Source organism: Hyaena hyaena, unplaced genomic scaffold, assembly GCF_003009895.1.
Source record: "Hyaena hyaena isolate Hyena2069 unplaced genomic scaffold, ASM300989v1 scaffold_78, whole genome shotgun sequence".
NCBI classification, from domain to species: Eukaryota; Metazoa; Chordata; class Mammalia; order Carnivora; family Hyaenidae; genus Hyaena; species Hyaena hyaena.
The window spans coordinates 2,239,679-2,340,682 of record NW_024080710.1 but is presented as its reverse complement, the minus strand read 5'-3'; the positions used below and the strand labels follow the sequence as shown (position 1 = coordinate 2,340,682).

The window sequence follows — 101,004 nt, the reverse complement described above, 5'->3', positions numbered from 1 at the left end:
CATTTTTGTACAAGGTGTGAAGTTTAGGTCAGTTCCTTTTTGTTTATTTGTTTGTGGATGTCCAAATGTTTCAGCATTATTTATTGAAAAGTTATTCTTTCTCCATTAAATTTCTTCTGTACCTTTGTCAAAAATCAGTTGGTAATATTTATATGGGTTTATTTCTGGGTTCTTTATTCTATTGCATGGATCTGTATGTCTATCCCTCTGCCATATTACACTGTCTTAATTAAGGTAGCTATCTAGTAAGTCTTAATGTTGGACATAGCTATTCCTCCCACTTTATTCTACATTTTCAAGATGATTTTAGTTATTCTAGGGCCTGTGACTTTTCAGAACATATTTTTTATGTTTATAAATTATATTTAAAATACAAAATGTATAAAATAAAGTTTAGAAGAGGCTTGTCTATATCTACAAAATACCTTTGTGGGAACTCGGCAGGTATCCCATCACACCTCTAAATTAAACTTTGTCAGAGAGAAATCACATCTTCACTATGCTGAGTTAGGAAGCCCACCTTAGCTCTACAATTTATTGGTGTCCATGTTTATGTTTGAGCAACCTCATACAAATGATGTACTGGCACATAATAGAAGTTTAATAAATATTTATGGCAGAGGGAGAGGATGGGAGGGCCAAGCAAAGTCTTGAACAGTGTGTATCTGTGCTTCCCCAATCTGGCCATACATACAATCCTCTGCTGAGCTTGATAAAAGGACAGATCTCTGGGTTTTACCCCAGTCCTGCTGATTTAGAGTCTCCACTGGTGAGGCCAGTGAAGCTGTATTTTTAACACCCTCTGTAGTTGACTTGACTTAGGTCAAGTATCGCCAGATTTGAGGATGTGCAATGCAGAAGCCAGACAGGAAGAGGTTGCGCTCAGTAGGCTGAGTCCCTTAGGACTGCACTGTCCTTTCTGACATTTGCCCTGAAACAAAGCAAGTAGCAGCTGCAGTCAAGTCCGCCCAAGGCAAATTAACATGTTCTTATGAGATACGGCCCAAATGAGTAAACAGGTCTGGAGAGAAGTGGGGGAGGTCCTTTCCTATAAGGAGGTGGACTAGATTCATTTTGAGCCTGTAGGCATCTCCAAAGAGGAAATAAGCACCCAGTGTTCAACAGAGCGCAAGTGGTTCCAAAATTGTAAACACTGTTATTTATTCACTTCATTGCATGTTTGATTAATTCCCTAAACTTAAGGTCTGTGAAACCGTGTAATAGTGCACTAACAGAGCTGGCTCCAGCCCTGAGTGCATTTGAAGCAAGACTGTTCAGGTGCCCAGAAATTTCTTTTTCATTAATAGCAAAACAAGCCAATATCGATCTATCAGACTTCTCTCGTAAAGAGAACAAGAAATTAGAAACCAAAGCACATGGAGAAGAGTTCATAAATTAAATTTTAGAGCACAGGATCTTCTAAACCTTTGTCTTTGTCTGCTGTCTCTTATTATTCTGTTTCAGTCTCTCTTTATTTTCAACTTAAACTTCATGATGCAAGTAAGAAGTATAGAAAAGCAAAGGTAATTTTTTAACAAAATGCGTTCTCCTAATCTATCATCCAACCCCTGGGTGATTTCTGTTCCCTCACTGTACTCATCTGTGTGTATGTATATTTGCCTTTCTATAGTTGTTATCAGGATGGAGTTATCTTACCAAACACTGCTCTAGGTTGTGACCTTCTGTATTTGGTTTATTGTCTTCTTGGCTACACAACATCCCATTTTCCTACCATCCCATAATTGTCTTTTTTTTAAACCATACTGTCTTTAATATCACCATATTTTATTCTGCTGCCATTTTTATTCTATTCACTTTTTTTGCCCATGCATTGATATAACTGTCTTTCACATTACTATATCCTAAGGGATTTTCACCATTTTCAAGTTGTTTTCAGAGACAACACTCCAATGAACATCTTGAAATACATGGATTTTCTTCTTATTCTGCATTAGTCCTTTGGGATAAATTCTGAGGACTGTCATTGTTAGGTATTGGGCATAACCATTTATAGGACTTTTGGTACTTCTTAGTATACCAATTTCACTCAAGTTTTTGCCAAAATTGAGTAGTATGTTTTTAATCTTGCAAATGTGAACACAAATTAATCCATTGACAGTATTTTGATTAGAGTATGTATTTGTCAGGGTTCCTGGGTGGCACAGTTGGTTAAGTGTTCCACTTTGGCTCAGGTCATGATCTCATGGTTCATGAGTTCAAGCCCCACGTCTGGGCTCTGACAGCTCAAAGCCTGGAGTCTGCTTCGGATTCTGTGTCCCGCCACCCCCACCCCCCCGCCCCTGTCTCTCTCTCTCTCTCTCAAAAATAAGTAAACTTTAAATTATTTTTTAAAGAATATATATTTGTCCACCATTTGCATTTTTATTGTGTACACTGGCTACTGAAATCCTTTATTAATCTATTATAAACTATGATGGATTTTCTATTATTATATTATAGGTATTAATCTTTATTCACACTTATGTAAATGCTTCCCAATCCATTGTTCCTATTTCTACGTTAATTTTTCCACTGTGCCTGCACAGAAGTTTTAACTTTCTCAGTGTTGTCAGCTCTGTAGTGCTTCTTTGTTATACTTTTTTATTTTGTGGGTCAGAAGAAGTGTATTATTTATCTGTAGATCTGTTAAGACTAGAGTCTGATTTCGCCAGCTTTTTTCTGTGTTGCTTTTTTCCACCTAAATCAACCTGTCTGTAATTTTAATAGATAAAGTAAGCTTTGAATCTAAATCCTCTTTTCCAGTTATGTCTGTGAAGGTGTCTTCCTTCCCCATGTTGAAATGCTGACTGTCACGTATCCCCTACTGTGTCGTGCTAAGTGTGTCCCTTGGCTCACACTGCGTCCACCAGCTAATCCCATATAATATTAGCTTCTTATTATGGCTGTGGCTCTATCTCATAATATCTGATAATGCCGGATCTACCACTCTGCTCTTTCTTTTTTATTACACATTCCCATCTTGTTTTCCTTTATATAATCTTTAGGATCCAGTTGTTGAGTTCAAAAGGAAAATGCTTTAAAAAGAATTTATAACCATATGGAGTTCCACAGGAAGAACAGAGAAAGATGTCAAAACCCATTACTCCCATGGCCTTTGAGCTGTCTCTCAGCAGATTCCCTTGAGGGAACTGACAGCACTTTGAAGACCATGGAAACTCCTTCAACCAATGGAGAACTAAAAAGTGCAAACTGGGACACTGCATTGTCCCAGTGCAGCAGCGAGACCTCACCCTGGGCTGGCTTAGCTTCACGTAGGGGGTTGGTTCTCAAATCCTTTCACAAGGGGAAGCCCGCTGTGAGCACACACGCGCGTGCGTGCACACACACATACACACACACACAGCTTTATTGGACAGAAACCCCAGAACTGAAGAGAGGTCATGACCACTATTCAAAATGAGTCTCAGAACTGACAGGCATGATCTTTTTGAAGTTACTTCTTAACTGGGCCAGACCCTCCACCCCATGATGCCTTCTCGGGGACCCATAGGCTTCTTTCCTGGTTGTAGAGCTCGTAAGCACATTCTCCAGACCAAGGGCATCTGACACCTCTTCTATGTGATCACTGCCAAAAGGATGTGCATTGCAGAAATGTCGGGTTCTTCATTGGGCACCTATCCAACTTTCTCTGCTCACCTAAAACAATAGGCAGCTCTTACTGGCTTGCCTCTCCGTTTGGCCCCAGCCTTCCCCAAAGAGAACAGCTTGTCTTCTCGATCCCACCAGACAGCAGGGATTGCTTTGGCCTCCTAAGAGAGAAATAGTTTGGAAGAGAACTAGTAGGATTCAGGACACTGAGGGGAAGACATGTGTCTTACACAGGTGCACATGGAAAACACATCCTAGAGGAAATGTAAAAATGCACCAAAAAGTTGAATCAGACAGAGGCAGCATGAATCTGCCCCTTCTGGTTGTGTGACTTGGGGCAAATTAAATAAACCTTTTAAGTCCCACTTATAAAAGAAGAATAAGAATACCCTTCAAAGTTGATGTGAGGGTTAAATGAAATTATTTATGGAAACTACCTATGCGCCATTGTTATCTCATTGTGTAAAAAGACCCAAGAAAATAATTTGTTTATGTGGGTTTAAAGAATGCATGACTCCATCCATAAGGAAAATCCTCTTCATAACCCTCCAGGGTTCTCCCCACCTCCAGGATGAAAGAGAGAATATACACAACAGAGATCCTTAATCTTTAGGGGATTATGGACCACTTAGAGAATTTAAAGAATGTTAAGAGTTACTTTTTCAAAAAAAAATTTTACGAAGAGTTTCTTTTTCCAAAAGAAGCAAGCAAGTCAATATCCTAACTGTAGAGATGCATGGATGCCTTAAAGCACATCTGTAGGCTGCTCCGAGGAGCCCAGGCTACTAACTCACTTGAGCACTCTCCTATAGGCTTGCCTTCTGTCATCATGGTGGGAGAAATGACCGTGGTGGGCTGAGGCCTAATGACATCCCAAGCCACTGCCCGTAGCTAAGGGCTACTCAGTCCACCCAGATCCTGACACACTTCACGGACCAGTACTTTTCCCCACCCCTGATGTTAGAAGAGCGCAAGTCTGACGAAGCTGCCCAGTTCCTTTGTCTACATGGGGGGAAAAATAAACCCAACAGGATTGAATGCATTCATAATGTTGCACTATCTCCCTGGAGAGATAGCCCTCTTTATGATTTATGACTAAAATGCACTAACACTGGTAAGTCCTAATTACTCACAAGGCAGTGTGCTAAACCCTTGACAAGCATTGACCTCTCTTCCAGAATGAGGCAGCTTTTGCTATCTCCATTTGGTAGTCAGCTGAGTCTTGGATGGTTTAAATGTCGTCGTCTGCAGGTCACCCAGCTGGTAAGTGACGGAGGCAAGCTTAGAGACTGGGACTCTCCAACTGAAAAGCCCTCTTGTCACTTCTCTGCTCTCTGCTCCCGTCCTTGGGGGAACAGCAGGTCTCCCTGGACGTTTCATAAGCACTGACACTTGGGGTCCTTAGTTGCTTCCCTGTGGGTCCCCAAAGCATTGCTTACCCCGTCTTCTCCTAGCTCCTCAGCCTTGAGAAGCCCACTCTGGGAAGATTGCCCTCCACATATAAGCCACTCCCTGCCTGCTCCACACTTAGGTGAACCCATCATTGTATCATCCCCAAAGCTGTCAGTGTCCAACTTCCCCATGAATGGCAGGCACGGTCTTCAAAGCCTCCATGTCATCCCCTCTATGAACTTGTTGCTTCCTGTTTCAGATAAGAACCAGTCTTTTTGGCATATTTGAATTTCAAATATCCCCCCACCTTATTAGCTTGCCTGCCACTGTCTTCTAAGACATTCAGGTCAACCATTTGTGATGAAAATGCAGCTACAACACAATGGGCTGAAAGTGAACTAGGCTGTCTCAGTTACACCCAGAGCTTCAGGAGCCGACGCTTCAGTAAGTTTCAAGGTGCCTTGAAAATGTGTTTATATGAAAGTGTCTTGAACATTTAGCAAATGGAACAATTCTGTCTCCCTCTCTCTGCTCCTACCCCTCTAGTGTGTGCTCTCTCTCTTTCAAAAATAAATAAACAGTAAAAAAATTAAAAAAAAAAAAAGGGCACCTGGGTGGCTCCGTCGGTTGAGCATCCATCTTCGGCTAAGGTCACGATCTCATGGTTCACGTGTTCGGGCCCCACGTGCGGCTTTATGCTGATAGCACTCAGCCTGCTTCTGATACCTTGTCTCCCCCCATCTCTCTGCCCCTCCCACTCTCTCTCTTTCTCTCTCAAAAATAAACAAACATTTCTAAAAATTTTTTGAAATAAATAATAAAATACTGGAACAACATATGATATAGGCACTTTAACAGGACGTTGGGTGGGTAGCAGTTTAACCACTCTGCTCCTAGTCAGACAATTTTTTGTCACACTTATTCTTATCTTCATCGGTACAGTCTGCCCCCAGCTCTCTGACCCAGTCCCAACTTCCGGTGGCATCTTTAGTTAACAGGTTGACTTCTTCCATCAGGAAAGAGCTCACTGTGAGCCACAGGGGCTGTTGAGAAGGACTGCAATACAGGACACAGAGGCTCTTCTCTGAAAGCTATTTAGCCCAAGGGCAGGCAGGAGCACACAAAAGAGGAATCAGCACTTCACAAGCAGCCCTCCCAAAAAGAGACAGGGCACGGGGCCACGTGTAGACGGGAGCAGAAGAAGGCCCCGAACATGTGGTCCGTGGAGTGGGAGAGTGAGGATGAATTCTGACTCTGTCACTTACCCACAGTGTGACCCTGGGAAAATCCCAAATGCATCATCTGTAAAATGGGAATGACCCTATCTTATAGGATGTTGTCACGGAACATGGGCCATGGTGAATGCCATGATGAGGTGTGACCCCCTGAGGGGATGCAAGGGGGATGAGGTGATGCCCATGGGCCATCACGCAGCCTAAGTGGACTGAAACACCGAGCCTGGTCTCAGTCCGCCCAGAGTGACACCCACCTGAGGGTGCCATCCTCCGAGTCCACAGCCTCCTGCAGCTCTTCCCATTCACTCTCGCTCTCAGGGGTCGCTTCCGCAGGCAAAGACTCGGAGGGCGCACTCCAAGAACAGAACTGTGGCAGAGGAATGGTCCAAGAATCTGCCTCCAAACAGTCTTCACAGGGTAGCTGGCCTTCCCACGTCGAGTTGATGGTAACACAGGCTCCATTTTCCGCAGTGGGAGAAGTGGCTTCCGGTAGATGGCGCATGTCTCCTTCCCCATCATCCCTGTCCAATTCAGGACTAGAAAACACAAACTCATGTGTCTACCAGCTTTGATAAGAAATCCCTCTCCCTACCTTTCCCTGCTTTCAGGATGCCCATCCTGGCACATCGTAGGAGAGCCAGCCAGGGTTCAAACAGCTCTTGCCAGAGACTGCTCTGAACAGCGGATCAAGTACAGCCCCTATGCCTGAGGACCCCCTTATTTAATGGGAAGAGTGAGTGGTGAACAAATGTTACAATCCAGAGAGAAAGTGCTATAGGAGACACAGCACAGAGCATTACCGGAGCAGAGGGAGCTCCTTACTGAGCCCAGGAGGCCATGGGGGACTTGCCAGAGGACGCGGCATCAAAAACTGAGCTATGACTCAGTTCTAGGCTATGACTTCAGTTCTCAGGAAAGCTTATTAACTTCTCTGGGACCTCAGTTTTCTCATCGGAAAAGTGGGAAGGTAGAGAAATTTACAGGATTTCTGCGATGCTTAGAGCACAGAATTCTGGTATACTCGTCCATGGCTCCTGGTTCAGGGTGAGTCCTCAGTAAATGGGAGGGGCTGTCATGGCCATGACTAGGATTGCCGTTTCGACAGAGGGGTTAGAGGGACAGGGCCAAAGCGGAAGGCTGGAAGCAACTCAGGCAGGTGCCCTTCAAAGAGCTCTGTGCAAATATCGAGTCCTTTTCTGAGCACTGAGAAAGTGCCAATTTGGAGAGGCAGCTAGCTGGAGTGACATTTCCTCTCCATGTGACACAGGAGGCAGATGAACGGTGAGTGAGGCTCACTGTCTGGAGGTGAAGATACAGACACAGCATGAAGAGTCAGCCTTCCAGAGGCTGCCTAAAGGTCACTACACATGCATTTTGATTAGAAAAAGCAGTCCATGAAAAAAAAAAAAAAAAAAAAAAAAAAAAAAAAAAAAAAAAAAAAAAAAAAAAAAAAAAAAAAAAAAAAAGAAAAAGCAGTCCATGCAGCCAGCAGAGCATTTAGTACAGCGCTTCAAACATGCAGAGAACTTGCTCAGAAAATATCTGTCGAAAGCCTGGTTAGAGAGGGTGAGTAGGAAAATCTAAAAAAAAAAAAAATGCACAGATTTAGCTTTTCGCCAAACAGCCTCCTTCTGCACCCAAAGCAATGGGTTGGCTTTATTATGTGCCCGCTGCCCTCCCTTCCCTTTCTCAAAATGCCTCTCTCTTGTAAACTCAGCTCTGGTGCCCCTCAATAGCTACAAGCCCCAAACCCCCAGAAAGTCTGTCCTCCTCCCTCGGAGAAGTGACGTGTCTGTCCCAACCTGAGTTTCACTGTCAAAAAGACATTGTTTCTGCTCAGGAGATCTACACAGTATATGTAAATGCGTGTTTCATGTAAATATACACACATTCATGTGCACAAAAGGAGACTATATGCTACCTGGAATAAAGGGGAACACTCGCTTTAAGAAAGTAATTTTTTAAAATCGCAAAGCACTTTGAGGGAAAATTGGTTTAAAACCTTAAAGCACTTGGGGCGCCTGGGTGGCTTAGTCGGTTAAGCGTCCGACTTTCGCTTAGGTCATGATCTCACGGTTCGTGGGTTCGAGCCCCACGTCAGGCTCTGTGCTGACTGCTCAGAGCCTGGAGCCTGTTTCAGAGTCTGTATCTCCCTCTCTCTCTGACCCTCCCCTGCGCATGCTGTCTCTCTCTCTCCTAGAAATAAATAAAAATGTTAAAAAAAAAAAAAAAAAAACAACCTTAAAGCACTTGACCAAATTGTGCAGAAAATGCATTTTCTTATAGAGGCGGAAGGGGACGCTGTGGAAGTTTCAGCAGAGAACGGGAAATCGGGTCTGTTGCCTATGTCCCGCCCACACCCTGCCCCACCCTGGCCCCAGCAGGAACCTGCCCCCACCCTCCTCCCCTCCCTCCAGGCAGAAGACAAGCAGGTGGCAACAGGTGCCCACGGGCCAATGCAGTGCCTGACAGTTTCGCCTTTACCTCCCGCCACCATCTCCCTCCAATCTTTCTAGTAAGCTCTTTGCAAGAGGTGAGGGGTCAGAGTGTGTGCCGAGGGCTTGGTGGCCCCTAGGGTGTGTCTCTTGGACACTCCAGTAGGGAAGTCCGGTAGACTGCTGAGATTGAAGCTCGCATGACAACCCTGAGCTGAAGGTCGGTGTTCGGGAGTTACTGGAGTGATGTGCCTGGCTATGTGCGGTTTGGTGGGAAGTAGGGGGGATCCCCGTGGAGTCTGGAAGTGGGCAGAGAGAAGCCTGCTGACAGTGGCACCAGGCCCCAGCCTGCCCCAGTTCTGCTGTTAGACGACGCTGCTCCTGGCCAGGCACCTGCCTCACCTGCTGCCCTCAGGCACGCTCCGCCTTCACGGGGGCTCCCCGTACCCTCCCATCAGACTGATGGCCCCCCTCACCTGGCAGCCTCATGCCTTGGCCAGCTCCTCTGAGGCCACAGCCAGCACGGCAGCCACAGCAGAGTTAGACCTTTAGCCTCCTAATCATCCTGTGCTATTCCAGGAACAGTGCCCTCCCCAGAAGCTCTACAGTAACTTTAGGTTCATTTCAAGGACTCTGGCTTCATTTTGTGTTTCCTAATGAGCATGAAGACTTATAGCATCACTTTCACTAAATGATACTTGCTGAAACGACATGCCTTTTAATTGCATGAATTTAACTATATATGCTAGGCAAGAGACAGAGAGAGAAATAACCTTATACACCCTGCAATGACCAGCTTCCCACTCCATCAGCGTAAGCCCTAGAGGGAACACAAGTGGGAGCCTTGAGCCTCCCTTCCCAATTCATTCCTCTGAGTCCAGCGTTTAAAGATAAGCATTTGGCAGACAGCAAGGCCCTTCACCTAAGGCTCAACCAAAGCAAAAGGGATCTGTTCCCGACCAGGGGAGCAAATAACATCGTGCCTTCCAAAGTGACGTGACTTGATGTGATTTTTGCCTTATGCCCTAACTTTAGAAATAAACCTTGCATAAGATGCAACTCTAGCCAAGTGCCAAGCCGTTCTTCTGGCAGGCACACGATTCTAACCCTCCTCCGTGGAAATATACTGTACTGCTTTATTAACATGCTTTCTAAAGATCTGCTGCAATATGGCAGTCTCCAGATACAAAATTGTAAAAGAAAAGAAAACGGAAGGAAGGAAAAGTAAAACTTCATCTTCTCTATGAGTAGTCTGGGCTTGCTGGGGTGCTCGCAAGCCACCTGGCTTTAAGAAGTAGCCACCTGCTAGCCGGTCAATTCTGACAGTTGCCTGGGAATTTCAGTTGACAGGACCTGTTCTTTAGCTGGAAATAATTCAAGAAAGAGAAAGAAACTGACTTGGGTTGAGTTCCCGCTGTGAGCCAGGCGCTGTGATAACACTCTGCGTGTTTATTTCTTTTGACCTGCGCGGTACCCTGTGGTGGGGTTGGGGTCTTTGTTTACATTCGAGACGCCCCAAGCTCCCAGGAGTCAACACTCCAGGCATACTCAGGATGTGGTACAGCTGAAGCCAAGGCTATCCCATCAAGAAGTCTTGCTCTTACTGCAGAAAGAGCTTGACGCACAGATATCAGAAGCAAAGGAGGCACTTGCCTGGGACAGCCACCTCAGAACCAAGGTACAGATGCTCCTAAAGGAGACTTCAAGGGGCCACGATGCCACCAGGAACTGGCAGAATGTGTTCAGAGACAGATGGGCACGTGCCATGCTTTTCCTCCCAGAGGAGACAGTCACTACATACTCATCTAGAGCAGGCTAATGTCCTGTTAGAGGAGAAGCTAACATGGCTTAAGTCCTTCCTTCAGAGAGAGAAAGGTTCCTGAGTGGGGGGAAGAAAACATGGGAAAAGTGGAGGAAGGAAATGTGAGGAGGCAGAGCACTGTCCTTGCCAGGGCCACGACGGGGAAGGTCAAGTGCAAAGAGGAGGTGTCGGCCATGGGAGGAGCCAGGACAGAGAAACGGTAAGGTTGCCCTTGTGTTCCATGGACCACATCGGCCTGGGCAACAAGCATAGGGCAGGAAGAACAAGTGAATATCAGAAGCTCTACCGGAATGTTCTGCAAAGGCCCTCAGGATTCTTGTGTAACTCTAGGAGAGGGCAACCCCCTTCCAAAGATGGCACATTTTGGACATCGGGTATACCCTTTCAAGTAGGAACACTAAGCCAAATTTAATTTGATTCAGAAAAATAGTACAATGTTGTATTTCTTGCAAAAAAAATAATGACAAAAAAGAAAGGAGGAATCAGGCATCTACATATAACTAGAAGACAGAAAAAGGCAGATGTCACTCTAATACGAGGAAGCGCTTTCTGATCAAAAATCACATGGTGACAAAATGGGCCACCTTAAGAGGTAGTGAATTCTGCATCCTGGGAGGTATTCAAGCAAAGCGGACACCCTACTGCAGGGATATTACACAAGAGATTTCACGGTGGGATATGAGGTAGGATTTGATCACTTTTATATTAAACAACCCCCAGATTCTGTGACTCCATGAACGAAACATTGATCAAACTAACAATAGTAAAAACAAACACGCTGATTATTAATGGCTGATAACTGTATCAGATTACAAGCACATGGTAAGTTAAACTCCAGTATTCTACCTAAACCCAGAGTCACCTTATAATCCAACACTCGGCATTTCTATCCATCACCCCAAACTCTCTAGCAGTAAAACTTTTAAAAATCCAAAAGGGTAGCCTCACGCCTATAAGGAAGTACAGTTCCTTTTATATTTCCTAGAAGATCACACTGATAGCTGTCCTTGGATAAACCTCTGTAGATTATTTCCTTTATCATGTGATCAAATATATCTATGACTGCCTAGAACCGCAATTGTAAGAAACTATAAATATGCTTGTATTTACACATTTTCAGACCATGCAAATGAATTCCACTGGTGAATGTGCTTGTCCACTCTGTTCTATTTGGCACACTGGCTAGTTTTTATTTGGCAGGTGCAGTCTTCTTATAAAAATTGAGTCTGACTGCTTTTAGGGAACACAGGCTGGGCCCCTGTTAGTCACAGAGCTTGCCCTGTCTAACTGCATTCATTACACCCGCTGCTTCATACTTCATGTCACCTGTCAGTCCCTAAAGATCTGCCCTAGTTGGTCGTCTAGGATGATCAGCAAAAAAGAGTCATTTCAGGGGCGCCTGGGTGGCTTAGTCGGTTAAGCGTCCAACTTTCGCTTAGGTCATGATCTCGCGGTTCGTGGGTTCGAGCCCCGCGTCGGGCTCTGTGCTGACTGCCAGCTCAGAGCCTGGAGCCTGTTTCAGTCTGTGACTCCCTCTCTCTCTGACCCTGCCCTGCTCACGCTGTCTCTCTCTCTCTCTCTCTCCCTCCCTCCTAGAAATAAATAAAACATTTAAAAAAACAAAAAGAGTCATTTCATAGCAGTGGGTTTATACAGCATCTAACACGAACAGTCGTTCCTCATTATTCGCTGGCTTTGTGCCCGTGCATCTAGCTAGCACATGCCTCGAAGCAGTATCTCTCCCTTTCTCAGTATGTGTACCTTCTCTCTGTTCCTAACCGGTTCCTCTGCACCTTGACTATATATGATAAATACTGTCAAACTGAATCAGACAGAATGTTTTTCATCAGAACAGGATGGAAAACTGGAAATACTTATGGGGGATGGGCACAAAATGAAGCCTGAGTTAAAAAAAAAAAAAAAAGGCTACTATTGGGGCCCCTGGGGGCTCAGTTGGTTAAGCATCTGACACTTGACTTCGACTCAGGACATGATCTCACGGTTCGTGGGTTCAAGCCCCGCCTCAAGCTCTGCGCTGAAGGTGCGGAGCCTGCTTGGGATTCCCTCCCTCCCTCTCTTTCTCTGCCCCTCCCACCCCCATCTCTCAAAATAAATAAACAAACTTAAAAAAATGGCTATGAAAATGAACCTTCCAGTCTGGTGTTTGAAGATGGATTTTTTTAAGCTGGTATTGACTGTAAAATGTAACGTTAGCAATAAAAAATGGTGATGCGTATCAGGGAACTTCTTTCTCACTACGATGCTTTAAAAGGCCGTGCAGAAAGCAGCACAAAGGTTTGTGTGCTGGAAAAGCCTCTGAGGCCTGCCATCCGCAGGATCCAAGGGTACTAGAGGACCAGCGGGTGAGGGGAGCTTTCCCAAAAGCTCACCAACTGTGGCTGCAGCCACTCTAGATCTTATGATCCGTTTTTTCCCACCCCCCCTCCAGATGCCTAGAAAAGTGCTGGACCCAGTAAGCATCTGCACACAGCTATTAACTGCCTGATTGTCATTTCCAGCAAGGAAATACATACCATTTATAAAGTGTCTGTGAACACGGTGATTCTTACCTTTCAAGTCCCCTGATATCACAAACCGAATAGCAGTTTTGCTTCATATCCCTTTCCAAAGAGGTGGCCAATGCTGAGACATCCATTTCTTGCTGAGGTCTGCATAAATGAGGGGGGAAGTCCTGCGGTCGCATCGAGGAAGTGGCCCAGGGTCTCTCTATGTCCTGGTCCCGTTGTGCCTCACCAGTGGCCTTTTGGAAAGACTCTGGCCCAGGACCCAGGCTTTCCCCCGCATCGGGGGAGGCACTGTCCCTACGGCCATCCTCTTGATCCAGACTGGGGCTCTGCTCAGAGTCAGTGCGAGTTGCCCTGGTGAATTCTTTGTCTGCCGAGAGCACGGGTGTCTATTAAAAGAAATGCTAAGGGTTATTGGATCAATGGTGCACACTAAGCAAAGTCTAAAAGAATTTAAAAATAACCTTTTTTTTTTTCCCATGTGATTGTAGGGCAGAGCAGTTAAGAGATGGGCTCTGGGGTCAGTCTCCCTCTGTCAGGAGCCCAGCTCCCCATGGATCCTAGACGACACAAGTAACCATCTCTAAACCCCTTAGCTCTGGGGCATTGGAAGCCCTTGATAAATGTAAGCATTATTTTTTTTAATATTTTGAAAACTTAAGAAAACATGGAAACAGAAGTAACACAGACCCTTTTTCCCACGTACCAATAAGAAATGAGTTTTGTCAACGCTGGTCTGTACCTGCCCTCCTCCATGATGTCTCCTTTTCACAGCCTCATCTCCCTGCCCACTCTGATTCCCTTTCTTAGGTCTCCTCCCCCCCCCCCCCCCCCGCTTCTCCAAACATTCCTTGATTGCCCTCCACTGCTGACCTCCTTGTTGGGCCTTCTCGGTTCTAATTTTGATGCACAATGTGATGACACTGTGGCGCGCTAACACTGTCCAACTTTCTAGAGGAGGAAAAAATCTATATGTCGATGGAAACCACACATTGTGTATAGTACAACCTTCTGGGCTATCTGGCTCTACTGTATTTTTCACCTTGAGCTATTTCATAACTCTGTATGAACAAATTGTTTTTCCTTGAAATGTTTTTCAATTCAGTTTTAACATCTGCCTAGTTCCCTCATCGAATGAGTTAGATAAAATCTTTAGCATATATTCAATTTTATATCTATGTGAGAGTCATGATTTTACCTTTTCTCGAAAATTATCTTTAAGCACTTCCATCCCATGGTCCACACCCCTGATGTGACAGAGCACACAGACCTGAGAGCCGGACAGGGCTGGGCTTCCGTCCCTGCCCTCACCTGTAACAGAGGCGCTCTGCCCCCCCCCACTACTGTTCTCCTTGCCTTGCCAACTGCCCACTCCCCCAGATGAGAGAGGGATATGCTTCCAAAGGTACACTTTCCTTTACTTGTGAATCATAAATTCTTATTACTCTACTGATATACAATGTACATTATAAAGGATATACCAAAAATTAAAATTTGAAATGGATAAGAAATAAACTGTAAGACCATTTATATTTTCTCTCATAATCATACTGAGAGCTCCAAAATTTCATTTCCAACCATTCCTTTCCCAACAACTCAACATCCCCAGGACTCACTCTACAGCAATCCTTCACCCTCTTCAAGGCTTCCAGTCAATGGTATGTTATCACCGCCACTTCCCTTCTTCCTCTGCTAACATTCCGTGGTTCTGTCCCATAAACACTCCCTTAAAAATAAAGAAAACCTCGAGCTCCCATTCTGTGTTATGTGCCTCCATTTTTGCCTCCATTCTGTGTTATATGCAAATGCCATATTGTCATTCCAATTCCTAGTGACGTTCTATGTGAGCTTTATGCCTGTTTCTGAGCCACTGACTAAGGCCAAGCGTGTGAGCACAGGTGTCCAGTGGGCACTCAAGAATTCTAGATAATCGTTCTCTACTTCCTTTGTGAAGCCAGTTTCCTATTCTCTCTGCCTTCTACATGACTTCTCAACTCCCTCCTCAACCACCCCCCTGCCTTTGCCTCTCACTTCTCAGTGAGAATGGGCACATTCAGATAAGAATCCTTCACCTCCCCACAGCAATCTATCAACCAGCCTGCATCCCTGTCCTAACCTCCTCCAACTACCAGGCCACTCGTTTCTCTGCTCCTCAAATGCATGCCTGTACTTGCTATTTCTGCTTGTGTCTCCCCACTTCTCCTTGCACCCACTCCACCCAGGCCTCTGCCTCCATCATTCAACTGAAGGAACTCTGATCGGGGTCTCTAGTGACCTATGTCTTTCTGAAGCCAAAGGACAATTCTGTTTTCATCTACTCTACTTGAATGTGGGGCTTTCTCTGAACTCTGCCCTTGCCTCATTTTCCCACCACCCTCAGAGCCCTACTCTTCTGCTGTCTCATTTCTTTTCTTTTTTTTAAGTATATTTCTTTATTTTGAGAGACAGACCATGTGAATGGGGAAAGGGCAGATGGAGAAGGAAACAGAGAATTCCAAGCAGTGTCCACACCGCCAGCATGGAGCCCAATGCGAGGCCTCAAACTCACCAACTGTGACATCATGACCTGAGCCAAAACCAAGAGGCGGACACTTATGTCACCTGAGCCACCCAGGTGCCCCTGCTGTCTCATTTCTTTGAATTAGACTTTTCCGTGTTGGGGGAGATCCCATGGCTTACTTCTCTGCACTCTTTCCCAAGGTGATCTCATCCATGTCATGGCTTCAAATAACATTATTTGCCAACAATTCCCAAATCCACCTTTTCCAGCACTGACCTCATGCCAGGTCTCCACAAATTGCCTAATTGACATCTCCCCTGACTGTTCTGTGGACATTTCAGTTTTATGCGCTACTAAGTACTACCGCTTCTCTGCCCTGTCGTTTAAACTGCATTCTGCAAACACACCCTGTCTTAGCAAGCAGTATCATCATTCAGCCAGTTGTCCAAGGAAAACTTTGCTCTCTTTCCATGTGACCACATCTAAGCCAAAAGTAGTCCTTTGCACTCTACCTCCCAGACATATGCTACATCTGACTATTTATTATCAACTATTTGGCTACAACCGGAGTCCAAGCTGCAATATCTTACTTGAATGACTGAGGGCTTATGTGCTCCAGTCCATCTCCAGCTTAGCAGTCTTTCTGAAGTATAGACCAGATGAAGGTGTGCTCCTGCCTAACTCTTCACCCTCATACCACTTCCAGCCCCGTGGCCTCCCATCATAGCCAAGATGCAATCAAGATGCACCTTGGCCAAGATGGCCAAGACCTACAACGCCCTACACAATGTGGCCCCTGACTCCCTCTGTGGCTTCTCCCCTTCCACATTCCCCTTCGTTAGCTGCAGTCCAGGCATGCCTGTTATTATTTTGTCCCTCAAACATCCAGGTTCATTCCTATCTTGGCGCCTTCCCACTTGCTATCACTTCTGCTTGGACGGACCTTACTCCAGATTTTGTATGGCTCCCTCCTTTCCATGACTACTTTATTCTAGTTATGAACTAAATGCTCCGTTCATTGGTCTTCTATCTGACCTCTGGAGCCACGTGAATGAATGAAAATTCCTCTTCCACTTGGCCCTCAAGTCTGAGGAGAGAGAAAGCATGCCCACCATACCCCTAAGCCCTCGCACTAGACTTTTCTGGGCCCTCCTAGGTGAGTCTATTCTCCAGAACAGAAGGACCATTTTTTCCTGGCATTTCCTAGATACCCCAGCAAAAACACAAGACACAAGCCCTTAACCTGATCTTTGTGCATGTGAGGCTTGACCTTGCCACCCTGGTTAGTTGCTCTACACAACTGCTACGTCTACCCTCTTTTCCAAACTGGCAGCTTTCTGGTTTCCTTTCCCTGGCAATTTTCTCACCAAAGTCTGTATCAAATGACTTCTTGGAGTCCAAGAATCAAAAAGATCTGGGTCCCCAAATCCCCTGTGATGTCTCTAGTGACTATCACCCCAGTGATAAGTGACTGATTTTATCCACATCTTAATTAATAAGGAATCATGAGGCCTAAAGAAGTCAGGCAATTGCCCCAGATCCTTGTAGCCAGTAAGTGGCAGAACAGTACAGGTGACTGCAGAGTACCCACACAGATCCCTCTCCAGGACAAAGTCCTCATCTCCCAGCAGCTGTGAATGACAATTACTCACAACTCACAGCTAGCCCCTCCCCAGGAACCATGTCCAGCTCAAGAGAGCTGTCTCAGTCAAAGCCAGGTCCCCTCTGGGGCAGCCCCACTCCAGTGCCAGCTGATACAAAATGCAAAGGCACAGGCTCTCTCACCCCAATTCAGGACAGCTCTGAGGGCCCGTCCCATCTCCAAAGTTCCCTGTGGCATGAACAGAAGCCTCTGTGGCAGCTGCACACAGTATCTTCCCTTACCGCCCAGCCCCGCCTCCCTTCCCCTCACAGGGGTGTTCCAAGAGCTGGCCCCATAACCGCTGGCACTCAAATCTCTGCTGCAGAGTCTGTGTCCCAGGGACCCAACAGGTGGCATTGGGATGATCAGTTTCATCTGTCAGCTTGGCTAGGCCACAGCACCAAGGTACGTGGTCAAACACCAGTCTGGATGTTTCTGGGAAGGCATTTTTTTAGATGAGATTTGCATTTAAATCGGCAGATTGTGAGTAAAGCAAATTATACTCCGTGATGTGGGTCAGCCTCAATCAGTTGAGGGCCTCAGGAAAAAAAGACTGAGATCCCCAAGAAAGAAGGAATTCTGCTTCCGGTCTGCCCTGAGGTGCACACTGCAACATCAGCTCCTTCCTAGGTTACTAGTCTATTCTGCAGAATTTAGTCTGGCCAGTCCCCATACCACATGAGCCCATGCCCTAACCCCCCACCCACCCGTACCTCCCCCCACCTACCCACATACCCATACACATACATACCCTATAGATTCTATTTCCCTGGAGAACCTAATATAGGTATTGAAGCCAAAATTCTGAATTTTCCTGATTTCAGTGCCTTTTCTTTGCACTAGGCCTTACATGGCTAATTCATGCTTTATGAGGGCAGACATTCATCCTACTCTCCATTTCATTCTTCAAAATGGAAATTCTTACCTTCCCTCAGTCTGGTTTTGTATTTTTTCCCATTGCCCCTGGCTTCCCGTCTCTGATGCATGGACTGCCAGAGGCCCTGGCTCTAGAAGATTCACAGACAAGATCTAAACATGTTACTATCTACAGGAAGGCCCAAACATTGGAGAGGCAGAGTAGAGAGGGCAAGGAGAAGAGAGAGATAGAATCTCATGAACTTCTCACAGACTGAGGTTTGGAGGCCAACTATCTTCCTGCCCCAGGGGAAGAAAATGGCATTGAACCCTACCTAAAAGAAAGTTGGGTTTCTCAGAACCCACCAGACAAGAAAAACAGTGCTTAAAGGCACCAGAGGATCCCACCGCATCTTACCTGCCATCCCTGGTCTATCTCAGGCAGTGAACCTGGAGGGGGTCGGCAAAGTAGGAGTGTGACTTCCTCTGATGGCCCTCGCAGTAAATGGAGCACCTCCTACGAGAAGCCAAAGTTTGCAGTTAGATGTGGGAATGGCATGGCTGTGACATCTCCTTTGTGCTCCCCATTACTCTCTGGCACTATCCCCTTGATCTATTTCTCAACTCCAGAGAATTCTGGAGAATACTGCTCTGGGCCTGACTTCCTAAAGGGAGAGAAGCCAAAGCCACCAGCCTGACATTCCCATGAAGGCCATGCACATGTGCTGTGCTAGAAGTGGCCAGGGTCTGCCCAGGGTCTCTTCATGGCAGCACCTGCCAATACTGATGCCTTTTCTTCATTGAAAGAATGACTCAAACAAACAGCTATTCATCATCTCAACCCTCTTTCCTCTCCACACCCCCTCATCTCAGGGGCCATCAGTCATGTACGCTCCACAACCCCAATCTCTAAAGCTTGCCCCTTGGCCCCAAGCTTTCCTCCACTGGTCAGCTCGACATTCAGAACCTCTCACCTGTGAAATTGCAGTGCCCTCCTCTCTGCTCCCTGCCTCCTCCAGTGTCACCCACCTCCCTTCCTCCACATCGTTCAAGAGCGCTCTTTCCAAAACACAGATATAACCAGGTCCTTCTCCTGCTGAGCTCCCCCTCTGGCTCGTCTCACACTCAACCAGCTCTGCAGCACAGCACACAGGAGAAATCTTACCTGCCTCTCGTGCCCACTCTCTTTCCCATCTGCACCCTCAGCTCCCATATCCGAAGCTCCCACCGTGCTGAGCCTCTCCCTCCAACCCACTCTCTCAGAGCCCAAGGTGCCCTGACAGCTCCTGTTTCCTATCTAGGCCAGCATTTCTCAACCCCTTGGCATTACTGACATGTTAGGCTGGATAACTCTGTTGTGGGGCTGTCCTGTTAATCGTAGGATGTTGAGCAGCATCTCTGGTCCCTGCCCACTAGATGCCAGTGGCACCTGCCAGTTGTGACAACCACAAACATATCAGAATTTTTCCAAGTGTCCCCTGAAAGGTAGTATCATCCCCACTTGAGAACCGTTAATCTGGACACCATTTAATATCCTTCTCCCCTTGGCGGCAATGGACTTCCACAGAATGTGTTTCTTCCCTCCCCAGTTCCCTGGGGCAAGCAGTTTTGTCTCTCACGATACTTGTTTTCCACAGTCGGTTCTGTTTTCTTGTTTGTCCACCCCACCGCAAGCCTGAGACCAATGAATTGGCTGCCTCTGTGTCTTTAGCTCCTCAGAGGGCTGCTGACCTAACATTAGTTCTCGGAAAACAGCTGGCTCACACAGTAGATAGCTGAAGGTATCACCACCCAAATATATGCTGTCCTGAGGATTCTCCACCCCTCACCACCTGGTTCAGAGTCACTATCCACCTTGCTCTGTGCTCTGGAGGTGGGCCTGTGCAGACTGCAATGAGGCTTCCTGTTGGGCTCAGCCAAAAGAAGCATGGGTGGGAGTCAGAGATAGGAGGAGAAGGAGGTGCTTCCTGTTGGGCTCAGCCAATGGGAGCATGGGCTGGATCAAAGACAGAAGAGCAGGAAGGTGAATATTTCGTTTTCTGCGTTCCTCCCCATGGGGTTGTGCAGAATGGCTGGGGCTGGCAGCAAATAGCACAGCTCATGTCATCACATCCACTTCACCACGTCTCTCTCAGTTTTCTGGGTTGTATAATTGCTCCTTCACATATGTCTTTGGACTTGAGATGGGTGGATGGGTAACTGCACCCATTGTTCCCAGCCCCTGAGCTCTATAGTGTCCCTTGAGCTGCTCGACAACCAGCCCACATCTTCATTAAACTCTCCTGAAGTGACTCAATTCCCAGCCAGGACCCTGACTGATACATGCATAATATTTCTTTGAGATTTTGTGCTGTCAGCATTGAGAAGTGTCCACTCTTCACTCTCTCTCTTCTTTTAATTATATTTTTGATCATCTACAGGACAACCAATGCAACACTACACATGAAAAGCTGTACATTTAAAAGAGAAATGGGAAGAAGGACAGAAGAGGACCCGCTGTAGTCTCTTCAGCCTATACATCCAACCTTCTGGAATTTTAGGTGTGCTTTAGCCAGCACAGAGCCAGGGTTTTATCTTCAGTTTCATTATAAACCTAACTGAAAGCAACGCTTACTCAAGGTCAGATATTTAAGAGCTGACACAGAAAATTAAATGTGAGAATGTTCCACCAATTGCTCTCTTTATGTGATCCAGGCTCCAAGCATGACTTTGAAGAGCCCAGAGTATTCCTTATGGTCGGTGGGCCTGAAAGAAACATGGATGGTGTCAGTGTGCACACAGGGCCAGATGGTTTCCCACCTGAAAGACGAGGCCTTCTGTGGGCCTTCCATTCACTGCCAGGATAATGTCACCAACGGCAATGGCCCCGTTCTCCTCAGCCGGCTGCCCCGGGAAGAGCCTCTTAATTCTCACAAGATCATTCTTGAGATGACTGCAGCTCTCTCTCTCCATCTGCATGAAGCTGAATCCTAAGCCACTGGCATTCTTTTTCAGAGTGACTTCAAACTTACAACCTGTATTGTAGGAGGTGAGCAAGATAAATCTGTCAGTAGATAACGAGTGAAACTGACCAGCCTTAAAATGCAAACTGTCAAGTAGGTGAATTATTTCTGTGTTACAGAAAAAGACCTCATTTTGCTAATTTTTATGACAGAATTCATTATACTCAGATCCGTTAGATGAGTGCTCTCCAATGGAAACAAGGTGTGTTGCAAATGTGAATCACGAACCAGGTAATTAATTTCAGTTCTCAAACAACTACATTTTTAAAAGTAAGATGGCCTGACTGGGTGGCTCAGGCCCTTAAGTGTCTGCCTCTTGATTTCAGCTCAGGGCATGATCTCATGGTTCGTGAGTTCCAGCCTTGCATCAGGCACTGCACTAACAGTACAGACAGAGCCTGCTTAGGACTCTCTCTCTGCCTTTCTCTCTCTGTCCCTCCTCCACCTCTCTCTTTGCCCCTCCCCCACTTACACTCACTCTCCCTCTCTTTCTCAGAGTAAATAAACTTAAAAAAAGTAAGAAGAAATAGGTAAAAATAAACTCAATCCTATAATGTGCTTAACCCAATACATCTACAATATTTTTTTAAATTTTTAGTGTTTTTTATTTATTTCTGAGAGAGAGAGACAGCATGAACAGGGAGGGTCAGAGAGAGAGGGAGACACAGAATCCGAAACAGGCTCCAGGCTCTGAGCTAGCTGTCAGCACAGAGCTCACACGGGGCTCGAGCCCACGAACTGTGAGATCATAACCTGAGCCGAAGTCAGACGCCCAACCCACTGAGCCACCCAGGCACCCCCCCCCAATATAGCTACAATGTTATCACTTCAACCTGTAACAATATAAAAAAATTAATGAGATATTTTGCATTCTTCTTTTGAACTAAGTCTTCAAAAATTGAATATGTATTTTATCAATCTGGATTGGATATATTTCAAGTATTCAAATAGCCACATGTGGCAAGTAGCTACCATATTGGATAAAGCAATTCCAGATCATTGACAAAGTCTATAGGTAAAGATATAGTTTATAGACAGACACAATTTGCCCTTATCATTTGGTAAACCATGTATCATATATATTCACATTCCTCCTTTAGAACCTCAATCACTTTTAGTATACTTGAAATGAAATTTTGGTTAGACCATGGAGAAAATTACGATAAACTCTACTGACATTTTTTAGCTGCTGTTTTGTTTACCCATGTGGATGGACCATAAGACAAAATGGCTACCTCTGGGCATCAAAGGTGGACACAGCCTCAGGAACCTCCCTAGCCTGACAGCAAAAAGGCCTCTGGGTCTCTCCTAGTCTGTTTTCAGCTCAGTTGGCAATCAGTCAACAGAAGGACAGAGCACTGGCTCATAAGCCTTAATTTGGGGCGAGAATGAAAGCATCTAAAGCTTTTAGGTTCAGGTGTATTGTACTACCAACTTCACCATCACTACTGTGAGGCCCCTCCCTCGTCTGATAGTCAGTTTGTCAAAGGGCCTCACTGGAGTGAGCAGAGGGGCAATGAAAACGGAAACAGACTCATCTTATGCACACATCTCCCCCTCCACCCAACCCCATCACTCACTATGGCTACCTTGCATTCAACCTGACTTACACCTTCAGGAAAATCTCTATAAAGAGATTGAAAAAATGGCTAAGCTCCAAATCATGAAATACAAAAGAAATACACGTTTTCCTAACAGGAAACAAAATCACAGAGAAGTGCCGAGAGGCCACCCCTCAGAAGATACACAATGACATCGCTGCAAACTGATGGAGGCTTACTGTTTTAAATGCTGCTAATAGCAAGGCTAGATTTCTGAATGCCTTCCTCTCCCCCAGCCTGCCTCTTCAAGCCTCAGATCTTTTGTTACAGATATCCTGGCTGGAATGTGGAGATTTGGTCAGGCAATGGATGACCCTTTCATTCTGATTTCATTCCTACATATTTATTCATGAGCATCCAGGCACCTGATCAGGAAGCCTCGGAAAGCTTGGGGAGAGTTATGCCTAGCAATCATTTGAGGACAATGTATTTTTTTTCCAGAAACATATTCCTTTATATTGGCTTCCACAGCATCCGAAAGCCAGCCACATCATGCTCAGTGTCTTTTGAGAACCTAGAGGAAGACTTCCTGCTTTCCCTTTTGAGTTGAGAATTCAAAGGCAGCACGGGATGACATGACAATAGTAACACTCAATTCTCTCTTCTCTCACCATCTGTCACTGAGATGCAGCTTGCAGGCCTGCCGGGCAAGGCTGTTGCCAAGGAAACAGCGGTGCCTCTATCTCCCATCGTGCCATTAACAGAAGGACTCTGCTGTGTGGTCCTGGGGCCTCTTCTCTCTAAGACCAGTCTTGCAACCTAGAAGACGGGTGTAACAAACTCAGGTTACACTTCATATCGCCACCAGGAGGCACTCCTTTCACTCTGCAGTCGCTTCTTCATTTCCTGATAACTTCCACTAGTGGCTTCATTTGAATCTCAAATTAAAATCTTCAGTCTAGCCTAACTTGTTAGGATCCGGAGCCATATTTTCAAGGGCCTGTTAGCCAAATGTTCCTGGAGGTAACACATGTACCTCCATTTCAGTGCATTCAAGGCCAAATTCATCTTCCTCTCTCGCATCCTCACTACTCACTCCTAGTACTGCCAAAAACCTTCCTCCTCCCACATCTGCTTTTTCAGAACATGGAACCATCCCTCAACTAACCAACTAGGGGCCACACTTGCAGTGATCCAGACCCCCTTCTGTCTTCCAGATGCATATCTGCTTTCTAAGATTTGCCTTTCACCGTCAGAAACACCTCCCGCAGGGTCCCCCTTTCCCCATTCCCTCCCCTACTGCCAATGCCCAGCTGGACCGTGGCAAAGCTCCAGCTAACTTGGCTTCCTGAACCCTACCTTCTCTTCCTCAGTCCATTCTGCCCATGGCTACCCACGGATTGATCTAAGACACAAACTGAACATGCAACATTCTTTTTTTTTTTTTTAACTTACATCCAAGTTAGTTAGCATATAGTGCAACAATGGTTTCAGGAGTAATGCCCCTTACTCATTTAGCCCATCTCCCCTCCCACAATCTCTCCAGCAACTCTCTGTTTGTTCTCTATATTTAAGAGTCTCTTATGTTTTGTCCCCCTCCCTATTTTTATATTATTTTTGCTCCCTTTCCCTCATGTTGATCTATTTTGTATCTTCAGGTCCTTCAAGTCATATGATATTTGTCTTTCTCTGACTAATTTCGCTTAGCATAATACCTTCTAGTTCCATCCACATAGTTGCAAATGTCAAGATTTCATTCTTTTCAATTGCCAAGTAATACTCTATTGTACATATATATATACCACGTCTTCTTTATCCATTCACCCGTCAATGGACATTTGGTCTCTTCCCATATTTCAACTGTTGTCAACGGTGTTGCTATAAACATTGGGGTGCATGTGTCCTTTTGAAACAGCATGCCTGTATCCCTTGGATAAATGCCTAGTAGGGCCATGGCTAGGTCATAGGGTAGTACTACTTTTAATTTTTTGAGGACCCTCCATTCTGTTTTCCAGAGTGGCTGCACCAGTTTGCACCCCCCCAGCAACACGCAGCACTCTTGACCAATAGTTTCCAATGTTTCCCATCACTTAGAGTCCAAACCCCTAGCATGGTACCCCCCAACCTATGCCAATCCAGCCTCCCCCTTTCTTTCTGGTTTGATTTCCCATCCTTCTTCCCCCACACACTCTTTGCTCTTGTTACACAAGGCATATTTCAGGAACCAGTGGCTGGACATCACCTGGACGCTTTTTTTTTTTTTTCTAGGAGAGAGAGAGAGAGAGAGAGAGAGAGAGAGCGTAAGCAGGGGAGGGTCAGAGAGAGAGGGAATGACAGACTCTGAACAGGCTCCAGGCTCTGAGCTGGCAGTCAGCACAGAGCCCGACGCGGGGCTCGAACCCATGAACCGGGAGATCATGACCTAAGCGAAAGTCGGATGCTTAACCGACTAACACCCGGGCGCCCCCACCTGGATGCTTTTAAGGAAGGCCAAGCTTCCATATTGGCCCTGCTAATATCCTTCTGCTGCCATTGTCATTCATCACCAACCCCATGATCCCAGAGTGACAATTCCTACCTGTCATCACTCTCAGCAAGCTGCCAGCAGCAAGCAAGACATACCTTCTCTAATCACGTTCATTAGAAAAAGTCTAATGGAAAGCACTAATAACTTATGACTCTGTTCTCAGGTTAGGTGAACCAAGGTCACCAGCATAAGTTAATTGTACTACAGACCAGAAGACTGCTTTGGGAAAGGAAGCAAGCAGGGGCCCTCTGCTCCCTTAGTTTGCCAGAATGGCCCACAGGAGTCCTTCCTCTCTCTGCCAACTCCCCAGTTACTTTGAGGGCAATGCCAGCTCTGTGGCTCCCACCCTCAGGAGGAGAACTGAACACAGCATGGTAATATCCAGATGCCGTTTGGGTGCTGCATAGAATAATGGGTTCATGCCCGCATCTCAGGGTGTCTTGAGTTTCTACTTCACTGTGAAAAGAATCCCAAGACAGCATGGCCTGAATTTACCTAGGGTGATGGGAATAGCATGAACTGGGGAGAAGCTCTCGGCAGATGCAAAGGCCAGCTGGTGACAGGACCTGAGAGCAGATGGAAGCATTGGTCAGCTCAGGCTGGAGCAGAGAGTGTGAGGGAGCAGCCGGAGTGAGGCGCGAGACATCCCTCCACCACATCAGCTCTGTTAAGCTGTCTGATTCCAGAATCTCAGCAAGAGAAAAGCAAACTTTTCACGGGTCTTTGCAGCGGGGGCAGGTATTCTGCTTGAGGAATCTGGCTGCTTCCTCCTGGCTTTCACATCACCATAGAAAAGTGAAGAAGTGACAGAGACAAAAAGACAAAGAAGAAAGTCTTGTTTTGCTCCCTGCCTGTCTGTCTTCCAGTCAGAGGCAACTGCAGCTTCTGACATTGTCCAGGAAAGCTCTGGAAGGAAGAACAGCTCCCGATAATGGTGCACTCACCTGCCCAGAACCCTTGAGGCACTGCACAGCCTGCTTGTGGGTGAGGCCGCACAGACTCACTCCATCCACCTGCAGGAGCCGGTCACCTGGGAGGGGGACAGATGTCATGTTTCTGAGTTCCTTAGGCCGCAGGAAGGACTCCTCTGGGAGGCCCCTGCCCAGCCCCCTTCCATGCAGCCTCAAGGAGGGGCAGGAAGCTGAGCTGTGAGGAGCCCAGATGGGTCCTGGCTGCCAGCCACCAACCTGGACATCTTTATAGACTGATGATACAGACATCTTTCTCTTATTGGCTCACAGAGAGGTTGAGCCAACTCTGTAGAACCTTCTCCTGTGTTCCTCCGAAACCATTTTTGAAAGTATTTTCAAGTCACTTGGGGATTATGTTTATATCTCCAGGAAGTTTTTTATCTCAGAGCAGGTCAGAAAGATCTGGTTGTTGCCAGAGACATGGGAATTTTAGGGAAATTAGAGATAACTAAGATCCGAGGTGCCCTTTCTAGCTCAACTGGCCATTTTGGAGAACATAGAACTCACCCCCTCACTTCAGAGCAGTGGATGTGAGGAAGGGCAGAGAAGAGGCTTGCCAGCATCCTCCCTGGATGCAAAATTGGGGTCACCAATGCATACTCTGTCCTCTCTGAGCAGCACTACTTTCTCCCGTGAAGGCCAAACAGCAATGAGTTTATTTAAAATCTCATATTTTAAAATCACCCTTCATTTCCCAATGTGCCACTACAGACATCCTTGTTAACATATCACAAGGAGGTGTGACAGGTTAAAGCAGCCCCTTCCCCAGGGGAGGAAACCAGGACCTGGAGAGACTGTTAATTGCACAAAGTCTAGGGTGGCAGTGAGGCTAAGGCCTGGAGGCTGTACCCGCCCCCCCCTCCCCCAGGCCAGGGCTCCGCACGCTACACAATGCAGTTCCCAACATACTCCATCTCTTACCCCTCAGGATCTGCCCTTCCTTGGCAGCTGGCCCTCCAGGAACGATGGATTTCACGTAGATACCCCCATAGGGCACGCTTGTGTTGATGCCACCCTGGAAAACACAAAGAAACACTCACCACCTGTCTGCCTCCTCCTGAAGGGCCTCCCCAACCTCCCATCTGCCTGACAGTCTATCCCATTACTTCGTCCCCATGTGACAGTGTCTTATATATTCACTTGTTTGCCCAGACTACATTATCCCCTGTGCAGCAAGGTTAGATGTCCAAAGGGAGTATAACCATGCAGCCAGCACAAGGGAGCTGTGTCACATCCAGCCCAGAACTAGCCCATGGCAGGTGCTCAGAAGTTCAAGTCACACCGACATACCACATCATCTCTCCATAAGTAGCAAACAGCATATGTGGATGCAGCCATGGGCCCAAAGGCTGCCCTGGCACCTACCATATGCTTGAGTTTGGATTTGTAGGTACAAACCTAGGATCAACTACACAGTGCTCTATAACTTACTTCTTTTTCTAACTTGACAATAGATCGTCACCATCCCTACAGGTCCCTAGATAAAGCTCTAACTGTATCTTTTATTCTGATTTCTTCACGCATGTATCCATCAGTGGGAGTATATCATTTTTGTGCCGTTTTTTTCCCTTCCCTCCTCCGGGGTCTGCAGATAGAGCTCAGAAGCCAGTGCAAAGCGGCCGTCCTGAACGCCACTCTGGCCAAGGTGATTCTGTTCTGTCCTTGGAAACGGGAGCACCAAGCTTCACCATGATGCTGTGCTGGATGACCATGGATCAATCAGGCTCACCTTCAGCTATTGTCCCTGCCATCCCACTCTGCTGTCCTTTGCTTGGTGTGCAGTGTGACCACAGAGTCAGGACCCATCAACCAATCCCACCCGCGCTGCTTGGAGTCCCTGATCATCCTCAACCCGTCCTGCCCCTCCCAGTTTGTCTTTGAACTCCTAGCCCCACCCCAATGGAGGCCCCACTGACTTTCATGGCTCACCACTTCCCATGTGCTTCTTGTACATTATCAGAGGCTGCCATATGAGTAGAATGCCCACCAAGGCTACAGATGAACATCTTTTCAACTGTGTACTCCCCAAGCTTGCTAATAATTCTTACAGTCACACTGAATCCAAGTGTCCCATCTTCTTTAACCAGTTCCACAAAGTAGATCTCGCTGGCATTGATTTCTGAAGCTGATGGAGGACAAGAAGAACCAGCAGCCTGCCCCTACAAAACATATAAAAATGAAGAAGGCATGAAGGCACTTGCCCTACGTGAGCAGATAGCACTTCTTAGCTCTCACCAGGATCGCACACCAAAAAGAGCATGAATTTCAGGTTTAACAGGGATCGTTTCCAGCTTTATCAGATCTTCCCTCTATGACCTTGGACCAGTCCCTTGGTCTTTCCAGCCTCAGTTTCCCAATTCACAGAACTGGAATGAGAGATACCCTTCTCACTCTGCTTCTGGATCATACCCAGCACAGGGCAGGGCTCAATAAATGAAGGTTCCCTCCTGTTTCCACTCAAGAGGCAAATATCATTTTGAGAACCTAAGCCAGCTAGGCACTTCCTGGTAGCTTCACACATAACACCAGCTAAGTGATGTTGGATACCCAATATACGACAGCTACTTGAACACAAGAAAACCTCAGGAAGAACTCCAACCACCCCTAGCAAGAGCGGCTGCACTGGGGCTCTACTTCACATTGGTAGAATGTCTGAGGAAAGGTCAGAAGATAAGAATTATCTACCACGTGCCAGGAATTCAACTCCGTACTATGACAATAACCGCATGAACAAACCGAATGTTTGTTCATTCATCCAGTCATGTGACAACACTAATTGAGCATCCATTATGTTTCAGCCATTGTACAAGTGGAGGGGACAGCAGACCTGCCCCTACTGAACAACTGTTTAGCAGAGGAGAAACTTTTAGAATTGTGCCCATGGGGGCGCCTGAGTGGCTCAGTCGGTTAAGCATCAGACGTCGGCTCAGGTCATGATCCCACGGTTTGTGGGTTCGAGCCCCGTGTCGGGTTCTGTGCTGGCAGCTTGCTCAGAGCCTAAAGCCTGTCTCAGGTTCTGTGTCTCCCTCTTTCTCTGACCCTCCCCTGCTCATGCTGTGCCTCTCTCTCTCTCTCTCTCTCTCTCTCTCAGAAATAAATAAAACATTAAAATAAAAAAAAAAAAAATTGTGCCCATGGGTGGAGATGGAGCCACAGATACTCCCAGACTTCTGTTGTGTCTGTCACCTTGGCTTGGCTGCTTTTGGTTCACCATATTGGAAAATACCGGTAACACCGTAGGAAAATAAACAGGCCGAAGTAAGCTAGAAAATTATCAATCCTTTAGAGGAAGTCCCAAAGAGATTGGCATAAAACAGACAAAACTCCAATTGTTCCAGAGACAAGACACACTACAGAGGCTGGCAAGAATGTTTTGTCCGAACTTGAAAGTCCAAAGAGTAAAGCAGCCACCAAGGGTGAAGGCCAAAGGAAGAGTGTAAACGCCACTGAAAGTTACCCGCCTACAAAACTGGCCTTGTGGCCCAGAAGAGCCTGTCTTATACAGGGTCTATAGCCTAAGCCACGGTCCGCTGTGGCCTTGGAAGGCCATCGCTCCCTTCCACTGCTTACCAAAAACCAGCTCACAGGTTTGCAGCCTCAGAGGCTCCAACCCAAATCCCTCTTGGCCCTGCTTCCTGCCAAGGGGGGTCGTCTGAGGTACAGCCCTGGGGTGAAGGCTTCTGCTCTGCAGTCCCATTTCTCAGATTCAAATCCAGCTCTACCACTTACTCCCTGAGAGACCTGGGGCACAGTCCTTTCCTCTCCTGCCTCAGGTGCCACACCTATCAAGAGGGTTGATGATAATAATTATCTCATAAGCTTGTAACAAGGCTTATGTGATATAAAACATAGAGGTGCTCGGGATCCTACCTGACACATGGTTAATCACTCTATAAATGTCCGCCATTAGGATTATTTCCTTACTGATCCCTTCTCCCTGCGCTTCATGGGGTGCGCTGCCCAGCTGAGCACCATGACCAATTAGGAAGGAACGAACATTGTTGGAGCCCTACTGCGAGGCCGATCCCGGGCACTCCGGTCCCCACAGCTCTGTGGACAGACATTACCTCTACTCATAAAGGACAAAACTGAGATGGAGACAGGTGGGGTAACCTGCCTGTTTGAACCAGAGGCCCAGCAGGAAAGCAAAGGTGTACATGCTCCACCTAGGCCGTGGAGGAGAGCCCACGCAAGGCCTGCTTTCAGAGGTATCGGAATTTAAAGAAACCAGCAAGGAGGGCTAAGGACTCTGGGGCTAGAAACAGTAGGTGCTCCTGCCTTCTCTGAGCCTGAGGAGCAAGAGGAGAGAATGATGGATGGAATCTACTTACAGAGTAGTTCTGTGGTGAAGAGCGCCCGATAGGAGCTGTGCTTTCAGAAGAGGGACATAGTCAACGTGAGCACAGGCAAGAGTGACAGTATTGCCCTTCCCCACCCCCAACTACTGGCTCCTACCAGGGCATGAAATAATAGCATATACATATATGGGTCTCTCCTCTCTTCCTGGCACAGAGCTCCCTATGCCCTTATAGAGACTGGGAGTATCTTTTATACTAATTTTTGATCTTTGACCCCAGTTCCTGACACAGAGCTCTCAAATCCTTTGGAATGTCTTGAGTAATAGTCTTTTGTTCTAAAGAGGCAGTTCTTGGTGGGTTTCTGGATAGCTTTCAGGATGGGGGCTAGTTACCAGAAAGACCAAGCCATGATTAGAAGCTTGGAACTTCCCCCCTTACCCAACACCCATCCACCGGGGAGGTGAGAGGAGAGATTGAGTGGATGACCCATGATGCCTGTGTGATAAAGTCTCCATAAAAATACCAAAAGCATGGGGTTCACAGAGCTTCTGGGTCGGTGAACACATGTATGTGCTGGAAGGATGGCATACCTCAACCCCACGAGGACAGAAGGTGCTGTTTTCAGGGCCCTTCTAGGCCTTGCCCTCCACACCTCTTCACTGGCTGTTCACTGTACCCTTTAGAGCATCCTCTGTAATGTAAAACTGTTTTCCTGGGTTCCATGAACTGCTCTAGGAAGTTACAAACCCAAGGGGAGACATGGGAACCTCCAATTTGTAGCCAACTTTGGACAGAAGTGTGGGTAACCTGGGGATCTGTTACTTTTGATTGGCTTCTCAGATGGAGGCAGTCTTGTGGACTGAGTCCAGCCCCCCCAAAACCTGTGGGATCCAGTGCTAACTCCACTCAGTTACTGCCAGAATTGCTTCTGGTGAGAAACCCACACAACAGTGTCATTAAGTGTTGTGAGTGGGGTCCCAGGGTGAGAGTAAAGAAAAGCAGAAATTTTTCTAGACACAGGGCTTCTCCTGGGCTGAGCCAACTAGTAGAAAGAAGGCTGACACAGTCTATGAACATCAGCTTCATGGGGCCCTGAGCAGAAGGGAGAAAGTTCTGGAGGGCAAAAGGAGACCTTTCTAGGGGCGCCCGGGTGGCTTAGTCGGTTAAGCGTCCGACTTTCTCTCAGGTCATGATCTCGCAGTTCGTGGGTTCGAGCCCCGCGTCGGGCTCTGTGCTGACTGCCAGCTCAGAACCTGGAGCCTCTTTCAGAGTCTGTGACTCCCTCTCTCTCTGACCCTCCCCTGCTCACGCTGTCTCTCTCTCTCTCTCTCTCTCTCTCTCCTAGAAATAAATAAAAAACATTAAAAAAATTAAAAAAAAAAAAAAGAGACTTTTCTACCAAGTGTCCAAAGAGACACAGCTAAGGCAGTGGCCCGGGTACTGAAGTACACAGCCCTCTGTATCCCAAAGCTGGCTTGTCTTCTTCCTTTCTGGCTTTGTGAAGAGCAAAGCCACTGGATCTCAATGGCAAACTAGAGGCCAAGAATATATGGATGCCTGATTGCTCATACATGGCCCTTGGTAGCAGCCAATGTTATTACCAGTAACAGTTATAACCAGTGACTGAGGACACTGAATATTCAGACACTGAGCCCGACAGTCTATGCATGTCCCTGGCTGGCATGGCTTTGCCTTTTTCCCTTTATGTTCTTCTCAATAATCATGCAGGGCAGGCATTTATTTCCATTTTGCAGGTGAGAAAGCTGAGGGTCAGAAGGATTAAGTAAATTCCCATCTAGCTGACAAAAAGAGAGGGAAGTGCGAATTTGGAGTCAGGACTATTGGGGTCCCATACTGTTCTCTTTCCTTCAAATTCTAGAGAGTGAACCAAGGGAATGATTACCATTAATGGCAGTAAGCTCTGAGTCTGAGCCATTTCTAGCTCTTCAGTATTCTTCTCCCGTTTCTGTGCATGTGATGCGAAACTTTCTTGGTGCCCGTTGCTCGGGCTGTCTGTAGAGAAGACCCCAGAATTGGCTGGACTATTCTTCTCCTCACTTGGGGTATTTCCACAAATACCTATAAAAGCAAGCCAAGATGTCAACAGCTTGGAAAGACTGGCATCTCAGTGGCATCACGCTATGTGGGGTATAGCATTTTCTTCCAATGACAAAGAGACCTTTTATAGCTGCTGAGAATGATGTGAGTTTAGCACCCCGGAAAGGATGATGCATTTCGAATAGAGGAAGGGAAGATTCTGAGTGTGATTTAAAAACCTACGTAGAGGTTTGTGACCCAACTATGAAAACATAGGAGCAACTGGAGAGTTGCCAGCTCTGCCTTATTAATTTATTGCCATGTGATGGGCATTATATAATCACACACACACACACACACACACACACACACACACACGTATATATATATATATCTTTCCATTTTTTCTACATATCCACCAGGAAGGTGTTATCCCAGTTCAAATATGAGAAAGCAAAGTCAAAAGGATTAAGTAGCTTCCCTGGATCCCACAGCCAGCACATGGTGGTACTCCTAAACTCAGCCTCTTCTGGAGATCCTACTGAGCGTGACTGTAATCAACATGTGATCCAAAGACCAACATGTTAGGTCTTTTGGAGAGGATTTGGTAATAACAAGATGGTGGACTCCCTGGGGGCAAAGGCTGGGCCACTGATTCCTATTTACCCCTTGTCTGACCCTTGACCTGGCACAAAACAAGGGAAAGAACATGAGGTCAAGAATCAATAGGTAAAGCCTTGGGCAAGTTACTTAACATTTCTGGAGCTCAATTTCCTTAGTTGATACAGATAGTATCAACTACCTTTTGGAGTTGGTAGGGGTTAGAAATTATGTATGCAGAGAGATCTTACATATGGACAGAGAGAGATGAAGAGAAATTAGTTGAGTACATGGAGAGCTTCAATAAATGTATTTACTATTTTTTAAATATTTATTGATTTATTTAGAGAGAAAGAGCAAGTGCATGCGGGGGGTGGGGGGTGGGGGCAGAGAGAGGAGAGAAAGAATCCCAAGCAGGCTCCACACTGTCAGCATGGAGCCTGACACAGGGCTCGATCCCATGATTGTGAGGTCATGATCTGAGTCCAAATCAAGAGTCTGACGTTTAACCAACTGAGCCACCCAGGCACCCCAATGTATTTACTATTAATATGTTAATATTAGCTGCTTAACAAATACATGTCGGATGAAGGCATATTGGTCTGATATTTTTTAGATTTGGATATATAAACACACAAGTAGGCTCACTTTTGATACAGACTCATTAGCACTCAGGGAAGTACCCAAACTCACACACTGAATCAACTGTAATTTAATGAATTAGATTGGAAGTTATTCAAGTGTAAAGGCATTCAGTGAAGAATGGTGGGGCCATTGTTCTATAATGCCTTACTCCTAGCCATTTCATTCACAGATTCTACTGTCATTGTCCTTCTGGCAATGTTGTAAGCATCTGTTCATTTTCTTCCACACCCTCCATGCGAGATGAGGACAGGATTTATGATTGAATTAAAAAGTCAAGCTGTACAACGTGAGCCTGCCTAAAGGAAACAGAAACCAAGAGACCTTCTGTGGGAATTAAAACTCAATCTGTTGTAGATAGTGATGGCTGCCCATGATGGGACTATTATCTGTCTTGTCCTTGACCTCCAGTCCAGAGTGCCTGCCCCAACAGCAGCCTAACCACATAGAAATGCACAGCAGTCAGGGGCACCTGGGTGGTTCAGTCAGTTGAGCATCCAACTCTTGATTTTGGCTCAGGCCATAATCTCCAGGTAGGATGGAGCCCCATGTCGGGCTCCGTGCTAACAGCAGGGCACCTGCCTGAGATTCTCTCTCCCTTTCTCTGCACTCACCCCCAGCTCATGTGTGTTCTCTCTCTCTTTCTCTCTCTGTCTCTCTCTATCTCATTTTTTAAAAAAAGAAAGAAAGAAAGAAAGAAAGAAAAGAAAAGAACACTTATAAAAGGCACAGCAGTCAAGCCTCTGCAGCAGTGGGAAGCAAACTTCCCAACAGGTAACTGGGGCCCTAAAGTGGAAAGACATATAACTCACAGGCATTAGAGGAAAGCAGTTGTCCAAAATTCTAGTGTGAAACTGTGGTTTGAGCCTTGCAGACTTTGGGTACCGGCTGCTGACACCTCCCCTCCCGGCAGCCAGCCTTGAATGACACCGAACCCATCGGCTCAGCTGCTTTGTTTCCTGCCCAGAAAAGGATGCTTCGATTCCTCCTTTCTGTCCTAGTCCGGTGCAAAATGTGGAGGGGAATGCAAGGAAGGGTAAAATGGGATGCGCACAACAGGGATAGCAGTGGGAAATCCAGCAGAGACTATGAACTGGGGCTGGTGGCTCACGGGTGCTGGGGCCGAGCCTCGGGGTCAGCTCCAAACACAGGGTGAAAGGCACGTGGCTGAGGCTCCGGCTGTGCTGCCCCCTCCCATGCCCTGTGGCTTCTGTCCAGGGGCAGCTGCAACACTTGGGAAAGCTACCTGGCCCCAGCGTGAATGTGTAACAAGACTGAGAGAATGTGAATGCCTTCACGGGGCAAGGCAATGGGGTTCCCACATTTAGGATCCAGAAAATGTTGTCTGGTGTGATGTGAAGCATCTCTGTACACAAGGGGAAATTGTCCAGAGAACTGGGAGCGTGAGAAAGAAATCCAGGAGCTCGGATTCACAGGCAGTCTGCAGTTCGGTTACAGGACCATTCAACCAAAATGCAGTAATGATTCCAGGTAACCGGGAGGGAGGGGAATGTTAACATCCCCGGTTACATCCACGCCTCTCCCCAAACCTGTCCCAAAAAATGCATAATATTATTCTCTGATGTGGGCAATTGTTGTTCTCTCATACTTACCTCAAGGATAAATAAAAGCATCACTTTAAAGAACTTTACCCTTAGGTTGATCTCCAACATGCCAAGTCTTAACCAGGTAAGACCAGCGTGCCTGCTATACAAGTGCACCCTCGAGAACAGCTCTCCAGTCCCCTCCCTGGCGGAGTGCCACATGCAAGTCCCAGCTATGTAGAAACCCTGGAGGAGCCACTTTCCATAAGGACTTGACTGACAAAAAGAATGTCCTCCCTGTCACACAAGAGCGAGCAGAAAAGCACACAATGGCTGTATCGGCCACATCTGATAAAGAATTGGACGGAGGAGGCCACTCCCGTCGGTCAGAACAAGCAATGATAGAGCCCATTCTGCCCGTGAAACTGCAGAACTTCGTGATTTGTGCCACGACACTGCCTCTTTGCAAGCCAGCAGCATGAGAAAAGCACCACCAAACCTAAGTAATCTTAAAGATCTAGTACCTCGTGGTGATAACGAACTCCTGCAAATAGAAGCCTCCAGCTTCTGAACTCGGGTGAAGACATACCTTTTGATTGAGCAATGGTTAATTCTATGTTGTCAGGAGAGTTCTGAATCATTCTAACAGCCATGTCGAACGTGAAGCCCTCCAGACTGATGTGATTCAAGGCTAGAATCTGCCCTCCTGGAAAAATAAAGCATCTTAATAATACTGTCAAGGAGAGAAAGAGCCATTCCTTAAGGCAGTGTCTGGCAATTTAAAAAGACTTACCCGGTTTGATCTTTTTAGCTTTTTCAGCTGGTCCTCCAGGTATAATAGAAGATATGAAGATGCCAGGGGCAACTCTGCCAACATCTTCTCCCTCGTTAATGACAAAACCTAGAATCCAATGGTATTTAATAAGATGATACGTAATGATGCTGCCCAGAGAGGTTAGATTATTTGCTTGAGATCACACAGCTACCAAGTGGCACTGCTGATATTTGTACCTAAGTCGTCTGATTCTCGAACAGCTCTTTCAACTCTGCCAGACACATGGATAAAAGTCGACTTCCGCCGTTAGTAAGCACAGCTAAAGCTAAGAACACAACCCAACAATGGGCACTGCATTTTGCCCCTGATAATCAGAAATAGGAAAGAGGTTTTTTTTTATCTGGGTATACTTGATACACAATGTTCTTTTAGTTTCAGGTGTACAACATAGTGATTCAACAAGTTTATACATTATGCTATGCTCACCACAAGTGTAGCTATGATCTGTCCCCAAACACTATTTCAGTGTCATCGACTATATTCCTTATGCTATGCCTCTCATTCCCCTGACTTACTCATTCCCAAACTGGAAGCCTGTATCTCTTCCTTCATTTTGCCAAACTCTCCCCCTCCCTCCCCTCTGGAACCATCAGAGGGTCTGATTCTGCTTTTTATTAATTTATTCATGTTTTTTAGATTCCACATATTAAGTGAAATCGTACAGTATTCATCTTTCTCTGTCTGACTTATTTCACGTAGCATAATTTCCCTCTAGGTCAATCCACATTGCCTCAAATGGCATCATCTTATCCAGAAAGAGATCATTTTTAATAAAGTATCTTGTCTCAGTGTCTTGTTTCTTGTGTGATTTTAAGGACCTTTAAATGTAATAAACAATAGGGGCGCCTGGGTGGCTCAGTCGGTTAAGCATCCGACTTCGGCTCAGGTCATGATCTCACGGTTTGTGGGTTCGAGCCCCGCGTCGGGCTCTGTGCTGACAGCCAGCTCAGAGCCTGGAGCCTGTTTCAGATTCTGTATCTCCTTCTCTCTCTGACCCTCCCCTGCTCACACTGTCTCTCTCTCTCTCTCTCAGAAATAAATAAAACATTTTTTAAAATTAATGTAATAAACAATAAAGACATGAAAGAGATGGACTATTCCTGCCCATCCCTAAGAATCTAGATATACTACAGAAAGGCTGTTACATAGTATTAGGATAAAAAGTCTCTTTCTATCTTGTACTTAGAGTCTCAGATATGAGCCCCAAAATCTTATCAGGAAAGCTTTGACCCAGAAGTTCCTTTGTTTGTTAGGGACACTTAAAGGGAAGAAAAAGAAACAATCGTTGAAACAGGCAAGTTGAGAGAGAGGCAAGAGAGGGGAGTCAAAAAGTCAAAAGGGAAAATTGCACACCCCTCCCTTCTGCCCAGAGGGAGAGACTGGTCTCCCCTCTCACCAAAACCACGACGTGGCTCCCGGCGCAGTGTCACATGCACAATTTCTCGTTCCGGCTCAGGTATAAAGTTCTTTCTCCTGTTACTCTGTGGCTCTAGAGGTGGAAACAAAATCCAGATTATTCTTTCCCTTCAAATTATCTGAGACCTAATACAGAAGGGATAAGCTGTGTTTTACACACATATGTGTACACACACACACAATACTGGGAATGGATCACAGAACACACACTTCTGATTACCCTCACTGGGTCAGCACACTTGCTTCATAAAGCCTCACTAGGTCAGTGCTGGCTTATCAAGACCAGAGACAAGATGGGGGCAGAGGGCGTGGTACTTGTTTTCTATACAACTTCCTATAGCTAGTTTTGTTCTGCATTGGTCTGTACAAGGGAGAATTTCAGCAAAGATGTGCTTGCAGGCAGTGAAAATCAAACTAAAGTTAGAGCACGGAGATGGGACAGCAAAGCCTTCCCCTCTTTGGTCTGTAGTAATTGAGGACAGCTCTTGATTTCCGCTCAGGTCATGATCACAGGGTTATGGGATCGACCCCACATTGGGCTCTATGCTTGGTGTGAAGCCTGCTTAAGATTCTCTGTCTCGGGGTGCCTGGGTGGCTTAGCCGGTTAAGCGTCCGACTTTCGCTTAGGTCATGATCTCACGGTTCGTGGGTTCGAGCCCCGCGTCGGGCTCTGTGCTGACTGCCAGCTCAGAGCCTGGAGCCTGTTTCAGTCTGTGACTCCCTCTCTCTCTGACCCTCCCCTGCTCACGCTCTCTCTCTCCTAGAAATAAATAAAACATTAAAAAAAATTAAAAAAAAAAAGAAGATTCTCTGTCTCATTAGGCATCCTCTTACACTGTTGGTGGGAATGTAAACTGGTGCAGCCAGTCTGGAAAACAGCGTGGAGGTTCCTCAAAAAATTAACAGTAGAACTCCCCTGTGACCCAGCAATAGCAGTGCTAGGATGGGTGATGGGCAGGGAGGAGGGCACTTGTTGGGATGAGCACTGGGTGTTGTATGGAAACCAACTCAACAGTAAACTATATTTTAATTTTAAAAAAGATTCTCTCTCTTTCTCTCAAAAAAACAAAACAAACAAAAAGCTGCTCAGCAGTATTCCCCAGGGCTTAAGGCTTGTCTAGCCTAAATATTTTCTTTAGTTCTGGAATCATTTTGTCTTTACTTTCCCTAGGGTCTTCCCAGACCCTGTATATGTTGTCTGGTGATATTCGGAGTCGGTGAAGAGTTGTAGCTGAAATGGACAGTGTATTTCTGGCCACACCACTTCACAGCACATCTTCTTTGCGCGGGACCAGAACACTGAGAACCTTCACCAGGGCTGACACATGTCAGACCCACATGCCCCTGGTCCAAGCCAAAGCAGGACTGCAAGAGCTCTCTCTTCCTGACCATAAGTAGCTTTGACATTAATTTAAAAAATCACAAAGACTGTGACTATGACTGGGAAGGCAACATGAAGTAGTGGCAAAAGCCTTAAGAGCAAGCGTCACATGTAGGGTTTCTTTTTTCCCAAACATGGCCCATGCCCCGGCCCTTACCCCTGTGCACGCTCGGAACAGGCGGCCCGGAGAGAGGGTCATAAGTCGTCGACTTCTGGATCAAACAGATGGTCTCCAGCTGCTCCCGACCAGTACAGGGGCTGCAGGGAAAGGCCATAAGATGAGAAAAGAGGACTCTAAGAGGCAATTTCCTGGCACTTCTGAGTATGGTTGGTGGCCTGGGGGGAAGGCAGCCACATGCCTGACCAGCCAGCAGACCCACAGACACCCCATCACAGGCTGACGTGGCTGCCAGGAGAGTACTAGAAAGAATAGCTTTGGGGTCTTTCTGTCCCAGAGGGGACCCTAGACTCACCTGGCCTTCTATTATCTCTCCTTTGTGTTGGACATGCAGCCCTTCCAAACCTCCATTTCCTTAACCATAAAATAGGAATAGTGTATTTACTTCCACACTTGCAAAGTAATAATACATGTTTGGCTCCAAAACAGGGTAATGAGTATGAAGCCCCAATGCTTTTAGTGGGTCCTGATTTTTTTGTTGTTTGCTTTTGTGTTCAGTCTGGCTGGTGCCTGCTCTGGCTCCCCCACTGTGATGGGCCCCCGAGGGCTCCACACAGTAACTCACCTGCTGGCCCTTGCAGGCTTTGGGCTGGCTACCCCCTACCCCCATCATACCAAGCTGAGAACAAGAACCTTTCATGCAGGCATTCAACTGGCCTTTCTGTTCTAGTGAACAGAAAATAGTCTATGCCCTAGGAGAATAATGAATTCGGGGGTGACACTGCCATGCCTCCAGGGTCAGCTGTGCACAAGATAAGCTCCACTGAGGGATGAGCAAAGTGGAGGGGAAGAGGGAAGAGTAGAAGTGCAGCCATGGGTGCTCAGAGCCCTGGAGGAAGCCAGTGTGGGCTTCATCGGAAGAAAGGAAGGCCAACCATCTGAACAGATTTGGCCCTTCGTCCCCCACCTCAGTGAGCTCACAGCCGCCCCCCTGCTTTAGGCAGCCAGACTAAGGCAGGGATGCGGGCGCAGGCAGCTTCCCACGGAGCCTCTTGCTGTTGTCTTGGATCAGTGATCTCTGTTCAGACGGCCAGAGCTAGAAAGGGAAGGACAGTGGCGAAGTGAAAGTGAAGGGGAAGAGGAGGTGAGAGCAGGGGCGAGGGGCAAGCCCGGAGCCATTCTGCAGAGATTAGGAATGAGGCCTCGTTCTGACTTGGCTTCTGTTTCTACTGTGCATTTCAGCATGTTCAACCCTCGTGGACGGAGCACCCACCACATGTCAGGCCCTGGGCTGGCAAGACACTGAGGGCAAAGGTGGATGGGAGGGGGGCTCCGCCTTCCAGAGTCTCCAGCCCACGACAGAATGAGGAGCAGGTGCCTTTCACGTCACACAGAGCCCACCAGAGTGCTCAGGGAGAGGCCCTGTACAGCGCTCCTGGATTCAGAGGAAGGACACTCCCAGGAGGGGCCGAGAGAGGCTCTGAGGACAAGGTGGCATTTGGCAGAACCTTTGGAGGAAGGGAAGGACTTCCATGCCCAGGTTTCTACGGCCTGCCTGATCTGGCCACAGGTGCCACTACTGCTTACAAAGGATAAGGGCTGGCACTTACTGCCGGTCCCACAAGGACAAACCCCGCGTGATTTCATCCCTACCAGGCAGTTGGAGTGGTCACATGCATAGGGACCAAAAGTAGAATGGTGGCTCTCCGAAGCTCAGGGAGGAGGGCGGGGGTCATGATTCATGGACAGAGCTTCAGGTTTGCAGGATGAAAAGGGTTCTGGAGATTGTTTGCATAATAATGGGAGTGTACCTAATGCTACTGAACTGTACACTTAAAAATGATTTAGATAGGGGGGCACCTGGGTGGCTCAGTCAGTTAAGTGTCCGACTAGGGCTCAGGTCATGATCTCATAGTTCGTGGGTTCGAACTCCACATCAGGCTCTGTGCTGACAGCTCAGAGCCTGGAGCCTGCTTCAGATTCTGTGTCTCCCTCTTTCTCTCTGCCCCTTCCTTGCACATGCTCTGTCTCTCTCAAAAATAAAATACATATTAAAAAAATTTTTTTAATGGTTCAGATGGTGAATTTTATGTCATGTGAATTTTCCTGCAAACCCCCCTCCACCCCCCAAAAAAAGACCATTTACAGAAAGCCTCCACACCCTGGCCACAGATCGGAGGAAAAAGCAGACGTGCTATTGCTCTCTGGAAGCTCACTCACTGTTTAACAAGCAGACAGGCAGACACATGTGGTTGTCAGGGTAGAAGGGCACGGGCGGCTGCTCTAAATGGAGCCAATGACATCAAGGAGCCACCCCTTTGCAGGGACAGTCAGGAAAGTTTTCACAGGAAAGGTGATGTGAAATGGGGAGCCAGCTTCACAGGGGAGGAGGGTGAGGTGGGGGGGGGTGTGTGTGTCAGGGTTGACGCCCCTACCGACCACTCTGTTTTAAGGGGCGCTGAGCAAACAACTCCGGCACAGCACTGGGGATGGGGTCCCGTCTCATTGGGTGTGAACGCCTGCATGCAGCCCCTCCCTTCCTGTCCCTGCTCCAGCCACCAAGCCGCAGGCTCCGGGCTCCAGGCCAACAGCTCAGCCTGTTCCTGCCCACACAGGCCCCTGTGCTTACCACATCTGTGAGTGCCACGCGGCGGGGACTGTGTCTGTCCTGCTCATCGTGCTGAATCCTCAGCCACTAGCCCGGGGCTGGCACACAGCAGGTGCTCAACCAACTTTTCTAGCAAGACGAACTTGGACCTTTACTCATGGTACCCTCCCCTCCCTCTCCCTGTGCCCAAATCTACCAGCCCTCATGACCTGGTGTCACATGCCCCATGCAGCCTTCTCCAACCCCCTCATTTGGAAATAACCATACATGTTTAACCCACTCTATCCCTCTAGGGGGTGTTCCTAGCATGTTCCTAGCAGAAGGGACCCACATTAGGACACTGGCCACAGACCCAACCCATGTTCAGTGTTTCCTAACATGATTTAATTCCCACAGCCATCCTGGGGGTGGGTGTGTTATCATCACGGATAGATGAGGAGGCTGAGGCCCTTATTAAAGAACTTGCTCACGATCATATAGCAATAGACGGCTGAGCAGGCAGCGAAACACTGAGGGGGCCCCAGAGCCCCGACTGAAGGGGCCCTCGGCTGAGTCATCTCTGCCCAAGCCACAGTAAGGAAATGCTGAACAGCTCATTCATGCCACGGAGACCGACAGAGTTAGATGCAAGTCCGCCCTCAGCCCACGTCAGGCTCTGGCCACAGCAGCGGTGAGCACTTCCACGGGAGCTCAGGCTTGGCTCGTGCTGACAACATCCAGTGTGGTCTTCCTGCTGCCCTAGAGCTTCTTTTGCATCTCAGTGCCCTCTGCCCCCACTATCTCCACCCCTCCTAAAAGTATGGGGGAGTTCATGCCTTCCATGGACAGCATTCAAGCAGAGGGGAGAGGAGCCGGTACACAGGTGTCGTCTGCCTGTCCTTCATACAGACCATTCTGGGAGGCCTTCTGTGCACTTCTCACTGGAAAACAGCCCTGGTCATCCATGCCAGCTACGCAGATGGCAATGCCCTCCTTGGTTTGATTTCCCCTTCCTGTCTCACCCTGCTCACCCCTGCTTCCTAGCACCATCTCCACAAAACCACTGCATTCAGTCACTGCCTCAAGCTGTGCTTCTGGGACCTTCCAGATGGCCAAGGACCCCATTTCCTTTTTCATCTAAGGGTTACTAGCCACCTCCGAAGTGAGTTACTAAGGGTTCTGAACTTTTGGCATTTGTGAACTAAAATTAAAGGAGCAGCAGCATTTGCTGAAGACTCTAACCTAGTTTCCTGTGGAGAAGGCTGGCTGCCCAGCGGTGCTGTGGGCCCTGCTGTGCAAGCCTGCAGGCAGATCCCGGGAAGCCCAGCATCCTCAGGAAGGATCCTTTGCAATCAGCACATTCTCAAGGTGGCCTTGAGTCAGTCATAGCTTCTTCCTGCTTTTAAATTGCTATAAAGTATTATTAATTTGAATGCCAGAGTAAAAATGGCCACAAATTCTTTGACACTCCTACATCAAGAGATGGAATCTGTTTCTGCTACCCTTGAGTCTGTGCTAACCCGTGACTGCTTTGAGAAACCAAGTATTTCAGAAGTGACACTGTGTCAGCTCCACTCCAGCCTTTAAGAAGACTGGCAGCCTCACCTTGAGCCACTAGAGCCCTGAGTCGCCATGGGGAAGACTGACTACCTGGCTGGTGGCACCAGGTGCAGAGGGCCTGAGACCACACAGGGAGGAAAGGTGCCCAACAGAGCCCACCGTGCCAGCCATCCCTACCGAGGGGCCACGTGTGTAAGTAAAGTCATCTTGGAGCCTCCAGACCAGTCCTGCTGAGTACTGTCAAGTGACCCAATACTATACAAAGCAGAATCACCTAGCTGAATGAAGCCTGCCTGAATTTCCATCCCGGAAAACTGTGAACTAGAGTAACAAAATGGTTGATGTTTTAAGCCGCTGTGCTTTAGAGTAGGTTGTTACACCGATAATCGTTCTCCATCATTGCTGATTTTGCTTGTGGTGCACCGTGATGCACAGTTGCATCAACAGAATTTGGGGCAATAATCTAAGAATTACATATGTGTATGCATTTATATGTAAAAGAATTCTAGATGGATAGGTACATAATACATACATACAATGCAGTTCAGATGAATTATCCATACCCTTTTGCTGAAGCAAATGTATAACTCATTCCAGAAAACAACTCCTCCATTGGTCATGTGCTGCCTGTGAATCCAAGCTATTTATATAACTGCAATGTAAGTGTCATCCAACTTCTAGGCTATTTCTACATTTACCGATCCATGTGTTATAATGTAAAGTTGTGTTTAGAAGCTCATTATTTTCGCTTACAAATTAAATGACAAGCAATGCATCAGCAGAGAGAGCAGCACAGTATAAAGGTTAGGAGTGTGGACTCTAGGTCCAGATGGGCTCAAATCCCAAACTCTCCCTTTTTCCCCTGTATAACTGGGAGAATGATAGAAACCTCTTTGCAGGGTGGGGAGAGTAAAATCAGTTGATGTGTGCAAGTGCTGAGAACAGTACTTGGCTCATGATAAGACCAAACAGGCTAATGACAAATTGTTTGTTTTGTCCTCATCTAGTTCTTTCTCCACCTGAACAACACAGAACAACACAGAGGGCAGGGTGTCCGCCCTGTAGACTTTGCCTATAGCCGGCCTTCAGGAAATCTCTACGGAATTGGTTGATAGTTGAATGAGCATAGACCTCCATCGGATATCTGACATCCTTTAAATGACTTCTTCAGGGACAGACTGCCCCGGAGGGCCAAGTACAAGGTGGCATGGGCTCAGAGAATGGACGTGTCAAACCCACCTGCCTCGGATTCCCCGTGCCGCAGTCTCCTTGCTGGTTTCCACGGTGAAGTTATCCAGAGACATGCGCCGCAGGCCCCCTGCAGCGGCTCCCAGCCCGGGTGCAGGTGCGAACAGTGCGTTTTCTGAGCCCGACAGCCGCTGAATCCAGGTGAGAGGCTGAGACGGGGCCAGGTGTGCAAGACTCATGTTGGCCATTTGCACACACTTATCATCGTCTGGAACTTGGGAGAAAAGGATAAACAACATAGATACACAGAAGCATGACCCTCAGATCTATCACTCCCTCTCAGGGTGACAACACATCACAGACCCCGGTTTCTATTGTTGCTTTTCTTTCTCCACAGTCTGTCCTGGGGCTGACTCGTGGGGTTCTCGCAGTTAGCCCTGAGGATGCCCCGCCTTCCTAACTAGCACTCACTAATGAAAGCAACCTCGGAAACACAGCAAGGGTAAGGAGACACCCTCCCTCCCCCTGTAACTGACAGGCCCCCAGCCAAGGTTCTGATGGTTGTTAACACTCAGGGTAATGTCACAAATGCCAGCAGAGCCTAGTGTATCATTTACTGCTGCCATCCATTCTGCTCAGTGCCTTTACAAAACTGTCCTCACAAATGTAACAAACAAGTGGGTCTTCAAATTACCTGGGCTCTGAGATCAGGCTCTCGCTCTGGATTATAGTCTTTAACCTCTACACAGTTTAGTTTCCCTGGTAATATTTAAGATCCAATATTCTGAAATATGAGTACATATCAGATGCATGGAGCCTCCCTCCGCCTTGAACTTCCCTTTCTCTTTCACGTGGAAGGATGTAATAAATGGTACTCATGAAGCCCCTGACTCAAGACCGTGCATGTAAGTGACTCTTTACCACTTCACTATTCGTGTCATTCATAAGAAACTGAGATTTGATTGATAGAATTGTTAAATTAACTAGGCTTTATAAAGCCAAGTTTGTGTTTTGCAAAGGAAAATGACGACTGTATTCTGGCCATCTGCTCCCTGCTAAAACTGAGAAGGAAAAAATGCTCGGGCGCACAGTGCCTGTGTGGCTGTAGTTTTGTCTGTCTGCACGTGTGCATGTCTGAAGCATGGTGATATGCTTCCACTTCGAGGGTGTCCATGAGCATTGACTTTCTCAAAGCAGAACCCCCTTTTCTACACTGGTGTCTGGTTCACTGCCAGGGCTGTGCCCACTGAGAAAGGTGGCCTTTTAAAAATACTTCTTGAGAATTTTCTGTATCTGAGACATTCGGTACCATCACTCACACACAGTGGGCGCGAAAGAACAAGGGACTCTAGGCAATTTGAATATGACCTGCGGCTTTCACACAAGTCATATAGGATCTTCCTCCAGAGCGTGGACCCATTCAGACATGAAGCAACAACAGTGGTAACATCAATACCGACAGCTCACCTATGCTGAATGCTTATTATGCGCCAGGCACAGTGGTAAGCATGTTCTCTATATGATCTCATTTAAACTCCACAAAACCCTTTTGGGGTAGTATTATAATGTATACCGATTTTATAGAGGAGGAAATTGAGGCTGAGAGAGAGCTAATAATTTGATCAAGGTCCTAGGGTTTATAAATGGTAAGGCAGGAGCCACGCTCAAGTGGGCTGACTCCACAGTGGGTACTAGAAATGGAGGTGTCCAGGACACAGAGAGAAACACAGCGGCCTAGGGGATTCATCTGAGACATTCTCAGCCTTCTGATCAACCAGGGCCCAAAGGGACTGTGACCTTAGGCTTAATTATGGACCCAAGATAACTTCATGTGTTCAGCAGCCTGCAAGATAGCATGCAGGGTAGCTGGAGATCAAATAGAAGGACTCAGGGGGGCGCCTGGGTGGCTTAGTCGGGTAAGCGTCCGACTTTCGCTTAGGTCATGATCTCGCGGTTCATGGGTTCGAGCCCTGCGTCGGGCTCTGTGCTGACTGCCAGCTCGGAGCCTGGAGCCTATTTCAGAGTCTGTGTCTCCCTCTCTCTCTGACCCTCCCCTGCTCACGCTGTCTCTCTCTCTCTCTCTCTTTCTCTCCTAGAATAAAAATATATTAAAAAAAAAAAGAGAGAGAGAGAGAGAGAAGGACTCAGGGCCAGACATAAGTGAAGGTGCAGGCCAGGCTGGAAAGAGTCTCACGTGCCACCCTAAGTCTGGGCTTGTCCCTGCAGACAGCAGGAAGCCCCTGCAAATTTTCAGCATGAAAGGACACGATCATATTGGTGCTTTTAAAAGGTCACTTTGAAGGCCAAGAGCAAGACAAATTAGAGGGACATGACTGCCAGCAGTGGGCCCATTTGAGAGTACTTGGTGACAGGTGGGATGTGACTGGAAGGTGCAGGATCAGACCCCCTCCCCCACCCAGTTTCTTGTAGAGTGGGTGGGTGGTCTCGATTGAACAAGACAAAGATAAAGGTGGAGAGAGTTGTATGGGAGGCTGAGATATTTATAGACATGCTGAGTTTGAAAGTCATCTGGGGCCATTAGATGGATGTGGCCAGTTCCCAAATGGATGCAATCACTGAAAATGGTGTCTGCAGAAAGAATTTCTAATATGAAGAAATATTTTTCAAGGCAAAGAAAAATTGTCTAATTTTTCCAAATAAAAAAGACATACAAATGGCCCACAGGCAAATGAAAAGGTGCTCAGCATCACTCTTCATCAGAGAAATGCAAATCAAAACCACAGTAAGATGTCACACCTGTCTGAATGGCCACTACCAAGAAGATAAGAGACAACAGATGTTGGTAAGGATGTGGCACAAAGGGAACCTTTGTGCACCGTTGCGGGGAATGCCAACTGGCGCAACCACTATGGAAAACAGTGTGGAGGTTTCTCAAAAAGTTAAAATAGAACTACCATATGCTCCAGCAATCCCCACTTCTGGGCATACACCTGAAGGAAATCAAAACACTACATTGAAGAGATACCTGCACCCTCGTGTTGACCGAAGCATTAGTTACAATAGCCAAGACATGGAAACAACCTAAGTGTCCATCAACAGAAGAACAGAAGAAATGTGTGTGTATAGATATTATATATCATATATTTTATATATGATATGATATATTTATATAATGCATATATATTATATGTGATATTTTTCAGCCATAAGGAAGAAAAAACTCCTGCTATTTGAGACAACATGGATGGACTCTAAGGGTATTATTCTAAGTGAAATAAGTCAGACAGAGAAAAACACATATTGTATATTCTCATTTATATGCAGAATCTAAAATCTGAACCAATAGAAGCAGAGAGGAGAATGGTAGTTGCCAGGACCTGGAGCAGGGGTGGTAAGGGAGATTAAGGGAGATGGGGAGATGTTGGCCAAAGAGTACACACTCCCAGCTATAAGATGAGTAAGTTCTGGGGATCTAATACACAGCATGGTGATTATAGTTAACAATACTGTATTATATCCTTGAAAGTTGTTAAGATAGGAGCTCTTAAATGTTACCACCACACACACAAAAAAATGTAATTATGGGAGGAAATGGAGGTTTTAAGTACATTATGGTGGTAATCATGCTGCAATACATAGGTGTATCAAACCATCATACTGTACACTTTAAACTTACATATTTATGTCAATAATAATTCAATAAAAGAAAAAACACAAGAGAATAGCACCACCTCAACCCAGCCCAACAAAGAAAAATTGCCTGAACTAATCTTCTTTTAAAATTAATTTAATTTTGAGAAGAAGAGACAGAGCATGAGTAGGGGAGGGGCAGAGAGAAAGTAATTCATAGAATCTGAGGCAGGCTCCAGGCTTTGAGCTGTCAGCACAGAACCCAACGTGGGGTTCGAACTCATGAACCATGAGATCATGACCTGAGTTGAAGTCAGACGCTTAACTGACTGAGTCACCCAGGTACCCCTGAAATAATCCTTTTAATACAAATGTTAGATTCCTGAAAAACTCTTAGGATAGAATTTACAGTTTGAGAGAATAGCATATTATGAGCAAAATCAGCTTAGAAAGACTAGTTTCACAAGGGAGCCTGTGGATCTTTATAAATATTTCACATTCACTGGTATGAGGCAATAAAAATAATATTGATGATGTTTCACACTGTATCTCAGCAATAGCAGGTAAAATATAATTAATTTACATTCATTATCTCCAGCTCCATGCAAATACCCTAAAACTGCCACTCTGTGATTTCAATGAAATATTTATAATTTACTGGAGTTTGCTGCCAATATGCCCCTTTATTGTCTATGTTTGGTTCCAGATTGAAATGCTCAGTGATTTTGTTTCCTGATTGAGGCCATGTCCCAGGACCACAGAATCCAGCATTCACAGTCCCCACACGAACTGGCTAGCACTGAACAAAATCCCACAAGCAGGAGCTGCTGTTCCTTCTCACACGGAGCAATGACCATGAAACACATAGCTGGAAACATCCTACATGCTGGCCCACCAGATGCCAGTGTGCTCATCTGAGGACACTGAGGCTCAGAGAAGGCAAGTGAGTTGCCCAAGTCACACAGCTAATAAATGGCACTGCCCAGAGTCTACTGGGCTCCAAGGGCCACATTCCAAGTCTGGATTCTCTCACGTTGATGTGCATCCAAATCACCTGGGTTCTTTGTCAAGCGCAGACTTATTCAGTAGATCGGTATGGTGCCCGAGATCCTGGATCCCTAGCAAACTCCCTGATGATGTGCATGAAGAGACCACGGTATGAATATGAAGGCTGACGCCACTATATTATATTGTTCCCTTTTCTAACTAAAGGATAAATAATGCTTAGAGATCAATAACAGATGTAATAAATTCAACACTCAAAGCCAAACTTCTCTTGTCCGAAAGTCCCTGTTCTGACAGGTTATAAAAGGCTATACTGTGGAGTGAAGTGCATAGGCACCAGGCTCAGGGAGCCACAGGTTCAAACCTCAGCCCTGGCACCCAGCTGGCATGTCACTTAACTTCTCCAAGCTTCAGTTTGCTTCCCCCAGCAATGCTGGTGCTTGCCTCATTCAGCCACCAGGCAATTGCAGTTTAAGGAAACAGTGTATTTATTAGGAGCACAAATGAGATAATTCATGGAAGGGCTCAGCATACTGCCTGGGAAAGTACTAATAACAATAACAAATGGTTCCCTAGCACTTCCTAACTTTCAGTAAATATTGACTAGTCTTTTGTGATGTGTGACCTCATTTTCCCTAAGAGTCTCCTTCCTAATTAAAGCAATAACACATGTACATTGTTGAAAGTTTGGTGAATATTGAAAAACACACAAAAGAGATAACAACCATGCTTATGTGCCTGACTCACAAAGGTAATAACACACCCCCAAAGGTACTTTGGTGCAGTTCATTTCCATATCCCTCCTTTCTTGTTTTAAAACATGTTAACACTAACCAAATTGTGATCCTGGTGTTTATGCCTGTGCTATCCAATACAGTAGGCACGTGTGGCCATTTACGTTTAAATGTAAGTTAGTTAAAATGACATAAAATAAAAAATTCAGTTCTTTCATTCCATTTGCCACCTTTCAAGTCTTGGGAGTTACATATGGGTAGTGACCCTCCATAAAGAAGGGTGTAGATAGTCCATCGTTGCAGAGAGCTCTGTCAGAGCAAGGTACGGCTGCGTGTTTCTCTTTTCCTCATTTAGCACCATATCATCTACATGGTCACGTGTCATCAGTCTCTAAAAACTAACTTTAATGTCTAACTTATAGAGATGTGTTGTGGTTTATTTCGCTAGTCTTGTGTGTCTGGGGACTTAGCTTGCTTCCAAATGGTAGCTGTTAAGAATAATAACGTTCTAGTGAACACCCGTGAACATAAACTTCCATGTACTTCCATAGTTATCACCTTTGGATAAATACCTGCCTACAGGCAAAATTACAGGGCTAGTGGACATGAACTTCTTTTAAAGGCTTTTGATATATATTCCCAATTGCACTTCAGAAAGATTGTATCCATTTATCCCTCCCACCACCATGTTACCTATTTCAGCATTTACCAGTCAAAGAAAAACAAAACATATTTCACTTTAATGGTATTTCTGGAGTTATTAGAGAGAACTAAAATGTTTTTGGAGGTTTCTGGGTCAACTGTATATATTTATACAAGTGATTTTATGAAATAACAAACTTTTCGAACTGGAGGTTGAGAATATAGTGTCTACTCACCAGCTGCAGCTGGCAGGAAGCTCATCTGGGCGTTAAACCCATGCTGGGCAGAGCAGAGTCCCAGTAAATATTTACAGGTCTTGGCTGAATCAGTGACAAACGTGTGCTTTTTCCCAGTGACGCCGCTTGTGATGGTGAACTTCTTTCGCTTAAAGAAGCAAACACGGACTTTAATGTATTGGTCATTTTTACTGTCCATTGAAGCACAAGTGTCCCGAGAGTTATCAAATGCTGGAGCCCTCAGTTTAATCTCAATGTATCCAGAAGTGTATGACAGATGTTCTCTGTCTGACCATGGCCCTATATTTTTCTTAGATTAAAGAAAATCCCCCCTTTTTTTCTTCATTCACAAAGCAAATGTTTGTTTACCGGGTAATCGCTATCTGCCAGGAAGTATGCTAAAATAAAATATGAAATGAGTCAGGCACACACATGGCCCTCAGCAAGGAGTGGACATAATTCTCCATGTGCCTTTTGAAAGGCCATTAAATAGACCCACAGTTTTCATTGCACAAACTCCCAGAAGGCACAGACAAAATTTCAGCTAGTGGGATTAGAGAAAAGATAAGATCTCTGTGTGTATTCTCATATTTCTTACTGTACGGGCAAGGCTCTGTTCTAAGTGCTTTCTGAATATTCATTCACTTCATCCTCAAGGCTACAAAATGAAGGAGGTCATACAATTATCCTCATTCTACAGATGAGGAAATACACCAAGAGTTCTGAGAATGCAGCAGGAATTGAAGCCACATCACCAAGAAATCCTTCCCCTCATTTATACCTTCATTATTATATGAAGTGATAATATTGGTCAGTTCAGTGGGATAAACTGGAGAGGATTATCTATACAGAGCTTTGGGGAAAAGATCCGTAACTATTTTCAATGCACAATGTTAATAAAGACAATCAACTACGAAGTAAATAGAGATGATACTAAATATGCATTTAAATATAACTTCTAAATAAAATCTCTAGTCTAGATATTCTAGATATTTCAGTAAGGACTTTGAACTTGCTCCTAGAAAGATAACGTTATAAATGCAGGGCTTATGCTTGAAAGGGCTCCTGAAGCTCCTGATCCTGGTTAATGCTAATCCCTTTTAATTCATGGTAGTTACCATTTCCAAGAAGCCCCATCCACAGTGTCAAATAGTAACAAAAGGCAGATAATTCATTATTCATTACTTTTCCTCTGAGAAACTCTTTTACCCATAGCCTAATTTTAAATAATCTGAGCATTTTCTAAGTATTCTTTCACTATATTGACACATGTAACGTTGAACCTCCTTATACAAATGTGAGTGGACTTGGAATCCATACCTAGTGTTTTTTTAAATAACTTATTTTCTCAAACATTCATGGATGCTGCCCTAATAGCCTCGATGGTTTCTTCTTAATATTCCAATTATAATGATGCCTGAACTCCAGCAGTTGAATATTTGCTTTTCCAAACTTGAATATTTGCTTGGAATCCATCCCCTTTGTCAGCACACGTTGATAACCTCATATAGTCTTGACAGCTTTATATTAAGAACACTCAGGTATTAAAAAAATTATAGATGCATAATGCCATTTTAAAAAAATCTAATACCTATTCTTTAACAAAACTGAGAAGAGAGAATCATACATACACACACACACACACACACACACACACATCTTTCTTTCAACTCACAAACTCTTGGCAAAACTCCCCTTTTACACACTAATGCTTTAAGGCATTAAATACCACAAAGAGTGGAATCTCCTATCAGAAAGTTGAAAACAATCTTGACTGTAGCAGTCTGGATTTTTTTTTCCATGTTGATAACGTCAGTTAATGAGTCATGCACATCCCCATGCAAACTTTCACATGGGAGAGCTGCTCTGTGAACAAGGTGATGTAAAACTCGAATTCTGGAGTTTTCCGTACAAACAAGAAAAGCATTACACCCCTGTTCTTGCAGTACAAACACGCTTGGTGCTTCCATAACACCACATTCATTTCTATGCATTGTGTTATCATTTTGAATATTTCATCCCTGTAGTCTAATCGTTGTTGCTGTTTTTTCACCCACTAGTTTGTGTGTCCAGATTGCTATCTCACTGCGGGACAATGACGCTCTTCCAGACAGACGCACATTTGCCATAGGAGCTAATGAAGCTGAGGGTCCTGGGGGGCTCTGACCAAGTCTTCATATGTCCTTGTAAAGCGTGGAAAGTGAACTTTGAAATGCTCAGAGCCAGAGGCCAGTCTGACAAAAATCTTCAGTTGTAAGAAATGAAACACTGTAGTTTAATTCTTAAAAACACCCCTATCACGTGGCATTTCCGCCCGATCCAGGATATACTTTATAACTGTATTTACTGCATTCTCAATACATCAGATGATATTCCTGTTTTATGGATGGGAATTACATGAAATAGAATTGACTAGATTCCCTGTACTGGTAGCACAGAGACCTGCAGCAGCTCTGCAAAGAGCAAGTGTATCTCTAGGCAAAGCTGCCTGTTTTATGCAGCTTATCAACATAACTTTCAGTCAGCCATGCCAAAAGAAAGCCTAAATGATATTTCTATTGCCTCTATTGACAGAAGTGCCATGACATGGAAACAGAATCAGAGCGCACGCCACCCACACTTGAAAGAAAAAGAAATTACAGTTCTTCGGGGAGTTAATTAATAAAAATAGTACTTTTTAACTTCATAGTTCTGCAGCGTTTGTTCACTTTTTAAACTCACGAGCTTTGGTGATTTCTCATTCTAAATAAATATTCACTTTCATTTCAGAGTTTGTACTCAGAACTTCGTATTCTTTTTCTTTTTTTTTTAAATGTTTATTTATTTATTTGTTTGTTTTGAGAAAGAGAGAGAGAGCGCGAGCGTGAGCATGAGTGAGGGAAGGACAGAAAGAGAGGGAGAGAGAGAATCCCAAGCAGGCTCTGTGCTGTGAGTGCAGAGCCCAGCATGGGGCTCAAACCCACGAACTGTGAGATATGACCTGAGCTAAAACCAAGAATCAGATCCTTAACCAACTGAGCAACCTAGGCGCCCAGAAAGGACACACTGCATACAGAGAACATTTTTTCTTTTTTAGAGAGAGAGAGAGAGAAGAGAATCCCAAGTAGAGTCTACTCTCAGCCAACTCAGGGTTCGATCTCACAGCCCTGAGACCATGACCTGAGCCAAAATCAAGAGTTGTTGCCTCAACTGACTGAGCCACTGTATTCTTTTTCTTAAAGAGATCCCTACAAAGCCTGTATCCTTCCCTGCCTTTATGCATTTCTCTTCGGGTGTTTTAACTACTGCTAACGACCAAGAACAGTTACTAACTCGGGTAGGTTCATCATTCCCCAAACAAGACTTTCCTGATTGAATAACCTTCTGAACTGATGTTGTCTCTGTCACAGACAGGCTGCCAACAAACCTACAAATCACAGTCTTCGAAATGGTATTTTTCTCTATCTCGATTGCTACTTCCCCGCAGGCTAGAAAGACGAATGGTCCATCATTATTTGAAGTATCTTGGCTTCTGCTATTAGGCAAATTTCAAATCAGCTTCTGGAGCTCACTCTTGTATTGGTCATAGAGCCCCCCATTTTCTGTGCAAGAATTGCCTGATTCGTGGCAAGGAATTGGTGACACTATTTCATGGGATGACTTTTCCACACAAAAAAAGACATTCATGCCAAGGAAGAGGATGACCATCAGGGCACATAAATCCTAATTAGTGGCAAGGATTTTTTTTGTTGGGTTTTTTTTTTTAAGCTACTAAGTTTGTCAGGTGAACCTGAAGACTTTCCAGCTTTAATCAAGAAATTGTCTCTGGCCGTGGGAAAATAAATATCTGTAAACATTAAAACAACTTAACTCTTAAAGCATTTACTTAAAGTGATTGTTAAACTTTATAATGTCAAAAAATCTATTTTTTAAAATTATATTATAGGTTATCTGCCTTTTTACAAATGTTTTAAAATAAATTACCTTGAAATTTTTGAATTAACCATGACCTAAAGAAAATAGGAAGCAATGCAATAGTATAGAATTAATTTAATAATTAAAATTCCTCAAATAAGATGAGCACTGGGTGGTGTATGGAAACCAATTAGACAATAAATTATATTTAAAAAATAAAATAAAATAAAATTCCTCAAATAATCTCTCTATTGAATTAAAGTAAGTCCAATCATTAAAACCATACAAAATTTACAAATATAAATTGTATAAAATTTACAAGTTTTACAAATTTACAAATATAATTTGTAAAAAGTTACAAATATAAATTTGTTTACTTTTAGATATGGTCAAAAATATTTGGGAAAAAGTCCGTTTCCCGACAGTGGTATTATAAGCTACTTTAATGAACTCAATTAAATTCTGTTCAGGTATTACTTTTAGATATAAGCTTTTTCTTCTAAAGACAAACATCTTTTTCAGACAGAGAAAAAACACTTGCACACGCATGCACATGCAAATGGAAGAGGAGAAGAGGAGACAGTAAGAGAGAGACAGAGAGAGAGAATCTTAAGCAGGATCCACACTCAGCACGGAGCCCAATGCGGGGCTCCATCCCACCACCCTGGGATCACAACCTGAGCTGAAATCAAGAGTCAAATAGATGTTTAACCGACTGAGCCACCCAGGTGCCCCAAGACTAATAATAATTCATCACAAAATACTATCAAGAATGATATTTGAACAATATATTATCTTCAACAGCCAAGATGGAAGAAACAATTAGGTTCTACTTAGGAAACTCTAACATCAGGTTGCTGATAATTAAAACAGCAATCTAAGCAGTAGGAAAATTCTTAAAACCCTAAAAGAAAATTAAATGGAAAGAAAAAACTGATTTTTTTCATGGGCCAAAAGACAAAGAACTTCACATTTGATAACAAAATCATCACTAAAGTAATGGCATACTGGCTTTGGGGATCCCCAGGATAGGCAGGTAGATTAGGGACCAGAATACTCTCATGTGGGGGCACCCATAATGCTTTCGATGGCAAATTTGTTACAACTAAATTCAGGAAGTATATAAATATCCATGCAAATGGCATTGAAATACAGTTTCAAATATTATACATTTAACAGGAATTTTTTGTTTCTAAAAAAGTGCTTTTCAGTTTTCAATAAGTATCAAAGGTTTACAGTCCCCAGGATCCTTGTAGCACACCTATAGTTTACGGGAGACAGGCCAGATGCCCCAGGGAAAATTTAAAACACAAAGGAAATGTACAAAACCTTGCAGATTTCACCCCACCTGCTGTAGACTCTCCCCTCCCATCTCCCACCACCTACCTTGCTCTCAACATCAGAGGATTCCCCAAATTAAGAGATCTCCATACAGAGGGAAAGTGTAGCCCTTTTGGCTGATGGTCGTCCAGGGGGGTGTGGAAGGACTGGGCAAGAGATGGTAGGGAGGAAATAACCCCCTGAGGACTCTCCAGTCCCCCGGGAGGCTTCTTCCAAATATGCCACAGTACATCGAAATACTGGTTAGTACTGGTTAGACAGGCTGAGAGTTTATCTGGTCAGGAGATGACCACATGAGCCCCCACTGCTCCTTTAAAGGGGCAACAGATCAAAGGAAATTGAAACCTTTATCAACGGAGCTACACTCACACAAGTAGAAATCTTGCCAATTTCTCTCCACTGAAACCGTAAAGTTGCAATTCTGCTGTTGTTTTTCACTTCATATACTATGACGCCCTTGGCACAGATCCCCAAGGCCATGTCCCCTTCTCGTCTTGTCTTCTCTGGGAGAACTCGGTGAACCAGCACACCATATTCCGGGAGCTGCTGAGTGACCTGCAGCAAGGAAAAGTCCCATTTAGAAGAGACAGTCACACTAACCTAAAATAATGGGCTTCACACCAGCTCCGGAAAAACATGTTAACAGATGCCCTGAAAAAATTTTTAAAAAGAAGAGAATTGCAAAATAAGTTTAAGAAACACTGAGCTAAACAGATCTCCTTACTACAAAATTTCTCCTCACCTCTATTACGGTAGCATTTCCTATTTTATTAACCCTAGAAATCCTCTTTTCACGGAGTACCTAAAACAGCACTTGGAACACATTATTACGGAAATGATACAGCAGGGTAGCAATATTCTGGGCAAGTTTTTAAAATTCAGACTCTTCTGGGTCACCTCAAGGTAAAGGATTCCTTTTCATGATTGTGTCCATCAAGGTCTATTGAAATATTATCTCGTACAAACACTTCATTTTATAGACTTATACAGAAAAACTGAGTCCCAGGCACAGAAAGCCAACTTCCAGATGGCTGGTATCACTGCTCAAGCAAGATAAGCCATGAACATCCTGCAGAGAAAATGAGCAATCACTGGCATTTCTTACCATGTTGCAGTGCCCAAGGTCTGTCCTCAGCTTACCAGGTCAGGAGACTGAATTTGGTCAGAGTCCTGAGGGTCAATCAGAGATGGGGACTGCATCAGGCCCACCAAATTCTTAAGAGATCGGGGTATAAATCTGATGCAAATGTTTTTATGTCTGAATGGTAATCACATCTCTATCCTGGTGTCTACCACCATCTTCACCCAGAAGACTCCAGTCCTCAAAGAAAGGCTGATGCACCGGGACTCACAGCAGGGACCTCTTGCTCCAGGAATTGGAAACGCTCTCAGAAGGGTTTCATTGGTGAGATCTGGTGTCCCGTCTCTAGCCTGCAAAAGAGAGCAGTTTGCCCTGGCCAATTTCTCCCACTGCCACTCAGGGCAATAAAAATAGGGACAAATTATGACTTCTGAGAGTTCCTGTCTCAGGATCCTTGCTGTACTTTTCTCCTTCTGTTAACAATCTCTGCAGATGGGCGGGGGGCTCCTGGGTGGCTCAGTAGGTTGAGCTTGTCTCTTGATTTTGGCTCAGGTCATGATCCCAGGGTTGTGAGATTGAGCCCTGCATGGGGTTCCACACGAAGCGTGGAACCTGCTTAAGATCCGCCCCCCTCCACCTCCCCAGCTCGCAAACACGGTCTCTCTAAAAAATAACAAGAAGAAAATAATAAAATAATTAAAAAAGAAATAATTTCTGCAGACAGGTTCTGCTGCCCTCAGAGGCTACAGCTCTTTACATAATTTTGATTAAGTTCTCAGATCCTGAACCTGCTTGTTTTAACATTGGAGATACTGCTCATCACCATCACTGTCATCAGCAGTAGCATCCAAAACACTATTTATTGAGACTGGGGCTGAAATATCCAATGGTAGACCAGGCATGTGCTTAGGATACTAGGGCCATCCCAAGCCAGTAAGGTAAAATACTTTTAAATAACCTGATGTGATATTTTTTAAAAAGTGTAAAGGCTTAAAATGGGTTTCACTAGAATAAAGATGCCTTTGCTAGAATTGCTTACATTTTTAAATTGTTCAGTATTTGATTTTATTTTTCATTTTATTTTTTTTTAATTCTATAGAGAAGGACGTGATCCTGAAGTACTTGGAGGGACAAAATTTTTCAATGGTGAAGCACCATCCTAAACGTTTTCCTTGGATGATGTCACATAATCTTCACATTCACCTTCACAGCCATCACAGCAGATAGGTGTAGGTGTCTCTTTCCAATTTAGAAAGCAGAGACTTTGGAGTCGCAAATGGAAGTATGAGTCTGTTTGCTTCTGAGGCTTCATTCTTCACAACTAAAATACAGAGTTTCCGTAAAGTTAGGAAATTTTGATGCATGGGTGAATATGCATAAGATCTTCGGGGATATTTTCAGTCTGTAAAAAAATAAATAATGTTCTCTATGTCTCCACGCTCTAACAGGAAAACTTTGTAGCTCCTCTCCTGGTCCTTCCGTGTTGTGGTTGCCGATTACTCTCAGAGGGCACTGTATCTCCATGTCCTTAGAGGCATCTCACTATTTTCTCCTGCTCCCTACAGCAGCAGGCCAGGTTTAGACTGAACCCAGGCTCTCCTGGCTCCCAGCGTATGCAGCACCTTTGCTATACTGAAAACTGTTGGAACAGCCTGGTTCATCAAGAGAGTCATAACAACTCATGTATCCTTTGACCCTGTAATTCCAATACTGGGAATCTGTCCTAAGAAAATGCACTGTGGAATCAAGACAAATCTTTCTCAAGTTTGGTGCCTACAAGCAAGGTTGGGCTGGGGGGCCAGCTGCCAGAGATAACTATTCCCAAAAGGCAATACTGCCTTAAAAGGGATCATTAGGCAGCCTTTAGAAAAGATATTTACAAAGTATTTGTAATTCTCTGGGGAATGCATTGTTATAATGCTAAGTGGGGTAAAAGCAGGTTACAGCCAGTCTGATTTCAACAGCTAAAAAAAAAAAAGCCTTAATAGTTTAATAGCATATCATAACCCCTAGTTATGTGGGAAAAAAGTGGTTCCAAGGCTGAAGAAGCATGGAAAACATTGAGTTAACCTTGAACAGGTTGTTCTGGGATTAATATGCTAATGTAGTTGTGAATCTTCCAGACAGAGTAGGTTTTTCAGCTTTACCCTAACTGGATTTCTGCCAAGTCTTCTAGTGTGAGATGATGAACTAGCAGAATTAGTCATCGGTGAACTGGGGGCCAAGCGGCACCATCTGATAATGGAAAAAAGGAGCCACAAGGAGCTGTAATTAAATAATCCAGTGACTGTTTATTGGGTAACTGGACTCTGTGATGGGCTCTGAGAAATCAGGGCCCTGACATTTACAGCCTATGAAAGGGGACAAGAAAAGTATAGAAAGGACTAAAACATACAGTGTCTTAGCAATATTTATCGACACTGTTTACAATGTTTATAACCTGAGACCCGGGAACTCCACTCATGAGATTCCATCCCTAACGAATTAAGTACCAACGTAGCTGAAGACTTATGTAGAACTGTTGTGCCCGAATCGTGAGTCCCAGAGACCTCCAAGGAGCCGGCACCGATGCAAATACAAAAGGGTCTTTATGCCAAGCTCCAGCAGGGGCTCACTAGCCTGCTGGTGTCATGGCAGCAAGGTGAAGCCAAGAACAATAGCGAACAGGGTTTTTAAGGAGTAAGAGATGGGGGTGTTACAGTACATGTAGCATCATCACATAAGCACCAATTACAATTACAGCTTTGACCATTCAGTATCTGTGAGGTGTTCATTACTTTTGGTGGGACCCAATCATGACTCTTGAGAATCCTTTGAAAATGACCAATTATGAGGTGAGTTCAAAGGGCCCACGTGGGGTTCAGGCAAGTGGTGAGAAATGGGCTAATTTGTATCTGCAGTTCCCAGCCTTGACTCAGACCATAGGAATGTTTCTTTTTTCTTTTTGATTAGCTGAACTGAGGGCGGTCCGAGGATGGCTTTAGCCTTGAACAGTCTGAGGCTTTTCCTGGAACTGGGACTGGGGCTACGTGCAGCCCGAGGTTGCTCTTATTGGAGGACGAAATTTTTGGCTCTTCAGAACAAGTGCAGGGCGCCTGGGGTGCTCAGTCAGTTGAGCATCTGGCTTCGGCTCAGGTCGTGAGCTCACGGTTTGTTGGTCAGCTCGGAGCCCAGAGCCTGCTTCAGATTCTGTGTGTCCCTCCCTCCCTGCCCCTCCCCCGCTCATGCTCTGTTTCTCTCTGTCTCAATAATAAATAAAACATTAAAAAAAATTTTTTAAAGACTTATGTAGAAAAAGTGCTAATCTCAGTATTGTTTAAAATAGTCTCCTATTGGGGCTCCTGAGTGGCTTGGTTGGTTGGGCGTCCCACTTCGGCTCAGGTCATGATCTCACAGTTAGTGGGTTCGAGTCCCGCATCGGGCTCTGTGCTGGCAGCTAGCTCAGAGCCTGGAGCCTCTTTCAGATTCTGTGTCTCCCTCTCTCTCTGACCCTCCCCTGCTCACGCTCTCTCTCTCAGAAATAAATAAAACATTTAAAAAAAATAGTCCCCTATTTAAAACAAGTTATGTGCCAAACAACAGAGTATTGAGGAAAAATTTAGGGTACACCATGTGTTGATTTAAAATAAAGTTTCAAAATGTTGGTGTGATGGGATTATAAAAATACACAAAACTGCATATATAATATAAGCCCAATTTTAAACGTGTATGTGTGTACACGTGTGAACCCACAGAACAGAGACAACAATTAATGCAACAAAATATAATTGCACTGTCTCCAGGCAGCAGAATCAGGAGCAAATTGTTACTTTTATCATTATGCAGGGCGAGATTTTGCTTAACTAACACTCACCCAAAAGAGAAGTTTTGCAATGTGCTATGGGGGTCACAAAGCCCTCTCATGTGGGTGTCTCAGGCCCCAGGGCTGGCACACAGCGCTAGGGAGCCCAACCAGCCACCACCGGGAACTAAAAGCCAGTATTTCTCAACGCCGGTAAGATGGCCTGCGAATGAAACCAAATCTATATACTGTTTTCCATCAGTGACTAAGGCAAAGTCTTCCTGTATTTCTGCTTATGAGACGGTGGCTTCCTTCACAATCACTTTCCATCATTCAGCCAGGAGAGGGAGGGACACAGAGCTGGGCAAACAAAGCTGGAGCCTCGGGAGGGGAGAGCAGGTGGGCATTCTTGGTGCTACAGAGGCCCGAGCCCTTGGCTTCCCCGCTGGTTCTGCGGTCCTGTGGCCACCCTCCATCAGATGTGTGCTGATGGCTTTGAGGTGCCCACATGCACCTCATCACAGGAAAGCTGCATCCTCCTGACGAGGAATGTACACAAATGCTGGGTTAGAGAAAGCAGTGAGCACCTTTCCATCAGGGCTTTTCAGACAAAGTGCTTGTGAGTTTACATGTGCAAGGTGTGCAGACAGCCTGCTAAGTGACACACTAAAAAGAAAAGGCCAGATCTCGCCTGGGCAGGTCTGCTTTCCCATGCCCATCTCTATTAAAGGCAAAAAAAAAAAAAAGAAAAGAAAAGAAAAAAAGAAAAAACCCACCACAGACAGTTTCTATCCATCTTGAGAGACTTTTGCACAGAGAAATGTATAAATTCAGAGCTTCTTTTGAAACTCCTCCTCAGCTCTAAAGGCCAGCCAAGTGGCCTGTCCTGGGGAAGCCGGGCTGAAGGCGATGGGGGCTCCCACATGACTCCCCCCACCCCCAGCTCCATCTGCAAGGGCAAACGACCCCTCCCTCCTATCCTGACACATTGTTATTGTTGTCATCAGATAGCACAGGATGCATGTCTCTGGGTACCTGTCTGTCCTCCCCAGGAGAAGTAGGACTCCCTGGGGGCGGGGTGCATGCTCTTCCTGTCTCCATTCCACACAGCACTTGGCCCAGAGCAGGGAAGTTGTGGAGTGTCCAAAGGCTACCCATCCTAGGCCCTGTGTGTGCCACAGATACCGGGGACTGAAATGCCACTGCTTTTGCTTGAGGGGTGAAAAGGGTGTGGACCAGAGCTATATCCACATGCATGGACCATACTAGCTGTGCTGTGCTGAGGACAGTTGTTTGGAAGGCCAAAAACCTGAGGTCTTCCGATGGCTTTGCTTTTGGCTCATACGCCAGTTTTGTACTTGAGTGTTCTTCCATGTGTCTCTGTGAGAAGTGACTGTGGAGTCTATGGTTAAAGAAAGAACCTACTATCCCCGCCCAGTTCACCAAATCCTACCCATTGGAGGAGCCACCTGCTCCCAGAACCCTCACCTTGCCCTGAAGGATGTTAGAGTTTCCTTCCTCCCAAAGTCTCAAGTCCCTTGCTCATACCTCCTTGTAGGTCCAAGCACATCCAATCCCCCAGAGAAAGCTCCAGAGGGGGAGGGCTGACTGCATGCCCTTGAACCCCAACACCCCCTCCCAAGAGCACAGAGGCCTTACCCTCAGGAACTCCAGCTCTGCATCCTCTCCCCAGAGCACAGGACTGAGACGGTGCATCTCTGAGACTTCAACTTGCACCCGGAAAGCAGTCAGCCTCTCAATTAGACTCGCTGGGATGTAATCTTCAACCCGAAAATAGGCTTTAGTCTCTACCTGCTGGAAAGATGCAGAAAAAAAGGAGCATAGCCAAGGTAACTGTTATGGGACCTTGAGCACAACAGAAGCCTGTCTGCAATCCAAACCCCAGTTAGGTCCCCAGGGCAAGGATGCTCCCTTGAAGTGCACACCTAGGATAACATTTTCTACCATATTAGAAGTTGGCCCAAACCATATGACGTGAATAGAAGGAAGAGAAGAAAGGAGCGCCTGTTTTTGAAAACGTCTGTATGTCAAGTGGTCCTCAGAACAAATTAGCTCTTTCGATCCCACAGAAATTCTAGGAGGATGATACTTTTATTGCCACTGGCAGGATGAGTGACAGAAACAAGATTCAGTCATCCAATGCTCTCACACATTTCATGATGGCACGCCACTTCCTAAGAGTCACAGCAAAACCCCAGCCCTAAAACTTTGTTTCTTTTTATTCAGTTAGCATTTCTGTCTGCATGTGCTCCGAGTACACTGTTGCCTCTTACAAAGGAGGTCTTGGCTTGTGCCCACATCTCACCACAGGAAGGGGATCCAGAGGTTGTCTCCTGAACAAGAGATCTGATACCCCCACCTTACCCCAAGCCTGAACCTCTGCTCTTTAGGGACCCTGAGGCTGTCACCCTACTGTGAGCAGCTAGGAGATCAGCACCCCTCACCGTCTAATGCAGGGTTCCCTGATATGGACTCTGGGGCAGAGAGGTATGCACTTTTGGAGGGGCCATCTCAGCTCAGGTCATGATCTCATAGCTCATGAGTTCGAGCCCCACATGGCGTTCTACGCTGTTGGAGTAGAGCCTGCTTGGGATTCTGTCTCTTCTTCTCTCTGCCCCCCCCCCCCAAATAAATAAGCAAACTTAAAAAAAAAGAAGTTTTGGAGGGGTTGGTATTGGGGTCCACTGTAAGAAATGAGGAAGGCAGAACTTTCAGAGGAAGCTGACCCTGTCCTTGTATTCCTGAATCAGCATGTCCTGGTCTCAGGCAGCCCCTCCCACCTTAAACTTGGGCACGTCGTTTCCCCAGAGCTGAGGTCAATTACCTGTGGAGAAGGCAGGGAAATGGAAGGATCTTGCCTTCTCGGGGCCAGTGATGGACAAGATGGTCTGATGAGGGGATCTGAAGGGAATTGTTCCCCTCTCCTGGTGTGACAAAGACCTGTCCCCACATGACCATGGACTAAGACTCCTCAACTGCGAGCTCGCCCATGCCAGCTCTGAGCTAAGCCCAGACACAAATGGAAAGAAATTGCTCAGCAATCTGCTGCATAGAGAACCGTTCAGAATGTTATTAGCATGGCCAAAATCCAGAATACTGACAACACCAAGTGCTGGTGAGGATTTGGAGCACCAGGAACTCTCACTCGTTGCTGGTGGGAACGCAAAATGGCACAGCCACTTTAGAAGACAATTTGCCTTCCAAACATAGTCTTACCATATGATCCAGCAATCATGCTTCTCAGTATTTACCCAAGGGAGTTGAAAATGTATGTCCACACAGAAGCCTGCACGTGGGTGTTTATAGCAAATTTATTCATAATTGCCCAAACTTGGAAGCAAAAGACGTCCTTCAGTAGGTGAATGGATAAATAAACTATAGTACATCCAGACAACAGAACATTATTCAGTGCTAAAAAGAAATGAGCTACCAAGCCATGAAAAGACATGGGGGCGGGGAGACTTAAATGCATATTAACTTCAAGAAGTCAATCTGAAAAGGCCACTTCTGGTATGATTCCAACTATATGACATTCTAGAAAAGGCAAAACCATAGAGACAATAAAAAGATCAGTAATTGCCAGGGGATGGTTGGTGGGTGGGGGTGGAGGAGAAGGAGGGACACATATATAGAGGATAGAAGATTTTCAGGGCAGTTAAACTATTGTATGACTCGTGAACATATGTCATTATAAATGTGTTCAAACCATTTTGTGGACATCTTGTGCACAACACCAAGAGTGAACATGAACTTAAACAATGGATTCTGGGGGACAATGACGTGTCGATGTAGGTTCATCAGCTGAAACAAATGTACCATGTTGGTGGGGGATATTGATAATGAGGGAGGCTATGCATGTGTGGGGGGAAAGGAATACGGGACATCTCCGTACTGACCACTCAATTTCGCCATGAACCTACAAGCACTTAGGACCTTTGACGCAGCTAGGAATATGTCCAAGAGAAGAAGTCAACATGCAGCTAAAAAAGCCCTAACACAAGCATTTAGTTCTATATCGTTCATCAAAAAGAAAGATCAGAAGCAACAGGAACGGTAATAGTAGTAGTTACCACTTACTTGGCATTTACACGGCACTGATGCCTGACGGTGGGGGAATGGAAAAGTGAGCAAAGTTCTGCCCGTGCTCAGGCTCCCACTGTCATCGTCACAAATGATGAGGAATTCCACGGGAAGGCATGTGCCAGCAAGTGGGAAGGCCGAATGCAAATGGAAGCAGCAATGCTTACACCTGTACAACACCTGCACATGTAATCAATGGCTGGAAGAGAATGCACCCAGAGGAGAGCTGTTCTGTTGCAACGATGTGATTAAGGAGATTTATTTTTATACCAACATGTCTTTGTCTCCCTTTCTAAAATGCAAATGTAATCATGTCACTTCCCTGCTTAGAATTCTGCAGCGGCTCCCAGTCTTTTACTACAGTGGTTTCCAAATTAAATTTTTTTCCCCCAGCACCAGAACCATTTATCCAACAAAATATAAGCCCCTTAGGAGGCCACGTAAGGTTGTGCTCTCACCAGCTTACCTAAGCTCACCGAGGCGCAAGTTTTCTCAACTGCCGCTGGAAATAACACGGGCTTTGTGGGGTTCACATAGGGCTTCGATGATACCAAGGGTGGAGCAGGCCCTCCATAAAGTAAGACTGGGGGTGCGAGTGTCCAAATGAGTGGGTTTGTGTAATCTGTTGTCTTTACTCATACAAGAGAAAGGAACAGTGTCTGCCTTTGGGGGCCATGTGGGGACAGCAGAGAGCGTCTTGGACCTGCTCTGGTCCACAGCAGTGAGACATGTCGAGGCTCCATGGACCCGGGGAATGTGCTGGAGGTGGAGGATGGCTGATAAATGCATATACCATGCAGGACGTGGTAAATCCTCTGAAGAAAAATGCAGCAGAGTTAGGGATAAAAAGGGCCTTGGAAGACTCTGGACATGGCAGTCCCTTCTGAAGATCTACTGGGAATAAGGCAACATGATAATGCTATAGGCTAAAGAGTGTTTTTCAAACTGCACCTTGTAACACATCAGTGAGCTAATGGTTAATGGTTCATAACCAGCATGAACCACAATAGAATAGGAAACATCAAATGTGTATCACGTATAGAAAGAGTGCATCTTATTTCCCAAACTTTTGCTTCAGCTCTGTTCTATGTATCTAGGAGTGTGGGTTGGGTCATAATGTCTATCTTTTTTTTTTTTTTTTTTTTTTTGTGGGTCATAGCACAAAACATTTGAAAGCCATGATTCTCGAGAACCATTTTAACTCTTGAACTGGTCCTTGCTCTTGAATCCAGTCCCTGAGGCGAACAGGCACTCTCTCCACCCCACACTGCGTGAGGACTAAAGACACAGATCCCTCCCAAGGTGTCCACACTCGCTGCTGGCTGCAGCTTCTCCCTCTCTGACTTAGCTGGCTGGGGCTGCCGTAACAGATGCCACAGGCTGGATGTCTTCATTAACAGAAATTTATTCTCTCACAGCTCTGGGAGCTGGAAGTCCAAGATCAAGATGTTGACAGAGGTGGTTTCTTGAGGCCTCTCTTCTTGACTCGCCATCTTCTCCCTGTCTTCATCTGGTCTCTCCCCTGTGCTCCTGCATGCCTGGTGTCTCCCCGTGTGTCTTAATCTTTTCCGACAAAGACTCTAGTCAGAATGGATTAAGACCTGACCAGAAAGCTTATTTTAATGTACTCACCCCTTTAAAGACCCCTGTCTCCAAATATAGTCACATTCTTGAGGTACTAGAGGTTAGGGCTTCAACATATGAAGTTTGGAGGAATATTCCTCAGCCTCTGACACAAGGCCAGACCAAAATGACCCCAGCAGACTGTCTAGATCAATGGTAGGTACAGAGTGATCTCTTAATAAATGTTGTCATTACTGTTGGTGATAATGAAGAGGGTGGGAACACAATAAATTAGCAAATTATTGTTTTTAGGAGAAACCTCAAATTAGAAATACATTACAATGTATACACTTGACTTGTTCATCTTTGTACCCTCACAGGCTGGCAAAGCACTCAGTGAAAGCTTGGTGGATGGAGGGATGGAGAGATGGATGCATGCATGGATGGATGGGTGGGTGGGTGGGTGGATGGGTGGATGAATAGATGGATTGATGGATGCATGGATGAATGAATGGGTGGTTGTGTGTGGGTGGATGGATGCATGGATGGATGGATGCATGGAAGCATGGATGGGTGGGTAGGTGGATGGATGGATAGATGGATGCATGGATGCATGGATGCCATTTACCTCAATCTCAGTGATAGATGCTGAAAACTCTTCTCAAAGTCTCAGTCTCCACATTTTTAATAGTTCCCCCTTGTCCCATAACTGCTTCTCCAATGACCCAAGCCCCAGGTTTCCACCCTTACCTCCTCGGGGTAGTTGCCACACTCAGCCTGCAAGGCAAGGACTGCCAGCTGCAGTAGTGTCTCGTCATTGCAGTACAGCTTCTCCTCCAGGATGTCTTTCCGAAGCTGCAGATAAAATTGGTGCCTTGTCTGGCTGTTCCTGGGAAAGAGAGGCAGGAATAAGAGTCACTGGAATGCAGAGAGGGAGAAAGAACACTAAAACCAGAGGGTTTTGTCAGTCCAGGAAGCAGGGAAAGGAGAAAAGATTGGATGCAAGCTAAAAGAACCCAGAGGGCAATGCCAGTAAGATGAGTGTGGTTTCCTCTACCCACTTCATGCCTCTTGCCACTAGTTGAGGGTGACCCTGTGCCAGGCACTTGACCCAACACCCACAGAGATGTTTGTTGCTGCGATTCAAGTGAGAAAGCTGATACTCAGATAATGTTTTCAGTCAGCAAAGGAATGAAGAGGCAATGACCCGGCTCCAAAGCCACACATCATCTTTTCTTCCAACCCTGATCTGCTGCTTGGGGAGGGTTATTTTGGGGTCAAGGGAGAACTTTGGCTTTGGACCATGTTTGAAATAAAAGGGCAAGTTCTCATTTTGACCACAACCCAAACACTGGCTTCCCCCTCTTCTATCATATTGGAATCTTCTCAACAAGATCAACCACAATGGCTGTTGTTACCTGTGCATAATTTACTCTTCCCCAAGCACTTGCTACCCCTTACCTCTAACATCAGCCTGCACCCACACAGGTCCCTTAAGGAACAAAGGAAGAATTTTGGAGCACTCACTGGAGCTGTGCACAGCAACTGACAAAGAACTTTATCCTCAGAAAGAGTGTGAAGGTATTTGAGGAGGTCTTCTGGGGCTGTTCACTCCAGCCTTCAGGGGCTATTTTGCACAGCCTGGTTTCATTGTCCAAGAAAAAGAACTCTTTGTCTGAAATAGAGAGGGAATAGAGAGCAGTCAGGCAGGCACCACCCCTTCACACCCACAGCCTTGAGCTCTGCCCAGAAGGGTCAAAAAGGAGACAAGCAAGTCTTCTGGACACTTGCTACCACAGGACCTTTGCTGGGTCTGTGGGGGGCCAGCAGTCAGAAACAGAGAGGAGAGAGTCAAGGAAGAGGAACTCAGCACCCAGAGGAGAAATGTGATTATTTATCTTGGAGAAGATACCGCTTAATAGCTGCCTTCCAGCTACCATCATATAGAGATAACATGATATGGACTGAATGTCTGTATCTCCAATGAAATGGGGGAAGGGGGAGCCTCTGGAAGGTAGTTCGGTTTATCATGGGGACTCCGTGATGGGATTAGTGTCATAAAAGGAAGAAACCAGGGCTCACTTTCTCTGCCATGTAAGGACACCGGGATAAGGTGGCCATCTGCAAGCCAGGAGCAGAACCTCAAACCTGATGATGCTCTAACCCTGATCTTGGACTTGCCAGTCTCCAGAACTGCGAGAAATACAAATGGTATTTTGTTCTAATAGCCCCAGCAGACTGACAGGACACACGTGGAGTCATCTTCGACCTGAATGTTGCCAGCTTGGAAACTCCACTCCAAGGTCAGGACTTCTGGTCAGGCTGAGTTTGCCCTCCAGCACTGCTGGGAGGGAGGGTGAATCAGCCCCAGCCACCGCAGACACTCACTGCCTCTGCACCTCTGCTCTCCTCCCTTGAAGCCTGACCCCCTCCCCCACTCCCTCTGAGACCCGTGCAGCTCTGCCTCAGCCCTGCTCTGCCCACACCCTTCTCCATGCTTCACCCTCTCAGCCCAGAGGCACATACAGCAGGTGGCCCGGGCACAGGAATTCTGCAGTTTTGGAAGGCAGACCTTTTAAGCGAATAACCAGCCTTTTCTCTCAAAAGCTGTGCGTGCTGGGGAGAGGGAAGGAGGTGTCCAGAAAAGTTCAAAAAGCATTCTCCAGACAGCGCCCAGACCTCCATTACCCCTGACCCCAGCCCTTGTTGCTGAATCTGACCCCTCACACCAACTCACCCTTCCCGTGGGGCCACTTCTCGCAAACGATACACAGGTGTCGGTTACAGTTTGGTTAGCAAACCCTTCCGATGGGTTTATTTCCAAGCCCCAGACTGGTGACTTTTGAGCATTTTACTCAGGCTCGAGAATGCCCACAGGAGGAGGTCTGGGATGCACGCCTGACCGTGGGAAACAGACCAGGATATGCTCAAGGTTGAACTCAGAGCAAGCACATTGGTTTTCTTTAGGTTGCATGTTACAGATCAATCCAAATACAATGTTTCCTAAAGATTCTTCCTCTCATACTTTACAAAAGATCCAGCCAACATCAGTCCATCACATCAAAGCATATAGTGGTCATTCTTTTCCTTGGGAGGGGGGTCTCTTGGAGGTCTGTGGAGACCTATAGGGAGAAGACACCCCTTCCTTGTCCCCCTGCCCAGCACACTAACTAACCCTACAACAAGCTCCCGAGCTTCTCCCATTGGGGGATGGGAGAATAGAGGAACACCAAGATTATGACCCCTAAGCAAGACGGGCCAGCAGAGCCAGAATTGAACCCGAGAGTCCAAATAATCCGAACTCTACCTCCCTTCCATTCTCCCTCACAGCACTTAGAGAGCTTCAACTACAGCAAAGGCATATTTGCACAGATGGAAATAAAAGTCCCCAATGGAAGGGCAGAGCTGGGAAAAAGGGAAAAACTTGTTCCTTCAGGATCTTCATAATGGCTCTTTGGTGGACTACTGAGTTCCCATTAGTCCTGTATGATTCTATCGAAATTAAAAAAAAAAAAAACTTATTGTGATAAACATAATAAAAAATTTACCATCTTAACCATAGTTTAATGTACAGTTCAGTACAATTAAGTATATTTGCATCGCCATGCAGCCTCTCCACCATCCATCTCCAGAATTCTACATCTTGTAGGACTGCATGCTGTACCCACTAAACCGCACCCCCTTCTCCCCCTCTGCCTCCTCCCAGCAACCACCATTCTACTTTCTGTCTCTATGATTTTGACTATTCTAGGTACCTCACACAGGTGGAGTCATACAATATTTGTCTTTTTGCAACTGTTTCATTTCACTCAGCGCAGCATCCTCCTGTCCTTCCATGTTGCAGCATATGTCAGAGTTTCCTTCCTTTCTAAGGTGGAATCACATTCCATCATATGTATATACCACATTTTGCTTACACCATTCATCTGTCAATGGACATCTAGGGCTGCTTCCACCGTTTAGCTACTGTACACAATGCTGCTACACACATGGGTGCAAAAACCTCTCTTGAGGACTCTGCTTTCAATTATTTGGGGCATGTGTGCAAAAGTGGAATTGCTGGATCATGTGACGAATGCATTTTTAATTTTTTGAGAAACCACTATACTGCTTTCTGCAGGGGTTGCACCATTTTATATTCCCACCTATGTGGAAATGCTTTTTTTTAAAGTAGGCTCCAGGCTCAGCGTGGAGCCCAGAGTGAGGCCCAGCATGGGGCCCGAACTCACAACCCTGAGATCAAGACCTGAGCTGAGCTGAAGAGTAGGACACTTGGGACGCCTGGGTGGCTCAGTTGGCTAAGCGCCCAACTTCAGCTCAGGGCATGATCTTACCGCTCGTGGGTTCGAACCCCATGCCGGGGTCTGTGTTGACAGCTTGGAGCCTGCTTCGAATTCTGTGTCTCCCTCTCTCTTTCTCTCTCTGCCCCTCCCCTGATCACACTCTGTCTCACTCTCTCTCTCAAATATGGATAATAAAACATTTTTAAAAAAATTTTAAAAGAGTAAGACACTTAGCTGGCTGAGCCACCCAGGCATCCCTATATGGAGATGCTTTTAACATTCACTTATCTAACATCAGTGCTTCGAGATTAATCAACCAGATCAACCAGACCCAGCAAATCACAGAAACCCATAACCTCTTACATATACTATTTCATTATCATCTTCTGCACTTCCTTCACACTTTGCGATGAGTGCTTGAAGCTTCACCATGCTAACTGTCATCTAAATGTGCAAGGTGAGGCGTCCCAGCCTCAAGCAATTTTTTTAGAAGATCTAGTGCTCAGGGACCCAGGTATCTGGGTTACACGAGGCACCAGGCCAGCAGTAGGCGATGCACACACTCTTACCTTTCATGTAAGCCAAGCCAAAGTAAGTGAGCTCCCCAAGGTTGACAAAAGAAGTGACAGCACTGAAGACAGCTCCTGCTGTTGACATAATGTCACATTTCACCTCCAGACACTGCCCACTCAACAGCACGACGCAGAGGGCCCTGAGAGCCAAATAGGATTTCCCTTTTTTGGTCTGAAAATGATAATAGTATCAATTATAACAGTAACTAAGACACATGGAGGCTACTGTGGGCTGGCTACTGTGCTAAGCACTTTATATGCATTGTCTCACTTAACGAAAAACAACCCTACGAGATAATTAGGGTTCCTATAAGGCAGATGAGAAATGAGGTTCAGAGATACTAGGTAAGGGATGGTAAGCATGAAAGAGACGGTGCCAGAATTAGTAAGAGGCAGAACTGGATTCAAAACCAGACCCTACAAGGCACTGCAGGGCCTGTGAAGGCAGGGGGGCGTGCCCAGCGGATGTCCCCCCCCTTGCTGAAATCCCTGCTGCCCCTTGGGCTCCGCTTCCTAGGAGGGCTTAGGAGGCTCAGGGACCTCATCCATGAGTCACATGTCCCAAGGGTGTCAATCACCCTGAATCTGTTCTTCCAGAGTCCCCCCACCCCCCACCCAGAGCACAGCAGAGAGAATAGGGGTGGGCACAGATCCAATGAGGAGATAGGAGCTAAAGGGATTGTTCTGAACCAAGAAATTGGTCAGCAGAGCCACATCCAAAGATAAGCAGCAGCCCGGCTTCTCTCTTCACCCTGCTCAGATTAATTCTAGATTCATCTGCTATCTCAGCTGCCACCACTCAGCCACCCATCATCCTGCCCCCACATGGGCTTGTCAGCCTGTGTCTTTGCACACAATGTCCTCTGCTTTGAATACTCCTCCTCTCCTTCCCCTCATGGCTAGTTCCTTCTAGTCTTTTAGGTCTGGCTCAAAATCCTTCTCTGGAGGGCCTGGAAGGTAGAGCCACCCACTCCCTTTTCTACTTCCATGGCACCTTGTGCTCGGAGCCCTGGCCTCCCTAGGACATAGACCGAGTATCCCCTATGTCCAAAGCTCAGTCAGGGGTCTGGGCTGCACGTGAGCCCAGAAAGTCCCCATTAGAGGACCGTCATGGATATGAACACTGACATGTGTGACTTTAGTGCCTTGGAGACCATGCCTGTGATCATGTCCCAACCCTGTGGCACTCAGGGGCTGCCCCCACACTCTAGGGGTGAATGTGGAGCTGAGGACCCTGTGCAAAAGGGTTCCTATCTGATCCTGGGCAGGGCTGATCACACAATACACTCTGAGGCACCCGGGTGCAGAGGCTAAGAGAGAGGTGTGGGGCCACCCCATGTGCTCTGAAGGGCCCTCTTCTTGGGTTTAATGTTCTATAGGAGTCCCCCTTGAAATTTTTAATAGTTGCACCTTTGAACGTGTGTTTTCTAAGTGAGGTCCAATGGGACAGGGGAGTTTCATCCTCCCACCTACGAGGACCGGTTCTGCTCCTTTACTCCGTGGTGCTCCAGCCCAGCCCACCCTGTCCCTCCCACTGCCCCTTTCCACTCTCCAGGGAAGCCTATTGCTCCCCTCCTTTGCAGGAGGCTGGCTCTGGAAGGGTCTCAGTAAAGCACACCCCCCCCCCCCAAGACATCTTGGAGCAGGGTATGGTCGTGGCTGTCCCCACTCTGGGCTGGTATCATGGAAGCTCTTTCAGTGGATCACAGCAGGGACAAGCCTCCCGCCCATCCTCAATCCAGGTACCAAGTGCCCTCCATATGGAGGGTGAACCCCTTAGGGGTCCATAGTCTTCTCTGGGCTGGGGCAGCAGAGCTAAGGGAAGGGAGATTGACTTTTCCACCTCAGAAAATAGACAAGCACAAATATGCTAGAATGTGAGCTCCAGGTGGAAAGGACCCTATTTTGCTCACATTACATAGACTTGGGCTCTGGAGTGAGGCCTGGCACCTACAAGGTGCTCAAACAATATTTCCTGACTCATTAAGGTGACAAAGTGGAGTTGATTCTGGAAAGACAAGCAGGATGAGCCGGAAGTAGCATAAGGCTCCTCTTCAAGGAGACGAGGAAGTGCTGAAGACAGGAAGCAAGGGTGGGACTTGGCAGAGAGCACTGGTAGGAGCCTGGAAGAGAGAATGAGCAACCCCCACCCCCCAAAGCCCTCCCAGTCTGAGACCCCACTCAGAGGTCAGTCAGCCTCCAGGCCTGCCGAGCAGAGTGGTTCCCTCCCCACCCTCCACCCCTGCCCAGCCAACCCAGCAGTTACCACAATTGATCCGGGCAGATGCACAGTCACTGGGGCCTCTGCAGCCAGCAAGATGAACTCCGGCCTAGAGAACTATGGGAAGCAATCAGAGTCACTTGTGGTCAGAAGAGAAGTCACATTCCAGGGGTCTGGCCCCCTGGCTCTAGGATTGGGCTTCCCCCGTGGGCTCATCTCCCATTGTCCCCTACCTATACCTCCTTCCCCAGAGCCAGCAGGAAACAGACTTCAGGGAAATGGGGCTCAACCAGGCTGAGGTCCCAGCTAGGCAGGGCATTTCAAAGCCAATGTCTTAAAGATGAGTATAGTGCTCTTACATTGGGTGTCTCCTTTGTTATATGTTTCATAATTCACGCATGATTACATAGTCTTTTGTATGTATCAAAATTATAAATAGATATATAATACAAATAGATGTTATATGCAAGAGATTTTCTAAAGCAAAAATATCTTTAGATTTAGGTTTGATGAAACATTTTTCTACCTCTGCATGTTAAATCACTAAGGTACATGGGCAGCTTTTCTGAATTTCACATTGTTTGTATCACACTTGTGACCAGGAAATACTTTAATACCCATTGTTGTTTAGACCTAGCCATCATCCTGTGGGGTGGATACTCTCAACCCATTGGGCAGGAAATTGAGGCTCCAAGAGGTTAAGAAACTGGCCCAATTCTAACACCAGAGAGTAATAGGATTGGGTGGTCTTACTAATGTGTCCCCCAAGGGAACCACCAACAGTCTTGTCTCAGAAGCTCAAAAGGCCAGCCAGCATGTGACTTGTGTCCTGAGAGAGTTTCCAGTAGAAGCATCCTTAGTGAGTGACCATGAAGAAAAACCAAAGAAGGTGAAAAAGGCCTCCTTGACCCTGTCTACACACCGCCCACTCACCAAGCTCATGAGAACCTGAGAGTGGCCTCTGTGGGCAGCAAGGCCTGGTTAGGAGTATGGGAGGCCAACAGCCACAAGGCGGAGGATGTCCTGAGGCCACTCTAGGCTCAACTACTCATGAATTGGTTAAGGAGCTTTAAGCAAATCTCTCTGCAACAGACAGATAGACAGACAGACAGACAAAAGCTTTCTGGGGGCATCTGGGTCTGAAGTACCCAAAGGGATCCAGAATGGTTGGCAAAGGCAGCCTCCTCAGTGAACAGCCTCCTCAGTGGGGGTGTGTCCTCACTCCAGGGAGCCCTGATCTCTTCGTGATCACTGAGGGCTTGTGTGATTATTAAAGCAATTTTTCAGCTAATGGCAGTGTTGTTCAAGGATGGGGGTGCTTCTCTTCTAACCACCAGAAGTGGCTCTGCTGGCTGGTGCCAGGGCTGTTTCCCGCACAAGGAAACCCGATCTCACCCTCCAGCACAGGCTTAACAAGCTGGACCCTCAGGAAAGACTGGCTTACCTGCAAGGAGACAGTGTTCCCAGAGGTATGAGCACACTGCAGGGGCCATTGGACATCCATCCCCCTGTCAGCCTGGATGTCAAGGCCAAGGTGTGCTGGCCTAGCTACTCTGTAGTCTCTACTCCCCACACTCACCCAAACCCTATTACCCTGTGTACCAAGCAGAATGGAGAATCTCCCTTCCCTTTCTGCCCCACCCAACTTTGTTCTGCATTTTGCCTGCTCGCAAGGCCCCTTCCAAATACATTCGGCCTTTTCAGAACCTCTTATTTCACATACCTTCTTTTGTCACCATCCCACATTGATGGCCACCAACTTCCTGAATAGGGGGACCTGGCATGTTCAACCTTCTATCATTTACCAGAACAAGGTCGCTCAATAAACACCTATCGCCTTGGATCACAACTGCAAAGTTTATTTTAGTTTAATTCTGTAAATCTCAGCCCAGGGAGCCTGGCCATCCTCACCCCCAGAGGACCCTGCCCATTTTCAACTACGGTGTCATCCACACACAGGTCCCTACTCAAAGCACTTTGGAGGACGTCCTTCGGTCTTCTTTTGCTCACCTTTCCTTTTCTTTGAGGAAAACCTCTTCGGGAAGGAGTTGCTGGGTGTGAGATTTCTGCTGCCACAGACAGAGTGGTGCTGGAGCTGAGCTGCTGTCCCTCCTGAAGATGTGGGGAACCTTCAGTTGGAAGAGCACTGGCCAGTGGTCAAGAAGGGGAGAGATGTTTAACAATGGGAACAGCCTCCCACAGTAAATGCCCACACGTGCAGGTGCTCAGTGGGACAGGGTATGCTCGGCTTAGCCTTGGCCCCATGCCGATGGGAGAAATTACCATGTCCACCTTTTCCAATGAGGCAGCTAGGGCTGCATAGGAAAAGAGCAGGGTGGGGTTTGAGGTGCAAGGCCACAGTCCACTTCTTCCTCATCCCCAACTCCCTGCTTTGGCTCACTGTGCTCAGGACAGGCAGGTCCTGTGTCCCCAGTTCCGGAACACTCTGACTGACACAGGTGATGAGATCACAGGAAGTTCAGACTTTCCAGCTTAGAATTTTATATACTGTTCAGGGGCGCCTGGGTGGTTCAGTCGGTCGAGTGTCCGACTTTGGCTCAGGTCATGATCTCACCCCATATCAGCTCTCTGCTGTCAGCGCAGAGCCTGCTTCAGACCCTCCGCCCCCCACCCCCTGCCCCTCCACCACATGAGTGCACACGTGCATGCTCTCTCAAAAATAAATTAATATTAAAAAAATAAAGAGAGTCTTTAAAAAAGAATTTTATATATTGTTTAAGATGTTTTGGAAGTGAGAAAAATACATTGTTTATAGCATCAGAAAAAAAGCCATTTTAATTGGGCAAAGAGAAAACAGAGTTTTAAACAGCAGACAAAATCACTGTGAGGTGAACTCTACAGCACCCTGTCAAGCCCCAGCTGTGTATTGGAGGTCAAGTACTGCCATGGCCCTTGGCTGAGTCATGGAAGGACAACAAATTGATATATAAAAAAATAAATACCCAAGTTTCAAAATTCCTAATGTTCCAGATGTAGGAGGGTATCAGCTCATGTGGATTTGAGTAGATATAAGCATCTATATTACATTGATCTCCAAACCAGCCACCTCTTCTCCCTGAACCCCCCACCCCCGCCCTTTGTATGTCTCTATCCCTCTGTCCTTTCCTCCTTCCGTCTCTCTATCCCTTCCTCCCTCCCACCCTCTCTTTTTCTCAACTCTGCCATTGTCATGAGAACAATCCCTGTGCTAGCTTGCTGGTGAAGAGCCAGGGTGCCCCCAGATAAACAGCCAGCCACCCCCAGAAGTGAAGCGGACTAGCCCGGCTGCAGCTGACCACAAGGGCACTGGCAGAGTCCAGAACCTTCCAGCGGAGCACAGCCTGAATTCCCAACTCACACAACCAGAAGCTCAATAAACCGTTATTTTCAGACACTGTGTTTTGTGGTTGCTTGCTATGCTGTCTCGTGGGGCAACAGATAATCACAACAACATGGAAATGAACTTGGTTCCCAGAGGAGACAGAATGGCCTGAGGCTGCCATCTGGCCTCTCCTCACCTTGGCTGCATAGCTGCTTAATTGTGTTTTTTTGTTGTTGTTGTTTTTTTTCACCTGCTACTGCAATTGGATCAGCTTTTTCTGGAGAAGCAAAGGGTTTTGTATCAGCAGTCCCCACGCATATGGCCCAGCTCCTGACGCCTTGCTGCTTACCTGCTAACAGAGAGGCTACGGTGACTGTGTGCTGAGGTGCTCTGGCCGGGCTCCAGGGAGCTCTGGGTCTCCGTGCTTCGCTCTGAAACTAACCAAAAAGCGTGGTGGAGGGCATGAGAAAGGCAAAAGGCATGGTTCTCTCTCTCTCTTTTTTTTTACACTTACTTATTTTTGAAAGACAGAGAGAGGCAGAGCATGAGCAGGGGAGGGGCAGAGAGAAAGGAAGACAGATAATCCAAAGCAGGCTCGAGGCTCTGAGCTGTTTGTCAGCACAGAGCCTGACATGGGGCTCAAACCCACAAACCGTGAGAACATGACCTGAGCTGAAGTCGGACACTCAACCAACCGAGCCACCCAGGCATCCCGGCACGGCTGTCTTGAATCAAGTGTATATCAGCATCATGACTTACAGGCTGTGAGGTGTACTTACCCTCTCTATTTGCTCACGTGAGAAATGGAAATGACAGCTATAGGAGGAGGTTAGGGGAGCTTTTTTTTTTTTTTTTTTTTGAGGGGGAGAATAAAACCTAGTGGCAAAGAGTACCTCGTTTTAGGGACAGAAAATAGTAGCATTAAATTTTTTTTTAAAAAAGATTATTCTAAAATCCGTTCCTTGGTCATGCCTATAGCAGCAACAAAAACAATCTTTTGCAGATTGCTTTTCCTTTTGCTCCACCTAGAAACTAATGAAAAGAAAGTTTCCTGTTATGTTGTGGGTTGAAATTTGTTCTTATCAGCTTGGACAGTTAAAACTCAATAAAAAAATTTCATGTGTGATATAAATAACTGTTAAATAAGTATCTCCAGGTGAAGCTTTCCTCAGGACCCAGCCCTTTCTCTTCGGGGGCTCTCTGGAAGAGGGCAGCTTGCCCGGGTTTTCTATGCCACCAGGGCATGGCCATCTGGCCCCCTCAGGGCAGGAGACAATAGAATGTGAATAGCAGGGCGCTGTACCCACCTCTGCAGGGGTGCAGGCGCTCCAGGGCCCACACCGCTGCGTTCTCGCAACTCGCCTGATGCAGCCTGTTCCTGAGCAGGCAGCTTCTGTCCTGCTGCACCGAGGAGCTTTCCTCCACAATTCTCCTCTCCACCTGAAGGTCAAGTGCATCACACATCCGCATCCCAAAGTCAAGGGGGACATTTATACAGACACATACAGACTGGCTGCTAAGTCCATTCGGAAGGGTCTGTCCTACACAGTGAGAGCCAACAATGGCAACCGGAATGTGTCCCAGACCGCATCACCCACAGGCACCCTAGAGGAAATCCACTCCCCTCCCCCCACACGAGGGCACTCAGGCACAACTCTGCCTTTGCCCATGTGCTCCCCCTATTGGCTAGGGTCTCCCTGCTGAGCTCCTGTGTGCCTCCAAGACCCAGAGCCATGTTCTCTCTACTTCCAAACCTCTCTACTTCTCCCCTCAAGGCAGAGGGAAGTGTCCTTTTGTCACATTCCCTCATCACATCACTCACATCTCCTTCTATGACATATTATATCACGTTTGCTTGCCTGTCTGTCTGCCCCCCTCCCCACCCCGTCAACCTTACTGTTGTGCTTTATGCTTCATCATAGCCCCTCTGGCTCAATGAATAGGAGACATGTTTAGATGCCAAGAAAGAAGGGATCCAAGAAGGAGGACAAGATAGAGCTGGCATTTTCTGACTGACTGTGGACGGCATCCGCCCCAGCAGTCCCCTCCTCTCAGTCCACACGGCCCCTGTGTTAGTCTTGGTCTCAGTTCTCCAACCGACCCCCTGGACAGGTACGCAGATGCCCGGCCCGTCTCCAGCCCTGCCCCCCTCTGGTTCCTCTGAAATGCAGACCTCCTTGCGTTTCTGTCACAGGCACCTCACTTGTCTCTCCCCAGTCGCAGCACTGCCCCGGCCTCAAGGGGGCCAACACGGAAGCAATTTCTGCCCCAGAATCCCCACTCCACCCTCCATGCGGTCAGGCTGAGGCTGTCTCCGTCTGAACAACCTTCTGCCTGGGCTTATCTCCCATCCTGTCTTCCCTCCATCACTCCCCCTCTCCTACGGGCACATACCCAATAAATAACATGCATAAGTGTCACCATTTCTGGCTTTGTTTAGAGGGAATCCCAGGTAAGTCAAATGCCTACTATGTGCCAGCTTCTTGCTAGGGCAGCAAGCAACACAGTGTGACAACTGCAGACACAAGATAGCAGAGGGAAGGAGTGGCCAGGAGCTGTAGGCACAGTCAGGGAAAGTTCTTTGCATGAAGCCTAGTTGAATTTTGACAGGTGACCTGATTCATGGATTTCAAACATGTGATGTTATTGCCTTTGTGTAAAGACTCTTTGAAAGATCTGAAGAATCTCAGCCACATTAGAAATCTGGGCTTGCTCAAATGTCTTCACCAGCACTGCCCAACAGAAATTGCAATGCTGGGATTGTTCTAGATCTTCTTTGTCCAGTATGGTCACCACCAGCTACACATGGCTACCGAGGGCTTGAAATGCGGGTACGTATGACTGAGGAATTGAAGATTTTATTTTCAATTCAATTAACTACCATTTAGCTGATTTAAATGTCAACAGCTACCCATAGCTTGTGGCTCCTGGGATGAGAAGCACAGATCTACACTGACCTCGGAGATGGTGCCCAGAACCAGGCCAGCCAGCCTTCTGACGTGGAGATTGGCAGAGGTTGGGTATACAGCCACTTCTTCCCGATGAACCCGACAAGCTTCCAGAACTGACTGCAAGGGCAGCCGCCGGCAGGGCTGGTCTTCGCACATGGTCAGCAGAATGGAGTGCAAGGGCTCACGGAGCTGCAGGGGCTGGAGAGAAGGGGGGCTGCGTGAGAAGCCTGGACCACTGAGGCCAACACCTTGTGGGGTGGGTGGTGGGGACTAATGAAAACAGATGATCTCATTACCACTAGACAGACGCCTGCTCCTTCTGGAGGGTTTAGGGACGGACACAGGATATATCACTGAGGCCACAAAATGCAGAGCAATTATCTCTGGGCCAGTTGTGTGAAGTTTGCTGCTTTCTAGTCTGGAATGTTCTTCGGTGCTCAGAGAGCACAATCCTGTGCTTGGAATACTTATGACAAATAGGTGCTTGACACAGTGGATTTCCACCCATGCCAAGTACTCACATCAAACCAGGGATCAGCCTTCAACTCACACCCACCTGGGCAACCTGTCAAATTATTTCTCGACTACTTCTCAGATGTAATTACTTCTCAAATTACTTCCTCAATTACTTTCTGCCAAATTCCTTCTCGAATTATGTAGGTGGATCTCACTGGGACTTTCCCCTAGAATTTGAGCTTCAGAAACATAAGGGCTGTGCCTTTTCATACTTTGGAATTTCCAGTGGTCAGCACAAGGTCAAAAATCACTGGTTGAACTTTATGTCACATGCAGCCGTCAAGCAAAAGAAAAAATATTTTCTTAAGCATTTCCCTCATGCATTTAAGTGGCCACCATTTATATTGGGGAACTCTTCAAATTCAGACCCAGAATCAGGCTTTTTGTCACACCCATCCATACTGTGAGTCATTTTCAAGATAAAGGCTGCACTACCATTTCTTGCCATGGAATATCAGTTGTGAATTCCATCTCCATGTGTAACAGGGATTCTGTGTCCTGAACTCATACAGCAAACCCAAATGCCTGAATCACAAGGTGGGAGACTGTCCCTGCCTTCAAGGACTTCACAGTCTCATGAGAAAGATGGTCACCTAAACAGATAAGGACTGGGGCACCTGGGTGGCTCAGTCGGTTAAGCGACTGACTTCAGCTCAGATCATGCTCTCACAGTTCGTGGGTTTGAGCCCCATGTCGGTCTCTGTGATGATGGCTCGGAGCCTGGAGCCTGCTTCAGACTCTGTGTCTCTCTTTCTCTCTGCCCCTCCCCCACTCGCACTCTGTCTCTCTCTAAAAATTAAATAAACATTAAAAGAGAGAGAGAGAGAAACAAGGATTTAGATCATGGGAAGCATAGACATGGTGATAACACAGAGGAAAAGGTCTAATCCTGCCTGGGGGAAAGAACTTGAACTAAATCTCGAAAAGCACACACTAGCATTAACCGGGAGAAAAGTGGGGGGAGGAACCGCAGATAGAGGGAGCAGTATATGGTAAGGGTGGCATGTCTGAAAAGAAGGGCACTAAGGGCAGGACAGAGCCCAGGGGAAAATGACAATGCAGGGCCCCTTGCTCACAACTTTTAAGAATTTTGAGACAGTGACATCAGAGCATTAAATCAAGCGTGGGCCCTTGTAAGTGCAGGGCACTATGCCATTACACAGGCCACACGCCCGTGAAGTTGGCCCAGATTATGGCAGAGCTCCAGAGAGGAACCAGAGCTACAGGTAAGAGCACAATTTGGGGCTCCAGGTATGCCCTGCTGAGAAGTGGAAGATGACGCCATGAGTAGAGTGGGATTTCACATGAGGTGGGAGGAGAGCAAAAAGCACCAGGAAACATTGGGATGTTGAATCAGAGAGACAAAGGGATATAGAAGGACGGAAGGGAAGGAGGCAGGAAGGCAGGGCAGGCAGGCAGGCAGGAAGAGGGAGGGAGGGAGGGAGGAAGGAAGGAAGGAAGGAAGGAAGGAAGGAAGGAAGGAAAAGGAGGGTTCCCTGGCTCTTGTTACACTGACCTATAAGGAATTCTTATAGGTCAGATGAAAACTTGCACACACAAACACACACACACACACACACACACACACATATTCCATAGTCAAAAATTTTATACTGTGCTGTGATAAAATTTAAAATTTTCTATGCTTTAGGCTGTCTCAGAGTCTTTAATAAATTACTCTGTAAAATCTTGGAGAGGAAGATATTACAGGGAGCATTTTCCCAAATCGATTGAGCACAGAACCCTTTTTCAGGGAAGCATCTCACTTCGGGAAGGGCTGCTTTAAAGCCTGTTTTATAAATCTGTGTCTTCACTATCTATAAAATCCTCTAGTTTGCTACTTCCTCTGAACAGATAAGTCTTATTTTGCTTGCCAGCCCTAAATCATGGCTGCCTGGATGACTGGGTTGTGTAGTCTTCTGTGGTGGTTCCTGGACTCAGCGGGAGCACTTCTGTGACCCATTGGCAATGCCTTCCTCGAACCCACACGACTGAGGGGTGGCGCGCAGCTCAAGAGAAGTGATCCCTGTCCTGAAGAAAATTGCTAATTCAATCCAAAGACATGGCTTGGCAAGACTTTGAGTATCTTGTTTACAGACCTGATTTTGTGGCACATGAAAGCCTGCTGACCAGTAGAGGGTCATTCCTAAAGAATAGACGTGCATCTGCTCAAGAGAAAAAGCACAAGATTAGATTTCAGTCACCTCTGTTACTCTGTAGTCCTGCAAACAAAACACAATTCCATTTCCACGTGCGGCAGACACCGTTGGCTGCCTAGCCCAACCACCGTGTGCAACTCCCATGAACTTTCCTGCCTCCCACTCTTGCTGCTTAAAGCCACAGTGATCATGACACCCCACTTTGGCAGGAGACGCAAGGGAAGTCTGTTAAGGGGCTTTTGAGAAAGCTTGTGCTTTACTGATGATAAGAACACAGGTAATGGTCCCACTTTTTCTTCAATGTTGCCTTGAACACTGATGAAATATATGGATCATAGCTGCCATCTTGAGACCATGAGGCAACAGGCAAAAGAAAAAAAGCCAACAACTAAAAAGGGTGGAATGTAAATACACAGCCTGGATCCTTGATGACATTTACTGAGCTGCTGAGCAATCCCGAGACGCCTCGTGAAGCAAATAATAACTCTATCTGCGGTGCCAGCCACTGTATTTTAGGCTTTCTGATGCACATAGCTGAAACCATTTGCACATGACACACTATGGGACAGCCCATTGTGCTTTAAGAGCATCACCTGTCAGAAAGCAACAAGGTGAAATGGAAGAGCATTATCTGACTTCTCTGGTCCTCATTTTCATCTTTAAAGTGAGTGTTCTGCCTGAATATTTATGAAGATTTTATAAAAAGAACCTGGAAATGGTAATGATAATTATTGTTATCACTATCGGATGCAGAGCACTTACATGCCAAACTCTGCGCTAACCTTTTACTTAGATTAACTCATTTAGTCCTCACCACCATTCTGTGATGTTGGTATTTTAATTGTCTTCTTTATACAGGAGAGGCAACACGAAGGGAACTTAGGGAACTTTCCCAAAGAAGACCTAAAGCCAGGCACGGGGCCTTGGCTATGTCTCCTTTGGATCACACTAAGTTTTCAATGAATGTCAATTTATTGTTGTTGTGGGGCTTCTGCTGTAATTGACAAGGCACATTCCCCCTAGGATCTCTCTTTGCAGGAAATAACTTTTGGAACTCCAGAAGAGAGATGCTGAATTAAAGCACGGTATATAAAAAATGCATGGTTATTTGAGCCATCCACTCAGTAAAATACAAGTGAGTTTGATTTCGGGTTTTTGCATCCATAGGTCAAGAGCATGTGTCCAGTATCACATGCGCCAATTCTCTCTCTGAAATGATGTCCCTAAATCAATCAACCAGTCCTCTGAGGAGTGTGACTAGACATTCTCATCTCCGGAGAAATGGCCCTGAGAGCAGATGCTGGTGCACTGCCCTGAGCACTGCCAGAGGCACCATCCACACTCAGGGAACTGACCTGCATTCCAAACGCTCTAAGTACTCTTGGGTGATGCCTAAGGCCAAAGTGACAACAGGCTTCCTCCACAATCCCAAATCTAGCCCATTAGTACAGGATGCCTGGAAAAGGGTGGTGACGGTTTTGAATGTGACTCCTGGCACAATAGGAGAGAACAGCACTCTCGATTGCTGATGTTTGCTATGAGCGCAGGATGGGGTGATAGTGATAAGAGCGACTGGTGGTTAGAGGCAGGCCCACACCTTCCACCTGCACTGGGACCAACACTCGAAGCAATGGGGAAATGTCTCTTTCTGCTGGGGAGAGCTGAGGTCTCTGTGTGCTAGGGAGAGCTGGATGTTGGTCAGAGGAGAGGAGTCAGCGTACAGCCTCCAAAGCTCAGAAAGGAGCCCGGAGCTGGGGGAGGATGGTAAGCCGAGCCTCTGCTGAGACCACTTTCCTGACTGCTCCCTTCCCCTCCCATGGGACCTGACCAGAGGTGGATGCAGAGAGGGGACTGCAGTGGACAGAAGAAAAAAGCAATGAACAGAACTGAGCGGTAGGGATGCTGTGTAGAGGGATGATGCCCAGGTGACCTGGCCTACTAAGTGCCAGTTTGCCACAGTTCACCCCCCAGGAAGCTAAGTCCCCTGCATTTCTGGGATGCATCAGCACGTGCCCCTCTAGTGGTTGCTCAGCAGGTCAGATCCCATGGCTCCAGCTGTGACATGTCACCTGAGTCCTGCATGGCACCATCAGAGACATCCAAACAGAGGGACTGAGAGGCACCAAGGTCTGTGTCTAACACAGGGGTCCAGGGCTTCATCCCCAAGATTCTGTCAGTGTAAGACAGGGTGGAGGGGCTCGGGGTGCTGGGTGTCTGCCCATGAGTGACAGTGTCAGGGCCACGGCAATGGGGAAACTTGATGCTTTCACTAATGTGATCTGACTCAGAGACACGTGGGCCCAGACAAACCAACCTTGGAAGCCACCAAGACTTTAAATATTTATAATAAGCTGGTAGATTAAGTCGTTAACCCCATTTTACAGGTGTAGAAATTGGAGCTCAGAGAAGTTGACCTGTCTTCATCGAAGAGCTAAAAGACTGGCCAAAAAAAAAAAAAAAAGACTAGGAATAAAATTATTTAAATCTATTCTGCCTCAAGTGATCGTTGGGGCTAAACTGGGAGCTGGGGATGCCACCCCAAGGACAGATTGAAGGTCCTAGTTCCATGCCTTTCCCTGGGACAGGCCCAAAGGTGTGACAGAGATGTCACACATCTTACCTGAGATGCATCAGGCTGCTCACCATCACTCTGCCCCTGCAGCAGTTCAGGGGCCTTGAAAGGAGCAGCCTCTATGTGAGAAATGTGGTCCTGGAAGGAGAGACTTCCGGCTGCAGACAGCAGGGCTGACCAGGGACAGACCACGTAGTCCGAGGAATCTGAAACCAAGGCCATGATGGGAGTACAGAGAATGACCACTGTCTGGAGGGCCAGTTGTGGGATCATGACCAGCAGGTGCCCCTGGGATGGACTGAGAGCAATGCCCAAGGTAACAAGAAGTGGGGTAAATTCAACCCTGATACATGTGTGCACGAGAGCAGCATTAGGTACGGCGGCTGCGGTCATGGCCAGGACAACAGCCACCTGCATCTAAATTCCTCAGTGCCCCAAGGGTCTCAAGATAAGAGGTCCACTTGGAAATAAGCCCAAGTCTGAGTTCTTTGGAGCCAAGCCTGGGACAGGGCACCTGATCTTCTGGGTGTACTGTACCTGTTCATCAGTCTCCCCTCCCGCTCCCCGAACCAACACCCAGGGAAAGAGGGAGTGAAGAATCATAGGGGAGATGAAACTGAAGGTAGAAGTGCACAGCAGCCTCCTGTATCTTCCCACACTGGGACCCACCTGACTCATGTGATCTCACTCATGTGTGGGGATGCTCTGCTGCAGGCTGGCAGTCCCCAAGCACGAGTGACTTCTGAGCTGACGTGTGAGTGTGCCTACTCGATGTTTTTTTCAGTTATTAATGTAACGCCTCGCAGCTCCAAATTCATCTTTCAATACCTGCTCCCTCAAGCAGCAACTCTTTACAGCGCGTGCGACATGCAGTTTTCTCAGCAGAGGGCGCGAGAGAGAGACATTGCAGGAGGCGGGGCCCTCCTGCTGTTTCAGGGTCTCAGAGCTCATGCTGGTGGACACTTGGTGACGCTCTGCCCTGACGCAGGACCCGTGGCCCTGCGAGCACCTCCAGGCCCCGTCTGGTCAAGTGATCACTCCTGCACAGGTGCTGCGGGCTCCAGGCCTTCTGGCAGCACGAGCTCCGGAAGCTGTGTCTCCCCGATGCCCTCCTCCATCCAGAGGGTCACCCTCGTCCCTGGTGGCGATCCCTGTGCTTCGCTTGCTCAGTGACTGCCAGACAGTTTTGGCCCGGCAAAGCAGCGAACTTCGCGTCACCTTGGGCTCCAAGCACAGCAACTCCAGCAAATCTGAACCCCAGTCTGGGGAAGGGGCTTCCCTTCCAAGTTTGTCCCTCACTGGTACAAATCTCATTCCCCGGGAACCACATCTTACAATTACTCTTCTGTTGGAATGTAAGAATTCTGTATATTAATGTCCTTCCTGCTCTTTAGACCACCTAGTATGTGGGTTCTAGCCCCTGATGGGACACAGGTGATACATCACCTGGCAGGGCACAATCTGGGAGTGTCAGCAGGGCAGCCCCTGCTTCCTGTCCCTTAGGCTCAGACTGTCCAGGTGTTGGGAGAGGCCCATATGGCTGCAGCCACTGTCTCCCTAGAAGCAAGGCCTTTCTTTCTTCTGTATGCCATGGGTCGGGAGAGACAGGCCTGAGTCTCAGTGCAGCTCCATAGGTAGGTGTCATTTGACTACTTGATCTAATACTTTGGACTGATAGCAGACCTGAGAAGCAGCAACCAGAGATGGCTTGGGAAGCTTCGTGTTCAACTCCCTGTGATTCAACTGGTCCAAACACGCCCTTACCTTCATGAAGGTCTTCCAGGAGCCGCTCAGCAGCCAGGGACAAGAGGGACCAGATTTCCTCCTCTGACAGAGCTTCACCCCTGACCTGCAGGGCGCTGGCCAGGGTCACAGAGGCTGGGCTCATGCCTGCAGAGACATGCGAGTAGCAGTGTCTGCAATGTCCACAAGCTCTCTGGGCCCACGCTCGCCACTCCAGCCCAGGCACAGCCCAGCCCCCTCTGAGGCGTGGCAGCACCATGCTTTGATCACTTGCATCCCTGGGGGCTGGGCACAGGCCTAGGCACACAGAGGAAGCTACAGAAATGCTTTTTGGGGGGCTGGCGAGGCTGCCTGGCCGATTCAGGGAATGAAATAAACTCTGAAATTAAGGCTTCAGTGAATAAATGAATGAACAAATGAACCATGAGAATGGCACCGCCCTCTGTGCCAGGTATGCGCTGTGAAAAAGTTACCTATGTGCGAGTAACATAGGTACCTATGCCTGTGCCTGCTCTCCTCTCTGTCTGGGAAAGTAGGTTAACAACATTTTTTTTTTTAATCTCCAGTATATGACTCATGGCTTTTCCCCTGCCACACGCAGAGTTGGATGTGGTGCCAACACCAGCCCGTCTATAATGATCACTAGCACCTGCCTGAAGACTAAAAATCACTAGAAGGAAAGCAAGCTCTGTGTTTTTGCAAAAGTGCAGACTCACAGAGAAGCACGGGACTGATTCGCCGGAGGAAGGATGAAGGAGTCTGGTCTTCTATTTTCCTCTCTTCTTAGAAGGGCTCCTTTCTAGCAAAGCTGACATTTAAACGTCTGTCCCCCTGACCCAGCTGCCACCCACTAATCTCCAGCCCCAGGTGGGGTGACAGCAGGAAGAGGCCGAGCAGGCTTTCCCTAATCCATTTACGTCATTGATCTTTTCTGCCGCCTCAGGGAAGGCGGGAGCGTGGTGTATGGGGCAGGGTGGAGAGCACTTTATGGCACCCTCACCCCTCCATCTGACATGGCTGAGCCCAATTCTCCACTCACCAGCTGCTCAGCTCTGTGTACGCCTGAAGTCCAATGTCCTCCGGGCTCAGGAAGAGAGTTGGACTCCCAGAAAATAGAAGCCCTGCACGCCCTCCTCTCCGCTGGGGGCCAGAGGTGTGCTGCAGCCAGACCTAGCCAGGCGGGAAGCTCTATGTGTGAGATGTAACTTGCAAGGAGTCAGCAAAGAAAGCCCTCAGTTCCCATTTGCAGGCAGGAAGGCAGTTCGAGGTCTCCCAGGTAAAAAGTAATAGATTCAAAGCTACAGTGCAGGGCCTCCCTTGTCTTTCTTTTTTGTCTTCCTCCTACTTTTTTTCCAAACTTTGCTTAAGACATATGGATTAGGCGTTTCCATTCTGCCACATGTTTCTAGCTCTCAGTAAAAGGCTACTTATTAGAGGAAGAAACACAGGGACAAGATTAGGACTCTCAAAAAAGAAATCTCTAAATCTCAAAAATTTGTCACGAAATACCTAATATGCTGTGGTTTGTTTTCCAATCACTTTATGACTAGAAAAAATTGTATTTTAGCATGGTGTGGTGTGATTAGTCAAGACCGTCATCTCAATATAGTAATAATTCAATGAAGGAAGGACAGCCTTTTCAACAAATAGTGCTGGGTTCATCGTGGGGGGAAAACCCGTCTTATCCTATATAAAAATTAACTCGGGGCGCCTAGGTATCTCAGTTGGTTAAGAGTCTGACCTCGGCTCAGGTTATGATCTCATTTTGTCAGTTTGAGCCCCACATCAGGGGCTGTCAGCATAGAGGCTGGAGCCTGGATCCTCTGCCAACCTCTCTGTCTGTCCCTCTCCCACTCATGCTCTGTCTTTCTCTTTCTCTCCCTCTCTTCCTCTCTCAAAAATGAATAAACATTTAAAAAAATAAAAATTAGGGGCTTCTGGGTGGTCTTAGTCGGTTAACCATCTGACTTCAGCTCAGGTCATGATTTCATGGTTGGCAGGTTCGAGCCCTATGTCAGACTCTGTGCTAAGAGCCTGCTTTAGATTCTGTGTTTCCTTCTCTCTCTGCCTCTCCTCCACTCGTGCTCTGTCTCTCTCTGTCTCTCTCTCTCTCAAAAATAAACATTAAAAATTTAAAAATAAATAAATAAATAAAAATTCACTCAAAATGAATCATAGACCTAATATAGAACAGAAAACTATATGTTTTTAGGAAATAATACATAGAAGCAAATATTCAAGATCTAGGACTAAGCAAAGAGTTCTTAGATTTGACATCAACATCATAGTTTAGCCTTGTCTACCTTACACGTGTTCAGAACACTTAGATTAGCCTACAGTTGGGTAAAAGCACCTCACACAAAGCCCATTTGATAATAGAATGTTGAATATCTGATGTAATTTATTGAACACTGTACTGAAAGTGAAAAATAGAATGGTTGTGAGCGTATTGGGTGTTTACCCTTGTGACCATGTCGCTGACCTGGAGCTAAGGCTCCGGGCCGCTGCCCCGTATCATAAGAGTGGATTGTAGTGCATATCACTAGCCCGAAATGGATTAAAATTCTAAGTCTGAAGTACGGTTTCTTTTTTTTTGAGAGAGAGATAGAGACAGCATGAGCAGGGGAGGGTCAGAGAGAGAGGGAGACACAGAATCTGAAGAAGGCTCCAGGCTCTGAGCTAGCTGTCGGCACAGAGCCCGATGCGGGACTCGAACCCACGAACCGTGAGATCATGACCTGAGCTGAAGTCAGACGCTTAACTGACTGAGCCACCCAGGCTCCCCTGAAGTACAGCTTCTACTGAATGTGTGTACCTTTTGCACCATCATAAAGTCAAAAACTTGTAACTCAAACTATTACAGATTAGGGTCATCTATAAATAAAGAACTCTTGGGGCACCTGGGTGGCTGGGTGGCTGAGTTGGTTAAATGTCCGACCTCAGCTCAGGTCATCATCTCACAGTTTGTGAGTTCAAGCCCCACACTGGGCTCCATGCTGTCAGCTCAGAGCCTGGAGCATCATGTCTCAAAAATAAATAAACACTAAAAAAATGTATAAATAAAAAACTCTCACAATTCACCGTAAACAGACAACCCAATTTTAAAATGGGTAGAGACGTCAACTATGCTTCAATAATAAATAAATCAAAGTACAAAAAAAAATAGCTACAATAGGCAAAATTGAGAGTGTCACAGGCAAACCAGAATGTATGACCACCCAAAATTTTTTTAAAAATGGGCAAAGACTATGTATAGACATTTCTCCAAAGATGTACAAATAACCAATAGGCACATAAAAAATGCTCAACATAATTAGTCATTAGGTAAATGCAAATCAAAACCACAATGTGATATCATTTCAGATCTATAAGGATGATTAAAACCAACAAGATGAACAATAATAAGTGCTGACAAAAATGTGGAGAAATTAGAACCCTCACATATTGCTGGTAGGGGTGTAAAGTAATGTGGCCACTTTGGAAAACAGTTCAGCAGTTCCTCAAAGAGTTAATCATAGAGTTACCATATGACTCAGTAATTCCACTCCTTGGTATATACCCAAGACAAATGAAAACATATGTCACAGCAAAACTTATGCACAAACATTCAAAGCTGCATTCTTGATAATATCCTAAAAGTGGAAACAATCCAAACATTAACTCACGAGTGAATATACAAAATTGTATACATATACAATTTGGCCATGTAAAGGAACAAAGTCCTGCTACATGCTACAAGATGGATGAATTTTTTTCTTAAACCCCTTCATTGAGGTGCGATTGACATACAAAAAGCTGTGGTGTATATTTAATGTCTGCAACCTGATGAGTTTGGAGATAAGTACATATTCATGAAATCATCACCTGATCTATGCCATACAAGATGGATGAATCTTGAAAACAATCCGCCAAGTAAAGAAAGTCAGCCACTAAAGGTCACATATTGTACGATTGCATTTCATATGAAATATCCATAACAGGCAAATCAATAGAAATGGAAAGATTAGTTGCTTGGCAAGGGTTTGGGGGAAGAGGAGGTGGGGAGCGACTGAAGTGAGTATGGGTTTCTTAAAAGTTTGATAATAATATCCTGGAATTAGTTGTGATGGTTACACAATCCTGTGAACATACCAAAAACTTCTGAATTGTATACATTAAAAGGCGACTTACGGTATGTGAGTTATACCACAAATATCAATACTTTTTTAAGAGAAAAGCAAGGGATGGAAAGGAACTTATAATTAAAAGACAGATCATGAGGTGCATGGGTGGCTCAGTTGGTTAAGCATCTGACTTGAGGTCAGGTCATGATCTCGCAGTTCGTGAGTTCGAGCCCCACGTCAGGCTCTGTGCTGACAGCTCAGAGCCTGGAGCCTGCTTCAGATCTTGTGTCTCCCTCTTCTCTCTGTTCCTCCCCGACTCGTTCTCTCTCTCTCAAATATAAACATTAAAAAATTTTTTAAAGACAGATCAAATTGATCTAAATGAGTAAAAGTAAATACAGTATCTAGGAATGTAAATGTGAGGAATAGAGCTACAGAAAGAAGAGGATGACTAAAAGTGTGGATAATGGTTACCTTTGGAGGAGAGAGGGACTGTGATTGAGATGGAGAATATTGAAGGGTTTCTGGAATGGGTGGCAAAGTCCTATTTCTGAGCCTCAGTGATGGTTAAAATAAGGTGTTCATCTTATAATGACTCAGCAAGCTAAACATTTTTTGTCATGGTTCTCTGGGTCTGTTCTTTTATAATAAAAGTTTAAAACAATTTCAAGCATTGCCCTGCTAAAAATATTTTTAGACAAATCCAAAAAATAGCACTCCATTTCCACCTCCTTTCTTGAAATACAAACCCAGCAATTTTCATCAGTTACGTTAGACTCTATCTGAAATCTTGCTAACAAATGCCAACCAGCTAAGAGGTCCAATCATTCTTTCCATCTAGGGTAGATAAGGGAACATCCAACATCTAGAAAAGCACATAACTGGTCGGGTTGGCCAGTCAAACACCCCCTCTCTGTTGGAGCTAAGAGTTCTTTGAGGCTTGAAGTTACCATTCTCATTGCTGGAGGTGTTGGGATTATATCCTCCACATCAAAGGCAACCCCAGACACAGGAGGTAATGTCAGCAAACTAGTCATCAGCTGCTCTATTAAAAAACAATAAACAAACAACAAACAAACAAAAATCCCACCTCACTGTTCCAATATATGTGCATGATCCCACTGCAGAAAGAAATGTCTACATTCTGCTTTTCTCTACAAACCCTCTCTGACCCCATGTCCCAGCTGAACGTGACATTCTGTCCATGGGGGTAAGTTGATGCCTACAGGGAGCGTCAGCACTTGGGAACCATTGGTGGCTCTGAATTTCCATGGCAGCCCTGACCACATCCCTCTACTCTGGTAGGGAGTAACCTATTTAGGGACACTTCAGGGACTCCATTTCAGTGCACTAGCCCTTAAGAAGCAACCCAAACGTATATTAACACTGTAATATTGCAAATGCTATTTCAGGGCCAGCTGACACTGCCAATACAAGGAGACACCTCCTAGCGCTTACTGTGCACCAGGCACTGTTCCAAGGGCTCTATGTGCCCCCATCCTGGTTTATGAGACAGCCGCCATCCGCCCTGCCCTGGCATGCTCTGATGCCTCTGGGCTTACCTCCAAGCTTTTCTCTATACAGTCTAGTGGTGAGCTACTGCTGCACCGTGAACTGGAAGGGGACCCTTAACCATCTACGGGACAGGGAGATCCCACCACACAGATAGACCCTGCCTTCTTGCCAGTGAGGAAGTTCTGGAAAAGTGTCCAGCCCATGGGCATGCTTTTGGGGAGAGGGGCAGCTCTGTTGTCCCTCATTCACCTTCCAGGCTCACCTCTGTGGGCCAAGTCCTCTGTATTGACTCGATTCTCTGAAGGCTTCTGCGGTCCTCTCATAACCCAAAAATCTCCTCCATCTGGGGCCTCACTGCCGTTCAGGAGTTTCCTCAGGCTCCCTTGCATAAGTTCCCATGCTATGGTGCATCTTGTCACCAGACACTCTACTGGCTTCTGGCTTCGCAGCCCTTCTCTGGTCTGGCTCTCCCTAGAAGCTCTGCCCATGCCCTTGACATCCTTGCCTCAGCCATACCTTTATTTAACAAACACTTAACAGGGAGTTAGTATATTTTAAGATGCAAATAGAAAGGTGAAACTATAACATCCTACCCTTGCAAGTCTTACCTTCTAGTGGGGACGGGCCGAGGGGCATTGATACCAAACAGGTAGACAGATAAACAAAATAAGTCCACAGAGAGAGAGACTACAAAGAACAAGTAGACAAGGCCATGCACTTGAGCTGGCATGGTCGGGGAAGGCGTCATATGAGCTGAGACTTGAAGGTTGAGAAGCTGCCCAGCTGTGGGAAAAACTTCCCGGGTACAAAATCTCATGCCTCAGCAGATCTCAAGAACAGAGAGAAGCAAGCTGGGCGGGAGCGTGGTGAGGAAGGTTAGCAAGGGAGCACAGAAGGTGTGAGGGGGAGTCACGGAGCCGGCTGGCCAGGTGCCCTTTTGGCCTCACCTCTCAGGCTAAGGAAAGGAGTTTGCACGTTTGAGATGAGCAATAGAAAAGTCAACCTTCCCGCTACCTTGCAGGGGTGCAAGGCCCAGCAGAAGCCTTTCTGACACAGTCATGCTGTTGACAATTGACTAGAGCAGAGACGGTAGTAGAAGAGCCTGAAGGCCATCCTTGTCTAACACCTTGTCTCATTTAACACCTCACCGGTGCTGTCAGTGGGGATGGTTTTCATCAAGGGCAAGTCTCACATCTGCCTCCTACCCAACTCAGGAAGAACTGTGTCCAAGTCACCCAGACAGCTGCTGAGTGATGGTCACGGAGTGCTAGCTGGCGGATCAAGCCACCTGCCTGAGGGCACACCGTGTACACTTGTTGCCATGGTATCTGGCAGCCTTTGTAAAGTGCTGGCTTCTGAAGAACTGAACTTCTCTGCTAATCCTTATCTATTGGCCAGCTGTGTCATGGATTTGAAGGGCCTCCAAGGCCTTTCTCGGCTCAGGAGTTCAAGGTGCTGCTGCCCAGGAATAGAAAGCATAAGCACAGAAGCAAGGGAAGTGGAAGGGAAAATGCACACTGCCTCTGGTCTCAGGAGGACAGGCCAGTGGGTGACCACTCTCTCCTTAAATAACTCCCTGTTGCTTCAGATTCTGGTTTCCCCTGACTCCCTCTCACTGTCCCTGGAATGTTGTCCCTCAGGATTCTGGCTCCAGCCCTGTGCTGGTTTCCTATGGCTGCTGGGACAAATTCCCATCAGCTTGGTGGCTGAAAGCAACAGAAATGTATTATCTCAGAGAACTCAGTTACACTGAGCTGAAACCGGGCTGTGGGCAGGACCACATTCCCTCCAGAAGCTCCGAGGGAGGATCTGCTCCTTGTCCCTTCCCGTTTCCGGTGGCGGCCAGCATTTCTTGGCTTGTGGCCACATCACTCCAATGTCTGCCTTCATGGGCTCATCATCTTCTCCTCTTCTATTTTAAATCTCCCTCTGTCTGCCACTTACAAGGATATTTGAGATTGTACCTAGTAGGGGCTGCCTAGACAATCCAGGATAATCTCCCCATTTCAAGACCCTTTAACTTCATCACATCTGCAGTCTTTTTGCCATTTAAGGTAGTATTCACAGATTGCACAGGTCAGGATGCATAGATCTTTTTTGAGGGGGGTGGAGCATTGTTCCACCTACCACCAGCCCTTTTTCATTCAACACTCTACTGTTGGCTAAAAAAAGACATGAGCTCTGGAAGGTTGAGACTCCAGCTCCCTAACTTCCTGGCTGTGTGAGCTTGGGCACAGAGCATATATATACTCAGTATATACATATACTGAGGCCCTCTCTGAGCCTCAGTTTTGTCATCTGGAAAATAGTGTTAATCATAGCATCTACCTCACGTAACTGTTAGGAGACTATATTAAAAGGCTCAGTATGTAAAATGTGATGAACACATCTTATTTCCATTCTCGTTCCATCTCTGCTCTAACCACCCAAAGAGGGATTTTAAGCATCAGAGCTGCCGAGAAGTTTCCAAGTATGAGATTCTTAAGATATGGTGTTAATTGTTTCCATCTGTCTGCCAGGATCGAGGTGCTATAAACAACCCATTTTAAACCTTAGCAAAATGCCTAAAATATCTCAAGGTCCCCAAAATAGACACCCTAGGGAGGAACCAGGGAAGGAGTGAGGCTCCAAGGAACCAAAGCTCTCAGAATGATCCTTTTTCCTTCCTCCTTTTGGTCCTTATGTCTCCCTTCATTCCTTCTCTCTTTGGACATTCATTAAAAACCATCTGCTTGCACTCAGACCAAAATCTGAGCAAAACTTTCTAGAAGGAGAATGGCATCCTTGTCCCCCAGGAGGAGAAGTCAGCTTCTGCCTCATCTGGGCTCCATTTATAGGGCTAAAGGTGTCAGGGCTCTTAACTCCCAGCGCGCTCCTACGGTGAGCTCCTTGGAACCTAAACTCAGTTCTGAGTCCTTCACATAGATCCTGCCCTACTCCCCTACATATGTACCGGTGTGACCTTGAGCAAGTACACTCTCAAAATCTCTTTTCCCCGCTATAAAATGGAGATGTTATGTACAACCTTACAAGGTAGGTTGTGAGAAACATAACAAGCTAATGAGAACATGGCAACTAGCAGATGTCCTACCTTTCTCTGGTCTTCCCAGATGCAACCTTGCATTTCTAGATAAGACAATGGTTGCTTATGTACAGAAAAACATTTAGAGTATTTTAGAGGAGTGTTTTCCCCATCATCCGTCTATTACACACGACTTGCCCCATATTTGCTGCATTCCTATATAACCCGTGCTGATAAGGCAAGTTTTTTATTTAAGCGCATTAAGGGAAACTGTATATTTTAGAGGAAATGGAAGATTAGTATTATTGGACACAAATAGAAGGTAACTATAACTATTTGTTGAAGTCGTTGAATTCTTGCCACATAATACTGCCTTCCAATGATCCCAATGCCTGGTCTTTCGTTGTGAAAGGAGCAATTCATTTGAGAAATGTGAAGGCATAGGGTTCCGGACAGACTTTCTTCTTGACATAAACTGAAGAATTTAAGTACAATGTCAAGAACATAGTTCAATGTTATTAATGTACTTCGTGTTCCACCTGTGTTCTTTGGTCCTGCTTATCTTTTGAGAAGCTCTGTACCCTCCTTTTCTAAGGCCTCTGGGCCAGTTTTAATATAATTTGTACTCACAGCTGATTGATTGAATCTTCACCAATTTTACTTGAAGGCAATGCCTTCCAAGGAGACTAGCTTTTTGCAGCTTATAGAGTTTGCATACATTTTTGTGGTTTCCACAAAAATCCTTCAAATCAAGACAAAATGATCCCCATATCCAGATGAGGAAACTGAGAATTTAACTGACTTAAGGTCCCCAAATTCGCATGGCTAGTAAGAGCCATTTAAGTTTCTAAAAGACAAGAGGGTGGGGTTGTAAGCTAACAAGACTAATTAAAGCTACGTATGTTAGCTACATATGTTTCATTATTCAGTTTATTAAAGTTGTAAATTCTAGGTGAGAATCAGTCTGGTTATGTTGATAAGAATGGTCTGGTATTTCAGGACAGGTGCTTTTGGACTATAACCAGGATGGAAAAATAATAATAATACTAAAATTGTGAATTTTAACAGCTTCTGTCTTGAGCCTTTAAATTAAGCTTTAAAGTCTTAAGATCCATTCATCTAGTGGTTTACATATTAAAAGAGCTACTTTACATGATTTTTTAAATGTTTATTTATTTTTGAGAGAGAGAGAGCACGAACAGGAGAGAGGCAGAGAGAGAGGGAGACACAGAATCCAAAGCAGGCTCCAGCCTCTGAGCTGTCAGCACGGAACCTGACACGGGGCTTGAACTCACGAAAAGTGAGATCCTGACCTGAGCTGAAGTCAGATGTTTAACGAGCTAAGCCACCCAGGTGCCCCTACTTCACATTATATTTGATTAATGTTCACCTAATTCATTATATAACTGTGTCAGCAGTTCTCCCGAGAACGAATTTTATTTTTATATATTAATTTAAATATATTTATTTATATATTTGTTTGTTTAAATTGGCTTACCTGATTGTGGGACTGGCAAGTCTGAAATCCATAGGACAGACTAGTGGGCTAGAAACTCATGTAGGAGTTGATGCTGTAGTCTTTTTGCTTTTAAGTTTATTTATTATTTATTTTGAGAGAGAGAGAGAGAGAGAGTGGAGGAGGGGCAGAGAGAGAGAGAGAGAGAGAGAGAATCCCAGAATCCCAAACAGGCTCTGTGCTGTTAGTGTAGAGCCTGATGCAGGGCTCAATCCCACGAACCATGAGATCATGACCTGAGCCAAAATCAAGAGTCAGATGCTCAACCAACAGAGCCACCCAGACACCCTGATGCTATAGTCTTGAGGTACAATTTGTTCTTTGAGGGAACCTCAGTTTTGCTTTTAAGGTTTCTCAACGAATTGGCTGAGGCCCACCCACATTAGATATATTCCTTAATTTAATGTCAACTGAGTATAGATGTTAACCCATCTATAAAGCACCTTCATAGCAAAAGTCTTACCACTGCCCCAATCCAGTCTCCATCCTACAGAGAGACCTCTTCCTAAAACACATTTGACCATATTACTCTTCCACATTAAAACCTCCAATGGCTTTGTATTTTCCATAGAATCGTTTCCATTTCCTAACTCCTAAACAAAGCTTTTGTGACCTCCAGTCCCCGCCTCCACACTGATCTCTAGCCACTTCCCCTTGCCTCCATTGCCTCTCTCCAAGCTCCAAATGCACCACAGCCCCCTCGTCTCCTGTCCTTCCCAAGGTTTGTGTGGGGACCCTCCCTCCTGGAGCTCCTTCTTCCTTGTAGGCTGATTGACTGAGTACATCAATGACTGAGTAAGTCAAGAGCTGCCTGTGGACAGCTGTGGACCAGCATCATACAGAAAAGATACCAATACGTGAAATGAAGGAAAACTTAGGTGACACTTTCTTTAAATGTCCAACCCATTTGCTACCTAGCCAGACACTTTTCCACACCTCTTTAGCCTATGGAGAAGCAAATTCTGACAGCTTAGTCTCAAAATCTCCCACTGGACTGGCACCAGCCTGCTACTGGTCCTTTTCCACCATTCCGTGGATTTCCTTCCTGCTTTCTTTCACTACCTCGTCTATTTCCAACCATGTTGGGCTATTATAACCATTTTAACTCAAGGAATTATAGGGAAAAGGAGGTAGTTCAATAAGAACTAAGGCAAGAAAAAAGGAGGAGGGCAATTAGAAACAGAGCTGGCAGTGACCAAGAATAAAATGAAGACCAAGTCCGAGGCAGGGGAGTTAGCCTGACAGTCCCAAATAAAAGAGGCCAGAGAGGAAAACAGCTAAAAACCTTGACCTCAGGGCCAATAAATATTGAAGAGAAAATGGAAATAGCAAAGCATAGTGGCTGGGAGGGCAGGTTCTGAGGTCGGAGTTGGGCTGATCCCTGTCTACCTTGTTTTTTCCTCTATACTCGTCTATCACATGAATTATTGCATCTGACACGTGGTAGTTTCCCAATAAATGCTAGCCATTCATAGGATCGACAGTGAATATAAAGTGAAGGCAGGGGATAGGGTGGGGACAAACCCACAAAACTAGGACTTGAGAGCAGAAATGGCTTTACCAGTGGGACTGCAGGTGGCTCTGACCCCAGTTCTTGCTATGCAAAGCATAATCCCTCCGACCAGTCACGTGGACGTCACCTGGGAACTTGTTAGAAATGCAGATGCAGGCCTTCCCTGGGCCCTTTAAGTCAGAATCCATATTTTAACAGGATAATCTGCACGTTACAAGTTACAGACAGAACTGTCCTTGGTCTCATTGCTTATTTGGAAGAACCAGTTATAGGCAAGCAATGGCGGCAGCAAGATAGAGTTTAGAGATAGAATTACTGTGTTAGGTAACCAGAGAGACCCCTACCTAGGCCTTGGCAATGCTCCACAGTACTTGGGTGACTACTCTCTTAGAGTAAAGGGGGGGAATTTGGTGGAAGACTTATAAACTCAGGTCATAAACCCGGGCCAGCTGCACAGTGTCAGGTGGGCTTAAGTGGCCTAAACACAGAAGCTGTGAGTGGAGGGAACCTGTACAAGGTGACAATAGGTGGGAGAGAGGTGATGACCAGGATCAGAGATTAGGGAGACGGAGAGGGGGAGAGATGGTCAACAGTGCTGTTTTCATATGTCCTCGTTTACAGGCTGCGTGCCCACCCCACACTACCTTGTCCCACCAAGAGCACTCCCTCGGTCCAGCCAGACCCTCTGATCCTGCCTGTCTCCATAACTTCAAGTCCAATGAGTGTGACTGATGGAGAGGCAGCCTGGGCAAGGGGATGCACCCAAAAAGGGCTGCATCACTTTCCAGACATTCCTGAGGGCTTAAAATACAGTTTGTGGGAAGTAGAATTATATTCAGTGTCTAGAAAAGCAAAGTAAACATTACCTTAAAAATAAAAGGATTAATGCAGACCAACTTAGCCAAAATAAATTCCGTCAAACACTGATATGCCAGATGTGGGGGGTTAGATGCTAGGGATTCAAAGTAGAAGCCACCCTTACCACCTCTAGGGGCTCCATAGCAGGGAAGTGAGCAAGGATTCTCCAGGCATCTGAAAAAGTCCAGGGACTTCTCTTCAAGACTGCAAATAGCCCACAACCGTCTCCACTCAGTATTTAAATCCACAGTCCTCCTTGTTGGTCTTTTTCAAAGAGTCTAACTTTGCTTTGCACCCCTGAATCCAATCCTGCACTTCATATTCTGGTGAGTAGTGTTTGTCCATAGAGAGAAGCACATATTTTTTTTAATCCCTTTCTTTGTCCGTGCTTCTGCTATCCCTGATAATCATATTCCCATCCCCATGGATTCTGACTCTTTAAAACTCTCTTGGCCCCTTTGCTGTGCTGAAGAAGACTCTGACTCACCAGTGAGAGGCAATAGTTAAATATCCAGGGATTTTGCAAGCTGGATGTTAAATGTAGCCATTGTGAACAAATCAAATTACAGAAACTTTCAATTAAATACTTTATATTACTAATATATTCAAAACCCACCATTTCCTAATTATTTTACTACATTTTATTATTGTCTATGCTCTTCAGCTCACTGAAATCAATTGCATTTGCATGGTGGAAATACTATATAATGATGTGCTAATACATAGCTCTTCAAACTTTGTGTTCAGTGATAGAGCACTGGGAGCTTGGAATTGACCAGAGAGGGAATATTTACACCACAGAAATTGACAAAAGCTACAGATCAGGGCTTGGTTTGTTGTTTTGTTGATTATCCACACTTAAGAAAGTGATGGGAAAAATGTTCATAATTCGGATTAAATCTAAAAGTGTGTTGTGTCTATTATAGCTGTTACGTTGTGAATACTGCAAAAATTGAGGAAATACTCTTCCCAAATTCAAAACCTATGATCCAATTCAGCAGTCACTCCTGTCATTGAGAAACAAGTGAAGTTAAAACATTTGCATTCGTTGCTTAACTTTCTTGTGACTTGTCAATGTAAACAAAGATATCAGCCAACATTCATGTTGGAACTATACTCATTGGTCAATTGCGAACGTAGACTAAAGATATAAAAGTGCAGCAAAATCAATGTATGCATTCTGTGTGAATCTATTGGCTCTATGGAGCTTGCAAAAAGACTATTCTGTATTTTACTATTTATAAATTGTGCAAATGCACATCCTTCATCTAAATAAAAATTTTAAAAACATATATATGTGTATGTATGCATATTTGTTTATCTTTCTTTTCACAGTGCTGGTAGCCCTTGCTTGACATCTCCACTGTTGTTTCCTTAGGTTAGTCCATCTGTCAACATTCCAGGCTTCATCCCCTCCAACCTTACCTGTATCTTACTACCAGAATAATCTTTCCAATATTTAAATGCAATCATGCCATTCCCTCATTAAAATGATCAACGGCTTTCCAAACCTTTCTGAATGAAATGCAAGCCGTAGAAGGCTTTCTTTGTTCTGCCCTATTCGCCTGTGCAGCCTTCTTTCTTATCAGATGCCCACACTCATGCTTCACTACAGTTACACCAAACTGCCTGCGATTCTCAGAATATGCTTTGCTTATTTGTGCCACTGGACTTTTGCACATGCTTTCCTCTGTCTGGCATAGCTTGCCCCAAACCCTCTCTTTCTACTTCTGGAGAGTTCCCACCCAGCATTCAAACAGCTCTCAAACATCATCTCTTCTGGGTTTCAGCACTTGCTACTCCCACACATTGCCTTGCAGCCTCACCCCTGTTGGCTTCTGTGCTCACTTGGAAGAGCCTTTGAACAGAGAGAGGTGTCCCCAACACCTAGCACTTGGCTTGGCAGC

At 46.1% G+C, this 101,004-nt stretch overlaps 2 protein-coding genes across 2 annotated transcripts; both read right to left on the bottom strand.

Moving 5' to 3' along the window:
- Nucleotides 1–7,767: 7,767 nt before the first annotated feature.
- LOC120232806 (putative protein FRMPD2-like) lies at nt 7,768–26,137 on the bottom strand. The gene is made up of 6 exons (XM_039233749.1): nt 26,030–26,137; nt 23,230–23,377; nt 20,815–21,029; nt 18,434–18,532; nt 13,064–13,407; nt 7,768–7,816 (listed from the first exon to the last, which is right to left on the bottom strand). The coding sequence occupies exons 1-6, from the start codon at nt 26,135–26,137 to the stop codon at nt 7,768–7,770; spliced, it is 963 nt and encodes a 320-aa protein (XP_039089680.1).
- A 301-nt stretch (nt 26,138–26,438) lies between these two features.
- Nucleotides 26,439–85,220, bottom strand: LOC120232769 (FERM and PDZ domain-containing protein 2-like). Its single transcript, XM_039233667.1, has 22 exons — nt 84,876–85,220; nt 79,587–79,778; nt 77,937–78,069; nt 76,979–77,066; nt 75,219–75,453; nt 73,353–73,424; nt 71,084–71,258; nt 67,759–67,906; nt 66,982–67,120; nt 62,227–62,379; nt 56,846–56,920; nt 56,075–56,260; nt 50,471–50,618; nt 44,314–44,536; nt 38,967–39,067; nt 37,409–37,501; nt 35,971–36,078; nt 35,767–35,883; nt 32,258–32,433; nt 28,105–28,215; nt 26,978–27,071; nt 26,439–26,458 (listed from the first exon to the last, which is right to left on the bottom strand). The coding sequence occupies exons 1-22, from the start codon at nt 85,218–85,220 to the stop codon at nt 26,439–26,441; spliced, it is 3,132 nt and encodes a 1,043-aa protein (XP_039089598.1).
- Nucleotides 85,221–101,004: the final 15,784 nt, after the last annotated feature.

Excerpts from the sequence above, each read along its gene's own strand:
- LOC120232806 (XM_039233749.1), bottom strand. The coding sequence starts at position 26,137 with ATGACATCTGTCCCCCTCCCAGGTGACCGGCTCCTGCAGGTGGATGGA. Across the intron at positions 21,030-23,229 it reads CTGCATCTCAGTGACAGATG|GTTGTAAGTTTGAAGTCACT; the intron begins GTGAGAGAAGAG and ends CCTACAATACAG. Across the intron at positions 18,533-20,814 it reads CAGAAGGCCTCGTCTTTCAG|GAGGTGCTCCATTTACTGCG; the intron begins GTGGGAAACCAT and ends GGCTTCTCGTAG.
- LOC120232769 (XM_039233667.1), bottom strand. The coding sequence starts at position 85,220 with ATGACCGCAGCCGCCGTACCTAATGCTGCTCTCGTGCACACATGTATC. Across the intron at positions 77,067-77,936 it reads GCGCCTGCACCCCTGCAGAG|TTTCAGAGCGAAGCACGGAG; the intron begins GTGGGTACAGCG and ends CTTTTTGGTTAG. Across the intron at positions 27,072-28,104 it reads CACTTGGATTCAGTGTGACT|GGTGGCATCAACACAAGCGT; the intron begins GTAAGAATTATT and ends TGTGTTTTCCAG.